Below are 144,179 nucleotides of genomic sequence, written 5' to 3'. Positions count from 1 at the left end.
ATAAAGCTAAGCAGAATTATAGAATCATATTCTTATGAATAATAGAGGTGTGCAATGGATAATGGTAATGGTAGAAATGTATAATGTAGACACACCCATTGGGAATTAATCAACTGTTCTTAGATTCTCTTAAGCCAATTTGAATTGGTGATAGCTTGAATCCCGTCTCCTTGTTCTCCATCCATATAATTTAGAGACAGGTCAACAATCTGTTTTCATGAGGTACATTAATGGACATATAATCCATTTCAATGCATGGCTAAAGCACATCAAGGAAAGGATATTTCCGCATTCCTATGTGTGGAGTAAAATCTGCTCATGGCTACTGTGTCCTCAGGATGTATGTGTGGAGCCACCATTTGTATTTAATAGAAGCTGGGCATGCGCATCACGTAGATACTATTATAGTACCTAAGAATGTGGAAAGAGCTATCTAATATTAGGGCTTTTCTTGTGGAATAGACATAAAAATGCTTGAAATCCTGGTTTAAGAAAAAAAGTATTCACTTTAACTTTCTTCTTTGGTTGTGTTTATAGAAGCAGCTTTTATCCTTCTCCAACAACTTTCCTAACTGTGGGAAAAATGATCACAATCTGAGGCAATCTCATATATAGCTGCTATTGTCCCCAGTACCATTCAAGGACAATACACAGGTGGCTGCAATTTGGAAGAGAGGCCAAAGTGGCCTACCTAAAATTAGTGGCCTCTACCTAATTTTAAAGTGAGGGAAGAATTAAAAGATTCTTCGGTGTGTCTCTGGGCATATATTGGTGCATATGTATGTGAAATGATTCTATAGCACGTTATGATATGGAAGTAAAACAATCAATGATCTAATTCAAATAAAAATGTTTCATTGTTTTAGTGTTGTTTTGCTCAAAGAGACTGTCTTTTCAAGGTTGTTAAAAAAAAGTAAAACACTATATGTTTCAAGCCCTTCTTAAATTTCTTCTTTCTGGTGCTAGCAAGATAAAATAATTTATTTCAAAAACATTCTAATAAATTTGTGATTGATTAAAATGGGGAAATTTAAAAAAAATTCTAATTATCTTTTAACAATTATCATTAAGCTTAGTGTGATGAGGCTTACTGGCTGCCATTACATTTTTTTAAATTAACTGTCACAGATCCTCACATTCAAATTTAATATGCACTCATTGTTACAAGTAGACCTGAATTTCCAATAGACTGTTTCCTTAAATTAAATCTCTACATAAAAAGGAGAGTTGTCCCCCCCTTTTTTTGTTCTCTAAGGAGGTAGTGGGAGGGAGCCAAGGCTGGGAGACCGTATGCACTATAATGTCCTGACGCTGAAGTGCTTATTGGATGGTTCATAGAACTCACCTGAGAAGACAAGATTTCAGAAACCAGGTCTTGATAGGCTCCATGCATTTTGTTAGAAGCTGTGTTGTTAAATTCATAGTTGTTTCTGCTGAAGATTGTGTCTTTGCATTTTATTCTACACCCAGTTCAAGGTAATTAAAATTTTAAAATTTAATTTTCTTTCTGAAACACCATATGTGCTGTTTCGATTATAGTTTTGTGAGGAAACTTGGATTCTAAAGAGTAACCCTATTATTATTGAAATCCCTGTCACTTATATTAGAGCTGTTTTTATTGCATCCTAAATAAATTACCTTGTCCATTACTATTTTTATGATTTTGAGGTAATTTATCCTGAATATTTCATTCTCATGTATACACAATAATCTTTAGTTTTTTAAATTTTTTCTTGGGGTTTATGTGTCTATCAAAAATAATCTGAATTCTCAATGCAAAACAATCCCCAGATTTGCATGAGTTTCTTCTATATTTATACTTCCCATGGTTGATCCCTTCCAATTTTGTTCTCCCTTTATCCATGCAAACACACAATCAGATAAAAACCTTTCTTTCTCTTTGACAAGTTATTCTTTTCTTTTTCTTTTATTTCTTTTTTTATTTATAAAAAATTGCTTATTTTCCTTTGTGAATCTTAGTAACTCACATTAGTAACTCAGTAATTACTTCCTGTCTTGGAAAATGTAGGTTCATTCAATTTCTGTATCTCTTACTTTTATGGATTATTCCAGGAGGTGGCACTGAAGCACTGTAAAAAGATCAAGTCACAAGTTAATTTTAAAATGTCACCTGGAAAGATAATCTGATAGTTCATGAGGTTGTTACATGTAAAGAAGGTGTGTTTGCAAAAAAAGAACATTTTTGAACTTGAAAAACACTCTTACATGTAAACTATTACCAATAATTTAGTCAAACCTTCTCTTCTGTCCAAAAGAAATCAATGGCTTATAGAAATAATAGAAGTTTGTATAAATGCATTTGCTTCTGTTGGGGAGAATTAGTTGAGACAATTTTTGTCTCCAAAGAATTTGCTAAGTGTTGTATAAAATATTATGTTAAATCTGCATAAAATTAGGATTAAAAATGTATTTATTAGTATCCATATGGTTATGTTCTCATTTAGACACAAGGGAATTGGTGTGCATACTCTAATGCCTATTAGTGTTAATGGGAATTACACGTGTAAATCCCCAAGTCCTAGTGCATAGTGATGAAAATCTCCATAAGGATTTTAAAATTCGTATTTCTACTGCTAAAAGTATACTAAAAGTATACTAAAAGTATACTAGTTGTTCTTATATCTTTAAACTTAGTAGGGAGATGTCGCACCTGAAACAACAGACTTTGAAGTGTTATTTATTCCATTTAAACATTCAGTTTTAGTATGGTGTTCAATTCAGGGCCAAAAACTAGAGAGGTTTCTCAGATTGCCAACTCTGAATTCTGGAACTTAGCCATCCCCAAGAGCTACCACAGCTGTTCCCATAGTAGCAGAGGTTGCTCCTGGGTCTCGCTTCCAAGAAGAAATATCTCCCTTTCCATTCCAGTTCAAACACATTAAAAACAGCAGAACTTTCTGCTCCCTCCCACCCTTCTCTCCGCAGCTCCTTTGCCTCACCCAGGGGTACTGCTCAGTGTCCCTGGCACCTGTTGTTCCTGGGCTCCTCAGAACACCACCTGGATTTGAAGCTGGTCCCCATTGACCCTGTAGAAGTAGGTTCTTCCAGAATGTTCCATGCCCAGGCAGTGAGGAGTAAATGCCAGCTGCGCTGCAGCAATGGGTCTTCATGACTGACACTTCCGGTTTGGCACTTAACTAGGGAAATGAAGAGAGGGTTGTGACAGCTGGGAGACCTTTCCTACAGACCTGGAAGATTCTTGTGCCAATAAAGAAACCCTTCCATGCCGGAATGCAAGGAGCCAGCCAGTCTTTTTCTCAGCTTACTGTCTTTCCAGGCTCTGCTTTTCTGAGCTTCGATGACTAATAAGTATGATCGCTTCAAGAATCTGTGTGGTCTCCATCCAGATGCCTTCTCTGTCTCCCGTGGTCCCAAAGACTTTCTGGCCTTAGTCAAAAGCCCTTCTGTTCTGGAGAATATACTTCCAGTAGCCAGAGACTTCAGTTTTTTGTCCCTGAGTAAGCTGATTAGCCAATATTCTTTGAGTACAGATGATGTTTTATGCTGATTATATGAGGGACAGGCAAATATTTTCATTCTTTTCCATTTTCTCAACCTTCTTGATTCTAACTGACTTTGAGGTAAAATAGACTTGTATTTTCTTTCCTTCTGGGTTGGCTATGTCTACCACTTCTGTTTCTGTTTGCTCTATTTGCCAGGGTGATAGCTGTCATATATGAATTGGCTATGTGTATTTAATGAGCGAGTTTTAAAAGGCCTCATTGGAGACAGTGTATACTATAGATAGGTAATTCCCTCTTGGTTTTAGGAAAAGATGAAAAAGAACTTTTTATGTTAGTCTGAAAATCCACTCTCCTTTATATCTTGTCGTTATTTAATTCCTAAAGTAAAAAATAAATGTTTGGTTTTATTTTCCATTTCGTGCTCAAGACAGCATGGAGAACTGCAACAATAGTACCATGTGTTTAATAATGATTTGCTTCATTGATAGAGCAAATTGATTGACGTCAGCCAACACTGCCTAAAAAGGAAAAGAGGCTTTTTATTGACTATAAGACAAAAGTACTGAAACTGCCTTTTGTCCCTTCAAATTTTATTGACTATAAAATGGAGACCTTGCCCAGCTGGTGTGGTTCAGTGGTTGAGCATTGACCTATGCCCCAGGGGGTCACAGGTTCGATTCCTGGTCAGGGCACATGCTCAGGTTAAGGCTCGATCCCCAGCAGGGGGTGTGCAGGAGGTGGCCAACCAATGTTGATATTTCTTTTTCATCAGTGTTTCTGTCTCTCTCTCTCCCTTCCTCTTTTTCTAAAAATCGATAAAATATAGTAAAAATGGGGACCTTGCACCTTTAAATTAGAATTTCGTCTTCTATTACAATTATTTGTACCATCACTATATTCATGCTCTCTAAAAGGGTATATACATTTATTCACAGGCAAAAAGTACTACTCCTTAACAGATTGACTGTTTTGGAATATTTGCACACACATGCAGAGGAAAATTCAAAGCAAGTGATAAAAATGCTTTGATTTATTTTAAGGGGCATTCTGAGGTTAATGTTAAAATTTTTTTATTTGAAATAATTTTCTCCAAGTTGAATATAACATTATTTCTTTAGCACTGGAGCCTGAATCCATGTCTCATTCACCATATGTAAATCCTTAATCCTCTAACACCAATTCAAATATCAGTCCACTTACTATCTTCTAGCTTCGGGTCACTATTCAATCAGAAGTGTCAGGCAGTGAAATCAGAAGGGTTTACCGGCAAGTAGGTAATGAATGTCAAAGAAAACCTGCATGACTCATAAACAGCCGCAGTTTATAAATTATCTATTAAACAAATATTTTTCTGAGCACTGTGCAAGGCAATGGAGGTAGTGACCGAAATAATCATTCTCAAAAATCCTCACTGTTCTTCCCAAGAGACCCACGGTCTGGCAAGGCAGGCTGCTACAGAGAAAACTACAGGAGCTAATCACTGCCATAACCTGAGTGATTCCAAATGTCACATGCCTGCTAAGCACCTAATATACACTATCTTGCTAATCTTCACAACCATCTGATGAAATAGACATGATTTCCATTTTACCAATGAGACAATTAATGCTCAGAGAGATCACGTTACATGGCTAACGTGTACCTTATTAAGTGACAAAGATATCTTTTGAATCCAGGATTGTCAGGCTCCTGAGACAGGCCTTTCTCCACACCTTGGGAATGCAAATGATCAAGTGCAAGTTCCTGCCAGGGACACTGAGGTGAACAGGTAAGACTTCACAGAGAAGGCGTCTCTTGGGGCTGAGAATACATTTTCTTGGCATATTTCATTAGCTAATTAAAAAAAGAAGTGTTGGAGTGATGCTAGGTAGTTTATATTTTATTCCATTTCAAGTTGGGAAATACCTTGCTTCAAAGCTTTGTTTTTGTATATATTCTTTGTGGGGTGGATCACACTGTAGGCAATTTGGAGAAAATGTTTATAGTTGTACAGGCTGAGAATCTGGTCCTTCCCCAACACATATTTTAATGCCTAGCAAAACACAGCCACAATATAGTCCTGCTGTTCATGAAGCAAAGCTTGATTCTGGGACATAAAAACAGGAGTGTAACTATACTAAGAAGCATGAGTTAATCCTCTCACACTCCTTAGCATTTGTAAAGCCTGTATAAGTACCTCATGTTTAAAATTGACCAAAGTTGCTCTAGCCGGTTTGGTTCAGTGGATAGAGCATCAGCCTGCAGACTGAAAGGTACCTGGTTTGATTCTGGTCAAGGACACATGCCTGGGTTGCAGGCTTGATCCCAGTGGGGGGCGTGCAGGAGGCAGCTGACCAATGATTCTCTCTCATTGATGGTTCTTTCCCTCTCCTTTCCTCTCTGAAATTAACAAAAACATGTACTAGTATATATAAAAAGATAAAAACCAAGAGGCACTTTTAAAAACAAACAAAGAAAAAACCAACCAAACGAAAAACTGACCAAAGCAATTCAAATAGATAATGTAGAATTTGAAGAGAATCCAAAAGCAAGAATCAGGGATGACATGAAGGTTCCTTGGGCTGCTTCTTGTAGGAAAGAAACCCGTATGCAAGATACCCCACTGGGTAAGGGCAGCCCAAGAGGGCGGGGCCCACATCTGTTTTATTAATGAATATGTCTGCAGTTCTTTGCACAGTTTTGGGTACATAGCAGCACCTCAGTTCCTATGCGATTATTTGAATCAATGACCTTAGAATGTACTAAGGATGCAATAAAAGAAGGCCTGTAATCCAAGGAATAAAAGATGATTGATAGAATCCTATATAATAAAAGCATAATATGCAAATCGACCAATAGGGGAACTACCAGTTTCCATGATGCTCACTGACCACCAGGGGGCAGACGCTCAATGCAGGAGCTCCCCGCTAGTGGTCAGTGTGCTCCCACAGGAGGAGTGCTGCTCAACCAGAAGCCAGGCTCAGGGCTGGCTAGTGCAGCCGTAGTGGCGGGTGCCTCTCCCACCTAGGCCGGTTGTAAGGAGCAAGGGGTCCCAGACTGCCAGAAGGCACAGGCAGGCTGAGGGACCACCCCCCTCCAGTGCACAAATCTCATGCACCAGGCCTCTAGTACATGTATAAAGAAGAAGAATAGAAAGTGATTCATTCTGACTGGATTATCATTAAAGGCTTCATGGAGAAGTCTAGCAGTTGAGATATGCTTTGGACTATGGGGAACTTTCTACAGGATCAAGAGAGAAAGGGCAAATCTGGTTACGAGTCAGCCTGTGAAAAGACATAAAGGAAAGAGAGTTTATGCTGTATTGATGGAATGCAGGATGGTAGAGATACAATCCGAAGTTTATGAGGGAAAGTGAAACAGAGAAAACAAGACTGGAAATTAAATTGATCTCAAACTACAAAAGGCTTGAATGCTATGGCAAAAATTTTTTGAACTTTTTCTTTAGGCAGTGGAGACAATGAGAGCTAACATTTATTAAACTATAGCAATATCAATTTTTACCATGAGTAAATATGTAATTTATAAACATGATCTTACCTAATCCTCAAAACCATGCCGAGGCTTAGAGAGTTTAAGTAATATTCCCAAAGTCACATATCTGGCAAATTGCATATCTGTCTGAATCTAGATCTGTCTGACTGCAGAGCCAGGGCTTTAGCTATGATACTACACTGCCTTATTCTCAAAAGCTTCTGGAGGGGGAAGTGATATCATTAGGACCATCTACAGTTTGAAGGATGCATTAAAAACCACTAAGATTATTGCAACAGCCCAAGCAAAATAGCATTTAAAGCATAGATATATAAATGGCAGTTGAAGTGAAAATAGAGCCTGGAAAAGTAATGTCAAAGGTAATCTAACAAGAACTGGAATAGTTTGAATTTGGAGAGGTACTTGTCATTCATGTTATTACTCAAATAATTCCAGTTCTTTCTCTTTCCATACACATTGAGAGCACTTTCTGTCCTCTTGGGGTTGGGTGGGGTCATGTGCATAATTTCAGGCAATAAATTATACATGAAAGTACAGTGTGTTAATTTCTTGCCTGAGTATTTAATCACCAATGTCTGACCTCCAGAGCTCTCTTCTTTCTTCTATCATTATGACTTGCCATATCTGACAAGGTGACTTCTCTTTCAGTCTGGCTCTTGAGTAGCTGAGGAGCAGAAAACCTGTTGACCCATGAGAGGCATATTCTATTAATGACAAAGAAACCTTTGTTGCTGTAAATCACTGAAATTCTAGATTTATTTTTAATTTCAGAAAGCTAGCTTGTCTTGATTAATACAGGGGATGAGAAAACTAGCTTAGATTTATTGAGTACTTATTATGTGACATGCACTATTTAAGAATTATCTTATTCAGTTATCAAAAGGAATCTATTAAATACTATTATTATTTCTATATACTTAGATGAGAGTCTGAGTTGTATCGTTGTGAAGAAAGCTCAGTTAAATTTTTCTTAGCCAAATATTGAAACCAGGATTTGAATCTAGGCATTTTCCCCACAATTGTCACATTTCTGTGCATCAAAATATCCTTTTATCTTGTTTCCTCAATAGACTGACTGGCACAATGATTATACATAGTTGAAGGAGAGGGAGTAGCCTCCTTGAATATGTGCTTTTACATATTCAATATGATTACATTTTAAAATAATTTTAGGTAGAGTTGGAACTTTGAGAAGTAGAACATTGGGCTATTTTATGTAAATATAACATTTAGGAGAAAAATCAAAGCTCATGTGGTAGACTGAATAATACCCCACCCCCAAATGTGTCCATATCTTGATCCCCAGAATCTCTTAATATGTCATCTGATAAAAAAAAAAGGATTCTGTAAATGTGATATTGTTAAAATCTTGAGATGAGAGATTATCCCGGATTTTCTGAGTGTGCCCCAAAGCAATCACAAATGTCTCTCTAAGGGAAAGAATGAAGGAGATGTAATAGTGGAAGGGAGTGGAGATCTCAGGGTCATAGAAAAGTTGGAAGATGCTAGACTGCCAGCTTTCAAGGTGGAAGATGGGACCATGAACCAAGGCAAGCAGATGGACTATAGTAGATAAAAAAGCCAAGGCAACAAATTCTCTCCCAGACTCTACAGAGGGAACACAGCTCTGTCGACCCAGTTGGTACTTCTGACCCAGAATTGTGAGCTAATCAATAACTGTAAGCTAGTAGATTTGGGCATTAATTTGAAGTGACTTGATAGTTCATGCTGGGGCCTGATGAGATCCCAGAGAGGGCATGTAAAGTGAAATGAGAAGCACTAAATACTGAACCTAGGGCAATTATAAATTGTCTTCAAGAGGACAAGAGGAAACAGTCAACAATAAGACACAAAGGGGGCAGCCAAGCTTTCTTAGCAACAATACATCTCAGATCCTCACCTAAATATAGAGTATTTATTATTTTCAGGTGTTCTATAGACTGTATGTATTAATTTATTTAATACTCAGCATCAAACCTCCAAGAATGATAGTATTTTTATCCCCATTATACAGAGGAGAGAAATTAATTTATGGAAAGGTAATATTACAATGTCACACAATTAATGAATAGCATAGCCAGATTCAAGCTCTAGTCACTTGGCTTCAAAGTCTATCTTGATATTTTCATTCTCTCACTTTCTTTAGGACTCTGCTCAAATACTACCACCTTGAACACCTGACCGCCCCTTCTGAAATTATACACCTTGTACTCTCTATCTCCTTTTCATGCTCAGTTTTCTTTGAAGCATTTTCTCAGTACTTGGCATTATATTATATATGTACATTTTACTTATCTATATTCTTCCCTATCAAGTGAGTTCTATAAGAACAGAGACTTACCTGTTTGCTTAACTATCTGGAACACAGAAACATTCAAACATTGGTTGGACACATTGAATGAGAGAATCATTGTGTGCTTACTATGTGTCATACACTATTCTAGATATTTGGAAAGATCCCTGCTTTCATGCAGCTCACATTAGATGAGAATTTAGATGGAAGAAAACAAGAAATACTCATAATATAAAAATACATTTTTAGTATGTTTGAAGGTGATAAATTCTATAAAATGAGAAGGAATTACAGTAGGGAAAAAGGGAGATCAGTAGTGTTCTTGAGGTATGTAGTTGCTAGTTCCAAATGAAAACTTGAAGGCGAAGGAGTGAACCATATAGATATGGGAGTGGGGGTGGAGAAAGCATTTTGGGCAAAAAATGCAGCCAGTGCACAGCTACTGAGGCCAGAGCTTGACTAGAGTGTTCTTGCAGATTTAGAGCAGAGTTTAGGTGAAGGAGGCCAGAGGAAGAAACAGAAAGAGGCTAGTTCTTCAAGAGACTTGAGGTTCAATGTCAGTATTTGGTGTTTGACCAGAAAAGGGCATGATTTTACTGGGTGAATAATTATGACAAAGGAAAAACCATATCACAGTAGCTCCACTTAAAAAAAAATCATTGGAATGACTGAGCAGCACTGCTTTGAGTTTGTGGCTGTTTCTGAACAAATCCTATGACCATGACCAGGAACCTAGGTGACAAAGTTAGCTCAAGTTCACACAGTTGCCTACTTCTCAAAAAGAAAAAAAAATCATTGTGGATAGAAAGATGAGTTTATATGAGAAGGTGGTGATTCAGTTTTGTAATATTATTTATGTTGACAGAGAAGGAACAGTGTCCCAAAAGTTGGAGTGGGAGCAGGGACATTGCTCAAATCAGTACATTTTAGCAGGGGAATAACCTTGCAGTCAATTCTAATGAAACTGCAATGCTCTTTTATCTCTTTTGGTCTTTGAGAAACATTCTGTTTGCACTTGTGGCATCAACTTTAGATTATCTTCCAATAAACTCACTGTTCCAGGCACTGGGGGCATAAAATTAATTGACCAAGATATGCCCTCTAGAAGCTCACAGTCTAGTGAGACAAATATCAACAAATCACACTAATATGATATACTCTGTGACGTAAGGGAAGCACGATCTGCTATGGGGACTTGTTGGATGGAGCACTTAGTTCATTCTCTTCGCAAACCAGAGTTTCATAAAGCACTCAGAGCTTCACAAAGCGTTGTCCATGGACTGCCTGTAGCAGAATCACCTGGGGAGAACTTATTAAAATGCAGATTTCTAGGCCCCATCCCAGACCCACTGAATCAGAATCTCTTGGGATAGGGCTTAAGAATCTGCTTTTATAACAAGGCTCCTAAGGACTCCTACCCACACTAACATTTGAGAAAAGACTGCAATATATTCTTTCTTTCCTCCAACGCTCCCTGGCAACAGTGTTGAGCACAAAACCAGCTGCAATGAGCTGGTTTATAGCTCAGCAGAGTCACAGAGGAATTTGCATGGTAGTCACTCTGCCAAAAGGAGCACAGATCTGAAAATTCAGAACTGAATATAAAACAGCACAGGCCCCCAAACTATGGTTCAGATTTTAAGCCAATGCTTTGGTTGGCTGTGTTTAGAACCTAAATATCACTGTGGGTGATATGCTTTGTTATTTTTTTTTATTGTTCATTATGATTTGATTACTTTTTACAACACGAGACTTTTGAGAAAGTCATTCTTTGATCATTGGTAAGCCAACTGTAGTTTTTCTCAGGGTCCAATAGACATAGTTATTTAAGTTAACCTGATTGCCTAATTGTGGGTGGGTGGTTCGACAATATGTTCTTTACATTATTTTAAAAGAAATGAAAGAAAATCTCTCTCTCTTCATAAAGTTTTGGACACGCATTACTTATTTTTCTACAAAGAATATATTTACCTATGGACTTCAATTGGGGGGGTTAACTGTGATGATGGTCAGCTCAATAACCCAGACCTTCGGAATCTGGTTTCCTAGGGTCACACATTCATGTCTCTTTATTCTTATGCTTACTCCTATTACCAAAGTCTGTAGGCCTCATGTTCCCCAATCTTGTTTGCTTCAATATATTTCTTGACGATCCCTTTGTTTTTTGTTTTTTTTTAACTTATCCCCAGATTCTGCAATAATGCTTGATAAATATTCTTAAAGTATCAGTATCATAATACCAGGCTTATTGAGCCAAAGAACAGAGTTTTGCTCTGACCACCTTACAATACAAGGGGTTATTGGAAGTAATTGTCTACTCTCTTCCTCTCTCTTATGGCCTATGTGGGTTCTTGATATGCTTCTATCTACAAATTTCCTTTTCAAAAAACTCTTACTCTTCTCCCTTTTTCAAAAAACTCTTCCTCTTCCCCCTTTTTCAAAAAACTCTTACTCTTCTTACTCTTTTTTAAAAAACTCTTACTTTTCATACAGTCCTTTATGCAGTCGATCTGATTGGTTTAACTAATAATTATCATCATCATTCATATTGGGCAGATCCTTTGTTTATCACTGGGTACCCACTCTGATCCAGTTAGTTGTTAGCTCAGTGCAGAGAAAAAGTTATCCATTTTGGCTTCCTGAGCGAGCCACTGGGTGAGAGCACCTATAACCTTACAGCTCAAGAACCTAACATGACTTTCTGTTTTGGCTGTAAACATGTTTAAACTTTCTCTCCCTAGATTTCAGTTTTCCTGAAAATACCTTTCCTGAAATTTTCATTTTTATTGCTGACAACTCCCCAATATCTGCTCACTGCCCTAATTAGAGCAGTTTTCTTTCTATTGCTCTCACATACTATACATGTTCCCACCTCTACAACCTTGCCCATAATACATATTCCACCAAGGCAGTAAACCTTATTAATTTCCCACTATTGACACCTTACTCATCTAGCCAGACTTCACCCATTCTACAAGAATCAAGTTTTATCATCTTCATACAGCTTCCGCAAGGATTTTGTCCCATATTGTGCCTCCCTTTTATCATCCCCCCCCAATAATATATGTACTGTCTTATTATCTGTACCTTGTTATCCAGGTTCATTACTTAGTTTGTATGTTTTTCCCCCATAATGCTTTGTTCTCCAGTTGTCTTCTGTGTGTCACATTGGCTTAGCAATGTGCTCCTTGTGCACGAAGACCATATATTATGGTGCTTGTGTGGCATAGTGCCCAGTTTAGTACAAGACATGTCAGTGCTCAAATCACCATTGTATAGACAACGTGAAAGAGCATAAGCAATTGTTAAATAGGAAATTCTCCACATTATTACTATGAGGCTGATGATCAATAATACTTACTCAGAAACTTTCATGTTAAGTGGTCAACAGGAGCCTTATTTTCAGTATGCAACCCATTAAAGAATCATTCTTTTTACTAAACAAAATGATTTTTTTTTGTTGCCCGTGTAAAATGATTCAGTTCTCTGAATGAAGATTAGAATTTCAGATAGCTTCCCAATGCTTAATGACTCTTCTGATCAGATTGGCGGGAATGTTATAGAAGGTGTTAAGCTAAGTTAAATAACTCAGAAAAAGAAAAATATCATATGAGTTCATTTATACGTGGAATCTAAAACGCAAATTAAACAAACAAACAAAAAAACAAAAACAAAACCGAGAAACAGAGTCATAGATATAGAAAACAAACTGATGGTTGCCAGAGGGTATGGTGGTTGAGGGTTGAGGAAAAGGAGAAGGTATAGAGAGGGGCAAATTGGTAACTGTAAAGAGCCATGGGATGTAAAGTAAAGTACAATATAGGGAAGATAGTCAAGGATGTTGTAATGACTCTGTATGGTTCCAGGAGGGTTCTGGATATATTGGGTGAATCACTTTGTAAATTATGTAGGTGCCTAACTACCCTTGTGTATTGCTTAAAATAATATAAAATAATATTGAATGGCAACTGTAATTAAAAAATAAAATTAAAAATGTTAATGAGGTAAAAAGGAGACATATGTACTACTGTTTGTAATATTTAAACAATAAAAAAAAATTTTTTAAGAGAGAAAAGCTCTGACCAGTATGGCTGTACACCTGAGAGGTTGCAGGTTTGGTCAGGGCACATTTCTGGGTTGCAGGCTCGATCCCCAGTAGGGGGCATGCAGGAGGCAGCTGATGGGTGTTTCACCCATGCTTCTCTCTCCTCCTTTCTCTTTCTCTAAAATTAATCAAAGCATATTTAAAAAATCATTTTAAAAAGAGAGAAAAATAATTAAGGTGGTGATAAATATTTAAAAGTTGGGATCAGGACAAGGTCCTCAGTCATTTCTAATAGGCAAGCAATATGACTTTCTGAGGGCTCGCTGACACATGTAGAGAGGCGAATCATTTTGCCCAAACCAAAAAGACTCACTGAAGAATGGTTCAATGTATAGGTTCTTCTGATTTTTATTTGAAACTTGAAATTAGGCATAAAAGTAATACACACTTAAAACTGTGCCACCTAATTCACATTTATTTTGGAGAGTTAATATCTAGGAGACTATTCACAGGGTAAACATTGAAAATGCCAACTTGGAATTGTAGAATGCAGTGGGCAGTGACTTAAACACTGAAACAATGCTTAAAAAAATAATATTAACCTAGATACCATACCTGTAACCTATATGTTCATGTTGACCAATGTCACCTCAATAAATTTGATTAAAAAATAATATTCCTTAATTACAATAATCCTTACCTCCTTATAATTCTCAGATATAATCAATTTGGTTAATATGGTTAATAATAAAATTATAGCTCAAATCCTTCCACAACCTTTCTCTGTACTCATTCAAATACATGCAAACCTAAATACCTAAACAAGTTCTTTAAAATATAATCATACTAGAAGCCTGGTGTATGAAATTTGTGCGTGTGTGGGGGGGGTGTCCCTCTGCCTAGCCTGCACCCTCTCCAATCTGGGACCCCTCGAGAGATGTCCGACTGCCTATTTAGGCCCAATCCCCCTGCCGGCTTAGTCTCCCCTAACTGCTCTCCCCTGCAGGCCTAGTCCCTTCCAACTGCCCTCCCCTGCAGGCCTGGTTCCCCCCAACTGCCCTCATTTGCAGGCCTGGTTCCTCCCAACTTCCCTCTCCTGCTGGCCTGATTGCCCACAACTGCCCTCCCCTGCCGGCCATCTTGTGTCCACATGGGGACAGCCATCTTGTGTGTTGGAGTATTGGTCAATTTGCATATTACCTCTTTATTACATAGGATGCATTTTGTTTTTCACTTGCTGTTTTTCTTAATAAATTATAGATAACCTATTGGCCAAAGAAATCCCAGTTAATGGGAATTAATAGTAGCTGAGAAAATCAGATACATTCCTTTAAAAAGGTGAGATCTTAATTTTCAGATCTTCAAGTCAGTGAAGGATATTAATTAGTGGAAAGAAGTGTAAAATAAAACACAGAAATAGAGTTTAGTGATCAGCACCTACTTAGGAGAACAGAAAAAAATTAACTTGATTAAAATATATGGAAGTGAATAGAGATGAATTGCAAAACTGGGTAATTTATTAGGTTCTTGAATGTTCTGCAAAGTTTAGATTTAGATAAGGACTAATAGGAGGGCTAAAAAGGTATTCTATTTGAAAGTTTTAAACTGAATATGGTAAGAAAAATTATTATTGTACCCATGTTTAAAATTACTTATAGTGAGGAGTAAAAGAAGAAGCGAAAATAAAAATGTAGTCATGCAATGACTAGAAAGTCTGGCAGAAAACATGAAGAGCATTGAGTACATGTAAAAATGGTAGAAGAAAATAGAATAATTTTGTGGCTGATTGTAATTAGAGATTAATCATAAATTTTTGCTTCCTATAAATTATCAGTCTTCATAATAAATCTAGAACATGACTGCACTTGGTAGTGAAGGGCAGCTGGGAAAAGCAGTATATTTTGAGGGAATTTCAAGTGTTTGTAGTTAGTATAAAAATGTAGTTTTCGAAAATAGCAGTGGAAACAAAAATGTTTTCACTTGGCATATTTGTGATCTTAAGTTTTTTCACACTTGTCTTGTCAATTATAGTTCTCAAACCAGACTAACAGAATGTGTTTTACTTGATGTAATATACTTTTAGTTTAGGGCTTTGAAATTCCTGTCACTAGCTATGGGATCCAGAGTAAGTAAATTCTTAGAACTTAGTTTTAACAATGGTTAACTAAGTATTAGTTGACAATTTTATTGAGTTTGCACAAGAATCAGATGAATAAATAGATGTGGACACACTATCAAATGGTATAAAATTAAAAGATTCTTAAAACAAAACTATATAGTTATTTTAGGAGGCATCACAAAAGTAGAAGGAGTACATTATAGAGATAAAACCTCTGAGAGGTGTATAAACTGGATTTGTGTCTTAGATTCTATGTGGGGCTATCAAGAGGTGTTGTCAACCTAAACTGAAGATTGGGGAACACTATTGGGTGTTGAATCAGACTTAACACACTTTTAAAAATTTACCTTTGTTGTTGAAATTATTACATACATCCCTCCCTTTTTCCCCATTGACCCCCACTCCACTCTGCACCCACCCCCTGCCAGGCTTTCACCACACTATTGCTGTGTCCATGTCTTATTTATATATGCATGTAAGTTCTTTTGTTAATCTCTCTCTACCCATCCCAACCCCTGTCTTCCCTCTGAGATTCGTCAATCTGTTCCATGCTTCTATGTCTCTGGATCTATTTTCTTCTTCAGTTTATTTTGTTCTTAGATTCTACATATGAGTGAGAACATGTGATACTTGTCTTTCTCTGACTGTCCTATTTCTCTTAGCATAATACTCTCTAGATCCCTTCATGCTATCTCAAAGGGTAAGCGATCCTTCTTTTTTACAGCTGCATAGTATTCCATGGTGTAAATGTACCACAGCTTTTTTAAAAATTCACTCATCTACTGATGGGCACTTGGGCTGTTTCCAGATCTTAGCTATTATAAATTGCACTGCTGCTATTACTATAAGAGTGCATATAATCTTTCTGATTGGTGGTTTGGGTTTCTTAGGCTATATTGTTAGAAGTAGGATCACTGGGTCAAATGACAGTTCTATAGGGTGAATAGCCAGACATGGCTTTGTAGGTAACAAAGCAGGTATAGACCCTATTAAATTCAAAGGTGAGAAGTGAGGAGTCAAGATCAGTCAGCAGACCAGGTTTAGATATACTGAAGTAAAGAAGTCAGAAAGATATCACTGGGTATCAGTAAGAGAGCAAAAAGGGTGTACTAAGTTGGCTCTTTTGGTGCCTCTCTTTGTGTGGGGCTTTCTCCTGAAAGATCTAAGGGGGACATTTGCACACGTCCAATTGGACATGTCCCGTATACATATGATTACTTTATTATGCTCTGCATCCTCTTCATTCTTTCAATTCTCAAAATTGCTAAACCTGAATAAGATAATTTGACTAAGATAATTCCTGCCCATGTCTCAAGTTTTGACTCTGAGAGCTAAGGAATTAAAAAGTTGTTGGGCTCAGCATTATTGACAACACACTTCAAGGGCAGGTGACTCCTTAGGCATCATAAATAAAGCCTCTACTTTTTTTTTTTTTTTATCATGAATCCCAAGTGCAGCTGCTATAGTTCTCTTTGCCCTTTTGAAGTCCCTTTGCCTCAGAAGTGTTCTACCACTTTGCTTGTCTTCTTTGTATTGTTCCTTATATGAGCTTGGATCTTCATCCTCCCTTTGACCCTAAAAAATGTCCCTGTCTTTTGATTCCACGCCCACACCCATAGTTCACCCTTGCTCTATCACACATTTAAATTTTGTTCCCTATGTAATACTATATGTAATACTTTAAACAATAAAATAAAACTTAAAAATAAAAATAAAATAAATGAATTTGGTTACTATTGTTAGGATCAAACCTTAACAAGATTAGTCAGTTATAGCAATTATGCATATACTGTTAGGTAGGTGTTAATGTGGTAAATTATATTTCAGGTCAAACATTGAGCTTATCTCCTGTTTTTATATGTTGTTTGAGTAATGGAGCAGAATTTGAAAGTAAACAGAAGTCGGATGGTGAATTCACTTTATAAATAAAAAATGTAAAACATGTTCTCCACTTGCAAATATTTTTTCATGTTATGTCACGGAAGTTGAATTACAAGATAAAATTTTAAAAAAACTAATTGAACTTTAAAAATAATCTTTTCTACTTTAGAATGAAAATTCTAGATTAACAAAAAAACTGGAAAGATAGCACAGTTTCTATATACCCCAAGTCTAATAAATTTGTCATAATAAAGAAATATTGATACATTGTTATTACTTAAAGTCCACAATTTATTTAGGTTTCCTTAATTTTTATTTTATTTCTTAAATTAATTAATTAATTTTTATTGATTTCAGAGAAGAAAGGAAAGGGAGAGATAGAAACATTAATTATGAGAGAGAATGATTGATCAGCTGCCTCCTGCACGCCCCATACGGGGGATTGAGCCCGCAACCTGGGCATGTGCCTCTGACTGGAATCAAACCTGGGACCCTTCAACCCGCAGGCTATTGTTCTATCCACTGAGCCAAATGGCTAGTGGCTTTCCTAAGTTTTTATCTAATGTCCTTTCTCTGTCCCTGAATTCTATTGAGGACACCATGATACATTTAGTCACTGTCTTCAAAGGCTCTCTTGACTGTGATAGTTTCTCAGATTTTTTACATTTTTGATGGCTTTGACATTTTTGAGGAGTACTGGTCAGGATTTTTGTAGAATGTTCTTCAATTGAAATGTGTCTATGGCAGTGGTTCTCAACCTGTGGGTCGTGACCCCTTTGGGGGCTGAACAACCCTTTCATAGGGGTTGCCTAAGACCATCGGAAAACACATATATAATTACATATTGTTTTTGTGATTAATCACTATGCTTTAATTATGCTCAATTTGTAACAATGAAATTAAGGGTCACCACAACATGAGGAACTGTATTAAAGGGTTGTGGCATTAGGAAGGTTGAGAACCACTGGTCTATGGTTTTGTCATTATTAGAACAGATTATGGACTTTGATGAGGAAGATTATAAAGATAAATTGCCATTCTTATCATATCAAGATTTTAGTCTAGCAACCCGACATATCACTGTACATGTTGACTTAGGTCACCTGACTGAGGTAGTGTTTGTCATGTTTCTCCACTGTGAAGTTACTCTTTCATTCTTATTTTTCATAGTGTAATCTTTGGAAAGAACTCACTATGCGAAGTCACAGTTGATGGGTGGGAAGTTAAGGTCCACCTCTAAGGGTGGTGACATTTACATGAATTATTTGGAATTCTACTACATGGGAGATTTGTCTACTCTCTTCCATTTATTATTAGCCATTTATTTCTATCAGTATGGACTTGTGGATATTTATTTTATACTTTGGACTATAATCCAATACTTCAATTAATATTAATTTAATAAACTTTATTTTTGGAGAAGTTTTAGCTTCACAGAAATATTGAGTGGAAGATGCAGAAAATTCCCATTTACCCTCTGTCCCTACACATGAACCACCTCTCTCACTATCAACATTGCAAACCAGAGTGGTATCAGTGATACAATAAATGAAAGTATACTGGTATGTGATTATCATCCAAGTCCATACTTTTCATTAAAGTTTACTTTTGGTATTGTACATTCTGTCAGTTTTGACATATATATTACAACATGTAGCCACAATTATGGTATCATACAGAATGGTTTTACTGCCTTAAAATTTCTCTTTTCTCTGCTTTTTTATCCCTCTCTCTTGCTAATTTTTTGGCAACCGCTGATCTTCCTACTGCCTTCAGAGTTTTCCCTTTTCCAGACATCATATAGTTGGAATCAAATAGTTTGTAGCTTCACTGGGTAGGTTTTCTTCACTTAGGAATATGTATTTAAATTTTCTCCATTTTTTTTCATGGTTTGATAGCTCATTTTTCTTTGGTGATGGATGTACCATAGTTTATTTATCCATTCATCTGCTGAAGAACATCATAATTGTTTCCAAAATTTGGCAATGATGAATAAAGATACTATAAACATCTGTGTGTAACTTTTATGTAGACATACATTTTCAACTCCTTGGGGTAAATGCCAAGGAGTGTGACTGCTGGGTTGCATGATAAGAGTATGTTTAATTTTGTAAGAAACTGTGAAACTGTCTTCTGAAGTGACGGTACCATTTTGCATTCTTACCAGCAACGAGTGAGAATTGCTGTAGCCGCACATCCTCATCAGCATTTGGTGTTATCAGTGTTTTGGATATTGGCTATTCCAGTACTGGTATCTTTTAATTTTAATTTCCTTAATGACATATGAAGTGTAGCATCTTTTTATATGCGTACTTGCCATATGTATATTTTTGTGTGTGAAGTGTCTGTTTAGGCTGTTTGCCCATTTTTATATCAAGTTGTTCATTTTCTTATTGTTGAGTTTTAAGAGTTCTTTCTAGACTTTGAATAATAATACTTCATCAAATTCGTATTTTGCAAATAATTTCTCCCAGTCTGTTGGTTGGCTTTATGTTCTCTTGACAGTGTATTTCACTGAACAGAATGTTTAAATTTTAATAAATTCCAGCTTACCAACTATTTCTTTTATGTGTGTCTTTGGTATTGTAGCTAAAATGTCATTGCCATATCCAGATTTCCCTATATTTTCTCCTATGTGCCGAGCCAGCTCAGCCAAGGGTTCGAAAGCCGGAGGGAGGGTGGTGAAGGATGAAGAAAAGACAGACAAAGAGAATAAGTTAGGTGGATCTCCTGTGCCTGGTTGAGGCCACAGAGAGAGATATCCAGACTGCAAGCTGAGCCTTTATTTTATAGCCAGAGGTAAACAAGGTAGTGGTTACCATAGTTACAATATTCTTGTGAGTTTCACTTGTTTGGGCAGCACTTGCTACATCTCCCACAGCCCATTAGCTACCCAGATAGGATCTAGGGGGCATCCTAAGGTCAAGCCTAATTATGCTAAGAGGGCTGTGCCCTCCAAACTGGGACTTGTTTGTGGCTTTGCCAACAGGGAAGTCCAAGGCTTAACCCTATAGCCGTTCACTACACTCCTGTTATCTTCTAGGAATGCTATAGTTTAGTGTTTCACATACATGTCTATGTTTTATTTTGAATTAATTTTTGTGAAGGTTATAAGGATTTTGTGTAGATTCTTTTCTTTTTTGCATGTGGATATACAATTTTTACACTTTTTGAAAAGAACTTTTCTCCAATGTGTTGCCTTAACTCCACCAAAGATCATTCGTATTCCAGATTTGGTTATTGGGAGCTCTTTCTATTAACCCACTGTCTCTTTGACATATTCCCACTAATTAAAAAGAATATTTTTGCCACTTTCTTACTTTTTGTCACTATAAGACAATCCAGGCTTGATCATCTTGTATATTTCCTTCCCCATTCCTAGAAAACCCATTTATCCATGAGGTCATAATTCCTTTTAGTGGTATTTAAATCCAAGACATGAGTGTTAGATGTGCTCATTGTTGTTGGGCTATCATTGTGTTAGGCTCTCTCAGATGACAGAATTAAAATAGATGTATATCTACCAATCCATGTAGACACACATGCACACATGAATGCATACACACGTTTCTATAATAACCATCTCTATATATGTTAAGCTAACCCATTAATTCTGATGTCTCCAACTGTAATACATTATCACATATATCATTTTAGCCTTCTCACTTTGCTTAACTATAACCTCTCACTCCAAAAGTGAAACATTTGGCTATCACCATCCATCATAATTTTACTTGATTATTCAGTTCCAGTATACATGTATAATGATTTCAAAATTGTTAACCCATACCTCCATAGAAAGCAACTTTATCAACTAGAATACAGTATTACATACATTTCTTTTTCCCTTTAGTCTTATGACTGTACTCATTTCCAGTTACTTCACTTTCTCCCACTCTCTTTCAGTGAGATTGTATTATAAATATGTAAAAGAATTATATTCTATTGTCACATTTTGCATCCTGGAATTTCCTAACTTTTTAAATAAATTTTTAAATTTCGCATATGTTAGGGTTAACTCTTAGTAAATTTCTATGGATTTTGACAAATGCCGGGTCATGTATCCACCATTACCATATTACACAGAATAGTTTCATTGTACTACAAAAAAATCCCTTGTATTTCCTTTCCCCAATTAATAGACCCACCTCCCAGTTTTTCCTGGCAATCTCTGATTTGTTTGTTGTCTTTATAATTTTGACTTTTCCATAATGTCATATACATGAAATTATACAACATATAGATTTTGTCTGACTTCTTTCACTTAGTAAGATGCATTTAAGGTTCATTCATATCTTTACATGACTTTATAGTTCATTATGTTAAATCACCAAATAGCATTCCATTGCATGGTTATCCCACAATTTGTTTAGCCATTCACCTATTGAAGAAAATCTTGTTTGTTTATATATTTTAGTGATTATAAATTAAGTTTCTATAATATTCATGTGTAGGTTTGTGTAGACATTGATTTTTAAATCAATTGCTTGAATACCAAGCGGCACAATTACTAGATCATATGCTAAAATGATATTTAGGTTATGAAGAACTGTCAACTTTCTTCTATAGTGCTGCCATTTCATTCCTACCACCAATGAATGAGAGTTCCTGTTGTGCTGCATTCTTGCCAGAGATAAATATCATCAGTTTTTTTTTTATATTAGCCATTCTAATCATCATGAAGTGCTATCTCATTGTTTTAATTTACATTTCCTAATGCCAAATGATGTTGAATATCTTTCCATATGCCTGTTTACCATATTTCTGCTTTAGATGTTTTTTCTCATTTTAAAATTGTATCATTTGGTTTTTATTGCTGAGTTTTGGAATTCTTTGTATATTTTGAATACAAATGCTTTATCAGATTGACATGCAAATATTTTCTCAGTATGTGGCTTATCTTTTCATTCTCTTCACACTGTCTTTGTAGATGTAGAGCATTGGTTTTCATTTTTTAAAAAGTTGAAATTATTAATTTTTTCTTTCATGGATTGTACTTTTCTTGTTAGGTCCAAAAGCTCATCATCAAATTTGATTTTTTCACCATGATTTTCCCCCCAGAAATGTTGTAGTTAGAAATTTAAGGGAGAACCTGGCCAGAACCTGGCTAGGGAACCTCGCCATGCTGATCAACTGAACGTTGTCTCTATGCCATTCCTTCTTCACCAACTCCGTCCACACCTTTGGGAACCCCTGGACCTGCTGGGATTGGACCCCAACAACGTGTGGCTCGCGAGCCGCGATTTGACGAGCTGCAGTTTGCCGACCACTGTGAGCCTTCAGAGGGAGCACCAGCTCTGCCAACACCTTGATTTTGGACTTCTGACCTCCAAAACTATGAGAGAACAAATTTGCTTGTTTTAAGCCACCAAGTTTGTGGTAATTTACTACAGTAGCCCTAATTAAAGTAGACCTGGTAGTTAAAAAAAAAAAATTAAGTCTACTATTCATTTTAAGTTATTTTTTCATAATGTGTAAAGTCTGTTTATAGGTTTTATAATAATATGGATACCTAATTTTTCTAGCACCATTTGTTCTTTCTCCATTGAATTGGCTTTGTGCCCTTGTCAAAAATCAGTTGACTGTATTCATTAGAGGACACAATCCACACAAGGCTATCCTCATTTTAGATATAAGTCATAAATTCACGGGGCTCTGGGGTTGCACTCAGACTAGTTAGCTACAGTGATTGTTAGTCTTATGTGCCCTCTCAGATAGTCTCATATTTACTCAAACACTAGTATAGATGTAGAGTGTATTTTGCTGATGTGGTTAACATCTACAATCAATTTATTTTAAGGAAAATTATCCTCAATAATGTGGATGACTCTAATACAAATCAGTTGAAGGCCTTAAGAGTAACACAATTGGGTTTCCAAGAGAATAAAAAAAAAATTCTGCTTCAAGACTGGAACATCAACTCCTTCCTAGTTCCAAAACTGCCAGTCTGTCATAAACATGTTGAACTTGCCAGTTAGCATAAAATTGCATGAGCCAATTTCTTAAAAAAACAACAACACAAACACACACACACACACACAAAAAGAATTGTCTCTCCCTGTGTTTGTCTATGTGTGTCTGTCTCTCTCTCCATTATATAAATACTCCAGGCTATGATATAAGACAATACACACAGTATTTTCAACAAAAGAAGCTCACCAGAACCGTTGGTGCTCAATATTTTTATTGGGGCTTGATTATATACTTCCTGCTGACCTGTAGTCTGCAGCTCCTCCCAAGAACTTCAGTCTCTAGTTCCTCTGGAGCTCAGAACCAATACAGTGTGGCCCAAATCTTTCATTACAAATTATGTTGTTATGCTGTATGGAGGCCAAAGCCCCCAGGCCCACAACGACAATCTTATCAAGCAGAACATTCCAGAAACCTGAAGATTAGCATCCAAAAATTGAAGGCAAAGCTCAGACCTCTCTTTGGGTAATATTAGTTCTTCACTACACACCACATTATATAAGAAAGCAGTAATATGAAATTTAAGTATCAAAAACAGAATTTAAATATGAATGGTACTGACAATAATTACCAGTGCCAAAAAAAACAACACACACTTTGAGATTATTAAAGAACTTGTTTTTTTTTCTTTTCTATAAGAAAGTTGGTTGTGAGTTATTATATGTTTAAGTATTTTGTAACACAAACTTTTGAATAAGAAAAATGGTTAATTTTTATCTTTAGGCATCTGAATTGTAGAAGTCTTTCTATATTATTAGATGCTAGTCTTTATAGGATGTTATTTATCTCTAACATTTTAGGAAAGAGCAGAACCCCATACGTGCATGGTGTTTCAGGCATGGGTGCATTTAAAGAAGGTGGTAATTTGTTGTTGTTTTTTTTTAATTAAATCTTTATTGTTCAGATTATTACAGTTGTTCCTCTTTTTTCCCCCCATAGCTGTCCTCCACCCAGTTCCCACCCCACCCTCTGCCCTTACCCCTCCCACTGTCCTCATCCATAGGTGTATGATTTTTGTCCAGTCTCTTCCTGCACCCCCACACCCCTTCCCCCCCCCCCAAGAATTGTCAGTCCACTCCCTTTCCATGCCCCTGGTTCTATTATATTCACCAGTTTACTCTGTTCATCAGATTTTTATTCACTTGCTTTTTAGATTAACTTGTTGATAGATATGTATTTGCTGTTCATAATTTTTATCTTTACCTTTTTCTTCTTCCTCTTCTTAAAGAATACCTTTCAGCATTTCATATAATGCTGGTTTGGTGGTGATGAACTCCTTTAGCTTTTTATTTGTGAAGCTCTTTCTTCACAGAATTGAAGACCTTCAATTCTGAATAATAGCTTTGCTGGATAAAGTAATCTTGGTTGTAGGTTCTTGCTATTCATCACTTTGAATATTTCTTGCCACTCCCTTCTGGCCTGCATAGTTTCTGTTGAGAAATCAGCTGACAGTCGTATGGGTACTCCCTTGTAGGTAACTGACTGTTTTTCTCTTGCTGCTTTTAAGATTCTCTCTTTGTCTTTTGCCCTTGGCATTTTAATTATGATGTGTCTTGGTGTGGTCCTCTTTGGATTCCATTTGTTTGGGGTTCTCTGTGCATCCTGGACTTGTAAGTCTATTTCTTTCACCAGGTAGGGGAAGTTTTCTGTGATTATTTCTTCAAATAGGTTTTCAATATCTTGCTCTCTCTCTTCTTCTGGCACCCCTATAATTTGGATGTTGGTGCGCTTGAAGTTGTCTCAGAGGCTCCTTACACTATCTTCATATTTTTGGATTCTTTTTTTCTTTTTGCTTTTCTGGTTGGGTATTTTTTATTTCTTCATATTTCAAATCTTTGACTTGATTCTTGGGATCCTCTTGTCTGCTATTGGATCTCCGTATATTATTCTTTATTTCAGTCAGTGTATGCTTAATTTCTAGTTGTCTTTTTTCATATCCTCCAGGATCTCGCTAGAAAATTCTTGAAAAACCTTATAGCCATGGCTTTGAACTCTATATCGAGTAGTTTGCTTTCCTCCATTTCTGTAATTTGTGACCTGTTTCTTTGTGTCTGCATTTTTTATGCTTCCCTGTGTTGGTAGAGTGGCTTTGTGTGCTAGTGTCCTATAGGGCCCAGTGGCTCAACCTCCCCAATTACCTGAGGTGGACACTCTCGGTGCACCCCTTTGTGGGCTTTGTGCACAGTCTTGTTGTAGTTAAGCCTTGATTGTTGTAGGTATCACTGGGAGGAATTGACCTCCAGTCCAATTGGCTGTGTCTGCAGTGGGAGAACTTCTGTGCTAAAGACACCCTTCTGGGGCAAGACTTGCTTCAGTGGGGCTTTGGTGCTCACTAAGTCTGCCCCCTGAGTGTGTGTGTCCCCTATGTATCTGAGGAGTTGTAATCTGGATGGTCCCCCTCTGACCACTGGGTACACTGGCTCTTGTATCTAAGGAGGTGCTAATTTAGTCTCTGCCTTAGGCTACCCAGCAGGAGCTACGAAGAGATATGTAGATTCCCCTTTCTTGTTTGGGATTTGGAGGTACCCAGATGAGGCCCAGCTGTGAAGCAATGCAAGCTGCTGTGGGGCCTTTGGCCTTCTCTTGGAAGTTCTGGGTCTGTCTGGCCCAACTGCAATATTTTAGGTAATTTTCAGATTGCAAAGGGCCAGGTCATTCATATGCAAAAGTCTCTGCCACAGCCTGGGTGGGGCGGGGTCTCAGGGAATCAACAGGGTGGAACAAAGAGTTATAGCTGATCCACAGCCCTACACTAAGAGGCCGGGCATCTCAGTGTCCTGGTCGCTGCAAGCACCTCTGAGGGAAAGCCGCCCCCAAGTTCCGAGTTCTGCCCACTGCCAGACAGTCCAGTTTCTCCCCATATGAGTCTGGGTCCCCAGAGACTCACCCGGAACTGGAATTCAGAGCAGTTGGGGGCTTGTGGCTCACTCTCAATTAAAAAAGACAGCCATGTCCTCAGTTGCCAGCCCTTGCCGCGTGTGCCTCCGTACCTCTGCACTTTACTTCCGCACCTCCTCTGAGTCTCAGTGTGCTTTTCTCTTCCTTCTATTTGTAGAATTTCCACTCAGCCAGCCTTCCTGTAGTTCTGGATGATGTCCGTTTTGTGTTTTCATTGTATTTTTGATGTTGTTGTGGGAGGCAGCAATTTCCGGTGTTTACCTATGCTGCCATCTTGGTTTCTCAGAAGGTGGTATTTTTTTAATGTTAGCTATCATTCCTTGCTTATAAAATAACATTATTTTATGTGTGTGTGTTTTAAGTGACTGGGTTACTATTTAAAAGTAACGGTCTCTTCATTGGCTTTAATCATATTATAACTGAATGTCACCTCTTGAAAACAAATTAAATTAAAACTAAAATAGCTGTCTGTTTCTTCATTTCAAGCATGTTCATTTGTGTAGTGCCACAAAAAGGCAATAACTATTTACTTTGAGATTTAGCTTATTGCAGATATAGTGCTAGAGAAGCAGGTTAATTTTTTGGTGGTGGTTGTTTTCCCTTTAGAAATGAGAAGCATAATGTATGTCCAAGGCACATGATGATGTGTGCCGCGCTCACTGGCTGTGGTGCTTGGGTGGTTGCAGAATAAAACACTGAAACATGGGATTTTCTACTCCTCCTCTATTATCTCTACCTACCTCCTGCTGGGTCTGAAGGGTGATTAAGTCTGAGTCAGTACTTTGTAATACTCTCATCTCACTTGGAAGTGTTCCATACAAATCATCCATTAAAGAGTAGACTAGAAGATATCATTGAATGCTATTTTAAGATTCGGTAGATGGCTTTTCAATTTTGTGTAGCTCCAGGAGAGGCATGCCTGCAAACCGCATTCATTTAAAGTTTCTTTTATTTCCTCATAATTCAGAAATTCATTTTCCCTTAAACACAACTTCATAATTTTCCTTTCTCTTTGGTACACTGTCACAGTGAAACAGGGACCCAAAAGTTCTTTCATATGTGGGTAGCACTTGTATTATTTTTGAATCAGTCATTTTGCCTTAAAAAAGTGTCAAAACTAGATCTGGGCTTGATAAAATCTAGTCACAGTGTAGTACAATTTGTTTTAGGTCATAGCTTTTTGACTCTGGTGGTCAGGGAAAGAGAAAATATGACATTGTTTGGTTTCACTGAATATATAAAACTTTTAAAATAGATTCATTAGGCTTATAAACTCTTTCCCCTAAATTTTTTTTTTATATCAGACATTTGCTTTCTATTTTTTCAAATCACAATTCTTTGTAGAAATATTATTCTGTAAGCAACATGAAGTAGACCAGTGCCAGAGCTGGGACCATTACATAACCTTTAAAAGGCATTCATTTATTTACTAAATGTTAGTTCACATTACTTTAGAAAAAAATATTAACTGTCTTACAATGATTAGATTGAGAATCATAATTATATGACGAGTAATAAAAAATAATTTCTATGCTATTTTATAAAAAGAAATATGGTTATCTAATTTTTAGAATTATAGTCTTTGTGTTTTTTTTGGAGGGTGTGTTGGGGCAGCAAAATATATGCAACTATGTTCTAACCTTGAAACTGGAAGTTATCGAATGAGTGAAAGAGGACATTTGTAGATTTTTACACTGACTTTTGATTTTACACGTGTAACCTTGTATTTAATATTAAGATCAATTCATTTGCAAAAGCCATCTTGCTTGATATTTGTCTATATCTTGACCAGGAATGATTTTACTAAACTCTTTCCACTGTGCGACATATAGAGTTGATCTCTGGGCTCTCAATCACCCGATCATTTGTTATGTTCTCAGAAAGGACTCCCTTGGTTTGCCTCTTTAATAAAACTTTGGGATCCCGCATTTGTTGTACTTGTTTTTACAATGGACCACCTACTATTTTCCTGGATTGATTGAATGCAAAGGGATATTATTTCATTGATCTAAAACGTACTTGGCTTAGAGTTTATTCTCAATATTTCTGGACATCTCAACTGATGGAGTCAATAATTATAGATGAGTGACAGCATAAGGATGTGGAAACCCCATTGTATCACATCACAACCCCCCCAAACTATGATCTGGGAGGTGTCTCAGATCTTAATTGGTGTACTCAAGGTTGTGGGAAAGTTTTCTGAGTTTTAAAAAGAATGGCAAAATTATGTTAAAATAACATCAACATTTTTATTTGTGTGGTTTTTAAAATGGCAATAATTCTCAAAACTTTTTATCTATTAAAACAATTGACAGGCTGACTCAGAGTTAGTAGCAGAGTGGGGCAGTGGGTATAGGAAAAATATGTAGGTTTCTCAAAAAATTTTACTTACGGAATGCTTTTTATTATTTTATTCTTTTCAAAGGGACCCCTATTTCCATTGATCTTAGTACTGGTGTTCAGAATACTAGAATATAGTATGAGAATTACTGATACAGACACGGATTTTTAAATCTACCTCTGGATTAAGATATAATAGTAAAAATAGTTACCTAGGTCATATAACTTGAGACTTTTATGGCTTTTATTGCTTTTGATGAATTTTTCTTTTAGTGTGATTTCATTGGCTTGTACTAAGGACACCAGAAAACCATCTTATGATGCTCATTGCATTGTCTAATAGAAGGATATCATTATGATATACAGATATTGGCAAGAAGATAAAAATGTGGCAAGTTGTATTTTTCCCAAAATGACCTCAATGATATTTCCCATTTCTATGCAATGTGACCTTGTCATTTCTTCATTAAAGGGTGGATCTATTTCTTTAACCCTTTAAGTCTTGAGGGGCTTTGTGACTGACTGCTTTGACAGAAGTAAACTGTATGACTTCAGATGTTAAAAAGCCTTTCAACCTCTATGGAGGCCTCTTGAAATGCTTGCTTTTGCAATATCTCTCAAGGACCCCAGAATCCACACTGTGTGAAACCTAAATGACATGGAGAGACCATGAACAGCTGCTCATCAGCACTACATGTTGAGATTATAATGGACGACCATGTCAGATGCCTGCAACCTCAGTGAACATCTGACTGCAGCTTCATGAGCAACTGTAGGTGAGTGTTACCCTATTGAGCCCAATCAACCAACAGGAATGTGAGAAACAATAATAAACTACCTTTTTTAAGGCACCAGGTTTTGGGGTGGTGTTGTCACACAGCAACACATAAAAGACCTAACTTGCATGAGTAAAGCATTATTGTTTTATTATAGTTTTTACCTCCATTGTATGACTATATCCTTGTTTTTCTTTTGATTCAACTCTCATATGTGCTTTGCATTTATATTATCTAGTTGCTAGTTTTGTCCATCTTTGTAAAGGGCCTTAAATTCATTTTGTAAGAACTTTGAATGAGCATAGTTCTTTGTGTATAAAATACACATGATGTCCAAGTCAAAAACTATATATTATCCATTTAACTTTTCTGAGTTTTATAAAGAAAACGGAGGGCCGCTAAGAAACAATGTTATATTCCTGCTTTCAAGAAAATAGAGATTTGGTGAGCAAGAAAGAGCTTCTATTTACTTTCACATTTCCTAGGGGGGAGGTGGGTAGGAAATGCCTCTATGTATTCAAGCTATGTATGCAAATCTACTTGGGGGGGAAAAAATCACACAATCCTAAACATGTTTTATATATTTTAGCACAAAGAATAAAGAACTACATTTCTAAACTTTGAAGCATTCTTTATCAGAATGATGAGGTATGCGAAGAAGGGTGACATATATAACAAAATATCTAAATTCCTAAATTAGCAACTAATAGAAATTCTAGTTCATTTATCTCAGAAATTTGCAATTTCTAGCTTACTAAATATGGAAACTAGAAATTACCTTTATATACTTACAAAATATTCATCATATTGTTCAGGAAACAATGCTGAACATTCAAGTAGCAGAAATAATAGGTAAAACAAAACTCATATACAGTCTACATTTGAGTAATAGACATTTATCAAAGAACTAGAGGCCCAGTGCATGTCTGGCCCATCTTGCTCAGTCCCTATCAGCCAGACCTCAGCAGCAAGCTAACCTACCAGTTGACTGTCTGGCCCCTTGTGGTCAGTGCATGTCATAGCGAGCTGTTGAGCAGCCTTAGCATATCATTAGCATATTATGCTTTGATTGGTTGAATGGCCAACCAGACAACCAGACACTTAGCATATTAGACTTTTATTATATAGGATATTTTTTTCTATTAAAGATTCCTGTATTATTTTTTCTAAGTATCAAAATAGATCATGTGCTTTTGCTTTTAAAAAGATCAAGACTATGTTATAAAGGAGCATAGTTTCCATGTTTTACATTAAGAGCAAATTATATGACTGCAGCCGAAACTGGTTTGGCTCAGTGGATAGAGCATTGGCTTGTGGTCTGAAAGGTCCCGGGTTCGATTCCGGTCAAGGGCATGTACCTGGGTTGCAGGCACATCCCCAGTAGGAGATGTGCAGGAGGCAGCTGATCGATGTTTCTCTCTCATCGATGTTTCTAACTCTCTATCTCTCTCCCTTACTCTCTGTAAAAAATCAATAAAAAATATTAAAAAAAAATTATATGACTGCAAAGTGTCCTGAACAGAGACTATGAAGTACCTGAATAATTACGATATACATTTCTCTCTCATTTATGAGAATATATGGAAAGCTGAGAATTCCAGATTAACTTTTCTTATATACACTGTTTAAAGAAGAGATTATGTTTTTCAAATTCCTGTAAGTGATAATAGTATTTATATTTAAATAAAAATATATTGATGCACCTTTGTACAGGAAAGCAATTTTAATTACGTTGTAGAATATTATCCCTGCAGGAACAGATATTTTACATGTACCAAACAGTGTGGGTCCTGGGGGAAGCCCCTCTCCAAAGGACATGTCAGTAATGTTGAACATTTAAAATTCTCTCTGACATCCTACCAGCTTCCCAATGGATGACAGAGTGATTTGAATTAGAATTTTAGGATGGGGCAGGGTAGAGGTTGGGAAGGTAGATTAGGAAGTGGTAGAAAATAGAGATTTTTTTTTTTTACTGTTCCTTGCTTATTTCAGAAATCACCTGCTGATAAATCAATAGTGTGGAAATCCTCCCTCCTTACCACAAATTTATGTCTATTTTTTATTAGTTTGGTGTTTACTAGTGAATTCTACCACATGTTTAGAACAGTAGCTGGCACCTAGTAGTTGCACAGTCAATAGTTGCTCACCCAGGTTATAATAATAATAGCTAATACTTCAATGTCAGTTTCTATGTGCTAAGCACTGTAGTGATTATCTTCCATCTATTACCGTGATGGCGAAGCTTTTGACCTCGGCGTGTCAGCATTTTGAAAAACCCTAACTTAACTCTGGTGCCGTGTCACATATAGAAATTTTTTGATCTTTGCAACCATAGTAAAACAAAGACTTATATTTTTGATATTTATTTTATATATTTAAATGCCATTTAGCAAAGAAAAATCAACCAAAAAAATGAGTTCGTGTGTCACCTCTGACACGCGTGTCATAGGTTCGCCATCAGTGACCTATTAGATGATTTAATTTGCATAACAGCATTATGAGGTAGGTACTGTCATTATCGGCATTTCCTAGATGAGAAACTGAGGCACAGGGCCACAAGTGGCCTGAGATCATGGACCTCAGGAGGTAGAAATGGAATTCTAGCCCAGGCAATCTGACTGCAGAGTCTGTGCAAGTGTTCACAGCACCCACTCCCTCTCTGAAAGTATCGGTCTCACATGTGAGGGGTAGCTGTTTATTTACACGTTCCTTAGGGGAATCAGAAATTGATCTGAGTAGGAAGATGAAGTTTGGGAGCATTTAGGTGGTTCTGCAGAGGAGTCCACAACAACACTTGAGAAACAAGAAGCAATGTTGTTTTGAATAATTATTTTCCTCACTTGGTCACTGAAGGTCTTGCAGAAAAGCCTCCTACATTAGATTGAGTGAAAGATGTAGTTATCATGATTGCTTGTGGGCTGAAGTGACAGAATAAATGACCGCACAGGAGCCAAGATGCACAGAAAACCAGGGGAATTTGAACACTATTTACAGTGACGGCGGTGCATGGTTCTTTCTTCACAGCGGGCAGAAATAACAGGGAGTCCTTTTTAAGGCTCTGTTCTTCTCATCTAAAGCTTTCAGAGCTGAACTGACTCCCTGCATATTGGAGGTCCTGTTAGATCCATTCTGATACATTAAGAAAAAGGAAGAAAATAACATTTTCAGGTTGAGCAGCCTGGCCCTTGGATACTGATATATTGCAAATTGCAGCTCCATAGGAAATAAATCCACATTTCTTAAGGGCAATTTTGAAAGAAACCTATTATTTTTTCCCTTATTTTTAGTGTATAAATTGTAATATACTTTGTAGATGTTATTATTTACAATGCCGCAAAGTGGGGGGCAGAATTAGAATCCTGTTACGTTGGCATGGGAAGAGAGCCACTGCAGCTAAACTAACCCTTTCATTTTATGTGAATAACTACATACAAACCTATAATGTATAACATCTGAATGAATTACCAAATAAAATGTTCTGTATTTGCAGACTGCCTACCAAAGTTAATGCTTGCTCAAGGCTTCAATCTAGGGTAAATGATTAAAATAATTTTTACTTAAAGTGAAAATTCTCAAGGAGCTTTTTGGACCTCAAATCTCTGATATGGTTTTCACTGAATACTTACCAGAAGTAACAAGCAAATCTATATCAATAAAAGGGTTATGGTGTTTTAGCTTATCAACAAGGGTCCCCATCTATTGTAGGAAAAAAATGTATTGGCGTTTGTTCTTTTCAACAACAAAACCAAGCCACATTGCATGATGAACATTACCTTTGAAAAATATAGTAGTTTTCTAATGTATTATTGAATTAATTAAGGTTGCATACAGCTGCACAACTTATGATCCATCCTCAATATGGACTATTATTGAGTCATTAAAAAGAATGAATTAGCTATACCTGTGAGCTAAGTGAGTAAAACAGGTACCACGTTTTTATAATGTGATTTCACATTAATGATTTGAATATGATGATATAAACACGAAGAAAAATATGAAAGAATATGCATCAAGTAGCTAAAATGAATTGCCTGGTTGAGGATGCGGGTGGAAATTGAAGGATAGAAATAAATGTGCAGGGAAAATGGGGCCAAGCAAAGAGAAAAGAAGAAAAAATTCACCTTAAAAAAATGAAATTGTCTTATTTCAAATCGCATATGCATATAGAAGAGACTTGTCAAAAAAGCATGTAATTGTAAACAGGATAGTGCCCTAATATTGTTCAATGCCATGGAACAGTGGGACATACCCTGGAATTGGAGGCAAAAAGTCTGAGTAAGAATCCAGTCACTTCCTATCTGAGTCAGCAAGTTTCTCAGTCGCCTGGGGGAAGAGAAAGAACGGGGGCTGCCAGTCTGAACGATTTCTTAGCTGTGGGATATTGAGCGCTTTTCACACTGAAAAGTAAGGATAGAATTGCATATGCTACTCTGAGAATAAAATGAGGTCATGCAATTTAACAATTGAAATCTGTATCACCTTCCAAGGAGAAAACATTTTTTTTAAAGTGTGCTCCCTGTTATTTTTCTCGTATTTGTAATCTAAAGCCTAAAACTTTTAAGTTTGAACACTGCCTGATGACTTCACAATGACCCAAATTAAGTGCTATTATTATGTACAATCGGTAAGTGCTATAGTTATAGTGACTGGGGGCATTAATAAAAATCAAATTGATCAGAGAGGTTTTATAGCAAGGTGTCTTGAATAATGAGTAGAATTTTCATGAGGGAAGACATGCTAGATAGAAGAAAATCTGAATAATGGGTACTCTTTCTGGATCCATACTTAATACATAATTCATTTTTCTCTCAAAGGTCTCATGTTAGAGAAATTAGAGAATAATATTGATACACAAAAATACCTTATTTTATAAGGCATTGAAAATGGGTACAGTAAGTTAGATTGACTTCACAAAAAAGTAAGACTGCAGCGTTGTGCCTGACCGGTGTGGATCAATGGTTGAGTGTCAACCTATCAATCAGGAGGTCAGGGTGCAATTCTAGGTCAGAGAACATGCCTGGATTGCTGTAGGCTCAGTCCCCAGTAGGGGTTGTGCAAGAGGCAGCCTAGGGATGAATCTCAGCCTTGATATTTCTATCTCTTGGTTCCCTTCCTCTCTCTGAAATCAATTAAAAACAAAAAAGGGAAAAGAATGCAGAGTCATTAAGTTTCGGGGTATAGCATTGAATTAAAAGGGACTTAAATGATATCATCAACTTAGTATATATATTTTCTTGGTTATGTGTAGCATGCAGATCGTGTTTATAGACTTTCTTATGCTTTTTCTAAATATTATATTGTGTGTAAATATATTTTCCTAATTACAGTGTAATCAACTAACAGATTTTTTTTTTTTGGTGGGGGGAAACACAGTCAGGGAATTTATTTTATACTCTTTGGTATCTATTTGTCTCCTTGTTTCAGGCCAAATGTAATGCATTGAGTTCTTTGATTTAATCTCTTGAGATTCTATAACCTTTCTATCATCCCCATTTGTTTATGAAGAGCCTGTAAATGCATATTTATTAATGAATGTGTGATATATTTTATAGATTGAGTATCAAATCCCAATATTTACCCCACTCACTATCAAATGAGGAAGTGGTACATGAGGAATAAAAGCCAAATGGATGCATATGTCCTTTCTGATTGGTGTTTCTGGTTTCTTGGGATATCGTCCTAGAAGTGGGATTACTGGGTCAAATGGGAGTTCCATTTTTTAACTTTTTGAGGAAACTCCATACTGTTTCCTACAGTAGCTGCACCAGTCTGCATTCCCACCAGCAGTGCACGAGGGTTCCTTTTTCTTCATATCCTCGCCAACACTTGTCTTTGTTAATTTGTTGATGATAACCATTCTGACAGGTGTGAGATGGTACCTCATTGTTGTTTTGATTTGCATCTCTCGAATGATTACTGACTTTGAGCATATTTTCATGTCTCTCGGCCTTCTGTAGGTCCTCTTTCAAAAAGTGTCTATTTAGCTCCTTTGCCCATTTTTGATTGGGTTATTTACTTTTGTTAAGTTGTATGAGTTTTCTGTAAATTTAGGAGATTAAACCTTTATCTGAAATATCATTGGCAAATATGTTCTCCCATGCAGTGGACTTTTTGTTGTTTTGTTGGTTTCTTTAGCTGTGCAGAAGTCTTTTATTTTGATGTAGTCCCATTTGTTTATTTTCTCCTTAGTCTCCATAGCCCTAGGAGCTGTGTTGGTAAAGATATTGCTACAACATATGTCTGCTATTTTGCTGCCCATGCAGTTTTGTAGGGTTTTTATGGTTTCCCGTCTTACATTCAAGTCCTTTTGTCATTTTGAGTTTATTTTTGTGTATGGTGTAAGTTGGTGATCTAGTTTCATTTTTTTTTGCATGTATCTGACCAAATTTCTCAGCACCATTTATTAAAGACTGTCTTGACTCCATAGTATGCTCTTGCCTCCTTCGTCAAATATTAATTGAGCATAATGGTGTGGGTCTATTTCTGAGTTCTCTATTCTGCTCCTTGTTCTATATGTTGGTTCTTGTGCCAGTACCAGGCAGTTTTGAGAACCATGGCTTTGTAATATAGCTTGATATCTGATATTGTGATCCCTTACAACAGCTAACATTTGGAAACAGCCTAAGTGCCCATCAGCAGATGAGTGGGTTAAAAAATTGTGGTACATTTACACAATGGAATGCTATCCTGCTATAAAAAAGGAATTTTTACCATTTGCTGCAGCATGGATGGAACTGGAGAGCATTATGTTAAGTGAAATAAGCCAGTCAGAGAAAGATAAATATCACATGATCTCACTCATATATGAGATAATGATCAACTTAAACTGATGAACAAAAATAGATCCAGAGACAAGGTAGCACTGAACAGACCGTTCAACCTCAGAGAGAAGGCAGGGGAGGAGGGGGGGTTAGAGATCAACCAAAGGACTTGTATGCATGCATATCAGCATAACCAATGGACACAGACACTGAGGCGGTGGGAACTTGCCCTCAGGGATGGTAGTGGCTGGTGAGGGGGGTCAATTGGGAAAGAAGGAGACATATATAATACTTTAAACCATAATAAAATAAAATAAAAAGCCAAATAATAATGAAGTGCTACTCTATTAGTAGTTTGGCAAGCTCCTTACAAATCCCCAAAGTTCTTTCCCAGAAAATTGAGTTAAGCTTTAGTATGAACTCAAGGCAGCTTCATTCTCCTGTCTGCTCCATTTCATCAGTTTGACCTTGCTGGGTCATCTCTTTCGGCCTCACTGCGTGACAGTAAGAGACAAGCAGGGAGGGCTTTACCTGAGAAAGCCGGTTTACCTCATGGACTCCAGTATGGAAAACCTAAAGGGAAAGAGCAAAATGCAGACTAGTTCAGAGGGTCCGGACCCTCTTATCACATCAATTGTGTGGTCACAAGACAGCAGAAGGCAGTAATATTGACTCAGGAAGCAAAAAAGAGGAGGTACCTGCCTTTGAGGCAGAACAAAACTTGGTACAATGAATGTTCAAAGGCTAAATAATTGCAATTCAATGTGATAAATGGTAAAATAGATATCTACTAGACAGCAGTGACAAAAAGGTGGAAGTATTAATTCTTTGTGTGAATCAAGGAAGGTTTCATTGAGAAAGATACATTAGGGATAAGTAGATGTTTGTCAGAGTAATGATGGTAACAGTGAGAAAATTCCAGAAATAGGGGATTAGGTAACAGATAATACGTTTTGGGGAAAATAAACAGTTTGTTATGACTAAAGAAACATTGATAGGGCAAAAGTGAAAACCAGGGAGGTAGGGTAATATGAGAAGGCCTGAAATCTCATGAGAAAGAATATAGGTTTCATATTCTGACAAGTTCCCTGTTATGCCTCCTCTTTTACTTATATAAGGAATTTTGTGATTACATTGGGCCAACCAGAAAATCCATGATGCTCTTCCAATGTGAAGGTCAGCTGATTATCAATCTAAATTCTTCTCTCCATGCAACCTAAAATAGTCATAAGTTATGACTTAAGGTGTGGACATTTTGGAGGGTCATTATTCTGCCTACCACCCCATGGATTGAACAAATTACTTTTCCATATGAGATTCCCCAAACACTGTCCTATAATGACAATGACAATAATAGCTCTTAGGTTTACTATGTAAGAGATAAAAAAAAAAAACATAATAAAAAGTTATGATTATAGATTATCTAAAAATGGCAGGTAGCTCAAGGACTTAGCAAAGCAGTAGCAGGATTCATTTAGATAACATTTTATTTGTTAGAGAAAGATCTGACAGACTGCATTTCAACAGCTGGAGAAATTAAAATCACAGCATTTAGCGTATTGGCATACTTTTACAGGTAGGCTCAGAACAGTGACATATTTGAAATCTTAGTCAGTTCTTCTTCATTTTAATGAGACAATTTGAGGATAGATAGCAGCAGTACATTTAAACAGATATGCTTTAATAGACAGTGGAAAACTGTCAGAAAATAGATTCACTGTGAAAATTTCTGAAGTTCTTAGTGATTTCTTTGTCATAAATAACACTTTGAAGTGTATACTTTTCTGAACAGAAAAAAAAAGCAATTCACTTTATGAATACTTCCCTATTTACAATGCCCTTTTAAAAACGGTAAGTTAAAAGGGAATATTGCAATATAAACTATAATATTTTTGAAATTAAAAAATAAGGAACTCAACTATACCAGTCTAATGAGATACAATATTTTTCACTACACTGAAGGTCATAGAATAGAAAGCTTCAGCTTTATTTACAGGCATGAACAACATTTACAGGCATGAACAATACTATATTTTGACACATTTGTGCATTACTGATTATGCATTTGAAGTTACAATCTGTGAAACAAGTATAGAAATAGCATATGCCTCATTCTAATGTTAACATAAAAACAGAACAGAAATGTGTGTGTTTTTCTTTTGTGAAGCTGTGTAGTTTTTAGAAATATTGGAAAAGAAAGTGAATATAACAAATACAGGTGCAAGTTATTTTTATTTTATTTTTTAGGTGCAAGTTATTTTGGTAGAAATTTATGTTCAGAACAATTCATGAAATGGTAAGATGTGTTTATTCAATTCTTTATTTTATCTTTATAATTTCTCATCTAGTTTACAAAAAAAGCACCCAAGTTCATTCAAAATACATTCCATTGTTATGACAGTCATTCCCTTTCTACTATTTTTGTATTCTGCTCCTTTATTCTCTTATGTTCCACTTTCTGTAACAGAGCTCATTACCAAGGTGATAGGGGACTAGTTTTAAAGTCAACATGAGTCATAAAATATCAAGCCAGTGGTTTCCTTCAGGACATTCATATATTTCTTGTGTTAGAAAGAAAATCTATCCTTGGGCGCAGTGATATCACTCCCTAGAAACCAATTACTTTCCAAATATCTGTAATATTATTTTTGACATAACTAAGTCATGTAGGGAAGCATACTGTAGCTACATGGTACATAATTTCACCTATTATATTCAGTTTATACACTGTAAACAGAAAAACTGACTTTAAATATTTGATTATCTAGTAATTAATTGGATAATTTGCTTGAGTCATTTTTATGCATTGGCCATCCACAGCTTGGCTTTTTTATTTTTGTGTAGCAATAATTATCCATAGTTCCCTCTGTTTACCTTAAACATCCAAAACAACAAGGGACATTTTTGAACAACCTATAATATTCTTCCTGGATCTAAAGAAAAGCAAAAGGGAAGAGAGAAATATTAAATATAATTTCAACAATCACATCAAATTATTTTCAGATCACATTTCATTGTTATGTTTTCTAAATTATTAATGCTTTGTAATTATCTGTGAGAATATGCTCAACGGAATATAAGCAATATTTATATTCCTAGTAGCAAGTTTAAAAAAGCATATTTTTCTGAGAACAGGTAGGTGTTCTGATTTTTTTTTTAATACTAAAATGTACTGCATTTAGGCAGTAAAGGCACAAGTCATGCCTTTATTGAGAATAAGGGTTTTTATCAATTTGGTAACCGATGCTATATGAATATGTCATAGAGTTGGCCAATATAACAAACCGCTTACCTTTCTAGATAAAACACACAGGAATAAGAAAATGAACATTCCTTGGAAGGCATTGCTGATGGTGAAGAGGTAAGCTGTCACCACTGATGCGTGTACAACATGAAGGACCCCAAAGATCCAGGTGGTGCCAAGAAGGAACAGGAGAGCAAGGGCTCCTCTGGCACAAGACCTAGAATGTGTTTGAAATGTTCCAGTTAAGAAAGTTACGTGTACTCATATCCCTGATTCCTCATATTATGTGGGAAACTAGTTTGTGGTATAAGTGAGAAATCTTGCAAAAACCAATAACAATTTGATAAACTCTGACAAACTCTGCACAGTTAATGGGACAGCCTTTCGAGCATGCTCCTGCACTGTGGCAAGGATGGGCTTCCAAAATCAAGGTAGCGTTATTAAAATATACCATTTATCAAGGAATTTTCTTAATCTTAAAAATATTTTTATCTGGTGTACTGCAGTGTGTGTGCTTTGATTTCACATCGAATGTTGCAGTAATTCCCGAAGGTAACACATATGTCTGTTAGGAAATATTTTCTTTAAGAAATCTTAAAAAGTATACCATGCAAACTGTGGTCAGCACATACAGCACATACAGCACATACTTACGAGTTTAATTCGTTCCGAGACTGAGCTCGTTAAGGAGCTCGTTAACTCAAATTACTCTATCAACTCAATGCAAAAAAATCGGCAGAGAGACAGCTGGTATCTCAAAAAAACTCGTTAGTCCGGACACTCGTAAGTCAAGGCCCCACTGTATACCTGACATCAAAGAAAACTTTCCTTTCTGGTTTAGTAAAATATAAAATTAGATTTTATTTTATAGCTTTTCTAATACCGTTACCTCCAAATAAATTCATGTCAAAATACTAATTTCTTAAAAATTAAAAGATAATGCATGCCCATACTCACTCTTACTTATTTTCAGCCTTTAGCCTATGACTTTTGGTAAACCACTATTCAATCCTGCTCACTGCCTTAAGAATGAGGCAACTAATGATTATTTTTTTATTCTTCTTAGTCTAAGCATTCTTTATGCAGAAGATGTTTTAGCAGCATACTTCAGAAAATTAAAACCAGCATGCTGTGTGAAACTATGAATGGTGAGTAGTAAAAGAAAGTAATCAATCAAACATTTGCTAAATTCTAACTATAAATCTTGTGCAAGGTAATGAAACTACAGTAGTGTTTCCAAGCAACCGAAACATCAGTTATGTCTAATGTTCCCTATGATACACTAAAGTTTTCCCTAAACAAACTTTTTTCACAGTCTTAATAAATCAATGTTAAAGAGAGGGGTTAAAGGATAAATCATGGCCACATGTAAAGTAGGAAACACAAGGAAGAATCTCAGGAACGAAGCTTTGAGAAGTGTTTTGCAAAAAAAAAAAAAAAAAAAAAAAAATCACTAAGGCCCACTTTTTCTTAAAATGGTCATTGTCTTTCTTTCAAAGAGAAGTATGCTGAAAAAGATTGTTTTACCTACCATTTGATAAGTGGTGATTGTAGGCTTATTAAACATACTAAATGCTACTTAACAAAAAGTACTTTAAGCATAGAGGAAGAAAGCATGAAAAATCATTCAAAATTTGTCCTTTCAAAAGTTATTTGTGCCTTATGTTACTAACGCTTTTAATCACACACACACAAAAATAAGTAGACTTAATGGAACATTTACCTTATGTTCTCATAGCAACTGACTTCTGGTTTCAACCCTGCAGTGTGACGAAAAACTTTGTATATGATAAATCCAAAAGCCAAGAGATTAACCTGAGAAAATAAATTAATTTCAAAGGAGATGATAATTTTCATAGTAAATTATATGCATATAAAGGAAATAAACAAATAGTAAAGGTTTCAAATATCAGAAACCAGAAAATCATGGCATTTTTATGTGCATTACAAAGTACAAACACTCTGGTGCACTTAGCCAAAAAAAAATCTGTGGTTGATTTTTACATTCTCACTGAAAATTGTTAGTACACATGGTAATTAGTACAATTTACCAAATTGGACTAAGTAACCTGTTCAAGAAACTTCAGATTTAATTATCACATCTATAGATTGATGAGTATCATCCGCTGCCAATATTATGGTTAATATACATATTCAGATAACTTTTGGTTTGAAAAACTTTATGAACACTTGAGAAATCAAATGTTTGTTCATTAAATCGTGTTTTGTTTCTTTAAGGAAACATGTTCGTGATAATTCTGTCAACCCTTTAAATGAAAATAGAAATTCAAAGGAAATTAGAAAACTCAACAAAACACTTTCTATTGCTAGAAAATGTTGAATGTACTTTCTTTTATATAGTTCATCTAGCTATCTCTTTTAATATTTAAGTTGAGATTTGATTTCCCTAGATTTAACTTCAGAAACTTTAAAATGTTAATCAATGAAATGTTTGTTTGAAGGTATATATACATTTTGTTGATAAACATTTAGTATTCCTATATTTTTGGAAACCTGTAAGTCATATTTAAGTATCAGAGGACTAATTGAGACAGATATTTTAATTGAATATCTATATTAATATGAGCATATTAATAATTTTTAAATATTAAATATTATAGAAATAATTTGTATATTAATCCTTTATTGAATATATTTTATTAATCCAAACAGATTTTCAAAAGCCATTTTGTAATAACAATAGCAAAGTGTAATATTTTAACTTTCAGCTAATTTTTAAACGAGTATTCAAGAGCTCATAGTTATGGAAAGATTCTATTCCATATTTTAGGACATTTTATATTACTTCTCAAAATAAAATTTAATAATTATTGTTATAAAAAGCAGTTTTATGTAATGGCTCAGATAATTTTATGTTGTCACTTCTCCATGGAGAAGTCCTTGAGAGCAAAATCTTAGAGAAATAAGGTCTAATCCCTTTTTCCTGCTTCCAAATGTTTATTACTTCTAATTATACGATTAATTAATTCTAATTACACTAATGCTTTCATACAAAGAAAAAACACTTTAGCAATTGCAGTGAGAAGATAAAGTATATTTAATAGATTTAGTTGACAGTTTCATCTTATTGTATACACAAATAACTAATTGAAATGACAATTTAATTTTATAAATAATCTTTACTACTTATGAAAAAGAGATGTATCATATTTTCTAGGTTTCTATACCTATTGCTGCTTTAAATAAATTTGGAAACAATGGTTGTATTTAGTTGTATAAATATATAAATTTTTAAATAATAAAAATGTTAGAATTTTGTTAGTATAAATAATATACTCAACACATTATTGGTTTGAAAGCTTCAAATAACTCTTATAAGATGTTTATACTGAACTTATCTCAACAAAGGGAGAGTTATAACATAAAACAACTTTAAATGATAAAAATTATTCTCTAATGCATCATTTTCCCAGGAGTAATTTATAATAGTCATCAAATAGTTTCTTAAATTTCTGTTTTTAATAAAATATATTTGAAAAATAGTTGCTTGTACTGCTATGGTTTCTCAGAAGTGCAGATACATTTTGGACATGCTCTTCTACATCATACGGTAAAGAATAGAAATGGAACATTTCCTATAGGTGATCCCATTCTGAAATGGAACATTCCCCATAGGTGATCCCATTTTCTTTTCTGTACAAAAAGAAAAATGTTTACATCCTTGTAAAACCAGGTGCTGCTGGACAAGTAGGAAAATAATTCCTATTCCATAAACTTGTATTTTTCCAATTGTAAGAGAAAAGAGGTTTAAACATGTTTATAAAAAGGTATTATGGTTTTATGAAATGAAAATAATCACACCTTGATTGTGGTATCCACCAACATTGATAATAATACAAATATATGGAACTCTTTATTTGCATTTCTAAAGGGTCTATTGAGTGTCTGGTATAGTGGTGAGGACTGGTACATATCAATGAACAAAATAAACATTGTCCTTTGTTCTCATAAACTTATTAAGAAGAAGGTAGTAAACAATCATACAAATACTTATAAATCTACAAACTGTGGTAAGTGCTATTAAGTCACAAATTTAGACTGTTAGGAGTGGCAAGATGGGGCTAGATTAGAATGAAGATTTGGGAAGTACCTCTCAAGATTTAGCGTTTAAACTAGTACCTGATCAATTATAATACATTAACAGATCAAGAATGAGGGGAGAAGTACATTCTATGAGGGAAATTGAAAAAAAGCAAAGAGGAACGAAAGAGTTGAGAATGTGGTGTGCCTTGAAGTAATTAATAACAGTGGCTGGGGTGTAGTAAACACAGAGAAGAGTCCCATGAAGTGAGGTGGCCAGGTAAACAGAGATAGTTCTTGAATTTTATCTTAAATGCAAAAGTTTTTATTTATTATTTTACTTAGTAATCATACAAAAAGTACTGTAGGGCTTTTCCTTAAGGAAATCACAGCATAATGGAGAAGATGAACAGTCAGTAGGCAAGTTCAATACTATTCAGTAAGTGCATGCAATTGTTTGCATTGTAAAGAATATAGGTGGAAACACCCTCATGTTTTGATTCCTAAGCCAATCTTAAATGACCAGAACCAAAGAATTTCAAAACAGAGAAAATAAATGAGCACTTTGGATCACAGCCATTGGACCTACCTATGCACATTCATTTCCCAGGTGATCGCATCCTGTGACTCAAAATATTATCCTTAGGTCCTGTCTGACCTCACCACTCATAAATGTAATAGGCATCCTGGATTAAAATGTCAAAACCCAAACTGCTAGTCTTTCTTCAAAGAATTTATTTTTGCTGCAATCTTTCCTGCCCCCAAAACAAACAAAAAATAAATAAATAAAGTTATCTCCTATTTCTAGCAGATCAGGCATATTTATCAGCCAACCCTTTACCTCTACCTTCAATTCATATTTAGAATATCTCTACCACGCACCATCTTCACAAGTCCTACCCTAGAAGGGGCCGCCATCGTGCCTCCCTGGGCTACTAGAAAAGCCTTTTAATCAGTCTCCCCTCTTCTAGCTTGCTTTTCTACAGTCCCTTCTCATGACAGAAGACAGATCTCATTAAAATGTAAGTTAGGCCATTTCTCTATTCAGAACCCTGGAATGGCTTTCCATCTCAGAGTTAGACCTGAAGATTTCACAATAGCCTCTAGGATCTGAAATGATATAACTATTCCCTCAAGTCCTACTCCACCTTCTGATCATGTCACATTGGATTTTTTGTCCTTCCTCCACCACACCGAGCATGCCTTGAGGGTGATTGTACTTGCTGGGCCCTCAGAGATTCCCCCTAGCTATTTCCTTCACTACCTCCGCTTAAATGCTGCTTGTCCACATACTGCCTCCCAGTGTACTTTTATGAAAATTTGGAACACAAATAATAAATCAGACCTGAGATCAATTCCATGGAAATGTAGAGAATAATGGTATTCATTACCATGTGAACAATGCTGATTCTGTATGCCAACATGTCCTTCCTTTGCCTTTGTCACTGGCAAACTGACAGAGTTTCCTACACTAAATGTTTGTTAGTTTCCTCTGAGTCCTCTTCTAGGCCTTGACCTATGGCTTCAGTGCCTATCCTTGCACAGTCCAGTTTTGGTAAGAATCCTGCTAAGTCAGCTTAAAGAGGATCCTCCTACTCTTGATATCTAATCAAATTCCTCATCCCCCAGCCTTGATATCTGATCATCTTGACCTGCCTTTCAATAAGAATATTGTTAAAGTGAGTGTATAGCAAGAATTCTCCCTAATCTTGATGTATCCTCTAGTAATTTTTCACCCACCAACCTCAAGCTACCCCCAACACACAACCTGTTTCTTGGCTATCATCCCCAGATGTCTTTATTGTATTTAGAGTTGAAACGAATCTGTCTCCCCTATTGTGACAGTCTTGACACCCATAACAATAGTCCCAAATAAAGTCTTCCTTACCATTTTAACAAATATCAGACTATTATTTTTTAAACAAAACTAAAAGTTAACATCAAGTTATAATAAAAGCCTAATATGCTAAGTGTCCGGCCAGCTGTTCAACCAATCAAAGCATAATATGCTAATGATATGCTAAGGCTGCTCAACCGCTCACTATGATGTACACTGATCACCAGGGGGCAGACACTCTGACCGATAGGTTAGCTTGCTGCTGGGGTCTGGCCAATCAGGACTGAGCGAGATGGGCCGGACATGCCCTGGAGCCCTCCCATGATCCCTCCCCGGCTGGCCAACCTCCCAGCCCCGATCATGCACCAGTGAGGTCCCGCCGCCTGGCTTGTGCCCTCTCACAATCCAGGACACCTTGGGGGATGTTGGAGATCTGGTTTCAGTCCAACAACGGAACAACCAGTCACTATGATACGCACTTACCACCCGGGGGCAGATGCTCAACACAGGAGCTTCCCCTGGTGGTCAGTGCACTAAAACAGGGAGAGTGCCACTCAACCAGAAGCCAGACTCATGGTTGGCAAGTGCAGCAGCAGCGCTAAGGATGTCTGACTGCCAGCATGGGGAGCAGGCTTAAGCCATTAGTGGGACATCCCTGAGGGCTCCCAGTCTGTGAGAGGGCACAGGAATTTCATGCACCGGGCCTCCAGTATATATACTGGTGGGGTCCCTCAGGGTAGCCTGTGGAGATTGGGCCCCAGCTTGTGCCCCCAGCCTCACAGTCCTGCAGCCCCACCTGGCACCCTGCCTTTACCTGGCACCACCTGCTCAACTGCTCCACCATCCCACCACGGACCCGTTCTTGTCAGGGCCCATCAGGGCCAGCAGCACCTCCACTGCCGCCTGCTGCCAGCAAAGCATCACCAACACCCACCATGTTCCATTCTGCCCCCTGGTGGTCACCCCATGTCATAGCGAGCAGTCGAACTGGTTGAACAACCACCAGAGGGGACAATTTGCATATCAGGCTTTCATTATATAGGATAGGATGCTAGTTTAAGTCCCTTTTATAATAGATTTTAAAAATGTAAATAAAGAATTAATATCACCTAAATGCACATGACCTTATTTACTTAGAGGTAGAAATTAAGTTGAAAGTCTGCATTTTACATGATATGGAAATGTCTCTCTTTTTTTTTGGGGGGGGGGATGTTTTATGAAATAAGTATGAATGGTCTGATATGAAATAAAAAACAAAAGTTCAAAACAAAATTATATAGAATTAAAATTATTTCTGATAAGAAATAATTTACAATTGTTTCAGAAGTAATGGCTTTGAGAATAGAGAATAGAGAATCTGCATTGTAGGTTAAATAGTTGGAAAAATACTATTAGCACTATGCTACAGGCAACAGTTAACATCACTGATAACTAACTTGAATGTATAATTTTTAAAAATATTTGAAAATCATTAATACTAACTTTAAGAAAATGATGCCTTTAAAATTATTCCCACTTTGGCTCATTAGTGTATACATACATGTGGTAGTTTTATTAGTTGTGATTCCCTTATTATTTATCTCTAGGTGTTAATGCCACAAAAGCACAAGAGCTAATTAATGAGTTGCAAATGAACAAAGTCATTCATTATCATCTTTGTCTCAATAAAAAGAAAACAGTTTTAGCTTGTTAAGTAGGGGTTCGTTCATAATATTTTTCTAGGAATAAACAAGACAAGGACATCACATGGTAAACACAAGAACTCTTGAAATTCATTGCTGCACTTTAGAATACAAAAGAGAATGAAAGTAGCTGTGAAGAAAAAGTCATTCAAAGTCATGAAAAGTTAACCCTTGAGAATAAAAGTAATATTTTAAATTTAAAATAATTCCCCTTGCTTCATCTTAAGGGTATTTATCTGTACAGAAATCTGTTCCTTAACTTCATTGACATATGTGGTTACTTCAAAGTTTGGCACACATGTTCTGATGTTTCACAGAGTGTGATAAAATTTTTAAGTGCCTTATTTTTATTAAACAAAAAATTTAAAGAGATGAGCTGGAGAGAACAGGATCTAATTCTGAAAGATTTCGACCTACAGGTACATTCAACCCAAGGGCTTCACATTCAGACTTCAAAATGAAGCATCCCAATCAGTCATTTTTCTTTTCTTAGTCTTTCCCTCAATAATTGATGAAGCCATCTATATGCTGATGTCAGATCTCACCAAAAAGAATGAGACAATTTCTCTTACAGCACTTTTAGACCCAGGCTTTAATTTTTCATATATATCAAAAGGAATCTGGTTCATTTAAGAATGTGTCATGATCACAACTACTGTGTCCTTTCAAGTAGTTTTATTGCCTTTAAATGAACTGGCCCAGGATAAATTTGTTTCTGCTAAGGACAAAAGGTGGGCTTTTTTCAGGCCTTCTGAGAGGCCATGAAAAAATACGGACTCATTCTCAATCACAAGACCCCTGCAGAGGCAACTAAGTAGTTTTCAATTTAAGCTTTAAAATTAAATAAAATAATCTTTTAATAAAAAAAAATTCTGTACTAGCTAGATTGGAATCAAGTAGAGTTTTGACTTCTGTCTGATTTCCTTTTTTTATTATTTCCCAATTAAAATCATTCAAGTAAATGCTTAGTTACAATGCTAATCACATCGGATTGGAGTATTAAGCAGAATAATCCAGTCTCCAAAAAATGTCCACACCCTAATGTCTGGACCCTGTGAATATGTCAAAAGGAGTTTTGCAGATAAAATTAAGATTGTGGACTTTGAGATAAAAAAGTCATCCGGTGACATCCTGTTGGGCCCAATGTAAATCTGTGAGCCCCTAGAGGCAATAGGGGAAGACAGAAAAGACTCTGTGAGATGCAGGACAAGAGAAGGCAGGAGAGATGAGCCAGGAGTAGAGGTCAGAGAAGACTGAGGACAAAGTGAGCCAGGAAATGTGGGAGTCTCTACAAGTTGAGATTGACTCCTGTCCAACAGCCAGCCAGGAAAACAATTGCATGAAAGTGAATTTGGCCAATGACCTGAATAAATGAAAAGAAATTCTCCCTTAGAGCTACCAGAATGGCTGATGCCTTGATTTTAGTTGAATGAAACTATGCAGAGAAACCAGCTGAGCCACACTGCACCTAGATTTCTAACCTACAGTGCTGTGAGCTAATACATTTATGTTGTTTAAGCCACTAAGTTTGTAGTAATAAAAGACAGCAATAGAAAACTAATACAGGGTTAAAAATATATGTGAAATACCCTATACTAAAGTGTTTCCTATTTTTTAAATAAAATTTATAAAATAAATGCTTATTTATCAACTAGAGGCCCGGTGCACAAAAATTTGTGCACTCAGGGGGGGGGGGGGCGGCTCCTTAGCCTGCCCTGTGCCATCTCGCAGTCTGGGACCTCTCACGGGATGACCAGCTGCTGGCTTAGGCCCGCTCCTTGGCGGATTGGGCCTAGGATGGCAATCAGACATCCCTCTGGCAGCCCGGCAGCCCTCAGGGGATGCCCACTTCCCAGCGGGGAGCAGGCCTAAACTGCAGTCGGACATCCTTAGCTCTGTTGAGGAGGCAGGAGAGGCTCCCACCACCACCGCTGTACTGGCAGCCATCTGCCTGGCTTGTGGCTGAGCAGAGCTCCTCCCATGTGAGAGCGCCCTGACCACCAGGGGGAAGCTCCTGAATTGAGCATCTGCCCCCTGGTGGTCAGTGTGTGTCATAGTGACCAGTCATTCCCAATCGTTCTGCTGTTAGGGTCAGTTTGCATATTACCCTTTTACTATATAGGATAGAGGCCTGGTGCACGGGTGGGGTCTGGCTGGTTTGCCCTGAAGGGTGTCCCAGATCAGGGTGGGGGTCCCGTTTGGGTACCTGGCCAGCCTGGGTGAGGCGCTGATGGCTGTTTTCAGCTGGTCACACCCCCTTCAGGGTGGGGGTCCCCACTGGGATGCCTGGCCAGTCTGGGTGAGGGGCTGAGGGCCATTTTCAGGCTGGTGGGTGACTGAAGCTCCCAACCTCTCCTTTTTTTCTTTTTATTCTGGGACAGCCTTCTATGGCTGTCACTGGAACTGAGAGCTGGCTTTAGCTGTAAGGCTCGGCTCCAGCTCTGAGACTTCGGCTGCTGAAAGCAGGTATCTGGGTTTGTTTGGTTTCTATAATTGAAACACTGTTGCAGCTCCAGCTCTGAAGCTCGGCTGGCTGAAAGCAGGTTTCTCGGGTTTGTTTAGCTTCTATAATTACAACATTGTTTCTTAGAGTGCAGCTCAGAGGCCGGCAGCGGCAGGCGGGGAACGTTGGCTTCCTCCATCACTGGAGCAAGCAAGCCTCCTGTTCGCTTCAGCTGCCTGGCTGCCGGCCACCATCTTGGTTGGCAGTTAATTTGCATATTGTCCTGATTAGCCAATGGGAAGCGTGTTGGAGGTACCATGTTTGTCTATTATTAGATAGGATAACTCATTTATCCTATATAATAAAGAGGTAATATCCAAATTGACCATCACTCCAACACACAAGATGACCGCCCCCATGTGGACACAAGATGGTCAGAAGGGGAGGGCAGTTGGGGGTACTAGGCCTGCAGGGGAGGGCAGTTAGGGGTGACTGGGCTGGCAGGGGAGGGCAGTTAGGGGTGACCAGGCCAGCAGGGGAGGGCAGTTAGGGGAAATCAGGCCGACAGTGGAACAGTTAGGTGTCAATTAGGCTGACATGGGAGTGGTTAGGGGGTGATCAGGCTGGCAGGAGGGTGTTTAGGGTGTGATCAGTCTGGCAGGCAGAAGCAGTTAGGGGAAATCAGGCAAGCAGGTAGGCAAGCAATTGGGAACCAGAAGTCCTGGATTGTGAGAGGGATACCAGATTGGAGAAGGTGAAGGCTGGGCTGAGGGACACCCCCTCTCCCCCCCATGCATGAATTTCATGTACCAGGCCTTTAGTTATTAATGTTCTAGATATTTGGTGAGTAGTCAATTATGTAAAATCTTCCTTATTATTTGTGGATTATGCTTCTATATTTCTTAAAATACAAAGATACAGATAAATTTTAATTAATAAGTGACTTCCTTCCCAGGAAATAAGAAATGCATTTTGAATTTCAAGTATCTGTCAATTATTTTGTCTGTAATTCCTCCCTTTATAGGCTGTTCTCATCAGGTTGCCAGATACACGATGCCCAGTTAATTTGAATTTCAGATAAATAACATATTATTTTTAAGCAATTTGTTGTTTATCTGAAATTCAAATTAACTGGTCACACTGTGTTTTGTATGGCAACCATTATTCAAATTAGCTGGCCACCCTGTGTTTTATATGGCAACCGTTAACTTCATAGCTTTTAATTTATTTTTACATCTGAGGACACTGACTTCTAAGTAGAAAATCCCAAGGACATCACCCTCTTCAGATAGGCTGATCCATAACTGTTTGAGAAAAGATCTCAAATGAAGAATGGATACATTTTTAGATGTGGCAACTGCTGTGGAACATGTGTACTGAGACTGATAAAATATTCTCAAAGTGTATAGCAGCTGAAATCACGTCTAAAAGGTTTGAGTAAAGAATACACCCAGACTTGACAGTGAAGAAGACTTGCATGGTGAAGCTGTGCTAGGAAGTGATGGTTGGGCTGGCACTTGTTAAATACTTTTGTTAATAAAGTGATAGTTGGAAATAAAATTTTCAAAGCTTAGATGTAAAATTTTATTAACACAAATTTAGTGAAAATAGACAGGTTATAATACCACAGTTTTTGTTGACCTATGGTCAGAATTAGAGAATGGGATCACTTTTTTTCTCTACATGACACTGCTAGGAAGCAGTTCTCCAAACCTCATCTTGTTAGCATTCGCTAAGCTTGGGATTCAGCATCCTTGGGAATATCTACAGAGCTAAGGGATACTTCTCTGCTCAGGTTATTACCAACAGGCTCAGTAGAGAGCAGACCAAAGAGAAATGGGAGTGAAGTCTATAATTATATGAAAAAAATACATATATTAAGAGTAATCTGAAACATCTGAAACCTGAAAATATAACAAATACATTTAAGTAGGCTCTAAATATCATAAGAACATCTTTTATAAATTACTCTGGGAATAACAGTACTCATAATATTTCACTAATATCTTAAGGTTTACACTTTAGAAGACAGCAATGTTCTTCCACTGTGTGTTGACCACTGGGGTATCAAATGGATGGATAGTTATTCTGAAATAAAAGAGTGTTTTCTATATGCCAGACACTATTCCAAGTCTTCTCTATTTTATTAATTCATTTAATCATCACACCAACATAATGCGGTAAGTATTCTTATTATCATTATCATTATCATTACATTAACATTTATGGCAACAGAGGCATAAAGAGGTAAAATAAGTTGGCCAAGATGATATGGTTGGGAAGTAGCCAAGCCAAAATTCATATTGGTTCCAGAGTTTATACTCCTAAGAACTTAACAAAACTAGCAAACCACAAATGAAGGTCCAATAAAGAGAAGTTAAATTGACATCTAAAATTTCCATAATTTAACTCTTTAGACATTCATTTATATTAACTGCTAAAAGTTACTTCATTTTAGAAATGGTTAAGTATAGAAGAGTAAAACATTAATGAGCAGTGATGTGGTTAGTTAACTGGCATTAGGGTTCATTGAACTTCGGATAACTGATGAAGATCCTGTGAACACTGAACAGGATTTAGTATGTTATGCCAGCAATCCCCAAAGGAGATACCTGTCCTCATTGTTCTCTGTGGTCAAAGGATCTAAGAAGGTGGTAATTCTTCCTGTTCTGGTGAAAAACAGAGCTTTCTATCCCTTAGCATTTGAATATGGTTACCAGGTTCATGCTAGAGGACTCTAAAGTGTAATGCCACAATAATCTATTGGGGCACAGGAAGAACATATTACAATTCCCACTGATATTTTTCTAAGGAGAGCATTAAGGTTTAATACTTAAGATAAAGATGACACTGGTAGCCTCGTTTTTAACTTGTCAAATAGAGTCACATACAAGATACAAACCAAAAATAAGACCCAAGATGTCTACAAGTGCACTGTGGGTTAAAATTCATACTGATGAATATTCAAATGAGAAAATGACAAAACTGACATTTTTCCTACTCCTAGAGTGAGTTATTTGCTAGCTGATTTGCATGTCCATGTAAGTCAGCCAGGTTAAAATCCATGAAGATCTAATCAGATTTAATAAAATATTATTTAAAAATTCAAATTATTAAAAGGAATATTTGAAATATGCATTAAGATTCACAGCTTTTAATCATATTTAAAGTCATGCATATCAAGTAAAGACATAATTTTTCTTAAGTCAATGATATATGTTTTGAAGTCTCTTTTAATGTTTCCTACTTAATAGTGATAGTTTTAAAAAGTCATGTCCCGTTAAGGAAATACTCTGATCTTTATGATGAAGTTAACTGAAATAATACATGGAAAATATTATGGCACAAACAAATACATCTTCTTTATAGATTTAAATATATATTTTTCAATAATAAAAGTGCAATTAGGGAGCATTATTGAATTCCTGAAGAAATCAGTATTAGAACAGAGTAGTCAGTGTTGTATGTCTACCATCCAGTCATACTAAAGCACAGATTTAATGTATCTTTGTAAGGTTTCAGCTCTGATAACCATTAAGTATTAAAATAAACTGAACTTAGGGCTAGACATTGGGATTTCTGTGTTAAAAACATAATACTAATAATATTTTAGTAAGGACCATATTGAACATATTTAAATACTGTCATTACATCTTTAATCTTTTAGATTATATTTTCAATTGTTTTATAATATACATTATATATAGGGTTGATCAAAAGTAGGTTGACAGTTGTTCATATGGAAAAGAATACAATAATCTACACTAATAAAGGACAAACATGCAAATTGACCATACCGTTGCTACACCTTAGGCCATGCCCACCAGCCAATCAGAGTGACTATATGCAAATTAACCCAACCAAGATGGCTACAAAGTTTCAATTATAGAAGGTAAATAATCCCAGAATAAAAAAGAAAAAAGAAAAAAAGGAGAGGCTGGGAGCTTCCGTCACCGGGGGGGGTGGGGAGGGGGGGCGGGGGGGGGGTTGGCCAGCCTGAAAACGGCCCTCAGCCCCTCACCCTGACTGGCCAGGCACCCCAACAGAACCCCCCACCCTGAAGGGGGTGTGGCTAGCTTGAAAACAGCCATCAGCCCCTCACCCAGACTGGCCAGGCATCCCAGCGGGACCCCCACCCTGATCCGGGACACCCTTCAGGGCAAACCAGCCAGACCCCACCCATGCACCAGGCCTCTATCATATATAATAAAAGGGTAATATGCAAACTGTCCCTAACAGCAGAAGGACTGGGAATGACTTGTCACTATGACACACACTGACCACCAGGGGGCAGACGCTCAATGCAGAAGCTGCCCCCTGGTGGTCAGTGCACTCCCACAGGGGGTGCTCTGCTCAGCCACAAGCCAGGCTGATGGCTGCCAGTACAGTGGTGGTGTTGGGAGCCTCTCCCGCCTCCTTAGCAGCGCTAAGGATGTCCGACTGCAGTTTAGGCCTGCTCCCCGCTGGCAAGTGGACATCCCCCGAGGGCTGCCAGGCTGCCAGAGGGATGTCTGACTGCCAGCTTGGGCCCAGCCCCCCAGGGAGTGGGTCTAAGCCAGCAGGTGGACATCCTTCAAGGGGTCCCAGACTGCAAGAGGGCATAGGCCAGGCTGAGGGACCCCCCTGAGTGCACAAATTTTTGTTCACCGGGCCTCTAGTTAATAAATAATAAAAGAACTTTGTGTTTTGATTACTTACAACTATAAACCTACTTTTACCCTATCCTACATAATGTATAATGTAATGTGCTTAAAATATTAGTACACTAGTAAATGTATGTAATTTTTCAAGATAAAAAATTATACATTTATTGATGTATGAATAGCTAAATAATTTCTCTAGTTTATTATAGATTCCATTCCAATATTTAATCATCTTAGGCATTAAAAATATTTACACTTCATCTTTTTAACATATTTGCATTAGGAATATATTAATAGCTGATTTTTTTTTTTAGTATTTAAAAAATAATTTACTGGTCTCTAAAACAGAATCAAAAGGTAGAGAGAACTAAAAATTTATAAAAGTGACCTTCATGGGTCTAAGTGAATGCCATGGGGTTATTTTTTATATGATTTTAACTCTAGATGGTTATAAGTAATAGAAAGATAATAGAAAAGGAACAAAGGTAAAGGAGAAAAACAATATGTGAAGAGTATTTCCAGCAATTGTTTGATTTAATGCAATAATGAAAACTGAGTCATAACATCTCTTGTTAACATAAGCAAGAAAAAAATGTTCCTTATATATACATGTGGTATAAAATGAAGACAGAGGTTTGTAAGCATTAACTAATTTTATAAAAAATATGAAATATTTTATTGTTATTCAGCATCTAGACAGAAATTGCTTAATTAAATTTAAATTGTACTAAACTTATTACCAATTAAAAAGGTGAAAAAACAAGAGCTATAACTGCTCCCTAACTTATTAAAAATTTTATTTTCAACATTTAAAGTCTACTTTTATTCTTTCAATTTTAATTTATTTTTAAAATAGTAGCTGTGTATATAGAGTTGGCATCATGGTCTTCATTTACATATTAGAAATCCAGTGCATAGTAAGAACCCATGGTGTGGGACTTTTGCCAATCATATTGTTTTTGAAACCCTTTGCCATTATTTGGCCAAGACCTCATTGTATTCAGTGAAACATAAAATGCCAGCCCTAACTGGTTTGGCTCAGCAGGTAGAGCATCAGCCTGCAGACTGAAGGGTCCCAGGTTCGATTTCGGTCAAGGACATGTACCTGGGTTGCGGGCACATCCCCAGTAGGGGGCGTGCAAGAGGGAGCTGAATCGATGTTTCTCTCTCATCGATGTTTCTAACTCTCTATCCCTCTCCCTTCCTCTCTGTAAAAAGTCAATAAAATATATTTAAAAAAAACATAAAATGCCAATTAAATTCCTAGTTGAAAGCATGCTATGGATAGATAGGTGGATATAGTTAGGTAGGTAGGTAGATAGATAGATGATAGATAGATAGATGATAGATAGATAGATAGATAGATAGATAGATAGATAGATAGATAGATAGATAATGATAGGTAGATGATAGCTAGAGCAATCATTCCTAAGGAAAAAAAGAGATAAAGAGTGATAGGCTATAATGAATGTTCCTGTGTTATTTCTTATGTGAAATCTTCTCAAGAAAATCTCATTTCCATGATGATGATTTGTTTAAATTTCCTTTGGGGAAAGAAATTGACACTTTTGACTAACTACTATGCTTGCATCATTTATTTATTAATTCAACAATATTACTTGAGTGATTACTACCTGATAAACCTCAAGGATAGTATAGTGAGAAAAATTCCATAAGGTTTTGCTCTCACAGCACTTAGTCTCCTGGAGAAGACAGATATGAATCGGTTATTAGTCAGTGATTCACACTAATGTGTCATTTTACGTTGAGGAAAGTATTCCAAAGAAAATAATGAGCTTCTATGCAGGCATGTGACAAAAATATCTAGACTGGTGAGCTGAGCCAGGGAGGACTTCTTCTGGAAGTATAGTTTGAATTGATATCTGAAAGTCAAACAGGAGTTAATTGAATAAAAGGGTGGCTAGAGGGAGGCCACAGGGAGTGTTTTGGTGCAGAGGTGCTGACGTGAGAAGGTACATAGAACCTCTGAGAAGCTGTGAAGCAGCCAGTGTGATTAAACTGCAAAGGTCTATGGGACTCTCTTGGGAGATGAGGTTGAGCAGCAGGTGCCAGAACATGAGGTGCCTCAAAGGTAGAGTGTCCACCTTATCCCTATTTGCCACGGCCAGTAATTTTCATGTCTGTTGCCCCGTGTTCTGTTCAGTTCAGCATTTGTCTGAGTTTTTTTAATTTGCTTACAAAACTTAGACAAGCTTGGGTAAGTTTGGTAAGCTCTTCTTCCAGTTCCTGCAGTGTTTTAGTGACTGTGTGAGACTCACATGTGCAGTGATCATTCTAACTTTCACATGTTGAAATATGCAAGATAATCAGTGATATCTCACTTCTCTTTCCAGACCCTATCCAGATATGGTGTGAGCATCAGCTTGCATTCAAATACACTTTGTGGTTAAGGACAACTACCTCCTCCTTGTCAGGGAACAGTGGAAGAAAGATTCCAAATGCTGTCATTGTCAGGCACATAGTGCTCTATTCCAGATAATTTTTACATTGTAGAAAAAATTACTTTCAAAATAGACTTTTGAATGAGATGTTTTATAGGTCTACCAATACAATAAAATCAATTCTAAGTACTTTTATCACCCACTATCACTCTCAAAATGTCCAAAGTTTGATAATAAACCAATATAATTCTTATCATAGGCTTTGTTAAAAGTTTTAGACTTGACCCCAAGAGCAATGTAAAAGTCAAGAAACATGTAAACAGGGCTGAAGAAATGTTCAGCTTTGCTTTTCCAATATATTGCTTCAAACTTACTGATATATTGTCATAGAGTTACTTGCACGTGACTTCTGGAGATGGTTTTTGAGAGCAAGGTTTCTCCATTTGTCCCCCTTACTTACTAGCACAGCCTTACTTGCGACTTTAATACTTGATAAATATTCTGAAATATTCAAAATGTTGTACCTATTTTTCCCCAGGTTTTTTTTTCTTTTTATATTACCTGAAATTTTATTTTGATTTAATACTACCTATATGAATAGGTTAATACTAATTAGAGAAAATCATAAAGATTTTACAAAGATTCCCAAAAAACACACTTTTTCCCCTAGAAGAAAATAACTGTTCATTAGAAATGTAAAATTAAGGACAACTTAAATGGATGAAGCTTTTAACTCACTCTTCAGCTTTTTCTTTATTAGACAAAATTTTTTTAAAAAGGATTTGAGCAATTAGATGTTGTACAGGGCATTGGAAATTGCTTAATGATACCCATCAATTTAAATACAGTAAACATCCAATATATGTATTCCATATATTGATCTATAATCTGATGCAGTCAGGATTTTAGACGGGATATTTTGTTTAGTTGTGGGATATTCTGACAAGTATTTAGATTAAAACAATACAAAATTAGGGAAGAAAAGTTCAAGAGTTCCTTCGTTTTCAATACAATGCAAAGTAATTTATTCTGACATCTTTGCTAAGTAAAATTAAGAACTGAAAGCTTATAAATAACTTTTAGAAGGTCTGCGGTGCCAGGTCTCTCAAAACTCACCCTGAACCCATTTGTGGAATTCAGGAGACAGGAACAAGTGTTTCAAGAACCTAACAAAGAACTATTCCCTTCAATCTCCTGTGTGTGAGAAGAGGAAAGGCTATGTGGTAATGAAACAACACAGAATGAAATTTTGCAAATCATTGAGCTTGCCTTGACTTGTTAGTAGCTGCGTGATCCCGAGTAAATTGCTTAAGCACTGCAAGCCTCAGTTTCTGATTAATTAAAATACAGATAAAATGGTGGTTCTTAATGAAATAGTGTGAATTAAACTGTAATGACTAAAGGATGTGCCCTAATATCAAACAACTTGGGCTTTTTTTTTTTTAATCTAATACCATCAGGAGGCATATTTTTTTTTCATCAGAAGGAATTTTAAATATTCTTTTCTTGGGAAGCCCTGAAACTAGAAACAACATTTTCATATGAGAAACAGAAATCAAGACAGAGCCATACAGATAGTCTATTCTCTCAAAATGAGTAATTTATATTTTACAGGAAATATTGAAGGGAATTGAGGAATATAATAAATACTTATAGAGAATATTAAATATTTTCAGATGTGTAGAACAAGGGCTCTGCAAATGTTAATAAATACTGATTCAAAGAAGGCCTTGCTCACTCTTGCAGATCAGCTTGGGCAAGGACACTTATGCTGGGAAGCTGATCAGAAGTTTAAGGCCCTACCTGGTTTGGCTCAGTGGATAGAGCATCAGCCTAAGGAATTTTTTTCCAGTATTTTTTGTCTCTAATTTATGTGAAGTTATTAAATTTTTATGAAATTTTTAGTATGAGTCCCAAGCAGATTATCTGTGAAGGTATTTCCAGTAAGAATATAATTCCCATGTATGGGAATACATTGAAAACTACAAGTGCATTATTTAAGATGTTTTTAAACTCTACTTTTTCTTTAAAAATCCCAACTCCCTATAGTTCTAAGAAGGTCAGAATAATATGAAAAATGTAGCTAGATGTTACATGTACTAAAATGTTTATTAATACATAATATGGAGGAAAGGTTAGAATATTAAAGCACCTTAAACTACAGAGGTCACAAAAAGATGCACCTAACAAATATGATGCCATTAAATTAAAACATGTAATTAAAATGTTAATGCTGTTATCCACAACAGTTAAAATTTACAATGGGTAGGGTTTCTAATATAGCTTCAGTGGAGTCATCTAAAAGACATTACCCAAACAATAATTTTAATTCCTTTTAAAATATTTATGCCATTTAAAGCAAACGGCAAAATAAACTTTTATATAAGACTTAATATCAAAGTCTAAACTAGTGGTTTCCAATGAATAGAAATGGGGATATTGTCCCCCATGGAACATTTGGTGTGCCTGGAGGCATTTTTGGTTATCCTATATAATAAAAGCGCAATATGCAAATCGACCGAATGGCTGAACAGCAGAACAACCATCCAGACAACCATCCGGATGACCATTGGGGACCATGCTATGACACCCACTGGCACCAGGCCAGCCAAGGTAGCCCAGTCATCGCCCCATGATCACCCTGCAGAGGGATGCCCAGGCCACTGGCTGGTGGGGTGATCAATCAGGGGGTTCCACAATTGCTCCAAAGAGGGAGGCCCAAGCCACCAACCAGCGGGCTGCAGTAGGTGTGCAGGGCCTCCCTCCTTGAGGGAAGCCCGATCCCGGGTGCTGGCAGCCAGAGGGAAGCCTGGGTCCCGGGTGCCAGTGCCAGGAGAAGGAAAGCCTACTCTTTCATGAATTTTGTGCAGCGGGCCTCTAGTATACAGGTGGTGGTGCTACTGGCATCTGGTGAAAAGAAGACAGAGATTCTGTTAAACTCCCTATAATGTACAGAATAGCTGCTATAAAATGTTGGTCCAAAATTTTGGTCAATGGTGCCACTGCTGCAGAACTATGGTCTATCATAATCTTTTCTTCTGTTTTATATATTGCAATTTAGCCATTTAGACAGCACAGTAGACAATATGTACTGTTGGCAAAAATGTCAGAAAAAGGACATTCTCATATTGTTGGTAGAAGTATCAATTGGAGTAAATGTTTCGTAGGCAATTGTAAACTTAAAAATCTGCCTCTACTTGCATTTCTACTTTTAAGAAGCACTTTCTAACAATTTTACATTACGTATATATGTAACTATATTGGAACAAGAATCCTCTATTCAGTATTATCTGTAATAAGAAACTCTTTGAAACAAATGTTCATTAGTAAAGAAGAGGTTAAATAAATTAGAGCACAGTCATAGGAGGCAATAATAAGAAATGGTAGAATTGTATATTCTAACAAAGAAGTATTAATGTGATATATTGCAGGTTATAAATAATTCAGGTTGCTTGAATTTATAAACAAAATTCTTTATTAAACTTATGTAAATAAATTTATATATGTGTGTGTCCATAGCAAAGGTCAGGAAGGAGCAGAGTAACCATTAAGAAAAAGAGTAGTCATTGAGAATATGAGTATGAGGTGAAATGTTTATTTTTTACTTTACACAGTCTTGTAATATTTTCTTTTTTTTTCAAGCTTGGGAAATTTGTGAAATTAAAAAAAATGTATTAAGAATGTATCACATAATAATAACTATATATACACACGTCCATCTTGTAAGCATTATGTGAGGCATTAACTTTGAGTAGGTTTTACCAGGTGTTTCCTGGTGAAAGGGAATTAAGGTAGTGTAGACATGGACAGAACAACTGGAGGAGGCCACTACAAACAACTAAGTGCAGTTCTGGAAAACTTGAGAAGAGGTGGGTAAGAGTAGTAATACAGAAATGCTCAATTATAAGAGTAGTAATTTGAATTTAAATGAAAGCTTATATTATATAATGACAATACCTTATTTGGACATAGTTTAATTAGTATTTGCTCCAATCAAGGAAACTCTATTCTTCAATATTGAACATGTCTATGAAAAACTTCAATTTCTACTTAAAAGTTAAATGATTTTTGCAAATTCTTTTTTATATTTCTGTACTTGAACCTAATCCCTTGCATGGTTTTAGTTGAAAGAATACAGCATTAAAGATGAAAAATGTCAAAGAAAGAAAGAAATTATCTTCAGTTTGTAGCTTTCTTTTCAAAGATCCAGAAGCCTTTTTCTTATTGCAATCTTTCAAAAGCATGGCTAGACATTTTTATGTATAGTTACAATCTTATTATTCTAAATGTGGTGATTCGTAGATGGAATTAGTGGGGTCACTGGCTCATACTTCAGAATTCTGAGAGATCCTTATTATTAACTAGAGACCTGTTGCACGAAAAGATTTGTGCAATAGGCCTTCCCTTCCCCTGGGTCCACCGGCACCCGGGACCCAGGCCTTTGCACCAGCTGGAGCCGCCTTCAAGCCCTCACTGCTCCGGCCAGAGACGCCTTCAAGCCTTCCCTGCTCCGGCCGGTGCCGCCTTCAGTCTTCGCTCCGCTGCTTCGTGCATACATATGCAAATTAACTGCCATCTTTGTTGGTGGTTAATTTGCATATCACTCTGATTAGCCAATGGTGGGCATAGTGAAGGTACAGACAATTTGAATCTTTGTCTATTATTAGATAGGATGAGCCAATACCTGGGAAGTACTTTCATTTGACCAATTCAGGAAATGTTGCTACTCAAATACCTAATCAATCAAAGTTATCAGAATAGATGAAATGCTTGAATGTTCCTTTGAAACAACATAACAAAGGGTATGTTAGTTCAGTGCTGAACTAACTCAGCTTTTACTCATTTACATATTGTTTGAAAGGCATTTTATATTATAACTAAAGGCCCGGTGCACAAAAATTTGTGCACTTGGGGGGAGAGGCGGGGTCCCTCAGCCCGGCCTGTGCCCTCCCGCAGTCTGGGACACTCGGGGGATGACCACCTGCTGGCTTAGGCCTGCTCCCCAGGGGATTGGGCCCAAGATGGCAATCAGACATCCCTCTGGCAGCCCGGCAGCCCTCGGGGGATGTCCACTTGCCAGCGGGGAGCAGACCTAGGCTGCAGTCGGACATCCTTAGCGCTGCTGAGGAGGCAGGAGAGGCTTCCACCACCACTGCTGTGCTGGCAGCCATCAACCTGGCTTGTGGCTGAGCAGAGCTCCCCCATGTGGGAGCACCATGACCACTAGAGGGCAGCTCCTGCATTGAGTGTCTGCTCCCTGGTGGTCAGTGTGTGTCATAGTGACCAGTCATTCCCAGTCTTTCTGCTGTTAGGGTCAGTTTGCATATTACCCTTTTACTATATAGGATAGAGACCTGGTGCATGGGTGGGGGCCAGCTGGTTTGCCCTGAAGGGTGTCCCGGATCAGGGTGGGGGTCCCGCTTGGGTGCCTGGCCAGCCTGGGTGAGGGGCTGAGGGCCGTTTTCAGGCTGGCCAGCAACTGAAACTCCCAGCATCTCCTTTTATTTTTTTTAAATTCTGGGATTATTTACCTTCTATAATTGAAACATTGTTGCCATCACTGGCAGTCCCAGCTCTGAGGCCGCAGCCAGATGAAAGCAGGTATCTGGGGTTTGTTTAGCTTCTATAATTGAAACATTGTTGCTTTTGGGCTCAGAGCTGGGCCGCGGCAGGCGGGGAACTTTGGATTCCTCCATCACTGAAGCAAGGAAGCCTCATGTTTGCTTTAGCTGCATGGCTGCGGGCCACCATCTTTGTTGGCAGTTAATCTGCATATCACCCTGATTAGCCAATGGGAAGCTTAGTGGAGGTATGGTTAATTACCCTTTTTGTCTTTTATTAGATAGGATTAGAGGCTTGGTGCATAAAATTCATGCACTTGGGGTGCGGGGTCCCTCAGCCCAGCCTGCACCCTCTCACAGTCCAGAAGCCCCTGGGGGATGTCCGACTGACAGCTTAAACCCACTGCCCATGGGCTGTCAGTCGGACATCTTTAGTGCTACTGCCACTGTGATGGCCAGCTGTGATCCTGTCTTTTGGCTGAGTGGTTCTCCCCCTGTGGGAGCACACTGACCACCAGGGGGCAGCTCCTGCATTGGGCATCTACCCCCTGGTGGTCAGTGTGTGTCATAGCGACTAGTTGTTCACCATTTGGCCTATTTGCATATTAGCCTTTTATTATATTGGATCCCAAACCAGACATGCCTCAGTGCTCCATTCATAAAAGCAAGCAACCTAGTCCTTACTCTGTAGATTAGTTATAAACCTGGAGAGGTTTTCACCAAGTTGTGTATTAATTAATGATAAGATATTAGTCAGAAAAATTTTGCAGGAAGTGGCAGGATTATTGATTGCAAAGGCCCAAGAAAATATCCAAGGAATAGCAACTATTCTAAGGGGCGTAAAGTTCTTGGAGGAGTTGTTTTGGGGGGATATGCAGTGTGAAAAAAGGCTGAACATAGGCAAGGTTCAGCTAGATTTCTGAGAATTTTATGCACCAGCCTATGGCATTTGGTCTATTGGCAAAAAACAACAACAACAACACACACACACACACACACACACACACACACACACAACAAAAACAAAAAACAAAAACAAAAAACTATCAGAACTGGGATTAAGAAGATAGGCCATAGATTCAATTTCATGAATGTGAGTTCCAGCTCAGGTAATTACTAGCTGTTGGATAAGATATGCAATCACTCTGTGCTGCGATCTACCTAACTTCAAAATAAAATAAATTGGGTGTGTGTTCCCACATACACACAGCCATGTTGAGTTGTTTGAATGATTAGACAGAATGTGCTGACACGTGGAGAATATTTACATTAATGCCAGAAATATATTACGATTTAGCATAAACATTCTTATTTTTCTTATTAATAGTTCCCATTATCTGAGTTTATTATAGACAGATTAAACAAATGGGAGAAAATGGCAGCAGAAAGATAGGTTAGAAGACAATTGCGAAAGATGCAAAGTAAAATGAAAAGTGGGCTTTCGATTAAGACAGAGAATTTTAAGTTCTAACATCAATATTATCTGTAGACTTAGAACCTTGGACCAATGACTTAACATTTGAATCAAATCCTATTTTTTGTTAACTATAAAATTGGATAATAATGTGATATTTAAGGAGACTAAGTATTAAGGTATTAGTTGTGTGTTTCAAAAACAAATGCTGCTCAATAAATTACACATTTAAAAATTCTATTAGTAATATTACAACCTTAATACAGGATAACAATGGTTTGACTATGAAAATAGAGAAGAAACAGGTACATGTATGAAGGTAAAAATTTGATAAATACTGACATCTAACCAAGGGAATGATGAATCTATGAAATATGATTGTTGAATATTTTTAATAACACAGATAATAATTTTGTTTTGTATGGTATTGTTTTATTTACAACTAGAGGCCCTGCACCCTCTCCAATCTGGGACCCCTCGGGGGATGTCTAACTGCTGGTTTAGGCCGATTGGGCCTAAATCGGCAGTTGGATATCCCTCTCACAATCGGGACTTCTGGCTCCTAACCTCTCGCCTGCCTGCCTGATTGCCCCTAACCACTTCTGCCTGCCAGCCTATTCAACCCCTAACTGCTCCCCTGCTGGCCTGATCCCCCCCAACTGCCCTCCCCTGCAGGCCCGGTTCCCCCCGACAACTGCCCTCCCCTGCAGGCTATCTTTTGACAATGTTGGGGTGGCCATCTTGTGAAAACAGGGTGTGAGGGTCAATTTGCATATTACCTCTTTATTATATAGGATGGTTACTATTTTGTTTGTGCCCTTTGCTTTCCTTGGAAAGGAAATCTGGCAAGTATACAAGCAGCTTGGTAGACACTTACATCCACACCTAGAATCTATTGCATGTGAAGCAGAATCTGCTTCTTGACCCATCCAAAAACAAGTCTCTCCCTCTCAATGAAGATTCCTTGAATGATTATTATATCCCACATTCATCTCTCCATATCGAATCAGTATCACTTATATTTCATTACATATTGTTCTTTGTCATTTGTTTTGTTTTCTCTGCATTAATACTACAGTGATTTGGGATAATAAATATTTGTTTGTTTTGTTTTCCCATCATATCCACACCCAATTAGCATGGTAAACTTAGTGATAGGGCTTGACATCCTTATCTACTAGTATATTCCCAATCATAGAATGATGATTTTCAAGTAGATCTGTGTAGATGAGTGTGAAGGCAGTGTACTGTTTCTTCAGTGACAAAGCTCAACTCCTCTGCTTTTGGGGGCTAGAAGGCTCTAATCACCTCTTGGTGATGGAGGAAGCTTCGTGGCATCACTTTGGTTTATTTTGGTTCTCATTACTGCTGGTAATCTTGGCTTATGTGATGACCTCCACTTAGACAGTAAATGTGATTATCTTGATGTTTATAGTATTTCCTTTACATCTTGGCTCCTTCTATTCTTCAGAGAAGGGCAGCCATGTCACCATTTTAACCTCATCTCTATTCAACCCATTATTTTAGTTGTACATAACTTCACTTGACCTGGCAACCTTCCGGGCAGCCCTACAACTTCTCTCCACTTCTCTAACTTTTCTGTGTGTACAGAACAGTTAATAGCTTTGTGTGTTCCCCCATCATTTTATTCCTGGGCAGGCTATATAATAATCCTATCCTTCCCTGCTATCAAGGGAAACTCCAGTAAGCAAGCAGCTTGCAAGAAACTCCAAAGGAAAGCAGGTCTAGTCTTTATATTCACGTTTGGTCCACGGTCAAGGGACAAAGGTCAAGCTCTCATAAAGAATGTGCTCACCATGAAAATTCCAGAGTCACATTAGCATTCAATGTGTGATCAGGATGATAGTTTTACCATTTCTGATTCCATTTTCTACAAACCTTTTGAATGTTCCTCCCCAGCTTGTCTTTAGGAGAATGGGGAGCACCTAACTTTCTTCTCACAAGCAGAGAAAACTTTTTCATAGAGAATATTATTCTCTCCCGAAGGGCAAGGACTCCTAACTCTGAGCCACTAGCCTGGGGCCCCTCTCTCCAGTCCTCTTCCTAGGTTAGAGGTGTTCCTACAGTCTCTCTGTAAGGCCCAAGGGAAGCCACCCAACCTGCTGGTGGCTCTTTTCCAAATGCCTGGCACTCAATATTTCTTTTCTTTAATCTTTGAACTGAATACTGTTTTAGGACTGTCAGAAAAGTTTCACCTGACTTTTCTGTTATAAAGCAGTATAATAGCAGTAGTACTAGTAATAATAACAGTATGAAGGAAAGAAAAATGACAATGAAAAAAGCCAGCATTAGCACAGAAAGTCAAGAACAACTAGAGTGAATGAATTCACTTCAATTCAGTAATTATTTAAGGAATTTCTGAAGTTTTTAAAGATAATACAAATGATAAACAATTTTAGAGTAAAACTGAGTGGCCTCATACATTTTTTAAGTAGCTTGACCCTCTGGTTGAAAGGAATAATTACATACTGAAACTGTATGAAAGATAAATTGGTTCATTAATACCAAACTAGGACCGTGTGACATTGTTCATTTAGGTTTCTGGGAAAGTCTGCAAGACTCATTTTTAGATAAGCCCATCTAAAGTCTGCGGACTTTACTATAAGATAATATACAGGTTGTTTTTTTTCCTTTATATAAGCAAAAGCAAAAAAAAATTCAGGGAACACTTTCTCTTTTTTACCTTAGATAGACTGCTATTTTTCCTGTTTTCAGTATACTTTCTAACTTTCTACTTTTCATCTAAACTACAAGAATCACTGATCCACAGAACTTTCACCTGTATGAAAAAATGTCAGAGATAGTCCATTCTGTAGACTGATTGAGTAAAATTAGAATACATACAACATGTCTTCACACAAAATACTCATATCAGGATGACATATGAAAATATGTGAATGGAACACTATAATACACTAACTCTGAAATAATATTAGCTAAAATATAGTCAATGTTTTTTTTTAATATTACTAGATTTCTTGTGAAAATGATAAACAATTTTATGTGACAATGAAACAAATGTAGTGTCTGACTGCATTTTATTTCATCCCCATCATTAAAAAATAAACCTTGATGGAAATTCTCTGCTTTGTATTTCAAGTCTTCTCCATTTAGTAGCTTCCTCATAACAATAAAAAACATATGGGGAAATAGTGAGAGGGAAATTTTTTTTAAAAAAAAAATTAGCTAGTTAGCTTATGGTAAAAACATATGGGACAAAGTTGTCCAAAATATGGTCATAACTCCTCCGACAATTCATTTCATCCAGGAGCCTTGCCTGACCTCCCAGATTCATTGACAGACTATTATATTCAGAATGGCTTTGAAAACTTACAGCCCTTAAAAATGCTCCTGAGACATATAAAAATGTTTTTATTTAGAATGGAACATATAACACCTGCCACATTTGTAGGTTTGAAACCACTTCTGATAAGAATTAAAAGGCACTCTTTCTAGCTGAAATAGGACTATCAGTATGACTTGTCTGCTCATGAGAAATAGAGGGTTCTTGCCTCAGATGTCGCAATTTAGTGTAAAAGCACTTTCATGATAACAGGGTACACAGGATGATAACACTATAAAGATGCCAGTCTAATCTTCAAAGTTCACTGATCAGCGATAAAATATAAAGTAACAAACACATGTGAAATGCCAGATTATCAGCTGGTTGGAACATTCTAGGTATTGAGGTGTGCTGAGATACTACTGATAAGTGGGAAATGTTGTTTTTTTTCTATATGTTATACAGAAATATATCCTCCCCCAGGAGGGGTGAATGATTGTAATAGATTTGTATTTAAGATGCATATAAATTTTTCTCACAGGGATATAATATATTTAAATGTTAATAAGTGATATACTTAAAGTGCTCAAAATCATTTTCCCCCCTCAGAATAATGCCTAATGGCTGAAAATTTTAAGCCCTCTTTATCACTTTTTTTGTTTTAACTCTAGCAACAATTTTAAATATACGTACAAGGATGATTAGACATGCTGGTCCTATAAAACTCCAAATAAAGTTGTTTTCTGTGCTAAGCCAACACCTGAAAAGTAAAAAATAAATAAAAATCTATGAATGTGCTTGTATGTACTTTAACAAAACAAAAATTTCAGTGATATATAAAGCATATTCAGAATTATATTTCAAATGCTTTAAGATAATCTTAACTTACACTTTGGTGGTGCCATAATATCTATACCCTAATGATGCTGAAAATCCAACCACCACAGCTGGGCTGAGATAGCCAAAGATATAAAAATTCTTGTGCAGAAATCCCTTGTTGTAGATAACTCCGACAACAATGAGATAGAGGTGGATGCCTTCAATGCACATCCATGCAAAGGCAGCTAAAAAGAAGTAATGCAGCAGACCAGCAATGATTGAACAAAAGAGCTAGAAACAAACAAACAAAAAAAGGCACGTAAGGAATGTTTGTTTAAACATTACCGAATCACAAAATCATGACTTTCTTTGTAAATCATGCCACTTTATATAATGCCTGATCACATTAAAGTATTCCTGGCAAGTGTAAGCTTTTTAAGATGTACCACTTACTGCTGACATGAAAGAACTGTGTTTCATCAACGTAAAATATTCACCAGTCCTGTGATAGAATTAAGTTACTGTCCTTGTCCAGAGAGTTAGTTATACATTTACATTATGTGCAAAATGATAAATTGTGAATTTACATATAAACCATGATGTCTTAGTGAATATATTATGATTTAAGTTGATTTCTGTTTTGGAGATGCCTTCACTCTATTTTATTCAGGCTCAAAGAATAAAAATTATTTCTAATACTATGGTAAACAAACCATAATATCTTGATTAAGTGTCAAACATTGAATTTATAAAACAAATGATGACATATTTTTCAAAATATCCATTGAAGAATCACTTTAAGTTATAAGATTGCCAAGTAAATTTGAGGTGAGTTCAGTTAAATATTATTTATTAGTAATTACTTTATATCTATAATTGGAGTTAGGCTTATAGAAATAACAAAAGAAGTAGCTACACAATTCTGTATTGATAGAACTAATACAATCTATTTTAGGAGAGATAACATAATACATACTTATATACCTACTATAGGCCTGGTGCACAGATTTGGGCACCGGTGGGGTCCCTCAGCCTGGCCTGTGCCTTGTCGCAATCTGGGACCCCTCAGGGGATGTGGTAGTACGCTAACCAGCAGGTGGCCAGCAAGGAGCCCAAGCCCACTCATCCTGGCTCCTCTGCGCCTGCCACTGCACTGCCCTGTAGAGCACTGCTGTGAAGGCGGGAGGGGTTTGCATTGCCACAGCTGTGCTCACCAGCCATGAGCCTGGTATCTGGCACCCGTCAGTCAGCTGAGCGGTGCTCCCACTGTGGGAGCACACTGACCCCCACGGGGCAGCTCCTGTGTTGAGCATCTGCTCCCTGGTCGTCAAAGCGCATCATAGTGACTGGCCAAACAGTTGTTCGGTCGCTTAGGCTTTTATATGTATAGGTTGCATTAATTAAAACAGTATCATTCAGGCATAAATGAGATTGTATATTAAAATACATTGGAGAGTACTATGTAAGGTTGGGAACAGAGAGATCACTGGTGATAAAAATTTGGGAACCACTTTCGTGGGGGCATGGGATCTGAAATATGGCTTGAAAATGGAAAGAATTTGCTAGATGAAATAGAATGAAAAAGAAACACTTTGTAAGAATAAATATATAAAATAGATATATAAAATTGAGAGGTATCCTGACTACCATTGCAAAACAAACAAACAAATAAACAAACACCAGACATGTCTAATGTATACTATTTAAAATAGATGCTTTGCCGCATCTACTTCAGAAGAAAACCTGGACAGCCAATGGTTAGTTTAATACTTGAAAGATTTCTAAAAACAATGGAGAATTGGAGGCTATTTCATGTTCCTTGGCATGACAATATACTTCTCCAGGCTCCACCTGCAGGAAGAGCAGCTGGCTCATGGCCATGACAATGCATTTCTCTAGTCTCCATTGTATTAGTTCTATTAATACAGAAGTGTGTAGCTACTTCTTTTGTTATTTCTATAAGCCAAACTCCAACTATAGATATAAAATAATTGTAAAAAGCAGCTGGCCCCATCGCCATGACAATGCACTTCTCTAGTCTCCACCTGCAGGAAGAGCAGCTGGCCTGGGGCTCCAGATGCTGCACTAGGAAAACCATTGTTGTGCTTATATTTTCCCCAGGCTGCTGCCAGCCAATGACCTGGCACAGCAAGCTTTTAAGATGTTCCTGTTCTCTGAGAGACAGAGGATTCTTTGTCATGTGACTTTGGCTCAAGGTCTTCTGAAAGGAGTCCTGAACAACCATGTTAAACTTTCTTTAGAATGCACTGCTGGGTATAGGACATAACTAAAAAAAGGAGAATGAAATTCATTTCTAGCATTAAATTACTAGATAAGTTGTTAGAACAAGAAGAAGAAGAAGAAGAAGAAGAAGAAGAAGAAGAAGAAGAACAACAACAACAACAACAACAACAACAACAACAACAACTGCCCTGCTGGGTAAGATGCTTCCACCCACCCCACTTGCTTTCCTCTCTCCTTCCTTCAGGATCAGACCTGCATTGTAGTCTGACGGCTCTCCAAGTCTCTCTCTTCTGATTTTCTCTCATAGTCATTTCATCTAATAAAAGCATTACATGTTTAATTCCATTTTAGTGTCTGTTTCAAGGAGGACCCAGACTAAACACAATATGGAAAACTATTTTATAAGTCCCTTAGTCAATAATGGGGAAAATGGGTAGTGGGTAGTTAATAAAGTGTAGAAACTAGGTAGATCCGATTTATCATATTTCAACCTATGAACCACTGCTGCTTTTATGTTCAGTCCCTGTGTTAAGAGAAACTTTATTTCCAGTGTTCTCCTCCTGCCTTTGTTTAATTCCCATGTAAAATCAAAACAAAACAAAAAGGCTATTTATTTTGTGGCAAAGTTTTCATTTGTCCCAATTGTTCCTCATAATGAAGGACATTTTAATTAATGGAATGGATAGGCAGGTTGCTTAGATATGTTAGCATTATTAAGCTTAGAAAAGACTTACGAACAAAGTATATATTGTGTTTGCCCATTAAACCCTTAATTATAATTCATGTTTCTATGACATATATACATAGGGAACTACACATTTAGAAAATAAAAAAAGAGAGTAAGGAGATCTACATACCTTATTAGAATTTGTATTGATCCCAACCAGAAAAACAAGTTCAGCAAGGAATAGGTTACAACAGAGATTTTTGTGAATTGTTGTCCTGGTGCTTTGAATTTCACTAAAGAACCAGAAGGTAAAAATGCATATGGACAGGCAAATCAAAGAAATAATTATTCCTAGTTGAGTGATCCTTGTAAGAATATTATAATCTTTGATACCCTAAGGGAAAATAATAATAAAGCTGTTAAGAGAATAACTCAGTAGCTTGTCAAAGGAACTACACCATATAATGAACTTTCAGTTTTGGTGAAACATTAATCAAAATGTCCATAAACTGTAAAAATACAAATGTGCATTTAGATGACTTGAAAATGCTCAATATTCAGAGGAATGTGATATAAATCATGAGGCACTTTAATAGTTCTATAATTAGTGATTTTTTCTAGGCATAGTATATATTAGTATATGGCTTAGTACTGTTATCATCATCAGTTTCATGATATTAGAATGGTAATTCATTATTGTAATGTGAACATGGTTAATTAAAACAGATTTATCAGTGGTAAGACCAATTCTTATTGCTATTCAGCCATTCATCTAAAACACATTAACAAAGGTATTAGAAATGCTGAACATATAGTGTCTAGTTTAGAGATTTTGAAATGAGAGAGGTTGGTTTTATTACAACTAGATGAATATTAATATTTTATATACAGAATAGAAGTTTCTTTGCTTACTTAACATTCAGAAAAAGAAAGCATCTTTATGACTGACATTATGGTTAGGAAGATTTATTTGTATATGTTTATGTGAAAATGAACCTATAATCTAATTAAGATTATCAAACCAATATATAAAATATTATGTAACATAAATACAAGATATTACTGATATAACATGCACATTCTAAAGCTATTCACCTTAGAGAGATTTTTTCATGTTTAAAAATCTTGTGGGATTCTATTAAAACATGATATTAGTTATAAATGTGCTAATTCTTATTGACCAGTATCAAATATTTTACCTATATTTTATTGTAAGAATAAACTTTGTATACAAAGCCAAAAATCCCTAAAGTCCAGTATACATTGAAATGTATAAGTGGCCTTTAAAGGGACCATTGAAACCAATGAGTCAATGCATTAATATTTAACAATCTACTACATATTTACAGACTAGATAAGTCCTAGACTAAAAATAAGCTAAAATTCAGTCTAAATATGTCATAGAAGGCAGGTAAGAAAAACAGAAACAAAGACTATAAAAAGATAATGCTGGAGTTTCATCCATTAATGAAATACGCTATTTACACCCAAAGAAAATATATAAAAAGTAATTATTCTCTTAAATGACACAAAAAGAACACATGGTGATTTATAAATATGAAGTAGAAAGTTGCCTTACAATGGAAGTACCGGAAGACATCAAAATGGCAAAATGTGTCAGATGATTACAGCTGCAAGAAGTGTGGGTCTCATTGGAGTACGTTAGCTCACAGCCCTCTAAGGACCAGCTGCCATTCATGGTGTCAGGGGAGTAGTTCCAAAATGCACATTGACTCCTATACTTATCTGTGGTCTGAAAAAGAGACATTTTACTGATGGAAAAAAGAGAAAAAGTTACACATATGGCATCACTTTGTAATATTTAAAATACCCTTTGCATATCAATATAATTAAAAGCATGTCTAAAAACTGAAGCATAAATCAATGCTAATGAATGAAGGATGCTTTTATATGGGAAAATTGAAGTTAACCTTGCAACAATGCCATATTTTATCAACCCTAGGTCACAAAATTATTGTGAAAATGATTTATTATCAAATTAGATGATGTATGTATCATTTAGAAGAGTGCATGACACTCATAATTATATGATATTTATACAATAGATATTAATTGTTGATCTGGGTTCCAAAAATACAACACTGAACAAACAGAAAAAGTATTTGTATTGTTGACCTTACATTCTCATGAGGAGATGAGAAATTATTAAACAAGAAAAATAACCCAGGGAAAGGAGATAGAAAGTGGTATGGAGTTTCATGTGAGGAGGCCTTCCCCTGTAGATTATATCTTAGTGAATACCTTAATGTAGTGAGAGCATGAGCTCTGGAGACTGGGGAACAGATGGTCCCAGAGACTTGGAATGGAAAATGGGAAAGCTATGAAGTGAGACTGAACAGGGATCTCCCAGAAGCATGTAGAAACCAGTGCAGTTAGTGCACAACGAGTGAGATAAAGAGTAGTGAAGTCCTGCCTGGGTGGCTCAGTTGGTTGGAGCATTTGGTCTGGTACACCAAAAGGTTGTGGATTTGATTCCCATTCAAAGCACATACCTAGGTTGTGGGTTCGATCCCCAGTTTGGGCGCTATGAGAGACAACCGATCAATGTTTCTTATATCAATGTGTTGTGGTTTTTTTTTTGTTTTTTGTTTTTGTTTGTTTGTTTTTTCTCTCTCTCTCTCCCTTCCTCTCTCTCTAAACATAAGCATATTCTCAGGTGAGGTTAAAAAAAAAAATCAGTAGCCCTGACCGGTTTGGCTCAGTGGATAGAGCATCGGCCTGCAGACTGAAGGGTTCCAGGTTCGATTCTGGTCAAGGGCATGTACCTTGGTTGCGGGCACATCCCCAGTGGGAGGTGTGCAGGAGGCAGCTGATCGATGTTTCTTTCTCATCGATGTTTCTAACTCTCTATCCCTCACCCTTCCTCTCTGTGAAAAATCAATAAAATGTATTTTAAAAAAAGCAGTGAAGACAAGAACAGAGATAGACAGGGGATGATCACATAGACTACAAGATGGTTGTTCAATAAATAGTTCTCTTTATCACATATTTATATTAAAAATCATAACACAATATCTAATGAACTGTAAGTTTAATAATTATTTATTAATAGAATGGTGAATACCTTAATCTTGTAGAAATAAAAACTGCTTATAATTATATAACAGTTTGCAGTTTAACTAGGTGCTTTCTCAAGTACTTTATTTAATTTTACCCTTAAAAGAGCCTTGTGAGGTAGGTATTGTGTTAAGAGGCCAAGAGGTAGCAAAACATATATTCAAGACTAATCATTAGGAAGTGGAATAAGACAGAATCAAACTTAAGACAACTATATATTAAGGAAAATATCAGTTGAGTATCAAATAGGTGATAGGCTTTTGTTGCAAAGCCAGAAATTCTTAGTTAAAAAGATAAAGCATCTGCCCTCAGAATGATGGAAACCCAGGTGATTTTAAACAAAATCATACTACAGTGGGGCCTTGACTTACGAGTTTAATTCGTTCCGAGACCGAGCTCGTTAAGGAGCTCGTTAACTCAAATTACTCTGTCAACTCAATGCAAAAAATCGGCTGAGAGACAACTGGTATCTCAAAAAACTCATTAGTCGGGACACTTGTAAGTCAAGGCCCCACTGTATTGCTTTAATGAGATATAAGCTAAACCCAACACTTGGGTCAACAGCTTGAGCCCTGGTGAAAAGGACGATTTAAGTGGACTGAGTTTGAAGAGACAGTAATTGAGCTAAAATTAAGGACATGACAAAACATTTCTTCAAAGAGGTCAAGCTATGTGAAGAAAATTGACTTTATATCCAGCCATCCTCCCTCCCCAAACATACAGGAAAATGATCAACCCCACGCTTGTTGGAAAATAGATAAGCCAGAAAAAACAGAGGGACTCTAAAACTGGGAAACCAGAGTCAGCTGAGGGTGAGTGTCACTTAAAAATGGGTTAAGAGACTGTCTACACACTGACCTCCCACCTTCGCTCACCATGTTCTGTTCCTTCTCCTAATTCTTGCAGAAGCTTCTGTCCATAGGCATGAGACTGAAAGGAGTCCTTTTGTGAAACTCACAGACCCAAGAGAAATGACTATTAGGTAGTGACGTTCAGGAAAGGTAGAAACGTGCCTGATAACTCTCTCCTGAAGCACACCACTGCCTCAGCCACCTCAGCATGCGCTCTTCAATCTCTCAATGCCTGTACTAGCTCCAGTGGCTAGTCATGAAGCACCACACCCCTGAGGATGAGCTCTGGCATGAAAGGCAGGACACAAAGGCAAACAAGCCAAACAAGGGAAATCAGGAGCAACACAATATAGGGAGCAGAAAACGTTATTTTAAAAAATAGAAATAGTATCTGAGAGATACTGAACCCAGTAAGTGAAAACAGGGTAAAAGCAATAATGTTTTTAGTGAAATAACATTGAAATAGAAAATGTTAGCAGAAAAAACAAAGGAAAATAAAATTTAAAAACAAACAAACACCTTAGAGGCTTGGCTGGGAAGTCTAAGAATCCAATAATAGGAGCAGCTAGAGAAGAGAACAGACACTGGAAAGGAAGAAATTACCAAAGATGTAATACTAGAAAGTTCCATAGAACTGACTACACAGGCTCATTTAGGCCTAATGCAATTCATGGAGAAAGTCTTACACCGAGGTTCATCTTAGATCAGAACTCTCAGAATAAAAATAAGATCTCAAAAGTTTATAGATAGAAAAAAAAGTGATCATACACAAAAGACTGCACATTATGAATTGTAATCAACTTCTCCAGGTTAACTTTAAGAGCTAGAAGACAACTGAGCAAGGTCTAGAAAAATCTGGAAAAAAATTATTTACAATTTATAACTCTGTCGTGGAATTTATCAAAGTGTAAAGATAATATACCTCAATATTCTTTTCTCAAGAGCTACTGAAGAATATTCATTATATGTTTAAATAAACTAAGGAAGAGGGAACACTGGCCCAGGGAAACACTGAATCTGATACAGGAGACAGGTGAGTTGCATGTTCAGGATGATGGTGAAAGCCATGTCCAGGGCAAAGAGCAAACTGTCCAGATAAGGTCAAGTTTACAGAGGCTGAGGAAGGATGTCTCTAGGATATCAAATTAGCTGGTAGGTAATCTTACGTGTTTAAACATTTTGCAAGGAGATATAGAGTATTGTCAGAAAGTTTGGGTACAACTTATTAGTGGTTAAATAGAAATCTAAGCCAGCTAAATTAGAGGAATGTACTAACGCCTGAAATACGTTTCATGCTCATGATTCGATTGTGAACAATATACACTAAATTATGAAAATATGCACATTAAACAGTGATTTGACCTAAAATTTGATCTAAGCATGGGAGTATGGATAGTTGTAGGAATATGTGTATCACAGGGGAAGCTGTGTGCAGGAAAACAAAATCCAAATTTTCTGTAGATCAAAGTCAATTGATAATACCTATTTTAGAAACTTAAAATAAGAGGTGTTACTGAGTTTGGATGAAGGAGATGCAGAGACACTGAGAGTGTGGTCCCTTTTGGGTAGGAAGCCAGAAACTTGAGCCTATTTGTTAGTGGAGACACTGGCACCAAATTGGAGATATCCAGGGAAGAATAAATCATGAATGAAGTATAATTTCTTGAGAGGCTGGTAGGGAAGGGTTTCAGAGAACAGCACTGGGCAGAAGAGTATTGCAAGTGCTGAAAACACGGATTATGGAGAAGGACAATGGGAATAAAACTTATTTCTACAAAATGGTTATTGAGTGACCACGGGCAAGTTATTTAATTTCTCAGAGTTTCGTTTCTTATTCACAAGATGGAGATAATAGTACATATCTCACAGGACTATTGTAAGAATCAACTGAGTTATTTAAAAAGTAACTTAGAATAAGGATAATATTTTTATGACAACTATTACTAATATTTCTCTGGGGCAATGGAGAAGTATATACTAATTGGTAAAGTTGCGAGTAAATTTTCAGGGAATCAGGAAACTAAAGGTGTTATGTATAACTTGTACTTTCTCAGAAAAAAAAATAGGATCAAAGTTTTATTATTAGAGACAAGGAACCACGCATAAGTAGGTGTGTTGTCAGAGAAAAGTGATGAAATTTCATTATGATAATTACTTTGGGAAAATGTTTTGATCAGAGTGGCAGATTAGAACAATAAAATTTTTCCATTAATTATAATGAAAAATTTTTGTGTGATTTGTTTTGTTGCTGTGTCAAAGAGATTGAATTAGGTTGTCCCGGGCATCTTTTCACCTGCCAAAACATTCCTCCAACAAAACTGTAGAAACACCATCAGGCTATGTAAAAGAGCAGAGTTTGGTTTCTGGTGTCAAAAGTGTCGTTTGCATTTAGCATCTGAAAATATCTGTTTCGTTTCTGTTCATACAACATTTCACACCTTCTATTTCCCTCAACATAATGCCTACCGATGTGTAGGTGTGAGCTATTTTCTTGCACTTTCCTAGACTTAGTTTCTCTCCACATTAGATGTCTTTATTTATAGTGACACATTTGTATTGTGGGCAAGCATATATGTTCTTTTAGTCCTTTCCCTCTCCCATAAACATGTCAATGTAATTGACCAACTTCAAGGTTCTCCAAATGGAGCATTAGTGGTCCTTTAATCATGTTCCAGGGCTAAAATTCTACTGAAAGCCCAAGAAACTGTAAAAAGGCAGCAAACAATCTATGACTTTGTGTTTCCCCATTCATTTTTAGGTATATAAAAAAAACTAAGTACTTGACTATTTCTAATCATGTTTTTTTTTTATTGTATTGTTTCAATTACATATGAATTTGAAAAAAGATTTAGAATAACAATAACAGAGTAAAATGGTCTCAGCTAATTTCTTTCTGAAATATCATAAACTTCGTTGTGATTTTGTTCTAATCAATACCAAATCTGCACAAACATTACTTTAAACCAGAAGCTCTGTGCACAAAATTTATGCATGGGAGTGGGGGGGTCCCTCAGCCAGGCCTGCACCCTCTCCAATCCGGGACCCCTCAGGACTGCTGGTTCCTAACCACTCACCTGACTGCTGGCCTGATCCCCCTAACTCAGCCGTGGGCAAACGGCCTGTTTGAAATGAATAAAACTAAAAAAAAAAAACAAAAAAAAAAAAACCGTACCCTTTTATGTAATGATGTTTACTTTGAATTCATATTAGTTCACACAAACACTCCATCCATGCTTTTGTTCCGGCCCTCCGGTCCAGTTTAAGAACCCATTGTGGCCCTCAAGTCAAAAAGTTTGCCCACCCCTGCCCTAACTGCTCTCCCCTGGCAGCCTGATCCCCCTAACTGTTCTCCTCTGCTGGCCTGATCCTCCTAACTGCTCTCCCCTGCCTGCTTGATTGCCTCTAACCACCTCTGCCTCAGCCCTGCCACCATGGCTTTGTCTGAAAAGATGTCTGGAAGGTCGTCTGGAATATGTTCAGTCTAATTAGCATATTACCCTTTTATTAGTATAGATGATAATTACTAACCAAACATTGCCTTCATTAAATAAGTAATATTTATCTTTTTGACACTGATACATTTTTATAATTCATTCCTTAAAGGTACTGAGACTTCCATAATGAATGATATATGTCCTTAAAACTAAAACTAAAATACAGTGGGGCCTTGAATTACGAGTTTAATTTGTCCTGAGACCGAGCTCGTTAAGGAGCTCGTTAACTCAAATTACTCTATCAACTCAATGCAAAAAATCAGCCGAAAGACAGCTGGTATCTCAAAAAACTTGTTAGTCGGGACACTCGTAAGTCAAGGCCCCACTGTATAGCTTAAATTTGGAGAATCAAATATGTTAGTTTTTTGAGTTTTTATTAGGCAGTTTAAAGAACATTGGAAGTATAAAAATATATAGAATATTAGTTGTAACCACTTTACACTTTTAATTTTGAATTTGTATTTTTATACTCAACAACTTATATATAATTAAAGTGACACAATACAGATGTCCACTTATTTGAATGTTTCACAATCACAATCAGTAGTCACCAGTCACAACTTACCTTTATATGACTTAATGTAAATGTTATTTTTTCAAGTTCATACAATGTGGGTGGGTTTGAGCTAATTGAGACAGAAATTATTGATGAGATGACTCTTTTCTCCTCTTCAGAATGATCATAACTTTGAGGTTCCAATAAGAAGTTGTCAGACGATGAAAACAAGGGACCAATACTCTTATAATATAAAAATGCAACTGCAACATTGCCTATAAATCAAATGAGTGTATTTGGTGAAATATTTATAAAACAAAAACATTTTTAAGCTGTTAAAATAAACATAATTGAACATTTTTTTTTTTTACCCTGGGAGTCATACAAAAATCACCCAGATACTGAAATGTGAGTCATTGTAAGTTCATGCTGGTATTACCAAACCATATTAATACATATCTCACCTCTGTGTCTCTGAAACTGATTACAGACTATAACATCTCTTTCACACAAACTATATTTAAGAGAAAAATAGTCATAAGTAAATTTACATCCCAGTCCTAAGAACCAAAGTGTGAAGGATATTCACCCAAAAGATAAATATTTGAGTAATTACGTTGCTGTGTAAATATGTGAGTTAGAAAGTGACTGGGAGAGAATTATCAAAGATGTATAGTATTAAGAAAGTTTATAATTGAAAGAGTTGTAAGAGGTCAACTTCATGCTTACTAAATTTTTTTTCTATTTATATTAATGACATATAGCTATGTAGTCTTAGGATTGGACATTTATTGTTTTTCAAGGTGTCATTGACCAGCACCCTATGATACCCCTCAAATACAGTGCACCAACACATAACCCAATACTAGACATGTAACCTGATCAGTACAGACTATCATGTGACTATTTTCCCCTTAGCCTAGACCAATGATGGCGAACCTATGACATGCGTGTCAGAGGTGACATCCGAACTCATTTTTTTTTTGGTTGATTTTTCTTTGTTAAATGGCATTTAAATATATAAAATAAATATCAAAAAATATAAATCTTTGTTTTCTATGGTTGCAAATATAAAAAAATTTCTATATGTGACACGGCACCAGAGTTAAGTTAGAGTTTTTCAAAATGCTGGCACACCGAGCTCAAAAGGTTCGCCATCACTGGCCTAGACACTACACCTCTATTATTGGAGCTCAAATTGCCTGGGTTTTTGTAGCAGTTTATTATCACTGATTTTAAATGTATGAACAACTCAACATCTAGATCTAGTATATTTCAAACTTCTTGTTTCAACTCAGATCATATTATATCTCTATTTGTTGTACAGAAATATAAAAGATACATATAGGACTTTATAGTCAGACTTTACTCTTAGAATCAGAAATTCCACTTTCAGTCATTGCTCCTACTTGATAAAGTAACTAACTGCTTAGAACTTTAGCTTTCTCTTTTTAAAATGATTGCAGTAATATACTAGCTATTTATTAAGATAAAGTGGAGACCAAATGAAGTAATACATGTGAGAGTCTTCTGTAAAGTTTAAGATACTATTTATTACTAGAGGCCTAGTGCACAAAATTCGTGCACTGGGGAGGAGGGTGTCCCTCAGCAGAGCCTGCACCCTCTCCAATCTGGGACCCCTTGGACATCCCTCTCACAATCTGGGACTGCTGGCTCCCAACCACTTGCCTGCCTGATTGCCCCTAATTGCTTCTTCCTGCCAGCCTAATCACCCCCTAACCACTCCCCCGCCAAACCTGGTAGACACCTAACTGCTCCTCTGCTGGCCCAATCTCCCCCAACTTCCCTCCCCTACAGGCCTGGTCCCCCAAACTGCCCTTCCCTGCAGGCCTGGTCACCCCCAACTGCCCTCCCCTGCAGGCCCAGTTACCCCCAACTGCCCTCCCCTGCCAGCCTGGTTGCCCCTAACTGCCCTCCCCTGCTGGCCTGGTCGCCCCCAACTGCCCTCCCCTGCTGGCCTGATCGCCCACAGCTGCCCTCCCCTGTCAGCCATCTTTTGGTGGCCATCTTGTGACCACATGGGGGCAACCATTTTGACCACATGGGTGTGGCCATCTTGTGTGAGGGTGTGATGGTCAATTTGTATAATACCTCTTTATTATAAAGGATGATTACTATTATACTTATTAACTAGAGACATTATATGTTTATATTAGATATTTGTACAAATTACCATAGAAAAAACTCTACCATATTCATTAGCTCCTTCAAATTTGTGACACTGGCAAATAATTTACAAGCATAAATTAATCAAAATTATAAATACAAATGTTGATAAATCATGAAAAAAAGGATATTATACAAAGCTTGGACTCTCCACATCACAATATCATCCTATATAATAAAGAGGTAATATGCAAATTGACCATCACACCCTCACACAAATTGACCTCCCTCATGTGGGCACAAGATGGCCAGCAGAGGAGAGCAGATGGGGATAACCAGGCCTTCAGGGAGGGCAGTTTGGGGTGACCAGGCCAGCAGGGGAGGGCAGTTGGGCGGGGACCAGGCCTGCAGAGGAGGGCAGTTGGGTGCAACTGGGCCTGCAGGGGACGGCAATTGGGTGCAATTGGGCCGACAAAGGAGCAGTTAGACGTTGATCAGGCTGGCAGGGGAGCGGTTAGGGGGTGATTAGGCTGGCAGGCAGAGTGGTTTGGGGCAATCAGGCAGGCAGACAGGCAAGCGGTTGGGATCCAGCAGTCCCGGATTGTGAGAGGGATGTCCGAGGGGTCCCAGATTGGAGAGGATGCAGGCTGGGCTGAGGGACAGCCCCGTCCCAGTGCATGAATTTTGTGCACCGGGCCTCTAGTACTATTAAATAATAATCTTTGGATATGGTTATGTGAGCTTGAAGCTGCCAAAGTATATTGCTATTGATATTTTTTATATTAACCTAAAAGTATCATAAGAGGCATTGATAACCTTGCTGAAATTCAGACACATTACATATTTTCTTGAACTGCTAGCCTAGAAAATGGATATCAAAAAAGAAATAATGTTAGTAAAACATGATTGGGGTAGTGAAATTATAATAACTCAAAGAGGTGGCAACTAACCCAGGTTTTTTGATGGACAGACTAGGGCCGGAAGTGGGATCTGAAAACCTTTTAGGTCAACTTGACCTAGACCAGTTAATAAACCAGTTCATGCAACAGTGAGTAGTTGTAGTAGGACATGGTCCAAAATCCAATGTAGCACCAAAAATATAAGATGTATTTTTATAACCTGAGATTCATGCACTCTGTGGGGGAGGGGCGGGGAGTGGCCCTCAGCCCGGCCTGCACTTTCTTGCAGTCTGGGAGCCCTCAGGGTATGTTCACCTGTCAACTGGCAGTCATACATCCCTCTGGCAGCCTGGGAGCCCTCGAAGGATGTCCGACTGACTGCTTACACCCGCAAGGAGCGTGCCTAAGCCATCAGTTGGACATCCTTAGTGCTGCGGAGGTGGCAGGAGAGGTGGGAGAGGCTCCCGCCACCACTGCTGCATGCAGCTGTCAGCCTGGCTTGTGGCTGAGCAGAGCTCCCCCTGTGGGAGCCCACTGTCCACCAGAGGGCAGCTTCTGCGGTGAGCATCTGCCCCCTGGTGGTCAGTGCACATCATTGCGACTGGTTGTTCTGCTGTTAGGGTCAATTTACATATGACCCTTTTATTATGTAGGATGGTTATAACAGAGAACAAATGTGTTATTGTATATATTTTTCATATGTATTTATGACCACCCATAGATTCTTGAGAAAATATTATAGTTCATGTTTTCCCTAGGTAATATATTTTGAAGAACCACAACTGTTCTGCTATTGGCAGATATTTTTTTCTAAGTGCATTTCACTTAGAGAGCAGATAAATGGTTAAATTAAAATAGCAGCTGATAGATTGTCTGTGGTTAAGGGGCAAGGAAAAGCTGGCCATGACTGAATTATTCAACTCCCTCCATTCTACTGCTGGTTCTGTACTATCTGTTGATATGCCTAGAGACAAATTTATTAAATGTAGTGGTAATTAAGGATTTAGGTTAGATAATTATTGTTACCTTCTAGTCTAGCATTCTGTGATTCCATTCCTTAAGAAATAGTGCCTTTAGGTCAATTGAAGACTAAGCAATGAGAAGTGCAAAAAAAAGTCCAAGTTTAAATAACTTTCTGTCTTTTTGAACATTATTTGCCTTCCTTACACAATCACAAATTGAGTCTCACAGTGAGAAATATGAAGCATTACTGAAGAAAAATTAAAAAACTGTACGCAAATCATAACATTTATCGACTGCTGCAAACCAAGTAATAAAACCACATTTTAAAAATATTTTCATTAGCATCTCAATATCAGACAGTTACAGAAGTTGGAGGTAAGACAAGAATGGTGTAGATATTGTCAGCTAAAATTCTTCCCAGGTATTTATATCCAAATGAAAATTTCAAGTACAAATATGGAAATTCTGCTTTTAAACATAAAATGCTTATAGAAAACCACACATATTATATGTACACGTGATATAATAAAATCCTTGATAAGCATTTATTGCAAATCATTGACATTGTGTATATGATTGTCAAAGGCCTACCGTCTGTATCATCTGAAGCTTTTCTCTTTGGAAATATCTTTATGTAATCTCCGTCCACATTCATATTGGGATGAATATGTTTCATATGATGTGAATCAAAAAAAAAAGCTTTGAGAGCTGAAACAAAAGCATGAAATCATAAATTTCCTAAAATTAGTTTAATCAATATTTATTTAGTTAAGAGACAATTTCAGCCATTGTTATTTCAACTTCTTATTTATGACAGATAGAATGAACCTGTTTTGAACATGTTTGAACATTATAATTTATCTGATTCAAGGTTATTTTTTTAATTTACTATAATGCTCATAGTTTATATATACCTTTATTAAATAAAAAATAAAAGATAAAACATGTATGAACACAGGGAGGCTATCCTATCTAATAAAAGAGAAACATGGTAATTAGCCATACCTCCGCTACCATTCCCATTGGCTAATCAGGGTGATATGCAGATTAACTGCCAGCCAAGATGGCGGCCGGCAGCCAGGCAGCCTGAAGTGAACATGAGGCTTGCTTGCTTCAGTGATGGAGGACTCCAACGTTCCCCGCCTGCCGTGCCGGCCTCTGAGTTTGCAGTTTGAAACATTGTTACAAATATAGAAGCTAAACAAAACCCCAGAAACCTGCTTTCAGCCAGTTGGGATCTCAGAGCTGGAGTTGAAACAGTGTTTTGATTATAGAACCCAAACAAACCAGATACCTGCTTTCAGCAGCAGAGGCCTCAGAGCTGGAGCCAAGCCTCAGAGCTAAAGCTGGCCCAGAATAAAAAAAAAAAAAAAAGAAAAAAAGGAGCAGTTGGGAGCTTCAGTCACCTGCCAGCCTGAAAAGAGCCCTCAGCCCCTCACCCAGACTGGCCAGGCACCCCAGTGGGGACCCCCACCCTGAAGGGTGTGTGACCAGCTGCAAACAGCCATCATCCCCTCTTCCAGGCTGGCCAGGCACCCCAGTGGGGACCCCCACCCTGATCCAGGACACCATTCAGGGCAAACCAGCCGGCCCCCACCCTTGCACCAGGCCTCTATTCGATATAGTAAAAGGGTAATATGCCTCCCACCACCAGGATCAGCGGAGCCACGAGGCCTCCTGGCACCGGGATCAGCATGATGGGGGCAGCGCCCAAACCCCCTGATTGCCCTGTGGCTCTGTGTGTGACAGCGGGTGGGGCCACAACCTCCCCATCCGCCATGCTCTGTTTGTGACAGGGGAAGGTGCCCCAACCCCCTGATTGGCCCTGCTCTGTGGGTGACAGGGTGCAGTGCCCAAACACCCCCTCCTCCCCACGGGCCCTGCTCTGTGTGTGATGGGGTAGAGACATAACCTCCCTATCGGCCCTGCTCTGTGTGTGACAGGGGGTGGTGCCCCAACTCCCCTATCGGCCCTATTCTGTGAGTGACTGGGGGGAGCTCCTGAATTCCCTGATCGGCCCTGCTCTGTACATGATAGGGGGTGGCACCGCAACATCCCCATCGACCCTGCCTTGAATGTGACAGGGGGCGGTGCCCCCACCCCCTAATCGGCCCTACCCTGAGTGTGACGGAGGGTGGCATCGCAACCTCTCGATCACCCTGCTCTGTGCATGACAGGGGGTGGCGCCCCAACTCCCCAATCAGCCCTGCTCTGAGCCCAACCAGGGGCTGTACCTAGGGATTGGGCCTGCCCTCTGCCACCCAGGAACGGGCCTAAGCCAGCAGGTCGTTATCTCCCGAGGGGTCCCAGGCTGTGAGAGGGAACAGGCCGGGCTGAGGGATCCCCCCTCTTTCCCCTGAGTACACAAATTTTTGTGCATCGGGCCTCTAGTATATCATAATTACCAGAGCAAAGTATAAGAATTATAATGTCCTAGAGGATGGTATTATAATATACAATATGGAGAGGATCTAATTAAATTCTTGTAGGATACTTTTCTTAACTGGTGTAATTTCACCATTTTCATGCAGGATCATCATAGAAATGTTCGCTCCTATATATTAGTCACAATGCTTGCTACTGTAATTTTGAGTAAATGATGAACCCTGATGAGATAATGATTTTTGTTGCATATCTACTGTTGCATAGCAGGATGTCACCCACAATATATGGTAGAGATGTACTCTGTTTCCTCTGAACTACATTATCAGCATCTTCAATTTGATCCAAGATTCCTAATGCTTTAAGTATAAGACTGTATGAAGCAGGAAACATTCTAATATACTATATTGATTGCTTTAAGTTATCAAAAGACAAAGATTCCTAAAAAGAAATTTAAAAATACTATATCCAGAGAATCTCTCTGTTACTATCATTGCTCAAGGTAGATCCTAACAAGTCATGAGATGACTAACTCAGAACGGCAAGGGAGTAATATGCCTTGTGCATTTAAATGCTCAACAGTTCAGGAATAGGAAAAGGTGGATATTGTAGGAATAAGGCAGTGCTCATGTATGCATCCTCTTTTAATGATTCTTTATTCATGTCACTCTTGTACTATGCATCACTATTTCTTTCTACATTGATATGAAAAATAATGCCTATTTAATCAACAGTATTCTATATAATATAAGTGTAATATGCTAAGTGTCTGACCAATTGGTCGACGGTTCGGTTGACCGCTCAACCAGTCACTATGACGCACACTGACCACCAGGGGGTGGATGCTCCAATTGGTAGAGTAGCTTGCTGCTGGGGTCCAGTGGATTGGGATTGGGCGAAAGGGCCAGATAAGCCCTGGAGCCCTCCTGTGGTCCTTCCCCAGCCAGTGGCCCCTGACCCGCATCAGCCCCAATCGGGGCCAACCGGCCAACCTCCCACAGTCCCTCCCTTGCTGGCTGACCCCTATCAGCCAGAATCTGGACTGGGTGAGACGGCCCAAATGGCCCTGATCACCAGCCAGGCCGAGGACCCCACCCGTGCATGAATTCATGCACTGGGCCTCTAGTTTTAAATATTCTCCTTCCTTTTGAGAATGGCTTGTTTGGAAAATACCATTGCTTAGAAGTTGAGCTTGGCTTCTTACCTACATCACTTGAATTAGTATCAAACTGAGTGGTCTTTTGGAAGTTTTGAGAAATCCGTAAGGTAGCTTGTTCAACAGCATGCATCAGCTTTGTAAGATAAGTTATTCTATGAGTCGCAGGTAACTTGTCCCAGACTATAAATGTATCCTTTTGAACAAAATTATTCACAGTTTTCACAAATTCCTGTTGAAAAATGTGTATCTTTTAAAAATGTTGGATTTTTTCATTAATCATAAATATAAGGGGAATTTTGAAGCTCAATAATATTGAGTTAAAGTTCAGCATACTTACAGCAAGAGTTGAATTAGAAAGGCCGCCCTTGTTTGAGTTAGTGCTATTCATGTCACCAAGGAATGGTGATGATTCTGCTAATATTCCTATATATGTAGCTATATCCATTGGTGAAAGATGCTTCACAGAATTCCTAGAGACATCTTGTAGTAAAGACACAAGTTGGCCTATGTTTCTAATCTGAACAAAAATAAGTTCCAAAAAATGAAACCAGATTAGAGTACTATTGGATCTTTTCAATAATAAAGGTTACATGTTAAATTTATTCTGTACTTGGTTTTCTTGTCCTATATATTAATAAGTTACCAGACTAAACCCAAATTATAACATGCAGCACTTCAACACAAAATTATTTAGAAAAGCTTTCCAAATAACTTAAAAAACATAAAAATTACTTCAAAAAAGGAACAGCATGTTTGAATTGGTAATTTTTTAAATCATCTTTTTAAAGTTATAATGCTTATAAACTTAATTTGAATTAGATTGTAATCAACCACAGAAAATTCTTTACAACGCGACAAAATGAAAATTGCTTTAGCTGATTGTTAATTAGTCTTGTTGAGACTCACACTTTCAATCACATGATAAAAATTTTATAGATGCCCTACTTTTTGAAATATTTGCTAAAGAGAGCAAAATTTAGATTCATTCATTTAAACTCCTTAGAATGTGGGAATGGGCCTGACATCAAAGTATGTTTTTTTTTCTATTTTATTTATCAACTTTCTTTACATATTGAAAAGAATTTTTGACTATATTGAATTGTGAAAAGTGGCATAAGCTATATATGTGAAAGTCTTCTTCAAAACTTTGGTGATTTTCAAATTAATCCTACCTGTGATTCAAAATTCTTAGATCTCTATATGTAAATAGTTTCAACTCTTCATGAAAATCAATTGCTTGTTACACTTTTTACAATGTGACACTGAAAACATTTTAACTAAAATCAAAATATAAAAATAAAATTTTAATTCAACTAGTCTACTTACTTTTGTTAAAATTTTATCAACATTTGCAGCAATACAGGCATTATCTAAATAGCAGTCTGCATTCACATTTTCTGTAGAAGAAAATGGATCATATAGTAAGTTTTAAAATATTTTTCCTAAGATGATTATATTGATTACAAAATTTTGCTTACTTATTTAAACATTAAAAACACATTCATAACCCGTGTCATTTTCAATTTTCATTTATTAAAATTCAATTATTTTTCATTATTCATTAATTTAAAAATTATTTATTTTTATTCATAAATACACACTATTTTATGGAAAATGGAAGATTTTAGTCACCCTAAGGAATATGATGTATTTATATCAAACATGTGGTCTACATCTTCTATAAAGAAAATTTTGTATATATATATATATATATATATATATATATATATATATTTAATTTCACTTTATAAGCAAGTAAAGAATATTGGAACATTTCTTGGAAGGTATAGCTCTTTGACAATTTACAACTGTGTAGTACATATTTTACATAGTTATTTGATAATTTACCTTGGCAGTAAGTGCCATCATTAGGTGTGAACTGTACTTTTCCTGTGGATGTCTGATAACCTTCCTTGCAGGAGCAGTTATACCCACCATCCACATTTTCACATACTGCATGATCACCACAGGCAACTGACTCACTGCATTCGTCTATATCTGGAAATATTTGAAAAAAAACACACAACTTTTTCATTTAGTACTCATATAGATGCTACATTGCTGATATTATGTCTAGTTAGTCATAGCAAATTTTATAAAAATGCAAAGAAAATCCCATCATTTAGAAAAATGACAAAGCTAACTTAGCCTCATATATTTGTTTAACCTTGATTTAGCCAATGTATTTTGACAGTGTACTGAAAATGTTATTCATGGGCCAAACTCTTGAACTGTTTTCTGAATGGCATGATTCATCAACAAAGTCATTAATTTCGTCATTGACTTTGTAATATTTAGTCCTAATTTAATAAAAACCCAATTTTTAAAATACTTTGCTTTCTAATATTAAACTTAATTAATTATAACAACTCAGCTTAAATAACTCTGGAGGATAAAAAAGAATAGCCCATTTTCTTTCCAAGGCTCCATTTCTGCATGCAAATTACCCTAAAAATTAAGATGTAGCAAATGTGTAATTCAACTCCCTTAAAATTTTACCGCAAATGTTATTTTTTTTTCAGGTTATATTATATTATGATTCTTAATAAATACCCAATGTAGATAAAGTAACAAATTGTACAGAATTAAGTCTTTGATTTTTCAGTAGCTATATATCAAAGCCACAAGAAAAATGATAGGTTTTAAGCTCACATAATTTATATTCCTAATTTTAAAAATTTTACATACTACAGTGAAATAAGTCTTAAAGTAATAAATACAGTATAAATGCTCTGCCAGTAGGCAGAGCTCCAATAGAGAATGATTCCAAGGAACTGAAGTCCAGATTGTCACCTTAAACTAACACAAAGATTTTTTTTGTGTTTCCAGCCTAGCTCTGACATTTTAGAACTACTCTATGTTAGATTAATGAATAAATCTGTACTCTTAAGTATACAATTTTATTAAATAAAACTAATAGAGAGACATAATACTGTTTGTCATAAAAAGGAAAGTAATTGAAGTTCATTAAAATGTCATTTAGTTAGTTATCTTAAATGTAGCTGATACTAATTTTTCACTTTAAAAATGCAATAAAGCTACATAAAAACATTAAAACTCACACCACACAAAACTGAAACTAATAATAGATGTCTTGCCAGATTCTTGAAGAAAACTCTATTAGCTATAAAAGTGATAGTACTAGATTTAAGAAGACAATTAACAGGCCCACAAAAAAGGTAGAAAATCCCATGTTCTTCTGCCAAGTCTGTGCATTCATGATCTGTACTATCCAGAAATCCAAGTACATTACTTTTAAAGAAACAGGACTGCTCTAGCATCCTCACCCTCTTCCTCTTATTTCTATATATATGTGTCCATAAACTGCCACTCAAACAAAGGATGCGGGGGAGACAAACTAAAGTGGAGGGGAGTAAGAGCAGGTTGACTCTTGGAATATGTAGAACCATCAGGGAAAGCATTCCAGGTTGAACTGAAGAGAAGGACCCAGGTAAGAGCACATACTAGGGTTATTATTTTTTCATGAAATCAATGAAGTGATAAAAAAGTATGAGAAAACAAAAGACTAGTCCTTTTTGGAACAGTGCTGAAGAAGTAGCATTAACTGTAATTAAGTGGGGAAAACACTCCAAAGAAAGTATGAACACATCCATGAAGTATCATGAACAGAACAATTTCTTCCATGGATAAGAAAAGCTATGTTTTGTTTTGTTTATAAGATTTTTTAAAAATTGAGTTTTAGAGAGAAAGCAAGGGAGAGGGAGAGGGAGATAGAAACATCAATGAGAAAGGTACATAGACCAGCTGCCTCCTGTGTGCCCCACACTGGGGATCAAGCCCAAAACTAGGGCATGTGCCCTGACGGGGAGTTGAACAAAGACCTCTAGGTGCATGGGATGACACTCAACCAACTGAGCCACACAGACCAGGCAGAAAGCTATGTTTTTGATTACCCATGTTTCATACTTTTAGATGCCTCTTTTGGATTAACAGAAAACATGGTGTTGATTCTCTCAATTTCAAAATTATTTAAAAGTGCAACATACCTTGAGAACTGCATCCCACACCCAATCTATGAGCAACATACAAATCTTGGCTGTACAAACTCAACTTTTATCTGCCCTCTTGTACTTGGGCACAGTTGTATACAATCCTGCTCATAACTGATTGTGCTTCAGCTCTCCCCTGTGCATCCTCCTCAGCCTGGGATGCTTATGTTGGTGCTCTTCTCTACTTCAAACCCTCTCACCACCACATGCTATCAGCTACCTGGTATCTCAGAATGTCAGCCTTTGAACAAAGAAGGTATTTCAACTTCTGAATTCACCAGTTCACAAAATGGTAGTCTGTAAAAATCATGAGGTAGTATCCTGGGAGACTAGTATTCAAAATTAGGATTATGCAAATGTTTGTATTCTGATTAGAGGCCCAATGCACGAAATTCGTGCAAGAGTAGGATTTCCTTCCCCTGGCTACCGGCATTGGCTTTCCGCAAGCACCTGGGACCAGGGCTTGCTTCCCTCCAGCCCCGGCTTTGTCTAGAACAGTGGTTCTCAACCTTCCTAATGCACCGACCCTTTAATACAGTTCCTCATGTTGCAGTGACCCCAACCATAAAATTATTTTTGTTGCTACTTCATAACTGTAATTTTGCTACTGTTATGAATCGTAATGTAAATATCTGATATGCAGGATGTATTTTTATTGTTACAAATTGAACATAATTAAAACATAGTGATTAATCACAAAAACAATATGTAATTATATATGTGTTTTCTGATGGTCTTAGGCCACTCCTGTGAAAGGGTCGTTCGACCCCCAAAGGGGTTGCGACCCACAGGTTGAGAACTATTGGTCTAGAACAACCGTAGGCAAACTATGGACCGCGGGCCGAATCCGGCCCGTTTGAAATGAATAAAACTAAAAAAAAAAAAAGATTGTACCCTTTTCTGTAATGATGTTTACTTTGAATTTATATTAGTTCACACAAACACTCCATCCATGCTTTTTTTCCTGCCCTCCGGTCCAGTTTAAGAACCCACTGTGGCCCTCGAGTCAAAAAGTTTGCCCACCCCTGGTCTAGAAGGATGTCCAGAAGGACGTCTGGTCTAATTAGCATATTACCCTTTTATTATAGATTCCAAATGTTATAAAAGAATATTAAATATCTCATCAAAGTAATGTTTTCCAAACCCTAATCATCCCATCTAAGTAATGTTTTCCAAACTCTTTATATATGCTTTTCTTGTTTATATTTTTTCCCATTACTTTTATGTAAAATGTGGATGTGAGGTTTGCTGCATTTGATATCCTTTTCACTCAGGGCCTCAGCAGTAGTTTATTGAGTTTAACATAATGGAGTGTGTGGCTACCACAACTGGCTAGGTGCTTCCACTCCCCACAGCTTATCATTCTATACGCCTTTGTTACCTAGCAATATAGAGAGAATCATAAAATATTGAAAGACTATCCCACGTTCAAATAGGATGAAACTAGATTAGCCAAAATGAACATGACTGCCAATTTGCAGCGAGATCCACACTAACTTCTCTTGCAATTTCTTGCAGGGCATAATTGGCTTGGACCTACTAAAACAACAATGGATTCCCCCTAACTCTATGTTATTCATTGATTTTGGGACCCTGGGTAATACTATAAAAATACCTTTTATCTCCAAATAGTTATTTTTCATAACAAATGAGGAAATGTATGTGAAGGTGTTTGGAGTAGAGTCAAAGATGTAGTAGATATTGTAATTAGAAATCAGGTCCAGAGGTTCCATTATGTTTTTTTTTCTAATATTGGGAGCCCTGTGAACATGCCAGTTTGGAGAAAACAGATTGATAATGAGTGTCTCATTAGGTTGCTCTGTCTTGGAACTTCTCAAAGCTTTAAAAGAGAGAAAAAGAACTTCCTCCTCTTCTTAATTAAAGCAAAATTGTACTATGTAATTATTTCAATTGGACTAGAATTGACATACCATATTTAAGAATTGATCCACTTTTTCCACTACCAACCTAACTCTTGGCTTATTAATGCAAACTTGATTTCTCTAAATGTATGCACATCATAAAAATCATGTGCTTGTTTTGCACATCAAAAATTCATTTGTTACTTTTTCAGTATTAAGGTTATATTTGTTTTTTTTGTCTACAATAAGCCAACCCAGAATATTATCAGAATTTCCGTTTCAAAACATGATCATTTGTTTTGATTCTTATAATTTTCATCAATAGCTGAATTTTCTAAAGTTGTTTAACTCACAGACTTCAAAAAGATACAATGTTCAATTACTAGAAGTAACCTGCGGAGACAAAATTGGATGTTAATATTATTCAAAACGAGAAAAAAATCTGAAACTATAAGATTATCCATGAAAACTGGACATAAAAATTACAAGCAGTAAACACAGCTCTTAAGCACAATAGTAAACGTGAAGGCATTCTTAGATTCTACTCATTTGGAATTGGGAGAGTCACTTTACTATTGGATGCCACAGTTTCTGCATTTGTGAAATGCAAGCCTGTACCAGGTCTCTCGGAAGCTGGGCAAATTAACTTTTGCTTTACTGTGATTCCAAGGTGAAGAAAATCCTTCATGATGCTAAATCTTGCTCAAAGCATTCTGTAAGAAAATCACCTTATCTGTGTTAAATAGTATTTAAATATAGACTAAAAGTAAAGAATTTTGCTTGGGTCATTTTTGCCCTGAATTACAGTTTTTCATTATCTATTTATAGAGATTCTTAATGACTATAATTATCAGACAAGTCAAATTTAGCTATCAGCTAAACTTTCAAATTAGAGGCAACATAGTACAAGGTGATATACTAATGTATAAAAGGAATAGAATTATGGTTCCCTGTTCAAATTCCCTGAGGATTTTACTACAGGACTGGAAAAAAGAAATAGTTGCTCTGCTTCTCAAAAAAGAAGTTTAATCCTTAAGGACAACAAGATTGGTGAGAAATAACAATTTTCCAGAGAAGGAGTTTTTTACTGAATAATCCATCAAACAAAACAAGTAGAAACCGAAGGACACAGTACTGAGTATTGGGTTTTCATATAATTGTTGTGTTTACTGATTACTTAAAATAGCAAAAAAGGGAATTAACAAAAAATTAGGGCCATTCCACAGTATCTCAATAATAAATAAACATTGGGAGAAAGATATATATATATATATATATATATATATATATATAGAGAGAGAGAGAGAGAGAGAGAGAGAGAGAGAGAGAGATATTTATATATATATATATTTTATTAATTTCAAAGAAGGAGGAAGGAAGAGAGAGAGAGATAGAGAGAGAGAGAGAAACATCAATGATGAGAGAGAATCATCCATTGGCTGCCTCCTGCACACCCCCTACTGGGGATCGAGGTTGCAACCTTGGCATGTGCCCTTGACTGGAATGGAACCCTAGACCCTTCAGTCCTCAGGCCGATGCTCTATACACTGAGCCAAACGACCTAGGGCAGGAGAAATAGTTTTAAATTACAAATGTATTATACCCCCAAAAGATGTTGGCATTGAATAATTTGTGTGTGTGTGTGTGTGTGTTTTCTCTGTATCTGTGATTCACTTTTTTTCCTAATATAGAAATTCTATACTTATAAAGAACACAGAGATATATAGCCTTTTGTGAACTGATGCATATTAAAATAAACATGATCAGATGAAAATGCAAGATGTCTTCTAGAGATGAGAGGAATGAAGAGCACAATTAAAACTGTATTAAATACAGTGATTATGATGTCACAAGTTAGATTTTTTTCACTTACTGGAACATTTATACAGACCTACAAAATTAGAACTTAGCTACTAAAGGTAAAATACTCACATTAAATAACATTATAAGAATACTAGCAACAAGAGTGTAGGCTCAAGAAGAACAGAGAGTGAGGTACTATAAGTTTCTGCTTAGAACTTCATGTTTATCCTATTTCCTTAATAAAGGTAAATCTACATTCCAATAAAAAATGGTACAAACACTAAAGATAATATTATCATTCAACAAAATAGTATTATTTTCTCATATTTTAAATCCATTATGCCCTTGCAAAGCTTGACTCACGGCATTCGCGTGATTCACGTCAACGTATGAGAATTTTATGGCCCACCCACTTCAGTCTCATGTTGAAATAACAATGGCTTTCTAGATACAAGACTGTCATCTAATTCTCCCTTTATCTTAAATGAATTGAGTGTAGTCCTGTACTTCCCTTGGCTATAAAATGAGGAGAATAAAATCTTTCCTGTTTACATAGCAAAGTAAATGTTATGAACTGCAAGTACATGAGATATCATAATTTCTTTGATAAAGACATTTCACTGATAAATTTTCTTTGAATATTATCTCCTAGTTCATCATTTTGTTAATAATAACACTGCCAGAATTCTACTTAGTTTACTGATGAGAATCTCGCTAAGGACCTAATCAAAGGCCTTAGTGCGATCTAGATTAACCTGAATCTCTTTCTTTTAATTATGTAAAGTAGAAGCAGCACACTATTCCTGTCTGTGATGCATAGAAAGTCCTGAGTTCTAGTCCTATATATATACCCTTGGCTATGTGATTTAACTCTTAGGGCCTCAGTTCACGTATTAATCTTACAGACAATTATCAATCATAATTAATTATACAAGTTGTTGGTAAACTGGACACTTTTTAGAAAATATGAGTAAGATGATTTATAATTTATTTTCAAAATTCAAGTCTTTCACTTCAGAGAATTTTCCTGTGGGACTGTTCATCTATTGAAGTTTCTAAACAATCTTTTCTTCTCAGACTATAATCCAAACTCTATAGGATCTGATAAATCAAATGCATAACAAGTTACAATAGGACATTTAAAAACATCTTCTAGATACTCTCTTCAGAGTCAGTATTATATTTCATTTAGGGATAGAATTGAAATTATTATCCTCCCAGAGGACATTTTAGTGAAATGGAAATGCATTTCTAAATAGGACTCTAGTGTTCAGAAAACCTTACTAGAAATCTTAAGTGTAACTAACTTTTTGAAGGAAGTAGTAAAGCACTAGAACAAGTCTTTCATAAGTAATGTCTATCTGGACATATTCTAAGAAAATGTAGACCCCTTTTCAGCATATTATAAAAAGCATTGGTATCTTGTGATGCAAATCATTATTTTCTTGAGTTAGGACTTTAAAATGCAAGTAGTTATTCTGTTGTTTGTCACCATAGTTCATGATTTTTGTTTTGCAAACTATTTGATTTGTCTCAAAAAAATCTTTTTCTTATATTCTCAAATAAATGTTTCATAGTAACTGATCAAACAACATTGGAGAAATAAAGGAATTAATGAAGTTTCTGAAAGCATTTAACAACTAGAATATAAACAAGGGCTGGCAGAATTTGTCTAAAAACTATTTCATCTATGGAGGTAATAGCATTAAGAGATAGGTAACATTTTAAGTGAGACAGTTGACTTACCTATGCATTTGGTTCCATCATTAGTGATAAATCTGACTTGGTTACTGCTGGATCGAAAACCAGGTGCACACATACAATAGTAACTTCCCTCTGTGTTAGTGCAGTTAGCATTTTCACCACAGGACTGGGTTAAATTTCCACACTCATTATCATCTGTGCAAATATAAATTTAAAACATTATTTTTACATAATTGAGATGAAAATAGTAGGCTATTTTCCATTAGTCATTGGGGATTTTGACTGTTAAATAGTTTAAGGCAGTACAATGTTGTTTTCTAAGAAAAGTTAGGACTAGAGAAACCACATTCCATACTTGTGTTATTCTTGTTTATAATGTAAAAGCTTCTTTGCAGTTGCAAAACAAAATAGAATCTCTTACTTCAAAATTAGTGAATATAGCTTGTGAATCTATATTGGAATATTTTCATATTGTCTATGTAACTTAATTATAATAATGTCAATTTGTGAATTTATAATACTTATAATCAGCCCAAAATATTCCGTAAGTTAAAAATGACATGTTCTAATCATGTACATTTTTATCACTTGTTCCCTACAATAAACTTTAATTACTAGCTCTATATCACTTCATTTATTCATTAACACATTAATTACTATATGCATTATACTGTCCTATAGAAAAGTATACAAATGCACACAAAACTGTACCATGGCCCATGGTCCTTACCCTTGGATGCTTTTTTCTTTTTGGATTAATGCTTTTCTTTTTAAAAAATTTACTAAATTTATTGCAGTGACATTGATAAATAAAATTATATAGGTTTTTACCTGTACAATTTTATAGCACATAATCTGCATATTGAATTGTGCTTTTACCACCCAAAATAAAATCTTCTTTTTTCACCATATATTTGGCCCCCTTACCCTTTACTACCTCCCTCTGTTCCTTTTCCTTCTGTTAACCACTATCCTGCTGTCTGTGCCTGAGTTTTTGTCTGTCTTGTTTGTTCATTTGCTGCTTTCAGTTCTTTATCTCACATATGAGTGAAATCATCATTCAGAGTGGCAAAGAAGTGGAAACAGCCAAAGTGTCCTTCCATGGATGATTGGATAAAGATATGATATACACTGAGTAGCCAGATTATTATGACCGGCCAGAGTATTATGACCACACCATCAGTACTTCATTGACACTTCCAAAAATACTGAATATTAAAAACTTCTTAAGCAAATTCTCTCAAGGTTTTATTATTGTTATTATTATTATTATTATTATTATTTGCATAACTAATTCACTTCATTGTATTGTTGGGGTGATCATAATAATCTGGCTGGTCATAATAATCTGGCCACTCAGTGTATATGTACAATGAGATACTACTCAGCCACAAAAAAAAGATGAAATACTGTCATTTGTGACAACCCTTAGCTGTGTATAACATAACTAGAGGCCCAGTGCATGAATTTGTGCATGGGTGGGGTCCAGCCAGTCTGCCCTGATTGGGGCTGATTGGCGGGGGGGAGGAGATCAGGGGTGGGGCCTGCCAGGGGAAGGGGCCATGGGCAGTTGGCTGTATGGCCCTGCCCATGATCAGGGTGGGGGTGTGACCAGGGGCAGGGCCAGCTGGGGGGAGGGGCCATGGGAGGTTGGCTGGCCAGTCCTGCTACCTGGTCCAACTCCTGATTGAACTCCTGGTCAAGGGGACAACTTGCATATTAGCCTTTTATTATATAGGATTTGCCAGAAAATATATAGGTTCATAATTCCTTTGTGAAGTCAGAAAGTATATTTATATTATCTATATATATATAAAAGCCTAATATGCAAACTGTTCCCTGGGAGTTGAACCAGGAGACAAGGAGTTTTATTGCTCACTCTGACATGTGCTGACCACCAGGGGGTGGTGCGGAATGACGGGAGACCCTGGCTGGTGGCTGGCAGCCGGGGAAGGGAGGCCCTGGCTGGCTGCCGGAAGGCCCTGATTGGAACTGATTGCTGGCCAGGCCTAGGTACCCTACCCATGCATGAATTTCTTGCACTGGGCCTCTAGTCTGTCAAATAAATGAAATAGAAAATAAGTGATTATGGAGGTGAAAGAGAATATTTTTTGGTCCATAAAATCCTATTGTGGGTTGAATTTTACCTCCCAAAAAGATATGTTTAAAACCTAATCCATTGTCTGTGAATGTAACTTTATTTGAAAATAGGATCTTTGCTGAAGCAATCAAGTTAAGGTGTGGTCAGACTGGATTACCTGGGCCCCAATCCAATGACTGGTGTCCTTATACTTATGGGAAATTTGGACAAGGAGACACAGAGGAGAAGGCAATGCACAGACAGACGCAAGGATAGCTGGCAACCAGTAGAAGCTGGTAAGAGACAAGGAAAGATTCTTCCAAAGACCCTTCAGAGGAAGAATGGCTTTTCAAACACTTTGATTTCAGACTTCTAGCCTCCAGAACTGTGAGGAAATACATTCATGTTGTTTTGTGCTCGTTTGCTAGGAGAGCCCTGGAAAATTAATAGATCCAAATTGGCCAATGTAGTACAGGTAAGTAAGTATTGGTTAGAGAGAGAGAAGGAAGGTCACTAAAGAAAGACAGGATGTTGGGCAACTGTGTAAGCATAGGTAGACTGAGCGATTTCTGAAAGTATAATTGAGGTCAGAGAAAGAAATCATAGGCAGTTAGGTATAAAAACAAGTCAAGCTTAAAAACATCTTAGATTTTTATTTTCCATTTTAGCAAAACAAAGTTTAATTTCTTTTTAAAGAATAAATCAGATAACCTTTAATTCATACACAGGCTATTGTACACATATAGTGATAATTATGAGTTGAATTCTTTTCAAACATTTTATAAATATTAATTTACACTCTAGGAAGTAGGTACCATTATTATCCTCTCATAGGGATGAGGAAAATAAGGCATAGAGAGGAAAAGTAATTTGCCAACATCACATAGCCACTTCATTGCAGAACCAGGAGTTTTATTTCCAAAGCCTGTTCTCTTAACTGTTGAATCCTGCTGTCTAACTAAGCATCATTTTTAAAAGCCAAAATATATCATAGAACATATCTAATGAATTATAGATCTATTTTGAGAGAAGGAAAGATATTGAGGTAATAACTTCAGAAGGAAAATGAAAACTTTATTTACATTCTAATTTTAACTTAAATTTTATTCCCACTTATTTATTTTCAAGCACTAAGGATCTAAGTACATAAGTTAACATTTGACAGACAACTGCAGGTGAAGTCCTCTCTTTTTCCATAAATGACTACTATGAAACAGGTCAGATAAAATTTGCAAATGCTAGCATTTCAAGATATTCAACCTATTATTTAATATTAATTTTTATCATTTTTATTATATTAGTTACAATAGGTCAGCTCCTTTAAATATACAAAACCATGTAATGACTCAGGACAATAAAAGATTATTTAATGCTATAGTCAGAAACCAGGTTTCGTGTTTAGGTTTATGGTGTGGCTTCTCCCACCGTTCAGGGGCCCAGGCTTCTTTCATTTAAAGGCTCCACCACCCATAGGGCTTCCCAGCTGTCTGTTTTTATCCAGGTGGGGAGTTGAATAGAGCATAATAGAGTATGGGCTTTGACCATAAATAGTACCCATCATTTTCATTTATATTCTATTCACCATAATTCATTCAAATGGCCACACCTAACTATAAGGGAGGCTGATGGTTATAGGCCAGCTCGGTGCCCAAGAAGAGGAAAGAAGAAATGTTGCACAGCCCGGAAGTCTCTGAGATACTTATTTTTTCACAAGTATAATGATACTTGTATAATGAAACCAGATATTCGTAGGAATACCAGAAAGAATTTCCAAATATAAGAAAATGTATTTGATTAACCACAAACTTACATAAATTAATTGGTTGGATCACAAAAGGAAGATAATATTATACTTTTGATGTTGTAATTTTCTTAATCAATAAATATAATCTGAATTAGGCAAATCCATTGCATTAATAACATTTACTCTTCCCCTGGCCAACCATTTATTTTGTATAGTTATGATATTTTGGTATTGTGTCTTTAATGGGTAACAAAAGAACCATGACTTTGTCTTTGTTTTCTAGAACCTGAGCATCTTGACAGGCAAATGAAGATATAGGCAAGATGAAGCAGAAAGTGTGGGTGTGGGGAAAGAAAATGGCAAGGGTAAATAGTGGGCTCCTTCATTTTATTGGGGTGAGGAAAGAGGTCAGAGAAGATTATTGGGTATTGAAAGATGAGGCTTTCCTGCATTACATTTTTATATTAGTTTGTTTAGATATCATTTACATATTATGAAACAGTTTAGAGATGTCATGAACAGAAAAAAAATAATGTAAGTGATGTATGTTCACCTCCTACCTGACTATAGGGTAATTTCATGACTTGTAGCTTCTAGGGAACCCCCTTCAAGAGATGACTGACATGGTTGTCTGATTGACATGATTAATAGCATTCACTGAAGTCTCCCAATGGATCAGGCACCATGCTAAGCACTTCATATACATGATCTGACTTGCATTTTTAATCCTTATATAAACCCTGTTAGACATGCATTATCCTCATTTTATAAATAAGAAAACTGTAATGTAAAATGTTGGATTACTTTGCTTTAAGAAACACAACTAATAAGGGGCAAAGTTTGATTCAAGCTTAAGTATTTTGAATGTCAAAGTGGTCTTATTTTTCTTACATACAATATTATTAAAAAAGGTTTATAGTAGTAACCACTATCATTTATTCAATGTTTATTATGTGCTATTCATTGTAATCAGAAGATTACTGTAAAATGGAAAATACATTGTGCCTACTTCAGGTTGTCAAGAGGATGAAAGGAGCTGATGTGCAGACCATGCCTAGACTGGTGCCTCACCTGTAGTAAGTGCTATATACAGGTGTGCTAATCTTATTTAAAATATTTTTATTGCTATATAATCAGCTTTTATCATACCCTATTTAAAATTCTTAACAGCTACCTGATTTTTAGCATGAAATGTAAGGTCCTTCATAAGTAAACGTGCCTTATCTCTTTTTTTTATGTAGAAATGAGCTTCCAAAGTCTGGGAACCAGTTTACATCACTCATCCGTGTCCGTGTGTGTGTGTGTGTGTGTGTGTGTGTGTGTTAATAAAGATATTTGTGAAGAATTTATAATGTAAGATCTCAAAATGCTAAGGGTTTCCATTAGTATGGATAGGATATTTCTTTATGAAATATAAGAAAAGATCAAACTAGTTTCTCCATAATCCATTTTTAAAAATTCCAATAATTGAATGCTCCTAAGCTACTTATTGTAATTCTTTGAAAGAAGGCTGAAAGAAGAGAAATAAAATAAAAATCATTTATAATGCTCATCTTTTTAGACACCTCCATTTTAAACAGTACCATTGTAATAACATTTCTGTAAGAATTATTCCATGCTATTAAAAATTATCCAACATCAATGAAATAATGGTATTTCATTTTATGTTGTGTAAAAAAATACAATTTACTTCACAAAAGCTCTCTGGAAACAAACTTTTAAATACTTGAGACCTGTCCTTGACTCTTTAGTATTCCATGAGGTCCAAAGATCAACAAATATAAAAATTTTCATTACTGTGAGGATTTATTCAACTCAGATCCATCTGATGGCAAAACTGGTAAGAATCCCTTCCTAGTCTGAGGAATGGCTCACAAATTGAACACAACCATATAAATCAAGTTAAAGAAACATAAAACAAAGGAACCAAGCATCACCTAGAAAGTTTTTGCTCTGAGCATACACCCAAATCTCTACGCTAGGCATGCCACCATTTCAATTGCTTAGAAAAACCAGGTGAAATGAAAAACTAGTCAACCATCTTTATACCTTACCATAGGCATCTCTCTGATATTTTCTATCAGATTGGAAAGTTCTAATCTCCAGCATGCGGCCTGATTTATTTTGGGGTGAATAGAAAGAACAGAGCAAGAGAAGAATTTTGAGCGCCCCCTGGAGGCCAACTACTTGGAGACACATTATGAACAAAGGGGCTCTCAGAAACTTGTGCAGGCCAGGTAGGTATAATCTAACATTTGACTCCCACAGATAGCAGACAATAGAAGGCTGATATGGTTTGTGTTACTGGGAAGTTCACCCCATATATAAAGGATTTACACTTTTAAAAATGTAAAAAGCATATTTAAAACACTTTGCTCAGATTTAGCATTTGGCCAGGCATTTGTCACCCCTAAGATAAAATATATGGCGGTTGGAGGAATTGAGTAAAATTGCTGAAAAAATAATAATAAAGTAAGATAAATTATAAACAACCTTATATAAAATGCTGAAGTGTTAATAATTTATTAGTGTGGCTGTATTTAATTATTAACTTATCTATTCTGTATATAGAGATATATTGTGCATATATACTCAGAAAGCAAACATATATGTCTGTGTATTCATATAAAAATTAGACTGATTTATTAAAGTTAGCTGAGAATGGGTCACAAATTGAACACAACCATTTAAATCAAGTTAAAGAAACATATTTCACATACATTGGTCTTGATTCAATCATTCAGTTACTCAAATATTTATGGAGTTTCCCAGTCCCCAGATGTGACTATGTCTATACAGGGAAATATATAAAAATTAATCAAAAAGTCAGGATTGGTGCCCTGCTGTCAGAGCTCACATTTTAAAGCAAGTTAACACAGGACCATATAATTGAGGTCTTATTAAAATAAAAAGTTTCAATTTTTATCACAAAATTTGCTTGCCTTCATGGCATACTGGGAAAAGTTTATATTAACTTTAAAAGGAATTGTACTCTCAGATCAGTTATTGGTAATATAGAGAATAATGAAGATGAATCCCTTGTGGTCTAGAGGTGTAAAAATGATATGCAAAAATACAGTGAAAAAGGACTCACTAGGTTTGTGGTATTGGTCAGAGTCCAAGAAAAGGAGGCACTTTATATCACCTAGTTGTGTTTCTAAAAATAAATTAACATGCCAGTATGTTATTTGTACTCCAACTCATTTCAAAAAGTCTTGAGTAACATATTAATAGGCCAAATAAAAAAGATTGAAAATGTTTTTTAGGTTTTTCATTTGTTTGTTTCTCTACGGTGTGGGTTTGAGCACTTGACCTCCTAGCTTCCTTATCAAGAACTTGGAAATAAAAATATTTTCTTGTCTATTACCCAATCTTCTGTCCAATATATACAATATGGATGAATTCCCTAATAGTCGAGCTCAAATCTTGTTCCATAAAATACCATTTATCGGAAAGTAACCTCTTTTTTTCCCCCAAGGTCCTAGAGATAGGTAAGAAATTATCTTGTAAAGTAATATATAAATTTGAATTATTTAAATTGCCTTATACTTTCCAGTGTCCAGCTTCACAATAATTAATTGTCAAGGAGAAAGTTTCTTTGGTTGGGGGTAGTATAGGAAAATAGAAACCTGCTTCTTTTGTGCTATTATTTCCATTGTTACAATCAATTTGCCAGTTATGATACCAAATCTTTATATCACTACGTTTAATCTGTCTTGTGGGATTATAAAATAAATGTTTAGATAAGAATGTCACTTGAAAAATTCACTGATACACTGAAAATGAAGTTAAATTTTAAAACTTATCAAAAACATTTACTAAGAAATATTTGACATTCTTTTAGCAAAAATTATTCCTGGCTTATGTCTAATACACTGCATTAAGCACAGCAAGAGCAAAGGCATGCACACAGTCTGTGACGTAAAGGATCCAGGGCTACTGGAGAAGATGGGCAAAACCCAAATTGTTAGAATGTATTATGTGTAACAAATAAAAGAGGTATCTAGTGGAACAGTAGGAACTCAGGAAAGAGAATGGTTTCCTCAACAAGTTTTCAGGATGAGGGGGTGAAGGTGATTTATAGGGAAGGTTTAGAGAGGAGGAAATGTCTGAGCCAGGCATTGACGTATAAGAAGAATTTAGACAAAGAAAAGGGTTCCCAATAATCCATTCAGACAAAAGAAAATGTTTACTGAAATGTCTGTAAGCCTGCAAAGGCAGCATATTTTCAAGAGCTCTATTGTTGAACACTGGGTATGAGGGCAGAGGTTGCTGGTTAAGAATCTGAGCTGGTAGGCATGATCTAAAGTGGGAAAACACTTGCTAAGAGTTTAGGAATATATTCATTGGGTAAAGCATGGCCATCATCAGATTGTATGTAGTGAAGAAATCAGATGGAATCTGAATTTCAAAACAGTTTTAGAAATATAAGGAAAACTAGCTAAGATCCAGGTAGACCTGGTAGAACACTGCAAGCCACGAAGAACCAACCATTTCAGAAGCACCTAGTTTTTAAAAAGTTAATAATCTGGGAGAGAAAGAAAGTGGGTAAGATTAAAATAGATGAGGCATAAATTGAAAATTGTGTCACCTGCATAATAGCTACATGTAGATCTTCATATTATTATTTTTACTTCTGTGTATTTGAAATTTTTCATAATAAAGTAAATTTTAAAAATCAGAGGGGCCCTGATTGGTTTGGCTCAGTGGATAGAGCATCAGCCTGCGACTGAAAGGTCCCAGGTTCGATTCCGGCCAAGGGCATGTACCTTGGTTGCGGGCACATCCCTTGTAGGAGGTGTGCAAGAGGCAGCTGATCGATGTTTCTCTCTCATCAATGTTTCTAACTCTCTATCCCTCTCTCTTCCTCTCTGTGAAAAATCAATAACATATATTTTAAAAAAAATCAGAGGGGATTGGGGACTAATCGGATAGGAGTTACTTGGAGAGAGAGGGGAAACAAGGATGACTCCCAATTCTGACCTGGAAGGATTTGGTGAGTAAATTGATTCACTTACTGAGACAAGGAGGAGAGGAGGAGCTTTTCTCTGAGCTGAGAGAGTGAGTTCACTTTTGGGCATGGAAAGATTGAGGTGCCTGTAGGACATTTAGATGGAACTTTCATCAGTTGGAGGGTCAACCTTATGCCATGAATTGTTTAATCACAAGGTGGAGCTCAAGACTCCCTTGCAGAGAAGCATCTGAATCAAGAGTCTGGCATTTACTAGGCTCCAGTGCAAGGAAGTCTGCTGTCCTTGCACTTATTTCTGGAAAACCTTTCTCTCCAGACTCCACCTGCTTTGATCTCAGCAGTGAAAATGAACTTTGCTGTGACCATTATTGCATCCCTGTTTTTCTTTTCTCTTCTTGTTTTTTTTTGTTTGTTTTTTTGTTTTGTTTTGTTTTATTTTTTTAACATTTATAAAAATTCTTTTTTTTAATTAAATCTATATTGTTCAGATTATTACATTTGTTCCTCTTTCCCCCCCCCCATAACTCCCCTCCTCCCAGTTCCTGCCCCACCCTCCGCCCTCACTCCCCACCCACTGTCCTCATCCATAGATGCACGATTTTTGTCCAGTCTCTTCCCGCATCTCCCACACCCCCTTCCCCCCCCAAGAATAGTCAGTCCATTCCCTTTCTATGTCCCTGATTCTATTATAATCACCAGTTCATTCTGTTCACCAGATTATTTGTTCACTTGATTCTTAGATTCACTTGTTGATAGATGCATGTTTGTTGTTCATAATTTGTATCTTTACCTTTTTCTTCCTCTTCCTCTTCTTACAGGATACCTTTCAGCATTTCATATAATACTGGTTTGGTGGTGATGAACTCCTTTAGCTTTTCCTTATCTGTGAAGCTCTTTATCTGACCTTCAGTTCTGAATGATAGCTTTGCTGGATAAAGTAATCTTGGTTGTAGGTTCTTGCTATTCATCACTTTGAATATTTCTTGCCACTCCCTTCTGGCCTGCAAAGTTTCTGTTGAGAAATCAGCTGACAGTCGTATGGGTATTCCCTTGTAGGTAACTGAGTTTCTTTCTCTTGCTGCTTTTAGGATTTTCTCTTTGTCTTTTGCTCTTGGCATTTTAATGATGATGTGTCTTGGTGTGGTCCTCTTTGGATTCCTTTTGTTTGGGGTTCTCTGTGCTTCCTGGACCTGTAAGTCTATTTCTTTCACCAGGTGAAGGAAGTTTTCTGTCATTATTTCTTCAAATAGGTTTTCAATATCTTGCTCTCTCTCATCTTCTGGCACCCCTATAAGTCTGATGTTGGTACGCTTGAAGCTGTCCCAGAGGCTCCTTACACTATCTTCGTATTTTCAGATTCTTTTTTCATTTTGCTTTTCCAGTTGGGTGTTTTTTGCTTCTTCGCATTTCAAATCTTTGACTTGATTCTTGCGCTCCTCTGGTCTGTTGTTGGGGGTCTGTATAGTATTCTTTATTTCAGTCAGTGTATGCTTAATTTCTAGCTGGTTCTTTATCATAACATCGAGGGTCTCATTAGATTTCTTGTAGATCTCATTAAGTTTATTGGCAGCTTCTAGACAGTTCTTGAGAGACCTTAAAAGTGTGGTTCTGAACTCTATATCTTCCATTGACAATTTTGTCCTGTTTCTTTGTCTCCGCATTTTTTTTTATGCTTTCTTGGTGCACCCTCTAGTGGTCTTTGCGCGCAGTCTTTTTGTAGTTAAGCCTTGATTTTTGTAGTTAATTGCGGAGGGGGGGGGGGGGGGATTTGACCTCCAGGCCAATGTTTTGTTTTGTTTTGTTTTGTTACTTGGGTTTGCCTATTCCTACCAACTGAGTGACAATGTCCAGAATTTAGGATGTGAATAGAGAAAAGGGGCCAACAAAGTCCCTTAATACATTTTTGTTTTCAGTGTTGGCTAGAAAAAATCCTTGAAGTTCCACATGGTTCAGTCCAGCTTACCAAAAAACCCACAGAGGGGGTAAAGATAATAAAACATGCATATGCCAGAAATATCCTCTCTCAATACAAGGGTGGACAAAAGTAGGTTTATAAAGAACTCTCTGGCAAAGTGTGCTTGAGTATAGCCAGTAGATGGCAAGAATGTGTAAAGACTGAAGGCTGGCAATTTGAGCACTTTAAGATTCTAAATGCTCAAGTTAAAGCTATTGTAATAAACATAACCTGCATGTTTTTTCCCCCTATGAACAACTGTAAGCTTCCTTTGCCAACCCCTGTCTAGTATTTTTGGGCATCTTGAACCTACAGTTGGTTATTCATTTAGTTATGGTGGGCTTGTTTTAAAAACTAGATCAGCATAATTTACATCTCTTAATCATAAAAAGAGAGAAAGCATTTTTCAAGTGTTCTGCTAGATTGCTCATTTTCTTTTATTTGCTATGATAACAAAATGATTGATGTCTCCATTTTACTTAAGAGGAAACCAATTCTCAGATGGCTTAAATCACGCCAGTTTAGAGAGAGAATCTGTTGGGCATGGTTTTTATACTTAAGACTGCCTGACTCCAAAGACCAAGTTATATCTTTGCATTGTAGGGTGAGGTGTACTTTATCAGAAAGTGTGCTTTGAAGAAAACACAAGTTGTGGGCATCTAATTATCCAATTTCAAGGGTGATATGAAGTAATAAATTCGAATGTGACTGGTTTAGTAAGACACTGATATGCTAAAATCTAAATAAGATTTTACTTGTACTCCATTTTCAATCTACTGACCACAGATGGGGAAAGTAAGTTAAAAAGAAAAAAAAATACTCTCCTCTCTTTTCTTAGCACTTAAAATAGTATTGGTGAAGCTCAAATTAATTGTAACAACTTGAAAGCAAGGAGCTTTAACAGCAGCATCACTCTTCCACACATTTTCCCTCTGGACATGATTCCAGTATTGCTCCGTAAATTTGAACACTGCAATGACTATAACCAATATGTGATTCCTTGTGAAATAGGCCCTCTTTGTCAAATATGTCCAAGGGGAGCAGGCAGAAGATCCCCTCTCACTTCCCACCCCCTCTCCCCACTTCTCCCCAAGGCAGCTTGCTGGGATCCTTTGTTTTCAGTAGACTATCAATTCTCTTCTTATACCCAGCACTCTAATAAACTTAGAAAAATCATCGTTATGAGCCTCCTCTCTTACGGACTTTCTATGATTTGGATTTTTTCTCGGAAATATCAAGGTAAACAATTTCCTTAATTTTCAAGGAAATATCAAGGAAAATAGGGAAGGAGGTAGGAAAGTAACAGAGTTATTGTTTCCACACTGGAACTGTCATTACTGTCCTCTACATGAGACAAAGAAGGGGACCAAAGGAAAGACATAGCATTATATCTCTCTTCCCCTCTGGGAATTTCTTCTGCACCTGAATCTTTAAGTGCAGACTAGTCTGTGAGTATGACGCACACATAACCCATCCCTCCACATCCACATAGTCTCATATGCAATGTTATTAAGAAGACAAATATAAAAATAAATACAATATTGAGAAAATACTTCCCATTTTTCCATTCTTGATTATAAAACATAAAGTATAAATTCCTCTTTCCCATAGGCATACAATGAGTAGGCCTACCTTAGTAAAGAAAAAGGTTAGACACATCAAATACAAATGTCAGAATAGTCCTGGTAAAGAAAGCAGAATTGATTACACAAGAATAAAATGTTTATGTTAGCTATTTATTATTTTTAAAACTTTACTTAGTGGAAATGAGTTTTTTAAACTGTTTGAAGCACCAAGTACCATTTCAATATGTTTAGAGAAAAAGGTTGTCTTTGACTAGGGATCAGATTTTGCAAAGGATTTATCAGCCTGGGGGGAGGGCAGAGAAAACATGTATAAAAATATCTCTGTTGCTGTTTTGACATTTGTCTTCTGAGGGAAAGACAGCATTAAAAAAAATGGTCACATCTTATTTTACCATCTTTTTTAGTCTTCTTTTTGTCTGAACTATTAAAACACACATTTTAGAGCAAAAAAGCAAAATCAAACATAAGTAGAGTAGGCAAATAGAAGGAAAAGAAACCATCTCATATCTCTAGTCACTAGAAACCACTTTTCTTGTTCATTGGACACAGAAGGTAGAAGAAAAATTCTCATACATTCAATTCAAATTATGAGTCAATGATTCTGAAATTTTTTCATTCCATTATATCTATAATGGTAATGGTACAGATATGAATAATATTTATAGTCTTTGTGGTACTTTAAGTGATGGTTAAGAAATAGTTTTTTAAAAAGTAGCTTTATTGATTTTGTTTCTAATTATTAAAGTAATACACATTGAAGGGGAGAATAAAATCAGTGAGTGAGAGAAAAACCTTATAAGCTCTCATTTGCAAAAATAGTTGCCAGTTTACAAAGGAAAAATTATTAGAATAGTATCTGATTCTCCCTAACAGGACTGAGAGACAGTGCAGTAGCATGTATAAATCATTAGGATAAAATGCCTGTAATCCAATAATTCTCTAATCAGAGTAAAAAATATAACTCTCATCAGAGTTAAAAACACTTGTAGAAATACATGGATAGAAATATCTCTATTGCTGTTTTTGGATTTACTTATTTTCCGAGGAAAAAGCAGTACTGAAAAAAAAAAAATGGTCCCATCTTTTATTACTACTAGGGGCCCAATGCACGAAGATTCATGCACAGGGGTGGGGGAGGGGTGGCAGGGGCTCAGCCCGACCTGCACCCTCTGCAATCTGGGAGCTCTCAGGGGAGCCTTCTCCAATCTGGGAGTTTCTGTCTTTGCAATCATATGAGCGAATTGTCTGAGACCCTCAACCCAGTTTGGTTTGTTGCTCACAGAATAATAGAGGCATTCTTTTTTCTTTGCTTCATTGGTGGAGATTTCCTGGAAGTTTTCGGATATCTTCCCTTTAATTTTTCCTAGACACTTTGATTTTACTTATATCTCTCATCTTTGCTTTCCCTCCATCCCCCACCGCAACAGTAACTTGCTCCAGGCTCACTTTGCTCTAGTGTCTAGGAGATCTGTCTGCCAACAGAACTACGATTCCCAGCATTCCTGGTGTTCCCTGTGCTCTGGGCTTCTGCTTCCGGTCCTAGGGCTGCCATCAGAACTACTATTCCCAGAATTCCTGGTGCTCCCCACGCTGGGAGCAATGAAGGGAGCCACAGCCCCCTAAGCCTCCAGCTCTCCTGCTCTGTTCTCCACCTGGTGCCTGTGTGTGCAAATTAACCCGCCATCTTTGTTGGGTTAATTTGCATATTCACGCCTGATTGGCTGATGAGCGTAGTGAAGGGATGGTCATTTTACATGTTTCTCTTTTATTATATAGGATCTTTTTTGGTCAGAGAGTATAGCTCGACTCAGAGAGTAGGTCACCCATGCACTCTATGCAAAGATAATATGCAAGATAATGTTCTATTTAAATAACAAGAAATTTAGGAGAAAGACCTCAACATGGAAAAATTAGATAAAGATATAACTGTGGTAGACCATAAACCCTGCAATATATAAATTCAAATGGATGATGAATGTATGTTATAAATGTGTAATATAAGAGATAATTAGGATTCTCACAAAATATCAACTGAAACCAACTAATAAGTAGTCTGGACATAGTAAGGTTAATAAGGTTCATATTTCTTTGGTCAGGGTGAGAACAGAGTAAAGTAGTCAAGTAAAGCATGCTGCTAAAAGGAAGTGTCATTATCTAATTTAAAGTACAAAAGTATGAATTTATTTATGAATAACAGAAATAAGAAATGGACTGAAAATTCACAATTGAATTTTCATAAAAAACAAGGAAAAGCGGCATAAAAAGTAAACTGACAAAGTCAAAACTAAGAGAAAAATAAAATTATAAAATAGCTAATATGAAATAAATTTGGTGGAATAAAAATATCAATCAAATGTACAGACTGTTACACTAAAAGGAAAAGACCCATATTTCCCCATCATAAGACACCACCTGTTAGATTAAATTATAGATGAAATTCAGCTATATTTTGTAGTTATATGGGTACATACCTAAGCTTTCAGTAAGTGTAATTGGATATAGTTGGATTTTTTTTGAAAATTTTGTATTACATTGATGACATGTGAAAATTTATGGCATCTTAAAATTAAGGAAATAAGATCACATTAATACTTAAATGAGGCTGGCAGTCAGTATAAGTATATACAGGGTGAGACAGAAGTAGGTTACAGTTGTTTGTATAAAATGGAATATAAAAATAAATTACTAATCTCTCTATATAAAAGGTTAAACGAGCATCCAACCACCTGACCAGTAGCTATGATGCACACACTGACCACCAGGGGGCAGATGTTCAATGCAGGAGCTGTTGAGTGACAGCAACTTTGCAGAGTGCCCTCTTGCATTCTAGAACCCCTCAGGGGATGTAGGAATGCCAGTTTTGGCCTGATCCCCATAGGCCAAGCCGAGGGACCCCTCCTGCCCGAGGGACCCCGTTCACTCCGCAGACACCCTCGAGCCCCAGCGCTGCCCCAGGTGCGGCCAGCTGGGGAGGGACCTTGGGAGGTTGGCTTCAAGGTATGCCTGGCCTGTCTCACCCCGTCCTGCCTGCCAGCCACCTTTTAATTAATTTTCTTTCAATGTGCATGAATCTGTGCACCAGGCCTCTAGTAACATAATAAACTGTTTTGTGTCATCACAACTGTAAACCTACTTTTGCTCCACCCTGTACTTTGATATCAAATGGGCCATAAGGCAGAAAATGCAAAGACATAAATATCTTCCTTAACATCTTACTCCAATCCTGCCTCAACTCTGACCCTTGGTTATTTCTTCCAGTGCAAGTATCAGAACAGTGTCTAGCCTAGTGGGAAACCCGGTATGATGACCCCTATTTAAAAAAATAGCAATTAACAGAAGTAATGGAATTCAACTTATATTTCCTTTGATCTTACCGGTCAGGACTCATTTTATGTTACACTAACATTTTAATTTCCTGTCACTGTGTAAAATGGACATATTCTTTTACCCGGGATCTCCCTTCCACGTACCAATTCAAAGGTTCAGAGATCTGGCAAAAATTATGTACAAGACTATAAAGTAATATAATATTAAGAATAAGCAAGAGCCTAAATACCCAATATATTTTTTAAAAATTATCTGATAATGTACAGCCATTCAAAATACATTTTGAAGAATATTGGCTAACCTTAGAAAATGCCCATAGTTTAATAATAAATGAAACATCCTGAACATGCAGAGTTAAATTCCACCTTCCATTGCTTACAAATTGGTTGAAATATCTCTGAAATCTTCTACAAAAGATGCTCACTTAGAGGCATACCTTTTTTCATAGATAAAACCTATTGTTAGAATAATATTGGATTAAAAGTAACTATGCATTTACAAAATTGCACCCTAAGTTTAAAAATGATGTATTAATCAAATACTAAGAAAACAAAACCATTTTTGACAATATTATAATCAAGAATCGAATTCAGTTATAAAGTAAAAAATATTACTTTTTCCATATTGATGAAGTATGCACTTTGCCTCTTTCTGTCCCTTGCTAATCTCCCTTTTCAACAAAGAGCCAGCCTCAGCTTCAGCAGGCATCGATATCGTTAGAGGCATATCTTCATATGAACTATGTCTGCGAAATAAAAATGTGGCTTTTCTAAAAAAGCATATGCTTGCAGCTTGATTTTTAAAATCTATGACATTTTGCTAAAGCTATTCAGATGTGTTCTGAACTGTATCTGTAGCCACGGCCATTTATAATTGCATATATTTTACTAGAGGCCCAGTGCACGAGTACGTGCACCAGTGGGGGGTCCCTCAGCCTGGACTGTGGGATCAGGTCGAAACCGGCTCTCTGACATCCCCTGAGGGGTCCTGGATTGTGAAAGCCTAGGGACTCCACTGGTTCACGTCAGGGCCAGGGAGGCACGTGGGAGGTTTGCCAGTTGGAGAGGGACCATGGGAGGGCTCCAGGGCATGTCCAGCCTGTCTCACTCAGTCCCAATCGGCTGGACCCCAGCAGCAAGCTAACCTACCAGTTGGAGCATCTGCCCCCTGGTGGTCAGTGCACATCATAGTGAGCGGTTGAGCAGCCTAAGCATATCATTAGCATATTATACTTTGATTGATTAAAGGCCGACAGGACTACCGAACACTTCGCATATTAGGCTTTTATTATATAGGATGTGGTAAATAATAGCTGTGTTTTAAATTACCACACAGATACCATAATAAATATTTAAAGCATGTTTTGGGTAGCCATAGGCCTTTGGATTTCACCATAACTTTGACAATGAACATGATTCCTTGCTTTTGAAACCATAGTTACAGCCCTGACACCCTTACTGAGTGACCTAACATTATCTTATATCTACAGCCAACTGTGATTGCCTTGAGAAGTTAGTAAATTTGAGATATTGTCTTAACATTACCACTTTGTGTATTTCCTAGAATAAATTTTTGAAAACTTTTTAAAACAGTCAAGTATAGTAAAAAAGCCATTTTACACACCCACATGTGGACATATTAATAAATAAATTGAAACTTAAGAAAACACCTTCTGTCATGTACCATGCTCTGATATTGTTTATTCTATCATATTTCAGTGTGTTTTAAAATGCTGTCCCTGATCTACTACATTGACTGAGCGGCCTCCTAATGGGTCATGAACTATAGCTTGAACAAGCATAGTTGGCTCAAGCCCCTTAATTCTGTTTAATCTAAGTTCCACATTCCAAGACACCATTTGTTGATGACCTACACTATACCAGAGGCCAACCCGTGTTTTTGTTTTGTTTTGTCTTGTTTTACTAGCAGTTAAAACCTGGAAGCACAGGGACCCGGGCTGCATGTTAGCCTCGATGTCCTTAATATGGGACTATCATATGTATTAGAAATATGTGCCATCTATGGGTGGACACAGCTTTGTGGGCATGGGGGTAAGTGAGCAGAGGGAACCTTTGAACACTGGGGAAAAAACCAAAAACCTTCCTCTATGCACATGCAGTCTCTAATACCTGTGTCATGGTACTAGACCTGGAGACCACAGCAGGAGCAGGGTTTCAGGCTATATTTTAACTGACATTGAATGCATTCATAACATGCCTCAGCAGCTTTTTGAGCTCTTTAGAGATAACATTCACCCTCTGTGTTCACCTGTTATCCCTGCGGACACCTCTATATTATATTCTTCCACCCTTGATCTATCTTCGAATTTTAACTCAATATCTACTGGACATTCCCACTGACTTCTCCCAACATTTCCCTGTATTAAATATTGGAACTTTTTTACCATCTGCTTCAAAGGCAACAGCCATTTTTCTTCCCTCAAGTTCTTTGTATCCACACCATTTATTTCACAAATCCTCCTGCAGACCCATGTTGAAGACATCTTCGATTCCTTGCTCTATAATTTTCCCCATCCAAGTATAAACTTTATCTTGACAATGTCAGAATGACATCTTTGCCTTTATATAGTTCCCATAAAACATATCAGTCTTCAAAAAAATCAGTGAAATTTCACATGTATTTTGATTTATTTATATGTGTATATATCTGTATAGCTATAAATTATTTCTATTTATTGAATGGAAGAATACAGAAATTAAATTTCATGATTTTTTCATCACTCTGATAATAACATCCTTTCAAATATGACAGGTATATCACTATATGCAAAATAAAGTACAATAATTGTGATGCCATATTTAAAATTCTGGCTACATAAAATTAATTAACACACTTTAATTAATTAAAAAAAGGAGCCAATGTACTTAAGAAAAATGGCCATGGAAGCTTACCTTTTCTTAAGAAAATGATATGGAAAACTATGGTGTGCATAAAAGCTTGTTTTTTATATTTTATTATTTTAAAATATTGTTTCCATATTTTATTATTATAAGTTGATGAACTCTACTAATTTGTCCTTTTTAAGTTCTGAGATTCTCAAGGAAAAGGGCTATATATTAGTGATATCTGGCATATATTATATGCATAGTAAGTGCTTGTTCATTGAGTAGACCACAATATTAATTCTTGTTGGCACCAAATCTGAGTATGTCATATACCTTTATGGACAAGCGTCTAAAAACTTGGTATGGGATTTGTAAGAGGTGTGAATAATACTAGTGACCCTACTGCAATGCAGAGGCTATGCTGCCTAATAAAATATTCATACTCTGCATTTCCTTTGCCCACTTTATCCTAAAGCATACCACAAAACTATTACTCTACCATTTATGTCTGGCCAGTCTCAAACCGTCAGTCACTTGAGTGTTTTACATGATTTTTTTTAGTAAAAAAGGTAAAAATAAATTTACACATAATAAAATCCAGGCCTCAAGAGATCATTAAAATACATAAAGAAACAATGTTTTATGGGACATACAATAAATACATTGACATTTCTTCGATTTGTAGAAGAGTTCATTAATTTAAAATTTTTTACTATTCAAAACAAGGTATGAATAATTTATAGCTATTTAAATTGAAAATGATACTAGGTGTATTCAAATATCACACTTCCAGCCCTGAAATAATTGCCTTAAGGGTTAGGTATAAATAACTTTCTTCAATCAGTTTTGTAGCCTTATAGTACTGGTTAGGTACACTGAGCTGTGTGAAGATGATTTAGCTAATAGTACAGACACTGGGAAGAGGCATGATGCCTTATTTTCTGGACCAGTGATCTGACCCAATACGGAATGGTTAAACTGACTATATAACTTGAGGTATGAATACTTAAGAGCAAAGGAAACTGATAAAAACTTTGTCGCACTTCAAAATCAAGGTTCAAGATCAGAGTGATCCTGATAGTGTTGTGTAATGTACATTCTTTATCAGGTTAGTGCTTTTCTAGCTCAGAGTATGCAAGTTAGTGCATTTTTTATATTTAATAATATCCTTTTATGACAAGCCACTTAAGTCTTAAAGGTTTCTCATTTTTATTTCAGACACTATTTCTGATCAATGTACAACGTAGAAAAGGTTTCAGCAATAACCTTAAAGTTAAGTTGTTTACATCCCAGATGTGATACCAAAGTAGGTGAAAAAAGCAAGGACATTCCAGACAGCTTGGATTGGGGCTTCATTCCTACTATCTATTTAAAATGTTTTCATGTTTATTTTTCCCCAGCACTATTGTTAGCAATGTCATTTCAAAATAAAATTCTTCCATTTAAGTTCACCTTTACCCCTAAAATGTTTCATCAATCATAGTAAAACTGCTCTGTCATGGGGTAATTGCAAATTGGCATGCCAAAAAGTGCATCTACATATCCTCCTCCCCCCATCTCCATACTGGGCAAGGGCGGAAGCCAATTTATTAGTTGAGATATTGTTAAACGCATCAAATAAAAATCAGTTTTCTGCTTCTGTGATGTTATCTGTTAGAGTATCAAAGTTGTTTATTTCAAAGGCCTTGTGGAGATGGGTTCGATAATAGTTATACCTAATGCCTTCACTGTGCAGTCTTATTGAACATGGCAACTTCCTGGTTCCTGCTAAATGACTCATACTTAATATCTTGGAAGAAGAAAGATGTGTATGTAATCCAAATAGAATTCTACTTATTGGTGTGTTTAAAAAGTGAGAACATATTAAGTTGAGAAGATAAAACCCAATTCTAGAATTATTTACAACTAGGTTTGTGGAGGTTTTTTTTTGTTTTGTTTTGTTTGTTTGTTTACCTCAGGGAAGTCACTTAGATCTATTTTGTATTTGTGTTTTCTCACCTACAGAGTGGTGACATTAATACTGCACCTTTCCAAATTTCTGTAGAATTGTTTTCTGTAATAAATGAGATAGTGACTTTACATGAACATGAATAAGTAAAACTATGAAGTTATTTTATGTCTAGTATTTTAGTCTTAAAAATAGGAATTTGCCTAACTCATAATATACAAATCTAATGGTTATAATTATCTAGTCCAGAGTTCTGATAAAATGCAAATATATATATTTTAGGAGATTCCTTTTTAATGTAAAAGCTAACATTGTCTAATTTTTAAAAATTTTAATACAATCATGCTTGAAGATGTATTCAGAAATAAAATTTGTTGTTTGAAAGACAAGGACAGTGTTGCCTGTTTGGTTTCACAAATGTAATCTGTTTATTAGCAAATGTTCTCAAATTCTGTGCAATAGTTCTGTTTTCTGATTAATCTCTCAAAAATCATCAGATTTTGCACATAGTTTCATGGTCAATAGATACCTGGGCATGTTTCCCCTGAATGTTTTTTGTGCCCCAGTGCTACTCCATCTGTTGCTTCTGAGTCTCTGGTTTTGCAACAAGCGTGTGGGAAGTCTGGTTGAGGAATGAGATTGCCAGTGGACCTTGCTCCCACCAGGAGTGGGCCTCTCAGCTCTGAACATCAGACTGAATTCACGTGGAAAGCACATATTTCTGTGGTTTTACCGGAAGCCAGACAGGTGATAGCCTTGGGTTGTTACATTAGCATTTTCTCTCAAATATCTCCACTTTACTCCTTTGTTTTCCTTCCAAATTTTGTCTTTTCTTTCCTTATGAGCTAGTTTTAAAGCATTTTAAAAACAAGTTGTTAATTTTATTAACCAATCTCACCCCAATACATATAATAGAAAATAGACTAGAGAACCCAGAAACAGATCCATGTGCAAAAACCTGTGTGAAGTAGTAGTGGTATTAGCAGAAGTATGTGTGTGTGTATTGATGAGTAGTTTGGAGAATAAGTGCTATTTTTCTTTTAGCACCCCCAGAATCTAGTTATAGACTGTGCTAGTAAATAATGTCCTTAACCTAGAATTGATGAGCAAAGTCTAACATAATTAAAATACCTGACAGTCACCCCCATCATGTATTAGTGGTAGAAAATACTAAAAAATATAGGTCGCTAGACCAGAAAAGACATTCATTAAATAAACAAAAAATTAACAAATAACTGATCATTAGGAATTATATCAAAATTATAGTATCATCCCCACAAAAGTTTTCAGCCATTTAAATTCCTATAACCGTTCCATCCTCTGTCCTATATCCTCATTTACCTTGTCTATGTGGAAAAGGTTCAACTTCTCCAGCATCCAAAGTAACAGAACTTCCATTCAGCTCTGAGACCCTAAGTCACCAATCAAATAATCAATTATCTTCCAGTTTAAAAGTACTCATTAGTAGTTGTACTCCTGACTCTAATTTTTGTGTCTGTTATCAGGTCCCATATTTCTGAAGCTTAGAGGACTCTGGGAGACTTCTCTTGCCCCCTGCAAAGGATTAACATAGACCACCTATCTGTAAAACTGGTCCTTTTACCCACACAACTATTTTTGTGTTAAAATGCATTGCCTACCCTATAGCCGGCACTGTAAATGTGAAAGGCACTATCTTTGCCCACAAGAACATGGAAGATGAAAAGCTACAATTTCCAAGTAGAAAATTGCCTGCAATAATCAATGCTTCAATTCCTCTCCCATGTAATTCCTCAGGCCATTGCTGCAAGATATTTCTGTTTTTATTATCATCTTTTTCCTCATAACCTTATTCTTCAACATATATGATATATACTTCCTTTTGCAAAGAATTCCCTGAGAAACATTACTGTATTTTACAAATATGCACAAGAGCAGACTGACATTTATCAAGTACTTTCCAGGTGCTGAAATCTGTAAGTGCTTTACATGTGTTCTTTCAATTGATCCTTACAAAAGTTCCTGTGGGTTGGATTTTATTAGTTCTATTTCATCAGTTAGAAAAGTAGATGCAAAAACATCATCTTTTTTTTTTAATCCTTCTTTTTACAAAGCTGTAAATCTTACAGTTAGGACTAAGAACAAAAGTTAATCTAATATCAAATATCTATTTTTTCCTTTTCTATTCTAACATCTATAACATAGTGTAGTTCAGTATAGCATAATATAGTATAGTAAAGATATTAGAATGACAAATAATGCCAGTGTTCTATATTTTAATATTTTGGAGCGAATACTCATCATTTATCACTAGCAGCAGCAACTTTTTCAAATCAGTTATGAGTTGAATTTAACAAAAACACATCTCCAAATGTGCCTGACTTGAACCCAGAAAACATGACAGTCTTCTCTAGACCTGGCTTAGTTATCTCCATACTATGCTAGACTTCCTAAGAAGGTAAAAACAAACGTTTATGATAACTTGTAAATGGTTACCCTGACCCTCAAATATAAACACTGTTAATAGAGTCATGAGAGTTATAGACCCCAAATATAAATGTCATCATATTCTCTCACTTCTTAAAAAGCCTTTGTTTTCAAAATTAACTTCAAATCCCGTGCATTTAAGTCCATTTCCCATAGCTTGATACTGAAGCCCCTTCACAGTCCAACCCTTAACTGCATCTCTCTTCTCACCTCTCTCTTGCAGCCAATATTTCACATCTATGAAGTATATGAATATTTTCAAAAACCTCATGTCTCTAATTTCTGGAACCATTAAACATACTGCTTCTGACATTTTTCTTAACTTCACTTTAGTAAAAAATACTAATGTTTTAGAACACAGTTCAAATTTCATCTTTTTCCAAGCAGCCTTTCTAATTTCCCATCTGCACGTGCCTGTGAGCCAGTTGGAAGGCATTCCTTTCTCCCATGCGCTGTCTCTTCTCATTGTGGTTATTCACACTGAGTTCCAATCCTTTTTATTTACTACCTAATATTTTCACTTGGTCTTTCTTCTGAAGGCTAGGGACATCATCTTTGTTTCTTTCTAGTGTTTCATACCTTTCATCTAAGAATAGACACAATAAATATTTAGTTAAAGAAATGCTGCTTCTTACAATATAACACGGTCTCTAATAGAAACCAATAAATCAAGTCCATTTGACTGTCTTACTGAAAAATAGTGCTGACTTCTACAATTAAAGGGTTTTACTGAACATTCTTAAAATGAAAAGTTTTACAGCCACTGAGGAGTTATTTATAAAGTCATAAAATTTAGAAGAAATCTTTAGTAATTAGTTTACCATTGAGAGCACTAAACTGTAGCCTAATGGAATTTATGAATAGAAACATGAAGAAACATATTATTTCTTCACAGAATTACAAGGCTGGAAACAAACTAGGAAGGTCACGTAGTTCATCTCTCATGTTTAAATCATCTCAAAGAAACAAGAAGCTATACTATTTGTAAAAAAAACAAAAAACAAACAAAAAAAAACAACCTCTAGAAGAGTAGATATGGCAACTTCTCTTTGCACTCATTCCAATACTTAACACCTTTCACCCTGAAAATTTCTCCCTAAATATAACCTAAATTTCTATGGCTAGCGGTTATACCCATTTCCTCTTATACCATCACTATTTAAGCCTGAGAATAGTACAGTAATCTCCTCCGTGTGAGCAGCTTGTACAGTACAGTCTGTTACGGGAGCCCACAGTATTTCTTTTGTCTCAGGTTGAGTCATTTTCCAAAATTGTATTAATCTTTGTGACACCTCTAGGAATTCTTGCCAAAGGAATCAGCTTCTCTCTACAACAGCTTTTAATTTTCACCCCTGTCCCTCAATAAGCTCTACCTCCAAAAGCAGTCAGATTATCATGTAAATTACAAAGAGGACAGAATAAAAAAAGTTATTGAAAGAAAAACAGATTAGTTAATTAATATGAAATGACTGATATAGTAAGGACTGGTTGAAGAATAAAAGTCATGATTATATCATGTCTATTCCCTTCATGATGTTTCAGATTATTTTCTGTTGACTTACAGTACTATTGATTCAGGCATAAAAGTTAAATTTAACTATGTATTTTCACCCATAAAATGACTACAATAAAAGAACCCACCTCATAAGAATAGCATAATTGAATAAAAAGAGTTATTTTATTGAGTAGGTCCTCAGTAAATATTATTAGTAGTAGTATTTATGATCTTTTACTCTCCTTAAACACATTAACCATATTATAAAATTTCAATTCTCAAAAAAAGATATAAAATGACTAGAAATATGGTTTTAAAGAAATATGAGTCTATTTGATATCCTGGTTTTCCTTAGTTTTATAAAAGTGGCAGCTAAGAATCATTTTCACTTTATGTTCCATAGATATTAAAATTCATTTTCAACTGTCACTTTTTAATCTTGATTTTTAGTCTTCTTTGTAATCTTCCCCACCTGTCTATTTCAATTCCCTTGAGTTCAACTTTTAGGACCTTCTGAGAAACAATATACTTCTTTGAGTGTTACATAATTTTTGTGTTCATATAGTTATATTAAAGATTACTTTTTGACATCCTTAACTTAAGCTTGAGAGCTTTCTAACTTGAAAGTCTCACTTTTATTTCCCATATTTGTAAGTACCTTTGCAAAATATGTGTGGCATTTTTGTTAGAGCCAGACAACCCCCCTTGCTGTAACATTCTCCCATGAATGGTAGGCCCAGAGCTCAAATCAATATGGCCTTACAAGCAAGGCACAAGTGGGGACAGTTGGGATATCAAAGCAAACAAACTGATTATCAACTATGGAAGGTGCTTTAACTATAAATAATAGAAAACCCATTTCAAAGTGACTTAAACCATAAGATAATTAATTATCTCTCAAAAGAAAAAGTACTGCAGTTGAGTAACTACAGGCTTGATTCATTTAGTAGCACAACCATGTCATCAAGGTTATTTCCTCATTTGGTCAAAAATAAAAATTAATGGAGACCTGAAGAAGTTACTTAAAATGTAATATATATATGCAAAGAGATAGGAGGGGTTGTTTAAGAGACATGAAGCCTAGAAAGAGAAAAACATTCAATTAGAATAAACAAAGGAGTCATTATTTTATGAGCTAAAATAAATATTTTATAGAAATAAAGACAAAAATGTTGAAATTTAGGAAAATTCAATTTTTCAAGCAAGAAAATGAAAAGAAATTTAAGCCTGGACACATTATAGTGACATGCATAGATGGTCTTATAAACAGAAGACCTTATAAACATTATTTTGGACATGTTAGGACAAAGCAAGAAGGTGAGTGTCTCCATGCCAGGATGGACCCAATGCTGCTGACACCTGACGTCAGTTTATAGTACTTTGTTAAGAAAGTCCAAGCTAATACACACAGCTATAGAGTCAAGACAGGTAATGACAGGCTTTTTAAACAGTGACTGCTAGAAAATAATATATGATACAATTTCACAGATTTAAGGTAAAATTTATCTGTCAACTTAGATGTAACATTAAATTAAAAAACAAAAAAATACAGCTATCTTCAGATAAATAAACACTGCAAAATTTGCCACCAATGGTGAACCTTAGGGCAAAGAATATTGAACACAGAAGGAAGGAATGGTAAACATTAGGGAACGCTGAGAAAGAGATGAGCAAATAACCAGGTAAATCCAAAACAACCATACTGTATAAGCAGTAACAACAAAAAAATACATTAAAAAATAGTATGTCCAGAAAAAGGTTTTCTAATATAAGAGGAACTGTTAGACCTTTTCAAATATAGAGGACTACAGAGAACACAGTGGTCAGAAATTCTTCTTGATAAAATAGATTCAATAATGAAATTCAGCTAATTAGAGAAGATATTTTTAAACCCCTAAAACATGGAGAGTCAAGAGTGAAAATTACTCAACCAAAGCATTGAAAGGTGTTAAACATAAAATGAAGACTAATATTCAATGGGAATTGTGGAAGAAGAGAATATCAATAGTATACGCCTTGACAAAGTGAAAATAGCATAAGCAACAAAACCAGGTAAAAAGAGAAGGGAAGGGAGAAGAAAGTGTTTCTATGTAATTGATTCATCTTTTGTAGCAGCAGGCAAACTACTGTCTGAAATTAAAATAAGTAGTTAAAAAAATGTCTCAGCAGGCTGATTCTATTTATATATTTTTATATGTACATAGTTCTCTTAAAATTCATTTCTCTGGTGATTAAAAATAAAAATCTGGAATCAGCAATTCTTTGGGGCTCATTACAGGTTTTTTTTTTTTCACCTGTTAACTTCTAGTAAAATGAGAGTGAGCATCTTTCAGTGTATAATGTATATTGTATTCTTTCCATTAGAATAGTATTTTCCTTCACTTCTGTTAACTTTTAGTAAAATGATAGTGGGCACCTTTCAGTAAAATAATAACCCAACTGTTACAATAGTCTATCTATCTATCTATCTATCTATCTATCTATCTATCTATCATCATCATCATCATCATCATCATCATCTATCATTTCCCTTATCTATAATATCCTTTTCTAAGTGTTCATGGAAAAATCCCCATACTAATTTTCATTAATTACATGAAAGCAGGCTTAGGGGAGGTGGGCATAGAGATTTAAGTGATATTTTGTTTTTTTCTTTCTACTACTTAAATGACTTGAAATTTTTATAATGCACATGCATCACTTTTATAAAAACAAAAATGTAATTCTAAAATATATGAAAAATAAAGTTTATTCCTTTTTGATGAATTTAGCTTAGTAATAGAATCTTAATTTTGACCTTTTTGATAGTAACTTCAAATTGGTTGATAACTATTTGTATAATCTCTCATTTTTCATCTAAATAAAGATGAATGACAAAAATCTTAAAAATCTTAAAAAGCAGTATGCATTATTTTTCTTCTCTTATTCAAACTTTCAAAAGATGGATCTGCAATAATATTTTGCAATTAATAAAGTTGAAATCTAAATGAAAACTATGTTTGTACTCAAATTCAAATATTTTCAAAATTGTCGACTCATCATAACTAAAAGCAGCTGGTGTTCTATTTGAAATGTCTTTAAATAATCTAAGTTAATGCCTCAAAAGATCAAAAATAGAAAAAAATGTATCTTGGAAAAGATGTTAGATAAAGAGTCTAAAGATGAATTAGACCATAAGAGTGGTGTTCTATAGCAATATGATGCTTTGAAAGCACTTTAATCTCAATAACATATGTCATGGAACAAAAATAGATAAATCATGGCACATTGGTATCATCATAATGCTTCAGCTTCTGAAACCAACTTTAAAATAAACAGTAGTCATTTTGTTTTCTCCTATATTTATTATATGTATTTAATGAATACTTATAATACTTCAAAATTTCATTTTAAATCCTGATCTATAAGTGTATCTTATTTCTATTTAATTTTAAATAGTGTTATAAGGACAATTACTTTTTCATTAATAAATGAATTGACTGAAAATATTAAGATATTAGCAATATATGAATCACTGGAATCTTTTATTAAAATTATTACCAATAATTCATAAGACTTGATGTTTCTTTTCTCAACATAATAATGAAATTGGACTATGGGTTATAATCCAAAGTCTTGCTTAAATACAGATTCTTATTTATTCTTAAAGCAACCACCTGATTTTTTCAAAGGATAAGTATAATGAGATTATTGACTATAAAACAACAATTAATGGCCTTTACTAAAATTTTTCTGACATATTTTTTTCCACTAATAAACTGAAATTCAGAGTCAAAAACACATAAAAACACATTCTTTTCCACATGGTATTCCATTATGAAACTGCTGCAACGAAAATAACATTAGTTGAACAAACATAACACTATAATCAAGCATCTGCTCGCCTTCCTGCCTGGCATATACAACAGAGGTTTGTTGTACTTTCTTTAGTATTCTCAATAGATCTCTGTGTTCACAAAGGTCCAGAAATTATCTTTAGAACTTATCCTCCATATGGCACCAGAAAACCTGGCATAACAACCTTTCCGGCCCAAAGGATTACACAATTCTCTTATTTCAAAATATAAAACATTTGCCACAAACGAGCAACTATCAAGCAAATGTTAGAACCACCTAACGTTCTGTGCTGAAATCTCATCAAAATTGATTTGTTTGTCTATGCATGTTGACTTTAATAATTAAAAAATGCACAATAAAACAGCACATTCCTTCCCAATTTAAGTTGTAAATGTTAAACACAACCTGAGTTATATTTTTCATACTAAATTCTTTAATACTCAGATGTTCTTTGATGAGCAGAGGGCCAACCGCAGGAAGTCACTAAATACACAGGACCCAAATTTTTGGTTCTGATGCTGTATATCCACAAGAGAGAAACACAGTGGAGATGTCCACTTGGCAGGATAATTATTTTACATAATAGGTAATTGATCTGGTGAGTCAAGCCCACAGAAATCTCAAACAAATGATATATTTTGGCTTTCTTTGGGAAAATATTACAAATTTCATCATTTGTTTTAACTCTCCTCTGTAATCCATTAGTTTTCCTGTATAAACACAACCTATTAAGCTAACATGTAAAATATATGGAGAACATTGACAACTTACTACCTTCCTTCTATTGTAACTTCTTAAAAACTATATTCTAAAATGCATTGAATAATTTAAACAAGTAAATTTTATGTCTAAATGAGCTCATGTGCTTGTATTCTTACTTTACAAATATAACCGTTAAATATTAGAAAATATAAAGTACTGTATTAATCCATAAGTAAATCACTTAAATAAGTTAAAAGGATCCACCTTCAATATAATGAATCAGATAAATATAACATCACTTATATAAAACACCCTTTTATGCAATCGGGGGAGATTATTCAGACTCCACAGTAGCAAAAAGTAGTTTCCTTCCTTATAATGATAACATAGTGATTGACCTGTGAGTTTAATGTGAAGAAATGATAGGGTTCCCAGAATATGTGGTTCCTTAAATCTAGCCATGACACATTGCCAGATATTTTAATTAATGTGTATCAAGGCCACAAAATCAATTTCTTATCAGTCAAAAACACTCATATAGCAAATTTTATTGTCAAACCATAACCTTAAAATTAAATCTGTGTACTTAAAAAATATAGTACAGAAACTCAGTCGGGTTCTACTGATTTTTCACAAATGGCACAAGGCTTTGAATGTGATGTAGTCTACAGTGTTTGGTTAGATTCTAAACTTCCTAGAGAACATCACTAGCTCTTTTCATAGCAAATAAAAGTCAAAATTATTAATTTCCTCCTTAAAACCAGTCCAAGGTTGAATAGTTCTGACATTGTATATTCCAGCAATTCATTTGGGAACTTTTAAAAAATTATAAAGGGAATCCATGAAACTATACACTAATCTGGATTTCTTGATAATATAAGTATCTGAACTACTGTAAAATTGTGGGAAAATCATGTTAATATAGAAAATAGCATTACTCTGCAGTAAATCCCATGTAAAGGAATTTTGCAGGAATTGAACTTGTCTGACCAATGACATGCAAGACAACACAAATTTTAATGAAAACCCTTTGACTTGAGTATTAAATATCATCATCTATTACATTCATGTGTTGAAGTTCTTTGATTTTCAATTTCTTTAAACAGATTTTGTTTTATCCTAATATCCTAACTCTCCCCCTACTCAGAACTACACATATGTCTATAGTTACTTAAGGGTTGGTGCCCTTTTTCTTAATGGTAATGGACCAAAATATTTAAAGGAGTTGAAATATTTCATTAATATTGCCTTAATGTTTTAATATTCATAAAATCAAAATTTTTATGCCAGACCAATATGCTTTATTCTATAACTGTTTAACATTCCAAATGCATGATGCATTTATACACATGCTATATAATCTACATTATAGAGTGGTATTTTTCTCATACAGATGACTAACAAATTATACAAGTATATTGTAAATTTAGATCTTTGGGAACAGTTTGATGTGATGGTTGGTAAAATACAGGATATAAAATCATATCTCAAGAAGACAGGAAGAAGAAATTATCTGAGATAATACGTTTTTCTAACCATTTTTCCCTCATTCTCCTAAACAAGTAATATTTTAGCTAATTACAGCATGCCTCAATTTTTCCCAGAGCAAGGAAGTGAATATCTTTTGGGAAGAGTTAAAAAAAATTTTTAAAAATTAAAAAAAATACCTGAAAAGGCCTCAGTATAAAATTTTGTTTCTTGTTTTTTGTGTTTTTTTATTGTTTTTTTTGATGTTGTTTGTTTGATTTTGCTTCATTCATCATTTTCCAAGTTTGTTTTATAAAAGAACTTTTTTTCCTCCACCAAAATCACTTTCCAATATTCCATGTAATCTCTCTTGCAATTACACATTTTCAGAAATGATGTAGATTTCCTCCTCTGCACATTAAGTTAATGTTACTAGCAAGCACACTTTCCCAAATGTATTTAATGGTGAAACCCTTTTCCATGTGTGATAAGAGGAGTGTTCAGTGGAATGCACTCTGAGAACCGCTCCTACAAAATTTTGAGAGATCAGTTTAACCAAAAACGTCAACAATCTGCAGGGGCATTCAGGGATGAAGACAACAGAAAGACTTTCCTAATGCCAGAACTTAGGACACATGCCATGCAGGACTCCACTTTTCAAGGGGAGAAAATAGAGACGCACTCTCAGCAAGCAGAAAAGAATAAAAATAAGCAAAAGCATAGTAAACAAAAAACCTGTATGGAGAAGTTGTTGTGATAAAAGGCCTAGAAGTGAACATTAAAAACCTGTTAGAGAGCACAAGAAAGACCCTTCCCTGCCTATGCCCTGCCCCAGGAGGCTGATCCCCACAGACCACAAGCATCCCCCAGACCCCCTGGTGGAGTTCCTGGCTGGAGACTGAGGGTTGGGAAGAGAGGGAAGTTGGTGAAACCTTCCTGCAACCTCCCTACTTTAGTGTCCCCTCTGGCAGGCGCAGGGTCCCCAAGCTGGGCTCTTCACAGGGACCTATTCTCCAAGGTTCCAGCTCTCTCTGGGTTCCCTCCACCCTCTTCCTGCAGCTCTGGGAATGGGAATGGTTCCAGGTTACTGTTAGTCCCCATGCCTCACCATCACCCTTCAATTTATCCATACTTGTATACACAGACCTTCATTAAATACTCTTTATTAAAAAATAGAAAACATTTTTTGTGGATGGAGATAATATTTTCTTCATAATCTTTATATTTGGAAGTATCATAATTCTAATGAAATAATTTAAAGTTACAGAGAGTAAAACTATTTTATTTCTTCCCAATTCATTCATGTGATCATTTATTCTGTTTTAATCAAATTTAGAGCTTCATAAAAATACAAAGTTTGTTTCAATGACAGTCCTTCACTTTGTGCACATTAATTCAAAAAGATAAAACTTCATCTTAAAAAGGTACTGATCATTAAATGCAGCTTCATATCAATTGTACTTGAAAGGTCAGTTGCACTGGAAGGAGTGATAAATGTGAGACAGTCTCAATAATACATAAACTAAACTTTTTTGAAATTAGAAAAAAACGGTCAAAGTACTAATTAATTAGAAGTAAAAATATCATTTTTTTCTAAGTGCCAATAATTTCACACTTTCTAGGATTTTGTGTAAAAGGCATATTTGATACATACGATGCAGAAGGAAATAGCATAGTCAGCATGACTCATGAGAGTCTGAAGATCAGGGCCAGAGTGGCTCCAAATCAGAAGTCCATCATCGCAAAGCATCAGTACTAGCATTACAACTGGTCCTGCCTTAGGACACACCACTTCCTAATTCATGAAAATGTTCAAAAGAGCAATAATTAGGTTAATGAAAATTCAGTCGTGCATAATAGGTCTCTCAAAATAAGGTAGGAAAATGATTAGAGAAAACCCATGTGAAATAGGATGCTAACTGGTCATGCAAATTTCCCATCTGGCTATCATGGATACTCTTTACTGCAAAATATTTGGAATGGGATCATACTTAAGGTAATTTTGCTATATTAGCCTTTAACAATGGACACGATTTAACCAAATCTGAGTACTGATACACCCAAGCAGAAATATCATCCACAATGTCTTAATAAATTAAACATAGGCAAGGTACAATAAGAATGGGGCACCCGCAGATAAGAACAACCATTCAACAACAGTCCAAAATATTTTAAAAATTGGACCCAAGAAATTTTGGTAGGTTCTAAGGGTATAATGGAATAAGAACTTAGTCACTGTACTCAAACAATGATCATTGATAGGATTCCCCAGGGATGGCTGAAAAGCAGGGAGACCTTATCAAAACTTACTCCAATATTATATATAAAAGCAAAATTAAAGGGAATTATGAGGAACATTAAAAAATAAACAAGTTTTTTTTTTTCTTCACAGATAGACTAAGAAAGTCCTTGCAAAGAAAGTGGCATGTGAACTGGGTCTTTGACAATGAGTCTTGGATTATATTTACAACACTGAAAGTGCCAATTTCTCCCCTGAACACACACACACACAAACACACACACACACACAAACTGATTATCTTGTCTCATTTATTGAGCATAGCACAAAGTATTTTGCTGCTTGAAATTATATGTAATTCAGAATGGTGAAATTTGGCTATTTGTTTCTAGCTAAGAGGACTGCTCCTCTGATCAATTTCACTCTCACCATTACTGGCTCCTCATGCACTCACAAACAAATAATCATTGAAGTCCTTTTGCAACATGAGGAGAAGTTACATCTTGCAGCATTTTGTTCCACATGATAGTTAAATGGTAATGATAAAGCCGCACAAATCACAATCCTCCTCCAAAATGGATACGCATGGCATCTTATTTAAAGGAGTTATTCTCAAACACATATTGCAGTGACTAAAGCTCTACAATAGGAGAACATGTATAAGAAAATCAAGGTGTTATAGCCCTGTGTTTTGTTTTGTGTTTTTTTTTTTAAACACAGAGCCCAGCTCTCCTAAACTGAGAACTCTAACATGTGTTTTGTTTTTTTAATATATTTTATTGATTTCTGAGAGGAAAGGAGAGGGAGAGAGAGATAAAAACATCAACGATGAGAGAGAATCATTGTTTGGCTGCCTCGTGCATGCCCCCTACTGGGGATCGAGCCCACAACCCAGGCAGGCATGTGCCCTTGACTGGAATCAAACCTGGGACCCTTCAGTCCACAGGTTGATACTCTATCCAATGAGCCAAACCAGCTAGGGTTTCTCTGGTTTGTTTTTAATGATCCAAGAGACTCTGATATAGTGCTTCTCTTGCTGATCAGATTATATTTAATACTGTACTTTTCAGCACTGTAATTCAGGAGGGTTCATTGAAGATTGGTCCAGAAATTCTTTCCAAAGGAGAAAGCCACTAGCGAAAACATGGGAAATAAGTTTCATTTATGTGTCAGCCTCTGCTGATTTGTAATATTTGTCTGGAGAAGAGTGTTGAGGTCAGATCCTGGCTCAGCAGGAAAGACTATCATGATGGGTCATGAGTCTTAAGTAGGGAAGAGGGAAGCAGAAGGACTAAACGAAAACATTGTCTGCATTGGTAATGCCAGCTCCAGAGACCAAAGTTAAAAAGAACAATGTACAGTGGAAAGTGCGCTGAGTTTAGAGGCAAGAGATTGAAATCTGTATATCTTTCTAGACCATGTTTCAAATTGAGCCCCAAATCCAGTTATCCTGAAAAATAGATGAACTGGAAATTGACTATTATCTCACAGTAACAGAATCAAAGATTTTAAAGCTAAGTGAGACATTAATAATGATCCTAGTCTCATCAGCTCATTTTACAGAGAAACTGAGTCTTGGATGTTCTTTGTGATTTACCATGAGAATCCCAGTTGAATAGAGCTAGAATATAGATAAGACTAGAGGCCTGGTGCATGAAATTCATGCAGGCATAGGGTCCCTAGGCCTGGCCAGTGACCAGGGCCAGTTGGGGCCTTCCTTCCCCCAGCAGCAGGAACAATCAAAGTATTAGCAAGTGAGAGGCTCTCTCTATGGAGCATGCCAGCTCCTTTCACCATCCCTTCTCCAGGTGTATTTTTCTTACCTCTCTCTTTCTCCTAAGCTACAAGGGCCCTTCTTTTGCCTAACTTGTTTTCTGAGTTCATTTCTTCTTTGGCTGGCTCACTTCTCCTACCTATGTGATTTCCTAAATAAACTTTCTCTCATAGTTTGAGAAAAAAATGTATTAGCTAGTGACTTCACAAAATCAATTGGGGGAAACGGCTAGCATAGGGAGGAGACAATATTATAACAACAGAAGTTATAAGTGAGTCAATAACAAAGTTCTGGTATAATCAAATGGGGCAGAGTTTCTTCAGAAACAATATGCTATTCCTGGTTACCATATATAGATTCCATCCCATAGTAATGACATTGCAATGTGATAAAAGATATGCAAATGATGTAATTAAGGTCAGAAAACACATGGCTACCTTGCTTCACCTTTGAGATAAAGGTGGGGAGGAATTTGGAAGAGGTTGATCCAGGTTAAAAAAAATCACAAGTGGGTGAAATTAGATTTTTATAGATTATCGTAAAAAGGAGTATTGATTCTCCTTGATGAACTCAAGAATATTAGGTGATGGGGAAGGTCAATTGGAAAAAAAAAAGAAGACATATGTACTACTATTTGTAATATTTTAAACAACTTAAGAAAAAAGGATATTAGGTGAATGTGTCCTGGTGTACCTTCCATTGATGTGTAAGAAAAAAATAAAAAATGGTTCCTTGTCATTTCCCTGTTTATGCGTGATTACCCTTGTAAGAGAAGAAACCCAGGAATGGAGACTTTAGCCTCAATCTTCTGGCCATTTTTAAGCATTGATTTGTTCACTGACAATTTTATCAGCTTATTGTCTTGATGCCTCTTGCTACAAAGGCAGAGGTAGGTTAGAGAAAGGAGGTACCAGGAACTGAGCAACCTGGAGTTTTTAGGATTTGTCAAAGAAGGAAGTATTTATGTGGTGTGATAGCTCTTTGTACATGGAAGTCAATTCTATTTTTTGTTTAGTTGCAAAATTTTCCAGAGTCTCTGTGAGGTTATAAATTGGACTTTTCCCCTCAATCTCTTTTCTCCTCCTAGAGTTACATTTTCCAGGCCATTGTTTTATTTATTCATCTGTGTGCTTTGTATTGTTGGCTTTCTTCCAATGACTAGTTATCCTTAAATGACTCATATGTTTATAATTAAATAACAATGTTGATTATTACAGGTATTTGGCCCAGGTTTTGCCTGCCAGCCTACTACAACCTCTTTAATGCATGAGACTTCAGTTTCCTGTACACATGGGTGGCACGCAGCAATTTTCAGATATGATTCCAATCGCATACATGGAGGGAGTATGCAAAAAAGTGGCATTAATTTTTACACTCAAGAATTCCCTCCAGGCAGATGACAACATTGCCTTTGGGAGTATTTTCTTGGCTTTAACTTGGAGCAAACGTTAGTGGGGAATAGGGAGAACGATCTGTGTGGCCTTTGGAAAATAGTGTCTCAACCAGTCACCTAGATTTCCACACCCTTTCTGGGAAGGAGATAGGATACCATCACCACAAGGAAAAGTCATCACTTTCACTGTAGCTTTCTCTGCATGCCCTGAACTGACCCGGTTTAGTGGCTGTGGATTCTGCTTTGAAAAGTTCACTCAATTTATAGACTCCTCATGGACCCACCCTGATTTCACTCATTTCTTTGTTCAGTACACAGGGCATGAAGGCAGTAGAGGAATAGGAGTTAAAATATTGTAACCAATCAAGATACTGAAACATGTAAATAGTTTTAACTTTCCTAGTACACTTATTCCAATAGTATCATAAATATGAACAATATATTTTTTTGTTTTTTATCAGTTGTTTTGATATCATGTAGTGGGGGAAAAAAGAGAGTCAAAGTGGGAGGAGCAGAACCAAAATAATTCATTTTTATCTCAATGAGATTCAATTTCCTTATTTATAGATGTATCTCAGATTGTACTTTGAGGATCATATGTGGCACTGTTTGCAAGTGATTTCTCTGGGAAAATTACTTAATTTATAAGTTGAGGGTAATAACAGCCCTATTTCAGAGACCTGTTATAAGGATTAACATGAGGAACTGTATTAACATACGGACACATATGTTTTGTATGTTTTGCCTTCACTCTGATGACTCTTGGTTTACCCATTTTTCTGAGCATCCTCTTTATTACTAAAGAGCCAGCTGTTATTGAAGCAATCACATGTCCACAGCACTGTTGTTTTAGCCCAGGCAGAATCATTTCAGTGTACTATTTTAATTAATATTTCTCCTACATTCTGAACCCATAGTCTATTTCTTCTTCATGACTTTTAGATTGCTATTGTGCCATTATTTTCTCTACTTTTACCAGTGTCATACAGCTTTTTTAGTTTATTACATTCTTCCAGTTCAATTTTTCAAGCATATATATGGTCATCTACTTATATAAAAACCCTGGGTGTAACATCACGGCCAGAACCGCGAACAACCAAAAGGAAGTCATTCCTGCAGGGGTCATCTTGGAAATGGCTGTGCCCTCCCCCAGCTGTTTCCTGAAGGGCAAGGTTTCAGGCAGGAACTCACACTCGGAGTGGGGTGTGGAAGTGAAATGATTTGTAATGGATCTTTTATTGAAGCTACCTTTGGAAATACTACATCTATAGATAATATTAAAAATATATCCAAATGTGCAATTCTTTGTCCAAAAGATGAGCATGTTCAAAAATTAAATGAATAAATTTTGGATATACTCAATGGAGATTTTCACACATATTTGAGTGATGATTCCATTGACTCCACAGATGATGCTGAAAAGGAAAATTTTCCCATCAAATTTCTTAATAGTATTACTCCTTCGGAAATGCCGTGTTATAAATTAAAATTGAAAGTGGGTGCAATCATCATGCTATTGAGAAATATCAATAGTAAATGGGGTCTTTGTAATGGTATCAGATTTATTATCAAAAGATTATGACCTAACATTATCGAAGCTGAAGTATTAACAGGATCTGCAGAGGGAGAGATTGTTCTGATTCCAAGAATTAATTTGTCCCCATCTGACACTGGCTTGCCATTTAAATTGATTGGATGACCGTTTCCCGTGATGCCAGCATTTGTGATGACTATTAATAAATCACAAGGACAAACTCTAGACAGAGTAGGCATATTCCTACCTGAACCCATTTTCGCACATGGTCAGTTATATGTTGCTTTCTCTCGAGTGTCAAGAGCATGTGATGTTACAGTTAAAGTTCTAAATACTTCATCACAAGGGAAATTAGTCAAGCACTCTGAAAGTGTTTTCACTCTTAATGTGGTATACAGGGAGATATTAGAATAAGTTTAATCACTTTATCAGTCATTGTTTGCATCACTGTTGTTTTTATTGTTTATTGTTGTTTTTGTTGTTTTCATATCATGTTTTTGTTGTTTTTATATCATGCCTCTGTTTTGTTACTGTTTATTTATTAATAAATTTTATTGATATTATTTTCATATACATTTTACTAATTTCCTTTCATCTCTCACACTTCTATTATAGATAAAGGGCAAATAGCAATATTAAAATATCTCCTCTAATTCCCTTTTTTAAAAATATATATTTTATTGATTTTTTACAGAGAGGAAGGGAGAGGGAGAGTTAGAAACACCGATGAGAGAGAAACGTTGATCAGCTGCCTCCTGCACACTCCCCACTGGGGATGTGCCCGCAACCAAGGTACATGCCCTTGACCGGAATTGAACCTGGGACCCTTGAGTCCGCAGGCCGATGCTCTATCCACTGAGCCAAACTGGTTAGGGCAATTAATTCCCTTTTAATGTGCATGAATTTTGTGCACCGGACTACTAGTCAGATAATAATGAAAAACTGTTTTTAATGTAGAGCATGTCTCCCTGGGTGTAGGCACCGAGAGTTCATTATTTTCTGTGAAATACTTGTGATGTTGCTTATAATAGGCATGTCCCAAGCCATGAAAAGATTTCTATACATACATAAATGGTGGCAATGACATCTTTCTTGATCCTTCCTGTGCTAACCTGGGACTTTTTCCCCCAACCCCATTCAGATTCCATGAAATGTCCAAGAATGTAGCCCCACTTAATAAGTTTATATGAGAATAGGGAGACTGTCTCTTCCACCCAAACGTGTGCTGTACAGCACCCCCTTGTACCAGCTTCTCACTTCTCCAGCAGTTTATTCCAACTCCAGCAATTCATATTTTAGATATACATAAACATTCTTTCAAGCCTTCCAACTGATTGCCTGGGATGGGTAGGAGAGATCCATTTCAAAAGTCTTTAAATATACCCCACAATTTTTACACAAACTTCTTCACCTTGTGTCTTATCTTCACCCAGCACCATAAAGAAAAGTGTGTAAATAAATTCCCACCCATACCTCTATAAGTTGTTGAAATAATACATAAATTCCTATTAAAATGATGCTCTTTTATCAATTTGGTTTAAAAACTTGTACTACACAATTATGCCCAGTGACTAGTAACATTTTGATATTTTTGGTAATCTAGAAAAGGTTGAGTCCCCAGTATTTGAGTCTTAGCTTTATCACTTTAGCCTCAAACACTACAGAACTCACTTAAGATTTCAGAGTCCTGCTTCTCTCATAGGCAAAAGACTGTAACACGGAGCTTAACAGAACCAGTTATACCCAGTCATAAGGGTATTTGTGAGTAAAAGATAGCATCTATACTTTTTATTTCGAAAGTTTATATAAAAATTAGAGGTATATTGGTACACGTGACATAAAAGATAATGCACTGTACAAATATAAAGTACTATTGTTTTGATAGGTTGGATAAAATAGCCTTTTGTGGATTGACTGACCCTTGCTAATTTATTTTTACTCTACCAACAGGATCATCTTAATACACAACAATTGGTCATGAGACTTAGCTACTTATTACCTACCAATGACTCTTCTTTGTTAACAGAAGTTCATACCCTTGATATCTTGACAATTCCCACTGATCGCTCAATTAATATACCCTGTGATACATATCCAGCACAAAATACTTGGAGCACCTTATGGTTCTCAACCTGTGGGTCGTGACCATCGGAAAACACATATAGCATATCAGATATTTACATTACGATTCATAACAGTAGCAAAATTACAGTTATGAAGTAGCAACGAAAATAATTTTATGGTTGAGGGTCACCACAACATGAGGAACTGTATTAAAGGGTCACGGCATTAGGAAGGTTGAGAACCCCTGTCAGACATCTTCTGAAACAAAACTCCTGTTCTGTGATTTCTTATTTACCTAATACCAGTCTTAAAGAAAGACAGGAAACACAGGAAACATAGAGATGAAAGAAGCCAACAATAGTTGATAATATTTTCAGTTTAATTAAATTCTAAAAGCACATTAAATATACTTACTAAAAATAAAAAAAAATCTGACAGTGAATTAATAAAAAGTGAAAAAGATAAAAAAAGTTTGAATAGTTTTAAGAGGCTGTCATAAACCTCAGTTAGTAATATTAAAACAAGTGAATATATACCTTTCTTTAAATAAGAATGGGATTTAAGCTAAAAAAAAGAGAATTTAAGTTTAAACAAAGGGGGGTGATTTAAGTTAAAAAGAACTTGAAAAGAAAAACTATTCCTATTATGAATTGTGTTTTGTGCAAGAAGAAATTGCAGGCTAAGGTCTTGAAATATTTTTTTCCAGTGGCAAATATTTTCTGCCCATCAGCTGGCTATTAACTTAGGCAGCAAGGAAACGATGTTTTTAAAGAAATCATCAAATACATAACAGCTGGTTGACTGCTGATGCTTCAAATTGTGAAAAATTATTGATGTTAATGATAGTAATCACAATAGATGAAAAATATCTAATTAACAAAAAGACAACACTACTTATGAAGTGCCTTGGTTCAACTTGTAATGATTAGCAGAAAAGCACACTAATATGTTGGATGCAGTATTTTGAAGATCACTCAACTATCAACTTTCCATAATGCCATTCAATTAAATATACAATAAAAATCCAAGATTGTTTATGGAAAGAATTTTGTGATGCTTGTAGATGAGTATATTACAAGGAGAAAGGCCTGATCTAATGCAACATTAAGCTACTGTAGCTTTGTTCTACATTTGTTAAACTTTACACTAATTATAATAATGAGGTTTGGTCTTGCAATATACTGCATATTTAATCTTTTTAAGGAGCTTATCAAATTGATTTACAAGATAAAACTTGTTTATGCTATAAGCAAACACATGCATATTAACAGTGTGCAATATCCTGGCTTAATTGAAAAAGTCCATTTTATCTTAAATACAAATAGTATAAAACCACATGGTTCTAATTTGAACTTAACATTTATATTTTAAAACTTATTTATATGGTTTGAAACTTTTTTTCTCTTTCTTCTACATAGAATGTTGTTCTATTGACTCAGTCAAAACTAGATTCTACTAAAAATGAATAAAGTGAATTAAGAAAGATTAAGTGACTCTTGAAGAAAGAGAAGGGATGGTGGTGGTGGTAGTGAAGATCACAGACAAGAAATCACTTAAATTTGATTATCAGCTGGTATTATGCTTATCAAGTCAATGGCTAAATTGCATTCTAGAGGGACCCTTCCTAGTATTCTTGCTCTGGGCTCTAGTCTAAAATTTTTAAGATGAGTTCTACTTTTCCACAATGAATGCATTTTCAAAATTCTTCTCTCTCCCTCACTTCCTCTTTTTCTCTCTCCATCACCCAGGGTAGCTGCGGAAAACCTGAACTCTCTTATTATTATCCTCAAATTTAGGTAATCGAGAACTAAATGGAGTATCTGAGCACCACATTTAGCAATAGAGCCTGGAAGTCATGAACTCCGTCCTTTGTGACTCTGCTCTTCGCAACTTAGTTTTCCAGCTTAAGTTCAAGGGGAGTCTTTAATATTCATTTTTAAAAGACATAATGGAATTATCAAAAATATATAATCAAGTATAAATGTTGACATGGGAAATTCAAACTTATTGTTTAGTTAATTACGCTTTAATTTCTGGACAGGGGAAAAGCAGTCACATCAAAATTTAACCTTACAATAAAATCCAAAAGAGTTAATAATGATTGTTTACCTTCACAAATTGTGACGCCATTTCCTGAAAATCCGATGTTGCAATAACAGGCTTCAACTCCATTCCGTATTTCACATTTTGCATTTGGAAGACAAGTCCTGGTGCAATTTTGAGTATAAGAACAATTCAACACAGTGGAAAAACCCACTAAAGAAAACAGAAAAATAAAAACCTTTTCAGAAAGAAAAAGAAAAGTTTCCTCCCATTGCTGAGTTAGAATAAAAATAATACAAATAAGTCTTCTTTCGCTCTCTTTAGATGATAAGGATTTCCCAAGGGAATATTTAGCTAAAAACAGCAGAGGAGCAAGTAAGTAAAAAAGATGAAGGCATTTTTTCGATCTCAGTGTTTACCGAGGAAATCTCAACAAAGCTAAAATTCAACAACCAGCTTTATAAAGAATACAGTGTTCCTAGGTCATTGGGCCATAGTATCACCTTCACCCAGGTGAGAGCCTTTTAAAGGTAACTGCTGATTGCAAAGCTCTCCCCTCTCCCACCAGCCCCCCCCTCTGGGAATGATTCTGTGCTGAAATCACAGTAAATTGAGTATATTTAAATTCAAATTTGTGTTCTTTAAAGATGAAGAGCAACACATAACATCCAGAAGGACAAATGCAATTGCTTTTTTTTCTATGTTCTAATGATCTTTTTAAATCTTTTTAAATTTAAATTTTCTGTGTTCTAATGATCTGCCTTTCTATTAAAAACATTCTTTTACATTTTTTTCCCAGTAGAGAAAATTAAAATAAAACCACATACTGGTTAAAGATTGGTCTTCTGGAAAAGCAACCCCACACACACCTGATCAACAAAATTCAGCAGCAAGACATTTCAGAGTGATTGAAAACGAAGTTGGAAATGGTGGGTTTTTAGGGGAAAATACGGAAGACCATAGGACCTTCCTTTTTTATTATTGTCTATGGTCTTCTCAAGACAAGCCTGCTTGAGAAGGGACAGTTATGAACCATTCCCATTTCCTGAATATTTACAGTCACCTCAGATAAACTATCCTGACTAGTAACAAGAGATACTTACACACGTGCTTCTAAACCCCAGTCTCCTATAGGGCTGTATATACTGTCTAAACCACAATTAATTCGCCTTCAAGGATGTGATAGATTTTCTTTCTGTACAGCATCATCAAAATGGCATTTTAAATGAACCCAACGTCTGGGCTCAAAGTCCCCTTGGAACGCCAGGAAACTCCCTCAAGTGTTAATAGTTTGGATTTCCCCAAATTTCGGGGCGGGCGAAGGCTCAGAAGAAAGGTCAAAGTCTAAGACTTTGAAGATTTGGGGGATTTTGTCAGCAGGGAAAAAAACAAAACAAAACAATGACAGTCCCTGGGCCCCTAATATCGCACTCCAGAGTTGAAAGGCCAAAGAGAAAAACATCCTGAGAAGCTGCGCCCCTGCTCCTTGGAGACCTGGCCCGTGCACTTGGCAAGTGCGCTCCACCTTGGAAAACTCCGGTTACCAACAAGCCACGGGCCCCCCAGCAGCTCAGGGACGGGGTGCTGGGCACTCACCTAGGAGCGGGAGGAGTTTCATTGGCGGCGGCCGTGGTGGTGGCGGCGGCAGCACGACTGGGTGTTGGACGGTGTCCCCGGGACGGTGGCGGCTGGGCGGGCGCGGCAGGGTCCCGGCTCCGTCCCCAGTGACGCGCCGGCTTCCTCCGGACACTTTCCGGCCTCTGTGTGTGAGTGTGTGTGTGTCAAGCCCCGAGCCTGCGGGCCACGTCCGGCCCCGGCCCCTGCCCCCACGCCACCGTAACTTCATTGCCTGGCTCTTGGCGACCATGCCAGCGCCCTTGCAGACCCTCTTTGGGGTCATTCTGTCCCCAAGTGTAGCGGCCACAGCGCCCACCCGACCCAACGTCTGCCTGTCCTCCACAGAGACCCAGGCAGCATCCCGCCAGAGGCAGCGTCCAGAGCTGGACAGGTATAGGGGTCCCTCCTACAGCCTACATTTCAGGATGTGGCATGCTTTTACCCACTGATAAGGTTCCATAAAAAACCATGGGCCAAAAAAGTAGTCAGGACCCCTGACTCCAAATATTGGAGCATTCATTGCCAGTATTCAGCCCTCACTTTGTTGCAGCTCAGAGTGTAAAATAAGGGATATTCTCTAGCATGCCAGAGGTGACGATTGTGCCTGAAAACGACTGAGTAAAAACAAGCAATCAAAAAAGCGAAGTTTCAAGAATTAAATGGCATTGAAATGACAAAAGGATGGTTTCTATTTTCAATTAAAAGTTACGCATACCCTCACCCCCACACCCATAAGATCTGGTACAACATAGACAGTCTTCCTTTTGCATGCTATGATATATTATAGAAACTGATGATTCAGGTTGAAACATGGAAAGAAGTCTAGCTTAAAAATGAAAAACAACTGGCAGGTATGGCCAGGCTATAATGACGGAGAGCAGTGGTTCCCTCAGGTAGGGTAGAAAGTGGGGACTGACTGCAGAGAGGCACAAAGGAAAATTTGGGGGTGGTGAAAATATTCTACATCTTGAATGGAATGGAGGTTACAGGAATGCATGCATTTATCAGAATTCACTGAACTCTACTCTTAAACTTGGTGCATTTATTGTAAGTAGATTATACCTCAATAAAGTTTATTTAAATAAAAGAAATGATTGATGTTTGTACTATCAATATAAGTCATTTTATCTTTAAAGAATTCGGCACAGCTTTGTCATCTACTGAGAATCTACGTTGTATAGGGAATACCCTGGGAAAGATGAACAAGAATGACCCTTGGACTCCACTAAGGTAATGAAACTACTAAAGCAACAACCCTGGACAGTTTGACTCAGTGGATAGAATGTCAGCCTGTGGACTGATAGGTCCCAGGTACGATTCCAGTCAAGGGCATATGCTGAGTTGCTAGATCCCCAGGAGGCAGCCAATCTGTGGTTCTCTCTCATCATTAATGCTCCTATCTCTCTCTCCCTCTGCCTTCCTCTCTGAAATCAATAAAAATATATTTTAAAAAAAAAACAACTAAGGCAGCATCTAAAACTAGTCACAATGACACAAGTTACAATGAGATAAATACTTATGTATAGATATATTTTCCTGACCATCCACTGTATTTTTTTAGCTTAATTTAATACCTGCAAAAAGCACCTGAGACCGTAACCACAACAGATGAGGGAAATGAGGAACAGATGTGTGCTGTGACTTGCCCAGGGTCACACAGTTAACCTAAAGGACTGGCTTTAATTCAAATTCAGGCTATTTTGCCCCTGAATCTGTGCTCTCAGTCACCATCCTGTGTTCCTTCCATAGTACACCCTCAGGAGGGTACTGCAAAAATGAGAAGTTACCAGTTATCTATTCAGAGGGTCTGAAAGGTGATTTAAATGCTCTAAATGCCAATAAATAAATAAATAATAATGAGAGAGAGAGAGAGAGAGAGAGAGAGAGAGAGAGAGAGAGAGAGAGAGAAGGGTTTGGATTTTATTCTGTTGATAATTTGTATAATTTGTTTCCTTTTGGTAATTTCCTTTTTTTTTTTTTTTAAATTGACTGATTCAGTGAAAAATTTCTGGCAACAATCTGAATGAGGGATGTTAAGGAGACATCAAAGGCAGGAGAGCCAGAATAATCTAGGAAATAGACTCAAAATGTCTGTACAAGGGTAGGAGTATTTGGGTGGGGAGAGAGGGACAGATTCCAGAAGGACTTAGATAAAGACACACTGATCTCAGGTTGCCTTGCTAAGGTTTAGGGGTATGGTTTAGATCAGCCGTGGGCAAACTACGGCCCGCGGGCCGGATCCGGCCTGTTTGAAATGAATAAAACTAAAAAAAAAAAAGACCGTACCCTTTTATGTAATGATGTTTACTTTGAATTTATATTAGTTCACACAAACACTCCATCCATGCTTTTGTTCCGGCCCTCCGGTCCAGTTTAAGAACCCATTGTGGCCCTCGAGTCAAAAAGTTTGCCCACCCCTGGTTTAGATGTATCCCTGGTTACACAAGCAGAAGAGAGTTGGAACCATTCACAAAAATAGGAAAGATAGAATGAGGAGTAGCTTTGAAGGGAAAAAAAGCACATTAATGAACCCAGTTTGATAATATAAAGTTCAAGGTATTCTAATGACCTGACTCCATTTATATGAAGTTAATTTTTCCAAAGTCATTGAATATATCATTATTCAAAAGGTACACATATAGAAATATATTATTATCTGACACAATTTATATGCTGAAACACAGTATCTATATTTTAAATCATTACCTTAAAATAGTTCACAAGTCAGCCACATCGACTTACTTTTTATTTTTATCCTAAAGATAAAAATAAAGAGTAGCCAATTAAAAATATCATTCTCTATAATTGCTTAAAAATTATCAGGGTTAAAATTCAATTTTAAAAAAAGATATTTTCCAAACTTCTCTTTTGCATGTGTATAAGTAGAAAATAAAAATTTATTCATATATTTTTATCAAGAAAATACAAAATAGCCCACAGGCAAGCATAAAGTATTTAGTGATGCTTATAGTTTTAAGATTGTTCTTTGTAAAAATTAAAATGAATTAAAAACATATTACTTAAATAATACTATTTTTAAGGAATAGATATAAGAAAATAACCTCATAATTCTGGGTCCATTGTGTTTAAATTATTGAAAAAGGAAGATTTAAAATTTTCAATCCATTCAAATATTTCAATTATAAGTGAGATAAAAGCATATCTTTGAAAAGCATTCTCAAAGACTATATAGCTATAAGTTTAAATCTTATCAATAAACTTCCCTTGGGTACCATTGAGACATATCTAACTTTTGACGATATAACAATTACTTGGAGCTTGATTTTTGCCCAAGTATAACACATGGAAGTGAAGTCATTTTAAGCTGCCTACCCAATTGTGGTTTTAATACACTATTATGAACACTCACCCTGCAATGTGAGATCTTATCAAACCTATGATTATTAGTTCTATCTTGGGTCTGTCTATAAGATGCCAAATTAGATAGCATTTTCTTGAAAGATTCTTGGTCAGGTTGAAGTTTGCTATGGTAAGTAGTTATTGTGAAGACTTAGGTTTACTGTAGTTTTTATTTTGAATATATTCTTTAACCTCTTTGGGAACCATTTCACATATTGTAACAAGAAAATAGCAATGGCTGCTGTGCTATATCTTAGTGGGTTGCTAAGTTTATTAATATACATGTCAGATCTTTTGGGTATTCCACATCTTTAATATTTAACACATCTAAGTATAGGAAACCAGTGCCCAACTGAAATGAAGATTTTCTCCAAAGGTGCAATTTATGGTTCCCACAGAGACTGGCACAAGGAACATATGCTGTTTCTGGACCCCTATCATGAGGCTCTGTGGGGAGTGTTAATAATACTGTTGGATTCTAAGTGTGTGACCACTATACCTCTAAATATCACAATTCATCAGATAAAATTTTCCACCACAGATCAATTTAGCTAAACCCAGAGTTAACAATGTACATTTGGCAAAAGATCTGTAAAAATGCAAAAAAGGAAAATTGAATGATATGTAAGGTTGGGAAGAATAATCTGATTGCAACATACTCAGTATTGAAATCAAAAAAACCAAAGTGGGACATCAGCACCCCAGTGTAAGGGAATTTCCACAAATAGGTAAGGATTGAGGTTCCATAAGGGACTTTTCTATTGATGCTTCTTAACCTGTCTCTTAGAACTCAAACATAAAAGCAAACAAACATAGGTTTTATTTTTCCTCCATGACACCTCACAGCCCCTCTAGAATGATAGGTAGGTAATAAAAAATGTGCCAATTAAAGGAATAAACAAATCAATAAATATCCACAACAGTGCAGAGTAAACTTTATAAAAAATATAAATTTTTATTTTTGGAGATTAATTAGAAATTATTTGCCTTAGAAGTCTTTCAGCTTTCCAGATATATTTCATGTTATTGGGATTGAGCAAATATGAATCTAAAACAGAATTTTTGGACTGGAACCCGGATTCTTTGTCCACCGGAGTCAAAGAATGAATCCATGGGCAGAAGATGGTATAGCAAAGGTGGAAATTTATTAAAGAACAAGTACAGACTCCCACGTAGGGAGAGGGAAAGAGTCCCACAGAATGGACTCCCATGTGGGGAGGGGGAAAGGGTCCCACTGAGTTCCTTTTCCCTGTGGCTTATAAAGGCTGCAGATTCTGGTGCCCTTGATATCCCCTCTGATTGGTCACTATTCCCTTAGACTGGTTACTATAGTAACTCCTGGGCTCAAAGGTTCAACCTTGCATGTGAGGTTCTCCCCACTCCTTCCTTATAGTTTTCCTATTCCCTTTGGTCTTTCTTCTTCTCCTTCTGGATGAAGGGCTTCCTTCTCTTTATTTTGGAAATATAGACCTTTTGCTGTTCCCAGCTCCCTCATTCTATGGAAATGTATCTCTTGCAGCTTTTCAGCTGCCCGATTCTATGGAAATATACCTTCTGCTGGTCCTCTTGATTTCTAAAATTTCCTAAAACCTGTCTTTTTCACCCCCCAAAATTCCTGTTTCAAATCTTTTACACTAATTTTTAAAAAGTCAGATGAACAGTTTGTTACTTGTAGAGTAATTCATGGTTCCCAAACAGTGGAGAAGTATGTTTTCGTTTTGTTTGTTTTTGTCTAGTGTTAAACTTATGATCTTAAATAGTCAGTATAAAGATTCTACAATTTTCAAACCAGCTATCTGGAGATGTGTGTCTCTCTAATCTAATATTGAGTCTATTTAACATCTATCAACATTTGCCTCAATTATAAATTGTTAAGTTTTAATACACATTTCCACTTAGGTATTTTTAACAACTTCATACTCTAATTAAAAAACCACCTAGTATTTGAAAAACACTTAAAATTGAATTCTCAGACTATGAACAGAAACACTTGACTAGCTTTTATGCTACTCCTTTTTTTAGTGAAAGGGGCAAAAAGCATCTGGTAATTTTCAGAGTTGACTGGAAGGGAGGAGATCTGAGTTCCTTCCCAGTCTGGTCATTCAATTGTTTTGTGACCTTAAGAAAACTCACTAAATCTTTCCATTATTCTGTTTAACATTTGCAAATGTTCCTGTTTTGTATGATTTTTTTTCTTTCCTATAGTTCATAAAGATTTATAAATTAGCATCCAAAGGGCAACTCAACATATATTTGAGCCAGGCATTGTTTTTTAAAAAGAAAAAAGCGCTTGTATTATGTAATTGTTTGCATTGTGACCAACTTCTAAATTATTTTATTAATGTATTTCCCTTTGTTTGGACCTTTTCCATGTCACAGAAATATTAAACTGACCTCATTTTCTTTAACGGGAAGCATTTTCAAAATATAAACCATGAAACCATGCTAAAATCACTTTCTATTAAATATTGTTAAACTTTTTAGCTATGCCTTTAACAGGTTGGACCATTGATTTATTCATAGTTAATCGCTCTTTTTCATT

At 36.4% G+C, this 144,179-nt stretch overlaps 1 protein-coding gene across 1 annotated transcript; it reads right to left on the bottom strand.

Moving 5' to 3' along the window:
• Positions 1-37,523: 37,523 nt before the first annotated feature.
• Positions 37,524-138,527, bottom strand: ADGRL4 (adhesion G protein-coupled receptor L4; the record flags this gene model as incomplete). Its single annotated transcript, XM_081086057.1, has 16 exons — positions 37,524-38,993; positions 39,353-39,521; positions 41,028-41,119; positions 67,325-67,391; positions 67,521-67,741; positions 70,552-70,755; positions 71,941-72,114; positions 78,350-78,555; positions 82,861-82,977; positions 85,856-86,039; positions 86,148-86,327; positions 87,137-87,207; positions 87,659-87,808; positions 95,232-95,384; positions 136,727-136,873; positions 138,257-138,527. 16 exons carry the CDS (start codon positions 138,525-138,527, stop codon positions 38,931-38,933), a joined length of 2,469 nt encoding a protein of 822 aa, XP_080942183.1. The 3' UTR covers positions 37,524-38,930.
• Between the last annotated feature and the right edge of the window lie 5,652 nt (positions 138,528-144,179).

The sequence above is a fragment of the Myotis nattereri genome (assembly GCF_964212035.1).
Source record: "Myotis nattereri genome assembly, chromosome: 3".
Taxonomy (NCBI): domain Eukaryota; kingdom Metazoa; phylum Chordata; class Mammalia; order Chiroptera; family Vespertilionidae; genus Myotis; species Myotis nattereri.
Note: the sequence above shows the minus strand (reverse complement) of the source record. Positions and strands in the feature narration are given on the sequence as shown.